Raw genomic sequence first — 144,179 nt, 5'->3', positions numbered from 1 at the left:
CTTTAGCCTACAAACTCCAGATGAATCAAGGCCAATTTTAGAGTAACTATTAGATATAGTTGATCAGGTGACTAATGAGATCCATGACACAAATGTCAAACTAATGAAATGGTCAGAAAGTAAGTTCCAAGGAAAGGTCAATCAAAAGATATCTAATGACATAGTATTGGGACAAGTAGACCTAGCTAAGAGATTAGACAGAGTCAAAGTCATACTTGGGAACATATTCTCCCTTTACAATAAATTGTGTGATTTTTCCAACTTCACACAAGAAACTAGCCAAAATATATTGAGTTTGGAGAGAAATCTTAAGATTTCTAGCATGCAACTTCCCACCAATCCAACTTAAAGTGAGAAGCATTTTGCACTAAGCTTCACACTCAAAGGGAATTAGCTGCATTGATAGTAGAGGAGGATAATATTAAGGCTAAGCTAATGCAAACCCAATCCTCAATAACCCCTTAGTTGGAGGTACTCCACAAGGAGTAGATGTATGCAGAGACACTCCTAAAGAAAGATCCCAATCTTTATACCCATGAAGGACTTGTAGACCTAGTAGCAGAGCTTGCAATCCAAGTCATTGGATATTACACAAGACAACTGGGATGTAGCTTTGAAGATACTCCTTGAGGTAAATAGAACATTTTTGGCAAAGCATGGTATTGCTCCTTAGAACCCTTTGAGATTAATGTTAAAAAGGGGGAGATATATCATAGGGGGAGTAATAAGCAAAGGAGTAAATTACCAAATTTTGTTAACTTTGATCATTTTGATTACATTCTTTCACTCCATTCTTTCATTAATTTTGAGAATAAAGGGGAATGATTGTAAATAGCCAAAAAGGGGAGACAAGTAATAAAGGAGTGATAGGGAGATGCAAAATTTTGGTAATCACATGGAAAATAGGGACATCACACAAATCAGATATAACATATAGGCTCAGAATGCAAATACAAGATAAAGGATAGAGAGGATCAGGCACATTGGCACAAAATTTAAATTTCAAGAATGGAAAAGGCATAATCAACTCAAGGGGAGTCATAAGGTATATTGTTACTTACAATATTTTTGAAATTTTGCATGTAAGCTGAGCAAGTAAAGAATGTGCTCAATAAGGTTAGGATCACAAATGATTAGTTAAGCATTTTTGACACTCATGTCAAAGGGGGATATTGTTGGTCAAATGAATAGTCTTGACAAATGAGTGTTAGCACACTTAACGATTTTCATATGAATGCCAAATCAAAATTTTAGTTAGTGCTAAGTCACAGTTAGTCCCAAGCAGATCACAGTGCAGTATGTGTCGAGTGATCTAGAATTGTTCATGTGCTGAGTAACATAAATAGTATATGCTGAGAAATTCGAAAATAATGTGTGCCAAGCTATACAAGATATAGCACGTGCTGAGAAAACCAGGAAACATAGTTGATGCTGAGCAATCCAGAAATAATATGTGTCGAGCATCAGTAATACTACATGTGCCAAGTAACATAGGATCAACATAAGAGTTTGTGCCATCACAATCTAAGATGTAAAATGGTTATGCATGACTCATGAGAGGATAAGGAGATAAGATTGAATCCTTCCATTTACCTATGAATTCAACATGCAACCAATTAGAAAATTGGCGACAACATGCAACCAATAGGTGAAAACAAAGGATTTGAGTGAGAACTTTCTAATCGTGAATGCATAACAAACCACAGGTCTTCATAAGGAGAACACAACACCATTGCAAGAGTTGTTAAAAAAGGAAGAAGAATCCAAGGTCATTACTAAGATTGTTGTAGAATAGAGGTGTCAAAGACTAAGTGGAAAGGACAACATCTATACATCTAGTTGATCAAAACAGAACAGGGGACACATTCTGAGATCAGATCTAGCAGAGATCGAAAGAAGAAGAGCAGAACAAGTTCCTGAGATTAGAAATTAGAGATTGTATACAATTAGGTTAAATTTTCTAATAATATCTCACAATTGTATTAGAATTTGAAATCCTAAAGTGATAGGTTAACTTAATAGCTAGGTGGGAGATCCTTTGGAGAAGGACAAGTAAGGGAAAGGAGAGCCTTCGGAGAAGGCCATAAAAGTCCTATTAAGTTAGGTGGGTTTAACAGCCTATATGCAAATCCTTTAATAGGGTGACACTTCATGTAAAGTTTTTGTAAATCCTTTCAATAGGTCACATTTGATAATGTGTAAAGCCTTTAATAGGGCAGCCCTTTGATAGGGCAAACCATCAGAAGTGGTTGAACTCATTGCTGCAGTAATTTTCATGGGTGTCATCCCCACCCCAGTTTTACCTTCTTATTCCTAGAGGGTTTCTAGGTCACCAGAATCTCTTGTGTTATATGGTGATGCATGCTTTCATTTCATGTTTATTTTAATGTTTACTTGCATGCATGATAATTTCAGTTAAATGTAATTAAGGGTTTAAAAAGGATAAAAAGCTAGTACTTCTTATTCACCCCCCCCCCCCCCCCCTCAAAAGAACTCTTCCCATTTAGGCATTCGAACAAAAGAAGGACACAAAAATACAAAATTTTTCCATTTGTCTACTTTGAAACACAGAGCCAAAAATTGCATTTCTAGTCTCACTAAAGGAAGACATAAAATCACTAATGAAAAGGATATTTCTAATGAAATGATTTCCTTTTTCTCTATTGTCTTCAGACCTAGATAGTGATGAAACTAAATAGGTTGAGTTGCTGGATGAAATTTCTTCTTTGGTCACCTTTGAGTAGAATAAACTTCTATGTGCTATTCCTAAGGGAGAGGAAATATTCAAAGTTGTTTTCTCACTTGGAGGAGATAAGTCACCAAGGCCAGATGAATTTCCTATGCTTTTCTTTTAGAAAGAGTGGAAATTGGTTGACAAAGATGTATGTGATGCTGTCAAAGAATTCTATGGGGCTAAAATAATGCTGAAGGAACTTAACTCTACCTTTCTTTGTTTGATTCTACAAAAGGTTGGAGCCGATTCTCCATATTAGTTCAGACCTATTAGTCTTTGCAATTTAACTTATAAAATCATTTCTAAAGTCCTTACTTTGAGATTGTTAAACATTCTTCCTAATTTACTTTCTAAGCAACAAAATGGCTTTATTCTTGGTAGAAAAATCCTTAACTCTATATTTTATGTGCATGAAAATACCCATTCTTTATCTCTTTCTAACAATCAAGGTTTTATTATGAAGGTTGATATAGATAAAGCCTTTGATAGAGTTGAATGGTATTTCCTCTATAAGATATTACTTTCTTTTGGTTTCAGTGTCAATGTGATTAAGCTTATTATGCAGATGGTTTCTACCACTTCTGTTGTTGTGATTGTCAATGGGAGATCTACATATTTTTTTAAACCCTCAAGGGGGTTGAGATAGGGTGATCCTTTATCTCTGATTCTCTTTACTATTATAGGTGATTGCTTGGGTAGATCTATATTGGGAAGTTGGTTTGAAAAGGGGAAATTCAAGGTTTGAGAGCTTCGTTTCATCCTCTTGTTTATTCTCACAAACAATTTGTGGATAATAACATTTTCCTTAGTAAATCTGATGTTAGGGAGGCAATAAATCTTAAAAAGGCCCTTAATATTTATTCCTCTACTTTTGGATAGCTAATTAATTGGGATAAGAGCTCTTTATTTTTTATTAATATTCTTACCTTCAGACAAGGAAAGATTACTAATATTCTTGGTTTCTATATAGGATCTCTTCCATGTGCTTATCTTGGTCTCTCATTGGGGCTTGCTCCTTTGGATTTTTTTTTGGGAGGATCTTGTTAAGAAATTCAATAAGAAACTTGTGGGGTGGAAAGGTAATATGCTAAGTCAAGTTGATAAAGTTATTCTTCTCAAAGCTTGTCTTCAAAGTATCACTACTTATGCTTTGAGCCTTTATAACATTCCATCTAAATTTGCAGATGCTATTGATAAAATTTAAAGGAATTTTCTTTGGTTTGGAATAGAGGAAAAGAAGAGAATGACCTTGATATCTTGGGAAAAGACCTATAAACCCAAACTGGAAGGTGAATTGGGGACCAGATCTATAAGAAGTATGAATAAAGCCTTATTAGATAAACAAGGATGGAGAGTCTATCATGGTAATAAGGAATAGAGTTCCATTTGGAAACAAAAGTACTTGTATAAGGCTCTTTCTTTTTTAGATTTTCTATCCTACACTAATGTTCCTTCATTGTCTTCTATTTGGAATGTGGTCTAGGGAGCTAAACATATTTGAAACAAAGGATGTAAATGGAAAGTGGGTAATGGGAGTAAAGTCAAATTTTGGGATGATGACTGACTCTTGGACCATCCTTTGATTGAGGATTGGACTTTTCTTGATCTATGTAAATAGTCTTATGGTTATTTTTTGGAGAATTATTAGATTGACAATGAATGGGTTGATATTGCTAAGATTAATCATGAGTTTCCAACATCCAGTTGGCTTTGAATGCTTATAGCCTTTATAAAAAAAGAGAGGATATTATGGTGTGGGGGATTAAACCTAGAGGATGTTTCAAAGTCTCCTCTATTTTTAGATCTGAGGAGAAAGGGAATCCTCTACTATGGGCTAAAGCATGGATTAAAGGACTTATTCCAAAAATCAATATCTTAGTTTGGACTATGCTTCAAAACAAAATTTTAACTCTGGACAACTTGCAAAAAAGACAAGTTTATTTGGTCAATAGGTGTTGTCTTTGCAAGGTGGATTCTAAAGATAGGAATCACCTCTTTTTAGATTACAAGTTTAGCTAGAATGTTTGGAGTCATCTCCTTCACTACTAGAATATTGATTGGGTTTAGCATAATAACATTGATCAATATTTTCAGAGCTGGACATGTCCAACAAAGGATGTTGGTATTGGTTTTCTTTGGAAGATTTCTCTTCCTCATCTTTGGTGGGGTATTTAGAAAGAGAGAAATAATAGAATTTTTAGAAATAAGGAAACTTTTGATTGGGTTTTGGGTCAAAATATTATCAAGGCCATCAAAGAGAACTTCAAATCTCAGAGGAAAATGTTTGATGCTACCCAAATAAGTAATCCTATGAATGGTAAAGGTACCAAGATAAAAAAAGATGACTAGACACAGTATGTAAATTGGAAATTTCCACCTTTGGGTTGGATTAAATGGAATTTTGATGGTTCAGCTAAAGGGAATCCTGGAAAGGAAAGATGTGGGGGTATTTTGAGAGACCACTATAGAAGGGTAGTGTATGCTATTGCAATACCTATAGGAAAGTCCACTAGTCATAAAGATGAGGCTACAACTGCTTTGTTTACTATGAGGATGGTTGTAGAAGCTAGATTTTAGAATTTATAGTTGAAAGGATATTTTAGGATACTAAATAATAAGAGTCCAATAACTTGGATTATTGAGGGTAATTTAATGGAAATAAAAGACCTTAAGACAAAATTTGATAATGTTTTTATTTCTCATATTTTTTGTGAGGGTAACAAAATTGCTAATTAGATTACAAATCAAGCAGTCTATAGGGAAACAAAGCTGAGATACAAGATGATCTGAGAAGGAAGTTGAGTTGACAAAAAATGTTAATTATGAAAAGAAACATTCTATCGAAGGAAAGATCACTTAAGATTGAGGAATTTATGAGGGGAAGTGATGGGTTTATGGTGAATTATTTGTGTATCCCAAGGAGGTACCTTTTTGTATTTATGGATCATACTTGGCATGTATGTAGGGTTAAAAGTTTCTTGGAAATCAAATACACTTTACTTTTCTTGTTTATTTTTGCTTCTCAAAATAGTTTTGGGTTCAAAGCTGAATATGAGATGGGAGGGGAACCAAGAAAGCAAGAGTTGAATAATTGAAAGGAATGAAAGGTGAATTCAGCTATGTGGGATATACTACAAAAAAGGGAAAGTTATAGTGCATATTGAGAAACTTCATAGGTATAAGCCTCATATATATATATCGGACAGAAGATATGGTTATGATGCATGGGGTTACTATGAAACTATTTGAGGAATTTATCATAGAGATTATGGGTCTTCCAATGGAGGGTCTTAAATTTAGCTAGGATATCAACATTTGGAATGCTACCTTCAAGAAATTCCCAAAAAGTGATGAAGAAGAGAAAAGGTTGGAGAAGAGTGGTGACTTCTATGACTTGAGCCAGATTAAGGTTATTTGGAGGGATATTTTATCATGCATTCATGATTATTTAATCCTTGATGGTAGATCTAAAAGGGTCCACAAGTTTTATCTTATGTTCTTAAAATCATTTTAGGTACAAAGATAGAGTCTCTTTCCCATTTTATTTGAAATAATCTTTGATTCAAAGTCTTCAAGCCCATAGGAAGAAGGAGTCATGTCCCGTGCTACATGAGGGTTTAATTTTAATTATTGAACTTTACTACAAAAACAAGGCTGTTAAACCTCTCTAATTGTGGAGAAAAAGAAGAAAGTGACTGGTAATGAACCTCACTCAAAGAAATTTAAAAGTGAGGAAGGTAATAGTGACAATAAGAGAACCAAAAGGGAAATAAAAAGGAGATTAAAAAAAAAAATGTGGAGGAAGTTACAGATTCTGAAAACTCTATTGAAGATGATGCGAAAACAAAAATAGGGGACCTTAGTTCAAACTTGGATGATTACTCTAGGAGTAGAGGCATCTCTATCGGAAAGGATAATGTGGAGGATAGAAAAGATAGGAAAAATGAAGTCTAATGTAGGGGTAGAAGCTTTAGGGGATGAAGAGGGGAAACGTAGTGATCACCCTTCACTTTCTGAAAGGAATTCTAGTGAGGGGAAAATGGATACAAGAATTGAAAAGAACAATGAGGGTAAAGTCCTTGTCATGAAAGAGTAAAACCTACAAAAGGATAATAAAGATGAGCCAAATTAGAAGTAGGATGCAAACATTGAGCTCTAGGTCAATATAAAGGAGAATAACGATACCACTATGAATAGGGTTGATGATGGATGTAGAGATGAGTCTCATTAGGTGAAGTTATCTTTCCTTCACACTACCAAGCTCAAAGATGAGGCATCCCTTCAAGGTGATTCTTGGCTATGCAATGAGATAATTGTGCTTAAGAAAAAATTCAGGGATATTAAGAAAGAGATAGATCATGAACATGCTATGAGATCCCATATGGAAAACCAAGTTGGTAACATTCTTAACAAAATTAAGGAGTATGAGCTAGAACTCCATCAGTTAATCAAGGATAGTGGGCAAAGGATGGAGCTAGTTACTTCTAGTTTATGTGTTGCTGTGACTAGTTTGGGAAAGAAAAGTGACAAAGAGATTATGTCTCTAGATATTGCTAGTGTGAAGAGTCAAGGACAATCAAGTAAGAGAACTAGGCAGAGTATGAGGAAAATGATCACTGAGGTGCCTGAAGTTCCTAACTCTGCTATGGTTGATATTATGTAGAGTACTAAAGAGGTTGATAAGGAGGTTGAGAAGATCATAAAAGAGCTACTATAAGTGTTGATCATGGTCGTTGGTGTTCTGGTTGCTGGTTTATTCTTCTTTGCTGGTTCTATTTTTATTTCTAACTTTTTGTTTAAACTTTAGTTTCCAGGTCCTTGTAAAACCTAGGTGTGTTTTCTAATTGGATTACTCTTGCAATTTTAGGTCCCTATAAAACTTGGTTTTTTGTGTTTTCTTGGTAAACTTTAGGTTTTAGGTCTTTGTAAAACTTGGTGGTGCTTAATGTTGATCTTTAGATTTTGTTAAAGGGTTTTGGTTCCCTTCAAAACCCATTTTTTCCCTTAATCTAAAACATTATTTACAATATAGTAGTTATATAGAATGATTTCTTGAAACTAAAAATTGAGAGCACAATATTGGGAATTAGAACCTCCAAAAGAAGGATATTTGATCATTATTTATAGAAGGAAAAATTCTAACTAATTGGGTTGTCATGTCCCCTTTCTAGTGACACAATTCCTACAATAGATTTGCCTATCATTGACTCTTGTAGGCAAATGATTTTGGAGAGAGAGTCATCTCGTTCCTAGATGATTACATTTTGCTCTCGGAGAGTATAATTAATCCTATATCCAGTAAATGGGGCCTACATGTTCTAATGTTGAATTGAGATTGCACTTTTAATTTTATAAAGTTATTTATTTAATTTTATAAATTTATTTGATAATAAAAGTTCATTATAATAAGATATTATAAAAGACGTTTCTAGAAGCTTTTGGTGACTTCTCAAAAAAAGTGAATAAATAAAGGACAGGAGGCACCCATTTGGACAAGCGGTTTTGTGGATTCGACTTCTCTTTCAGTTGAAGCAATTTGTAGTCATTTGGTCTGCAAATTCTCAAATTATCTTTGGGAACAATAAATCCCATTGATAAGCAATTTTGAGGGTGTGGAATATCACCTGAATTATTGCAAAATTGGGGGTGACATTAAAGTCATTCCATCAGGATAGAAATCTGTGGCCTAAGGCCAAGTCGGGAACTCTTGCATTTTTGATTGTCTGAGATGAGTTAATTGTCAGCCACCAAATTATTGAAGATCTGGCAAAATTCGGGACAAGGCTTGGATGATCTGTCGCACAAGATTGAGCGATTTACTTGAATGAGTCGACAGCTACTTCAGCATTTTTTTCGACTCAGTCTGGGAACCATTTTGGTGGATAACCAAGGGCAGATAGTGGGGTAGAGATGCACTAACCACAAGTGCTTCCAGTCAGGTTTTTTTTTTTACACAGGCTGCATACTGCATCTTCATAGTTCAGCCACCCGCTCCAGTATTGGTAAATTTGTTAGCAGTTACATACATTCAAATTCAGCAGCAGTAACAATATAGTTTCCCATTTGGGCATTTGTTAGAAAGGTTATGAACTATAATATGAATAAATCACACAAAAAAAAATAGTGGAGATCAGGTCGACCCATGTTCGTGGGTTCTAACTGAAATACGATGGTGAATTCAGGACAATCGTCATTCTAACTGAAGTAAAGTCCCATGTAGCAGCGTGGAATGAATCTCCAGATTGTGAAGAGCAAAATTGCATCCATCAACAGCATTACAATCAGACAAAATCCATGGAAGCAAGGAATCTCAGGTTCTTGATGTTGTTTCTATTATTTGAAAACTAAGTACATTCAGACATTGTTATGCATTTGTTACAAATATTGTAAGACTGGTAATAAAATTGAGTAAATTTAGCTGAATACTATTGGTATTACCATTACAATTGTTATTGCTAGCACATTCAGTGAATTGATTGAGACATCTTTTCCATTTAATAGTTTAGCAAATTTTAGAGCTTTATCTTTATAGTACAATTTTAGATTACAAAATAGGTGTTTTATGAATTGTCTCAGTTTGAGCATTGGTTCTTTAGTGATTTTTGTAGTTAGGGTCATCTTAGTGGTATGAGAGCAGTGTTCTTGCCATCCTCTTGGGTAGAACATCTTATGCAACCTTATTCCAAATATTATATTCACAGAAGAGCAACACTTAAGGGCAAACAAAAATTCAGAGATATGGGTGAGAGACAGTCACAGAGTCCACCTAGATTTCCCAGAGTTGATGATGATGAGACCAGAGAGTTTTATAGAATCATGACTATCAGACAGCAAGAAATAGCCCAATCACTACAAGCATTGACTACCATAATGGAGAGAGTTGTTCAGCCCAAGATTCAGGAACATGGTAGAGGTACACTCTATCATGATAATAGAAGTGTGGCAGGCTCACAGGGTGCTCTTAGACACAAATCATGGATAGAAAATAGGCCTACTCGTCCCACCTTCCTAAGGGAGGAGGCTTAGGAGATAGGAGAAGATGACTTGCCGAATGATTTTTAGGATGATCTCAAAGCTACTACTACAGAATGGTAGGCATTAAGCCCACATGTGCGTGAACTATTGAACTTTGATCTCTATCTAAACCAGAGGAGAGAGCATATGAGGAGTAGCTGTCAGAATAGGAGGCCTAGGGGAGGTCATGATAGTGAGTTGTAGTGAGCTACTGGAAAACTCACTTTACCAACTTTTGATGGTAGTGGTCAGATGACAGCACAGGCATGGATTCATAAGTTGGACACTTTTCTAGCATTAAGGCCTATGTCTGAGATAGATGCCATTAGGTATGCCACCTTGCATTTGGAAGGCGCAGCTCATAATTGGTGGTCACACGGGATGGTTACTTTGCAACACAATCAGGTGACATCTTACCAAGACTTTGTGGACAGATTGGTTGAGCATTTTGATAAGAAGGATCCAGAGATTTATTTTCGTGACCTCGCACAGTTGAGACAGTCAGGCAGTTTGGAGGTTTGTATTAGTGAATTTCAAAAGTTGTCAGTTATGGTATAGGATGTGTTTGAGAGACGATTGGTTATCTTGTTTACAGAAGGATTGTCCGAACCCCTCAAGGGGTGGATTAAGGCATTTGACCCACCAAAACTTTAGGAGGCTATGAGAAAAGCACGGAGCATGGAGCTTACAACACCTTCTAGTAGGTTCACTTCCAAGAGTACTACTTCTTTTAGAGACAATAAGAAGTTTGATAAGAATAAAGGGAAGAGCACTAATACCAAAGGAAAATCTACTACATTCCTGGATGTAGAAGCATTAAACGACTTGCACAGGAAGAAATTATGCTTCTATTGCAAAGGCCCATATGACAGGGACCATGATTGTCCTTTGAGACCTAAGGGAAATTGCAATAGAGTTATGTGGGCATATTACAAAGGGTCAGATTTTGACAATACAACAAATGAGGATGATCACAGTGATTCAGAGCCTGAGGGAGAAATAGGAAATTCAGAGCAAAATGAGGAACTTGAGTTACATTTACAGTAGGGGCATTTTTCTAGTATTTAATAGGAGGGATCCTTTAGGTTACGTGGTGTTCTAGCAGGACAGAAGGTGATCCCACTGGTTGATATAGGTACTACGCACAACTTCATTGATGCATGTCTGGTTGAGCACCGTGGTATTAAGACAAAGGAGTTTGAGGGTCTCCGAGTACAAGTTGCTGATGGATACACTCTTAAGTATAATAGAATGGTTAGAAACATGCCTTTACGCCTGAATAATTATGAGTTCAAAGCAGATTACCATGTGGTCAATATGGGTGACTTGGATATCGTTTTGGGTATGACATGGTTACATTTATTGGGTGAGGTCACTTTTTGCCTCAAGGACATGGATATCAAGTTTGAGGTAGATGGGAAGCAGCATGTGTTAAGAGCTATCAAGAATAGTGACATGCGAACCATTTCTCTCAGGCGATTGGAAAGATTGGTGAGGCATAATGATATTGAATGGGTAGCCATGTGTAGTCTCATGCCCACAAAGGAGGAACAACAAAAGATAGAATATCATCCAGACATCCAGATATTGAGGAAGAAGTATAGTAAGGTATTCAATGATATTCCACCTGGTACACTAGCTGATAGAGGGATTGAGCACATCATTGAATTAGAAGAGGGTGCTAAACCAGTTATGATTACTCCATACAGGCATCCAAAAAGGCTTAAAGATGAAATAGAAAAGACCATCAAGGAACTTCTTGCTATGGAAGACATTAGACCTAGTAAGTCTCCTTTTGCTTCTTTAGTAGTTTTGGTTAAAAAGAAAGATGGTTCACTACGGATGTGCATAGATTACAGGGTGCTGAATAAGAAAACCATTAAGAATAGATATCCCATTTCGCGGATTGATGAGCTGATAGATGAACTACATGGGGCATGCTACTTTAGTAAGATTGATTTGAGATCCGGCTACCACCAGATTAGAGTCAGAGAACAGGACATAGAGAAGACTGCATTCAGATGCCACTGTGGGTACTTTGAGTTTGTAGTTATGCCATTCGATTTGACCAATGCACTAGCTACTTTCTAGTCCACCATGAATAAGGTCTTCCATCATCAGCTGAGGAAGTTTGTGTTGGTTTTCTTTGATGATATCTTGGTATACAATCGGACATGGCATGAGCATATGGAGCATTTAGAGACAATATTGATTATCTTGCAGGTAGAGTCCTCGTATGCCAAAGAGTCAAAATGTGATTTGGGCATGATCGAGTTATTATACTTAGGTCATATTATCAGTAGAGAAGGAGTACAGATGGATCCTGATAAGATTCATGCTATTGTGGAGTGGCCTATTCCTAAGAACCTGACCCAGCTGAGAGGATTCCTTGGTTTATGTGGCTTCTATAGCAGATTTGTTTGTGGATATTCACGACATGTGGCTCCTATGACAGATTTGCTAAAAAAGGGAGCTTTTGTTTGGACAGCAAAGGCACAGGCTTGTTTTGACAGATTTAAGGAGATCAGGACTTCATGTCCGGTACTAGCATTGCCCGATTTCTCGAAGCCATTTGAACTCCAGTGTGATGCCTTAGGAGATGGTATTGGGGCTGCTCTGATGCAGGAAAAACATCCTATTGCATATGAGAGCAGGAAACTCCATGGGCCAAAGAGATCATTCAACATTTACGATAAGGAGATGTTAGCTATCATGCACACGTTAGCCAAATTTAGGCAGCATCTAGTAGGTGGTAAGTTTTGAATAAAAACTGACCACAATAGTTTGAGACATTTCCTTGAACAGAGAGATCTCAATGATAGACAACAGAAATGGGTGAGTAAGTTGCAAGCCTATGACTTTGATATATCATACGTTAGGGGAACTTAGAATGTGGTAGCAGACGCCTTGTCATGCAGGCGACATCTTAGTGCGATGGTTGACATCTCTGAGGATTGGAAGCATTTGATTGTTGCAGAGTATGCTCGAGACTCTTGGGCATCTGAGATAGTTGATGGGACAATTGTTGATACCAGGTATACACTTGTGGATGAATTGATTATTTACAAGAGCAGGATATTTTTAGTCCCAGGATCAAAGGTGAAGTGGCCTATTATGCGGGCTCTTCATGATTCACCTATAGCTGGTCATCCTGGGTACTTTAAAATGTATAGATAGGTGCAAGAATGGTTCACATGGAAAGGACTCAAGACAGATGTATTGCAGTATGTCCCTGAGTGTCTTGTTTGTCAGCAAAATAAGCAAGAACACACCTTCCTAGTAGGACTCCTACAACCACTTCCCATTCCGGATTGGAAGTGGGAATGCATAGCCATGGATTTCATTACAGGTTTTCCAAAGGCCCAAGGACGCGATTGCATTTATGTGGTGGTGGATAGACTAACAAAATATGATCACTTCTTTCCCATCACCACTACTTACACAACAATACAGGTAGCTGAGGTATTCTTCAGAGAGATTTTCAGGTTACATGGGATACCCCGAAGTGTTGTAAGTGACAGGGATAGTAGAATCTTGAGTCATTTTTAGAAGGAGGTGTTCCGATTATGTGGCACTGAGCTCACACCCAGTACTAGTTATCACCCGTAGACTGATGGACAAATAGAAATAGTGAACAAATGGGTGGAAGGCTACTTGAGGAATTACGTGGCTGATCAGAAGAAGGCATGGGTGAAATGGATTTATTTGTGTGAATATTGTTATAATACCACCTTTCACATGTCTATTCAGATGACACCTTTTCGAGCGTTATATGGGTATGAAGCACCGAGTTTTATTGACTTCCTGATGGGTGATGTTTGGGTTCCACGCATCGAGGGTTTGATTCAAGAGAGTAAGGACATTATTAATGCTCTCTGAGATAACATAGCTCGGGCACAGAATTAGTATAAACAATATGCAGATCAAAAGAGGATAGAGAGAAGCTTTGAGATTGGTGACATGGTTTACTTCATGCTTCAACCATTTCGATAGTCTACTCTCAAAAAGAGTGGGTTAGAGAAGCTTAAGCCTAGGTATTATGGGCCTTTCAGGATCACCAGGCGAATAGGGGAATTGGCTTATGAGCTTGAGCTTCCAACAGATAGCAAAGTGTACAATGTGTTCCATGTGTCACACCTCAAGAAAGCGTTGGGACAGAATGTGGTACCTTCTATGGTATTACCTCCCTTGGATGATGAAGGGAAATTGACATTAGTGCCAGAATTCATTTTGGAAAGTAGGGAAAAGTAGCTCCACAAAAGGGTGATAAGAGAATATTTGGTTAAATGGAGAGATCTACCAGTTGAAGATGCCACTTGGGAAAATGAAACAATTTTGCAGCATCCAGCTTTGAGATTGCTTGAGGACAAGCAATTTCAGGAAGGGCAGACTGCCATGTCCCCTTTCTAGCGACACAATTCCTATAGTAGATTTGCCTATCATCGACTCTTGTAGGAAAATGATTTTGGAGAGAGAGTCATCTCATTCCCAGATGATTGCATTTTGCTCTCGGAGAGTATAATTAATCCTATATCCAGTAAATGAGGCCTACATGTTCTAATGTTGAATTGAGATTGCACTTTTAATTTTATAAAGTTATTTGATAATAAAAGTGCATTATAATAAGATATTATAAAAGACATTTCTAGAAGCTTCTGGTGACTTCTCAAAAAAAGTGAATAAATAGAGGACAGGAGGCACCCATTTGGACAAGCGGTTTTGTGGATTCGACTTCTATTTTAGTTGGAGCAATTTGTAGTCATTTGGTTTGAAAATTCTCAAATTATCTTTGGGAATGATAACTCCCATTGATAAGCAATTTTGAGGGTGTGGAATATCACCCGAATTATTGTAAAATTAGGGGTGATGTTACAATCATTCCATCAAGACGGAAATCTGTTGCCTAAGGCCAAGTTGGGAACTCTTGCATTTTTGATTGTCTGAGATGAGTTAATTGCCAACCACCAAAATATTGAAGATCTGCCAAAATTTGGGACGAGGCTTGGATGATCTATTACACAAGATTGAGCGATTTACTTGAATGAGCCGACAACTACTTCAGGATTTTTTTTTTGACTTAGTCTGGGAACCATTTCGACGGATAACCAAGGGCAAATAGTGGGGTAGAGATGCACTAACCACAAGTGCTTCCCGTTAGGTTTTTTTTTACATGGGCTGCATACTGCATCTTCATAGTTCGGCCACCCGCTCTAGTTTTGGTAAATCCATCAGCAATTACATACATTCAAATTTAGTAGTAGTAACAATATAGTTTCCCATCTGGGTGTCCATTAGAAAGGTTATGAACTATAATGAATAAATCACACAAAAAAAAATAGTGGAGATCAGGTCGACCCAGGTTCGTGGGTTCTAACTGCAATACGGTGGTGAATTCAGGACAGTCATCATTCTAACTGAAGTAAAGTCCCGTGTAGTAGCTTGGAATGAATCTCCAGATTGTGAAGAGCAGAATCGCATCCATCAGCAACATTACAATCAGGCAGAATCCATGGAAGCAAGGAATCTCAGGTTCTTGATGTTATTTCTATTATTTGAAAACTAAGTACATTTAGACATTGTTATGCATTTGTTACAAATATTGTAAGACTAGTAATAGAATTGAGTAAATTTAGCTGAATACTGTTGGTATTACCATTACAATTGTTATTGCCAGCACATTCAGTGAATTGATTGAGGCATCTTTTCCATTTAATAGTTTAGCAAATTTTAGAGCTTTATCTTTATAGTATAGTTTCAGATTACAAAACAGGTGTTTTACGAATTGTCTCGGTTTGAGCATTGGTTCTTTAGTGATTTTTGTTGTTAGGGTCATCTCATGGGTGGTTACCTTAAACAAGATAGGATAATGTTATTTACAATAAAAAGAGGGAGGAAATTATTGTAGGATTTGAGAAAATATGCAAATCAAATCCACAAGCCCTTGAATACTTGTACATAAAAAACTTGTCATAGAGAAGAAAAAGACAAGAGGAGGCAAGGGTTTGGTCTAAAAATATGAAAATTGTATTCTCAGATAAAGAAAAGGTATGTGTTTAAAATACAATGAGAGATTGTCCTTATAAAGGAAATCAAAACCGAAAAAGGTAACATAAAACTCTTTAAGGTATTTAATAATTACAAGATAATTATTAAATACAAGAAGATAATTTAATCTGGGTTGTATCATAATAATTAATAAAAGATATCAATTATTCGATACCCAAAGTTTATCTTAAACAAACTAGAGTTAATTAGAAAATGTCTAATTACTCTAACACCCCCCCTTAAGATAAACTTAGGAAGTAGCTAAAACCTAGAAACTACTACTGAAAGTAGATTTGGGTCGTAGCAAATAAGGCCTAATGAGGTACCCAAGCACAACCAAATCTTTGTAAATTGGAGAAATAGAGAAAACCCAATGGGACAAACCCTACTCCAAAAAGAGATAGAACAAACATGCTTAAAAACATGAAGGAAGGAAGGCCTCAACAAGACCCCCCAAGGACAACTTCCATAACCCCAACACTAGATTAAAAATGGCTCAAGAAACTCTCTTAAAACCACAAGTAAAAATAGCCCCCCATGAGAGAGAGAAGAAACACCAAAGCCCCCCAGAATGATGGAGCCCTTGTAGAAATGATCAAACCAATGAAACTCCAATGTAGAATAAACAAGGGCACTGAACAAGGAAACCCCTGAATGAGAGGTGATATTGGAAGGCCTAATTGATGCTTAAAGGAGAAAACATGAGGATGCTAAAAGGGAATCCCCAAGGCAGGTTTACTAACACTGTCATGAAAGAGGACATTTTAGGATCCTCATGTTTTATCCTTTAAGCATTAGTTAGGCCTTCCAGTTTCACTTCTCATTCAAGGGATTCCTTGTTTTGTGCCCTTGTTTCTTTTGCATTGGAGTTTCATTGGTTCGATCATTTGTATAGGGGCTCCATCATTCTTGGGGGGCTTTGGTCTCTCTTCTCTCTCTCATGGGGGGGTGGGGGGGCCTATTTTTACTTATGGTTTTAAGAGAGTCTCGTGAGCCATTTTTGATCTATGCTTGGGGTTACAAAAGTTTCCCTTGGGGGGTCTTGTTGAGGCCTTCCTTCCTTCATGTTTTTTTGATGGAGGTTAGTTTTTTTTTTCTTAGCCTCTTTGGTTAAGAACCAAGGACTGAGGGGTATCCATTCTGCCAAATTCTCTCGAGTCATGATCTTGACCTCATCCCTTTTAGTCATAAAAGGGACCTTGGTCTACTGGTGAAGTTGAAAGGCTCACAAAGATCCCACCAGGGATCAAGTATTTTCTAGTGCAAGGCCCCTCAATGACTAAAAGAGATGAGGTCAAGATTGTTCCCTGAGAGAATTTGGTAGAATGGATACCCTTCAGTTCTTGGTTCTTAACCCAAGAGGCTAAGTGAAAAAAAAAGTTGACCTCCATAAAATAAAACATGAAGGAAAAAAGGCCTCAACAAGACCCCCCAAGGACAACTTTTTTAACCCCAAGCATAGTTTAGAAATGGCTCAAGAGACTCTCTCAAAACCATAAGTACAAAAACCCCCCCCATGAGAGAGAGAAGAGACACCAAAGCCCCCCCAAAATGATGGAGCCCTTGTAGAAATGATTGAACCAATGAAATTCCAATTTAGAAGAAAAAAAGTGCACAGAACAAGGAAACTTTTAAATGAGAGGTGAAATTGGAAGGCCTAACTAATGCTTAAAGAAGAAAACATGAGGATCCTAAAAGGGAATCCCCAAGGCAGGTGTGTTGACACTATCATGAAAGAGGAGATGAATTTCCTCTATAGAATCCTCAACAAGTGCACCTGGAGGCTCAATGAATGGAGATGGAGGGCCAGGACAAGCAAAAGAAGAATCTTGCTCAAGACAAAAGACCTCAATTGGATGTGGTGTGGGAGTCAAAGCAGTTATCTCAGGAATAATACAAATGTTCAAGTATGTTGAACTGCACCACATGATGCTCTTGTGAAAGAGAAGAGTTGTGCTTTGAAAATGGAGATGGTGGACCAAAGTGTGAGAAGGTGTAGAGATGGGTAGTATGATCAACTATCCCTATAGCAATAAGGCCTCCTATTGCACTATCCCAAATGAAGACTAAATCTGTAGTGAACTCAACTATATTCCCTGATCCACTACGTGTAATCTGAGAAATTGAGAGAAGGTTTGTAGATAGAGATGGAACATACAATACATCATTGAATATACCATCTTGAATGCCAATTGAACATTTTGTCCATACTCATTGGGTAGTGTTATTCCCCATGAGAATATGAGGAATGGGAGAAGCCTCAATAGTGGAGAAGACACCTTGAGAAGATGTCATATGGTGAGAAGCACTTGAATCTAGTATCCAAGGGACCTGGAAAGGGGATGCAATGGATGCTTGTAATGCATGACCCTGTCAAAAATCTAGTTTAGATGTCAAAGATATGGAAGAAGATTGAAAGGCATACCCCTATGAGGTAGAATGTGATGGAGAGGAAATAGTGCTCTTATAAAGAAGAGCTTGCAAATCTAAAATGTATTTCTCATAGCCATAAAATCTCTTCTAAAAATAATGTGACTCATCATGAGGTCCCTTCTAACAATAGGAACAAGTAGGAATCTTAGTCTTCTTTTTTGCCTTCTTCTTAGAAGAAGATGCTAGACCAGTAGAGTTTTGAGAAGAGGAATTTGATATCTCCTTCGAATTTTTCTCCTGTGTATCATTGGCAAGCAATGCTTGTGATTGTGAACCTATAGGCGAATCCATCTAAGTGAGATTGGACTACTCATGAGTTAACCTATCATAGAATATATCAAAAGAAAGAATCTGATGTCTATTACCCAAGGCATCCATAATGGAGTAGAAAGTGGAAGGAAATATTTGATACTATCCTCACAACTTTGAGAGTATTAAAAGAATACACTCACCATCTCTTTTGTTTTTCCCACATCCCTGCAAAACTATACGTAGAGATTTGAACTTCATCAAGAAGTCCTCAATGGTGGGGAAGCTAGTAGGTGTCAAAGAAGTCAACTCTGCATCAAGTTGTAGTGCCCATAACTCATTTACTATGCCAAACAAGTTGTAGAACTTGGTCCAAATAGCTCGAGGAGTGGTCAAATGATTGAGGTGAAACAATAGACTATCAAAGATGTTTAGTGCAATCAATCCCATGGCTTCATCCATTTTGTTTCTATGCTAAAGAACCTCAAAGGGCATTATAGGATAGGTTGGTTCTCATCCATACATGACCATAAGCCACATGACATAAGAAACTTTGTAGTTAAGCGTGCTCAGGCTGGAGTAGTACTAGGATGGGTGACCTCCCAGGAAGTCCTGGTGCTTCACCCCTATGAGCATCACCTAGATCCAATGAGTGCTAAGTGTTCTATTTATTCTCATGAGAGATGGATTCATGTTAAATCACTACTCATGAAACATGGGTCAATGAGTTTGACTCAAAATCACACAGTTAAATCCTAATAGCAATATCACAATATGACATAAGAAGCTGAATCATTTGTGCTTTCCAAGTGTGATAGTTGTGTGACATTAGTTGGGCCACAGAGGGGTTTGAGATTGAGAGAAGAAGACAGAAGTGGAAGGGTCAATTCTAAATAAAATTATAGAAAAGAAAATGCTCCCCCCAAAATGTATAAATATATCCCTCAAAAACCAAAGAAACAAATACTAAAAGCACAAAAATTGAGAAAAAAAACTTGGATGCCAGATGCAGAGAGGGAGGAAACTGAAGTCTCTACTTAATGCCAAAAATGGGAACTCAAATGGACTTGGGATATGAAATGAAAACAACATCATCATATTTTTTGTAGGCCAAAAAAAAAACAAAATGATGAAAGTATCATTTTCACTCAATATTACTCCAAACTGATTCCAGATCTAGAAAGTAGACAATAAATCATGCACTTTTAAAAAAACTAGCATTGAAATATGTGGGTCTATATGAGCCCAAATGAAACCTTTGAAGTTGCAAAAAATGAGATTTGTGATTTGCCAAAAAATTCAAGAACAAAGATCAAACAACTCAAAACACTATGTAGATCATGAAATCTTACCCCAAAACAAAAAAAAATGCTCAGAAAAAGGATTCTGTATGAGGGAGATATTGCTATTTGAAAATCACCTTTGTAGTTTTTTTTTGAATCGCAGTCGTCACACCTCTAAAAAAAAGAAGAAAAAAGCCCAAAAAATGTCAGATCTATTATGTCAAACCCTTTTTCTCCTTTTTCTCCAAATACTAAAAAAGCTACAATAGATTTGGCTTTGATACTATGTAGGATTTGAGCAAATATGCAAATCAAATCCACAAGCCCTCAAATACTTGCACATAGAAAACTTGTTATAAAGAAGAAAAATACGAGAGGAGGCAAGGGTTTGGTCTGAAAATATGAAAACTATATTCTCAGATAAAGAAAAGATATGTGTTTAAAATATAATGAGAGATCATCTTTATAAAGGAGATCAAAACCCAAAAAGGTAATGTAAAACTCTTTAGGGTATTTAATAATTATGAGATAATTATTAAATGTAGGAAGAGTATTTAATCTAGGTATTTAATAATTACAAGATAATTATTAATACATGAAGAGAATTTAATCTACATTGTATCATAACAATTAACAAAAGATATTAATTATTAGATACCTAAAGTTTAGCTTAAGCGAACTAGAGTTAATTAGAAAATGTCTAATAACTCTAATAATTATATGTGCACAATGTTTAACAACACCTCCTAAATCTATTCAATAAACAAACATGGTCATTTAAAGTTGAGTTATCACTTCCACACAAGATGGTTTTTTTCAACCATTTATCGAGCTTCAATTTTTATATCTTCTTGATTATTTCACCAAATGGATAACTGATTTGAACTTCCTTCATGTTGCAAGACCCATTTTTATATCTTGATCTAAACCTACATTATGACATTATATACGGAGGACAATTACATATCCATAATCACCTTAGAATAAAATTCATCCAACCACATGCAACATTAATATAGATATATCTCTTGGAGGTTTATTGGAAAAGCAAGATACTGAGAGGGGGGTGAATCAAGACACATAAAATTTTTATACTTCAAAACAAATATCAAACTATCACCACTAACCCTTATCTCAACAATATAGTACATCACATACACAAGTACTATAATGATATGTCAGATCTAATCTACTAATCACAATGATAAGCTTGAAAGTAAATCATAAACACATAACATAAAATATTTGGTTTCCCATAAACCCTCCAATGTGAAGTTAAAAATAAGGTAGGGATGACACCCATAAATATTCAGTATTGCAACAATAAAGTGTGACTATTAAGGCTACAATATTTGATCACTTCTAGTGATCTATCCTATGAGGGCTCTCCCTTGCTAAGAGCTTATAATACTTATTCAGTCTACCTTGACTAAAGGATTTAAACTTACAACAAAGTAAGAAATCTATTAGGAGATTTACATAGGTTTATTAGGACCAATCTGTTCAAAGATTTACCCCAATTCACTTGCTAGAATGTATCAGTACCTGATCCTTTGGTTATCACTCAAATGCTAGATTAAAAATCCCCTCTTTCCAATTCATGATCCTTTCTCTGATTTGATAAAAAAATTTGTATTTAACTGCTAGGTCTCTCTACCTAGTTTTTTCTTCTAATATCCAAACATATCCTCTTTCATACACACACTTCTCTCCTTAACTCTCATAATGAGTTGGGGCTTGGATACACCTTAAATAAGAAATTGGTAAGGCCTCTAGATCTAGATCAATGATCTATATTCAACACTTTTTTCATTTAGCATTGCCTTTTTATGATTGGCTTTCTATCTTTCCTAGAGATTAATAATTGAAACAAAAAGTGTAATCATCTCCTTGAATTAATCTTCAACCATTAAAACATGCATAGAAGTCAGCCAAAATCAAGTGTTTCTCCCACTCCAAACACATATATCAAAATTGGATTATTCAGCCTAAACATTCTTGATGCTTAGTCATAATTGTTGTCCATTTTCTATCACTTGACATTTACACTACTATGTATAAACTGTCACTTGGTATACTTGCTTAGCTCGACACATACTATGTGCTCAACGAACACTGATTTTCTTGACAGTAACTACTTTGTAGTCCATAAATGATATTTTCAAAAGTCAAATACATTACTTTTCCTTAGTAGAATGACTCAAACACAGTGTGACTGACCTACTCTTCCTTAGAAATGACTAAGTGTTTGACACTAATTAGTAACATGACTCAGAGATCAACAATCTCCCCCTTTGATATTAATGGCAAAAACACTTTGTCACGATTGCTACAAAATAGTACTCCCCCTTAGACTGTGACTTGGTCTTCATAAAAACTTCATAATACACATGATATATACATGACTTCTAACATACTTTGAGTTCAGAATGAGTATTTAAAATTGGTCAAACATTATGGCATACCTTCGTGATTATTTTCATCTTGTGACTCTTATTCCCCCTTGTGATACTCATCTATTCCCTCTTATTTTTGTAACTTATAGCTACTAGGGTGCTGGGGTCAAATTGTATTTATCAAAAAATGGTTTGAGAATCTATAGAATCATGTCTAATGCATGATCCCAATTGGATATAACACATTCCAAAACTTTAATTTTTATTTCTAGATGAGAAGCTAGTTCAACCAACCTATCTGCAATGGAGAGATGATGATCTCTCTATACTAAATCCTTTTACAAATAAAAATTCTCTTTTCATGACCTCCAAATGAGGTAGTAACATTTTATAATTGGAGATCAATTTATCCCTTATGTTACCATCTTTAGCCATTAATTTGGCTAATCTCCCTTGAGAAAATGTCAACCTATTAAAATGAATAGAGCTTGAACTTGCATCCATGCTCAAAGAATGTCCCAATGTCTTTAAATTTGACTAAATCTTGTCAATAAGCTATTGATTGTCCTTGGTAAATAATTCTATATCATAAATATTTTTATACAAAGAATGTACATTTTGTATAACTTCTTCTAAATTATTTGCAAGGTTAGAAAGGTCAAACTATTTTATTGCAATCTCTGTTGAAACTTTCTCCAAAACTTGGGTCTCAAAATTCTTTTCAAGCCACTCGTCATTTTCTCATTAGCTTCTATATAATCATTTTTTATCTTTCAAAAATGTGAACTAACTAAAATATTAGAGGTTTCTTCTCATTAATACCTTGAATATCAAATGCATAAAAAAAAAATCATTGATATCGTGTAAGATTTTCCTCTATTGATGTTCTGTTTTCATTTCTTCTTGTTTGGTCTTCCTTTCCAACACATCTTGTAAAATTTACATCTAATCAAGAGTCATATTGTTAGGATCAAAATTGGGAGTCATTATGAACTCATCAAGTGCCACTAGCTTTGTAGGTGAATTGATCTTCTTCTTCATCTTTTTCACCTTGGGTGTGCTGGTACTGGACAAGGTTATCTATATTGGTGATACTTCAACATTCAACCTCAACATCACTTGACCTATAGTGTCAATAGTTACTACAATTGTCTCCTACTGAGTAGATACTATAGAATTTTATGATGAAGAAATTCATAGATCCATAGATATCCTACATACAAATAACCTGTTACAAGGAAGAACGAAAGGAAGAGAGAGAAAGGTTTTCTCAATAAACAAAAAGATTGAATTTACTTGTGTGATGCAAAATTAATGCATTAACCAATCGATCCTTATAAAGGAGATTGAAACCCTAATAGTGAAACCCTAAGAGGTAAATGACATTTAATAACTACTAATTAATTATTAAATAAAAATACAAGGTGCATAAATAAAATCTTAAGAAGGGAGTAAAGGTAGTTTAATAAATTAAATTAAATCAACCTTTTACTCTAATACCCTACCCACTACAATGCTAAAAATAAACTTGGGTCCTGATAATAAGGCTTGATGAGGTACCTAATCACAATCAAATATCTATGAAATGGAGAAATAGGGAAAACCACATGAGAAAAACCCTAATCCAAAAAGAGATAGAAAAGAAAAAGTATAAATGATATGTCTCAAGAGACTTTGTCAAGATCATAAGTACAATAAAACCCCCATGATAGAGGCTTGAGACTCAATAGCTCCCCCAGAATGGCATAAATCTTGTGTTGATGAATAGATCAATGTGGATCCAATTTGAGGGAAACAAAGGTAGTGGACAAGAGGGTGAAACCCCTGAATGTAAGGTGAAGTTAGAAGTCCTAGTTGATGCTCAAAGGAGAATGCATGAGAATCCTGAAATTGGATCTCTAGTGTAGGTAAGATAGTAGGTCTGTTGAATCCATCATTTGAGAGAAGATGTGTTTCATTTGATATATCCTCAAAAAATGCAATAGGTGGCTTGATGACTAGAGATATAATGGTAGGCAAAGTTGAAGAAAAATCTTGTGTGATATATGGAATTTGAATAGGAGATGGAGGTGTAGAAGTCACAACATTGGTTGAGAAATTAAGCCCTATAATTGCTTTTAAATGAGATTATACTTGGCTGTACCTTTGAGGCCTAAGAGGTGTTCAATGCTTCTAGCACCCTTCATTCAGCATGTCTAAGCATTTCATAATGATAAATTGACATTCCAAGCCATTTTGTGAAGTCCCATTTTGAGCATCCATCAAATCTACATTTCACCTAAGTATCAAATAGTGATAGGAGGCCGTGTTTGCGATTGAATATCTCATACCCATAAATGTTTTGTGATTCACCACTTTGAGAGTGTCTAGTGTCCATACCCAAGAACCTATGTTTCAGATTTCAAGCCATTTCAAGTTCATTTGACTAGGTTTTGAATCCCTCAAAGTTGATAGTTTACTGTTTTCACACATTTGCAAATTGTACACATTTCTGAGAAGCCCTATTTGACAGGTTATAATTTTGACCTAGTTGACTTGAATGCTGAATTTCCTTTTGCGTTGCATTATAGACATCAAAGACTTCCTATGTTTCAAGTTTTAGCTCTTGAAAAATTCGTTTGATCAGTTTTCAAACATGATTCCAAACACAATCTCTTTCTTTTTACTGGTGTTAGCAAGTGCAGATTGATTAGAACCCCTATTCGTGATGTCACAACTCAAAATCCATGATTGATATGATTGAATGGATTGTACCACTATGTAGTACTCTAAAAATATTTTAAGTGTGTTAGTTTTCAAATCTTGACGAATCCATTTGCACACTTTTTCAGGCCAATTCCATTCGCAAAAAATGCTTTCAGTCAGTGTTTCCAGTTTGCAAAATCTAAGTAGCCTACTTTGACCATTCACCATTCGCATCCTATTGTTCTTCATAGGCCCGAATTGCAGTTTCATAATGTCCTCATGATAGAGAACCAGTGTCCCAAGTTTCATTTTCCCATGTGCTTGTTTGCCTAGTTTTTCGAGCCAATTCCAAACCCAGTTTATTGCTTTCTGACATGTTTTTTTGTAGGTAATTCTGAGAAGGCAACTTCGATGGTCGATATCTTTTGACCTTGATGTCTTCATGCGAAGAGATTTTGTAGGCTTGTTAAAGATGTCAGAGAGAACAAAGATCTTGAGTTTCAGAGCTCTGCTAGGTGTTTGAATTAGTTTTATAGCTGAGCAATAGGCCTCCTGACAGAGATTTCACAGTGGTGTGGAGATGATTAAATTGTGTTTTCAGCGATCAATCAGTGATCAAAATGGTTTCCAGCTAGTTTGGGATAGTTGATGCATTAGTTTGCATATTAGTTATCTGGAAACAAATTTTTTTTATAGTCAGACCCACTTTGGGGTCCGACTGATTTCATTAGACTGATTGAGGATCAGGTGTATTGTGAAAAACACTGGAGCTAACTATGTGCAAGGGATTGCTTGTTTTGATTTTGTAAACCAAAAGTGTGCATTGAAACATTTTTAGATATAGAGGATGATTGGATGTAAAAAATGAGGTAATGGGAGGAGTGCTTTGGTTGTTTTAAGTTTTGGAAATGGTTAAAAAATTATATGGTGCATGCTCTTGCTATGAGTTTTCATTTTTTCGATTGCAATTGCAATGTCATCCACACCAAATGGGGGATCTATAGAAAGAATCTTCACCCATCTAGAGGGCATTCATGACTCCAAAAGGGTTGCATTTGTTTTTACCATGTATAAAAACCAATCAAAATTATATGTATTTTCTGCGGCTCACTACCATTACACAAATACATCCATATCCAAAGAAAAAATGTATTCCCAGCAATCGAGTGTGAGAAACCAACGTGGCACAAAGATAATGCATCTCAGGCATGAGGAGAAGTCATCCAGCTGTAGGGGAATTCACCACTATCCATGTTTTGAAGGTAGGAGCAAAAGGGTTTGGAGCAGGGGATGGTTCGAAAGGAGGCTTCACGTTTTGATTAGAATGGTCCATTTCCAAAGCACCAAGTAGGGTCCAAGCCCATGATTTGACAAAATTGTACATATCCAATTGGAAGTATGTTGTCCCGTGCCAAGATAAGGGGTGCAATATTTAATGTGGCCGCAACAATCTGAAGTGATCCATGTTTTAGCGCAGAGAACACCCACATTTTGCTCCTGTCCACTTCCAAGCAACATTAATGTGTAGAGCCACATAAAAAGAGGAAGGAGTAGATTGGCTTTGCATGTTTTAGAGGAATTTTCTCAATGCATTATCAAAGAATCTCCAACACAAGAACACGCCATTGTACAGGGGAGTCTATAATATGAACACAAGTCCATGCATTGTCAAATGAAGTGGATTCTCACGCATCATAAAAGGCAGAAGCTGACTGCAAGGAACCACGCTGTATAATAGGCTCCTCACTCAGTCAAAGATGCCCATGATGTGAATGTAAAACGTAGTCAAAGACAGTCAGATAGAATCCCATGGCTAGAACAAAAGAAGACCCTGCGCAGCAATGGAAAATGTAGCAAGCATAATCCCACATTCGTCGTAGTATGTCTTTAAAAGTCTTTAAATACTAAAACAAGCAGGAGGCATCTGTCATTAAGGACATGCCCTTTTCAAAGGGAAAGCATGAGCAGGTGGGTCCGATGAAGTCCAGTTAGTGCGTAGATGTATCATAATTTTGAACAAAAATCAAAGCAAGGTGACTTGGGCCGAAAAAATGAAGATTTGTCAGATTTCAACAAGTGGCGAGATCGTGCGGCCGTCGCTAAGTCACTATGCGAAAGATGCAAGGAAGTTACCATAGCGAGATAGCGATGATGATGTGGTAGTGGGTCTTAGAATGGTGATGTGGCACTCAAGAGCAAGGTGATGATGTGGAGTTCTTGACGAATCACAAGGTGCCATGTGGTACAAATTTCAAGGCAGGTTATGATGTGGTGAGCAGGTCTAGAGACGCACCAGATCATGCCACGTGGAAGATTTGAGGGCTCTCGTTAACTTGCTATAAGAAAGATGCAGGAAAGATAACATAGCGAGTTAGCGAGAAGATGACACATGTCACTAACACAATGATAGGATGGATGAATCTCGTGTTGACACATGTCACAGGCTGGTCAATATGTTTGACCCAGGTAGAAAAATGAAAGGAAAATTGAGAATTTTCAATTTTTAATGTTTTATTAGTATTTTTCTTTCAAATTCATGTCAGGTCAGACATTTAAATAAAGTTTGAAACTCTATATAGTTTAAACTTTATAAAAGTTTAAATTTTGCAAATATATGTGAAAACCTGTGAACAAAGGGCCAATCTTTAGAAGGCCTTAACTGGAGTACTTTCTAGGAAAAATGGGCACTCCAATATACCGTAGAAACTAGGAAGAGCTGAATTTTCCATTTCTAGAGTTATATTATGCACAGGTGCTCACTGGTTTGAGCTATAAGACATTTTTTTGATCCTCAGGGTTTTCTCAGTGGAATGAGTAGATTTGATCATGGAGCATCAGAGTTGGTTGCAGGGCAGTTTTGAGGATCTTTTGAAGCATGAAAATGAAGAAAATCAATTCTTAAATGTTTTATTAGTTTCTTGAAGTCATATTGAACTGATTTTTACTTTTACCTGGTGACTCATTTTAACATCAGAAATCAGTTGTGTTCTCATCACCAAATATTTTATTTTCTTTATGCTTCTAAGAGCCAAAATCATGGGGTTTGATTTTCAGTTATAGAGAGAGGGTTTTTCTACTTCTTGGGAAGGAATTCTAAAGGGACACTTGTCATCTCCTGATCAAATCCAAGATTTTCTTCTTCCTATATCGATCTTTTTCTTTCTCTTTGTAAGGGTTCCAATTTTTTGTTACTGGGAGACCATTGTGGGTTGGAAATCTTCAGTCCTCTTGTGAGGCCACTTTGTTGGATCCAGATTTGTGATTCCACTTTCATTCTTCAGCATATTTCTCTCATGTGAATAGTAAGTGTAAAGATAATATAGATAGTTCTGAGATGTTAGGTTGTTTCATGTTTTAATTTTATGCATCTGAATGTATAGTTTCAAGGAAATGAATACATATGAGCACCAATTTCACTAGTTTCATTCTGGTTCTTGTCTCTTGTCTCACCAATCTGTAAGTCTTATGTGGTTTTGGAACAAAGATTTGAGACCCATTTGCATCCCTTTCAAGTTGTATGTTTGATGTATTTTGCTGTTGGACCAAAGGGCCAAGTAAATGCTTGATATGTTTAAACAAGGTTACTGGTTATTTGAGAAGGATATTTTGTGAGAATGAGACCTGAATGAACACTGATGTCTGAATCACAAGGTGATTAGATAGATCTGATGTTTGGGTATACAAAATATGTCCTAATGTCATAGATTTATGTTTTGGATTCATGGAATTTCCCAATGGATTAGGCACTGATCAGTTATACGATCACTTGTTATATTGCTGCATGTTTGAGGATTTGTTGAAAATCAACATCAATAATCAATCGCTTTTCCCCTTTCATGTTGAAGAGCTATAATAGAATGCCCTCACTCAGCTTTTGAATTTTCTAGATCTACATTTAGCTACTATAAATTGATGTTATTTCATGAGTTATCAAGAGAAATAAGGGTTTTATCTGCTTCATATTAGATTCAGTGTATGCTTTGATAACTGGTAACATATAAAGAATCTATAGGTATACCTGCCTAGGTTTTGCAGAGCCTGAAGTGCAGAAGGAGTGTAGCCTTATAGTTGGCCCAAGTTCTTGGTGAAGTGTGCCCATTATTGGAGATAGCCGCCCATAGACGCATTCTTGCCTTGCATACTTGGTTGTCTAAACATTGTTAAATTAGGAGCCAACACAAGCGAGTTGACTTCACCTTAGTAGACTGTCATGAAGAAGGAGAGTGAGTCTCTAATAGTGGAGATGGTGGAGAAAAATGAGAGGAGTGTAGGTGGGAAGAATGATCAACAACCCCTATACAATAATATTTCCTATCTCACTATCTTTGATGTGAAATGAATTTTGTGCAAACTCACCTATCTTCCCTATCCCATTCTATAATTTTATAGATAGAGAGAAGGTTAGAGGAAAAAGATGGAACACAAAGTACATCATGAAATGTAACATCATAAATATTAATAGAACCTTTCCTACATACACTGACAACAATGTTATTCCCAATCAAAATGTGTGGAGTAGGAGAAACCTCAAAAGAAGAGAACAAATCCTAAGAAGATGTCATATGATGTGAATCACCTGAATCCAATAACCATCTAGAAGAGGGTAGAGTAGAAGTTGCACATAGTGAATGAACCTTTCCTATATCTTTACCATCTGACTAAAATGATGAAGAAGAAGAAGATATGCAAGAAATAAAAGGAATATCGAGAGTGCTCTTCTAAAGGAGAGCTATCAAATCTGGAACTTGTTTGGCATAGCCATCTAAGTTCTTCTCATAGAAATATGATTCATCATGATTAGGCTTATTACAATACGCACACTTTGGTATTTCTAGATTTGGTTTAACCCCCCTAAGAGGAGTTGGCTCTAATGAATTATTAGGGATGAAATCAATCTAAGACTCTATAGAATGTGATTCTTGTGTCTTCTCCTTCATCCTAGAAGATGGTTGAGCTACCAATGCATAATTTTGTGAGCCTATGAGAAAATCCAATTAAGAGAGCTTAGCTTTCTCTTGAGTCAAAGGATAAAAAAAAACCTCAAAGGATGGCATGATAAATCTATTACCCAAAGAATATTTGGTGGAATAGAAGGTAGAAGCAAAAAATATGAAAGTTTTGATGAATCTTAGAAAGAATAAGGTAGATGCACTTAGTGTTAGTCTTGGTTTTCCCACAACCTTGCAATAGAGATCTCTATTGTTTGAAATTCATCAAGAAGTCCTCAATGGAAGGAAAAGAATCTAGTAAAAGAGAGGTAAGATCTACCTCAATCTAAAGTGCTCTAAACTCGTTGATGGTACCAAATGAGTCATTGAACTTGTCCCACATTTCTTGAGGAGTGGAACACTCATCAAGATGAAACTGTAGACTATCAAATACCTATAAAGTAATCAACCCATTGCCTCATCCATCTTGTTCTTATGCTAGAAAGTATATTAACTTTGAAACATTGGCTATACTATATCTAAACAAGATGATAACCCTTTTGACCAGAGAAGCTATGCCATCAAGGTCTTCCATGTCGAATCATTATCAGGGGTCAGAAGTTCTAGACAAGAAGAGGTCTCAGCCATTGTTTTAGAAGTTATTGGATTTTTTTTTTTGTTTTACTAATATAAATAACATAAATAATAATACAAAACACCCCCAATAATACAAAAAATTGAACCCCAACTGCTGGAAGGAATGCCTAAACAAGAAAAGAGGAAAAAATATTTAGTTTGAGTATTAAATGTACCTTTGAAAAATACTGATGAAATTAGAAGATAATCTGGATAGGACCCAATAAGAGCATTTAGACACTTCTTTTGGATCGTAAAATGGAGCAAAAATTAGCAAGTTACCCCCCAGAAGATAGAAGACATCGTTTGACTTAGAGCAAAAAAATAGGTATCAAACTAGAAAAAATACCAAAAAATACCTACACCATTGTCTTTATCTCTAAGTCATAATTTTGATGCTTCTTTTAGATAAAAAAAAACTCTTGTATGCTCAAGTTAAAGGCCTCTATATAGCAAAAAAATTTGAAAAACCCTTAAAAAATGACTAGGGGCTAAAGATAAGCCCTTGCTCCCCCCCCACCCCACATGACCATAGGCGGGTGGGCTAGTCAAAGTTGTGGTAGATCAGAGAGTTGGGAGGTGTAGGAAATGGTGGTGAGGAGTGGGTGGCATCAAAGCAAAGCACGAGTGGTGATAGAGGTGATGATGGTCTCCAAGTGGCAATAAAAAGTTTTGATCTATGCACAAGTGGCTGAGTGATGACCACTCCGCCCTCTATAGTGGTGCAATATCTTTAATACTGCACGTGTTTTAAAAATGCTTTTCTTAATTTAATTTAATTTTTTGTAATTTTTCACAAAAAATACCTCATTTAGTGTGCTAATGGTTGTACGACCCTAGTAGGCAAATTTTGTTTTTCCTCAGAATGCAATGTTGACTAAAATAGAAATATTTTATATAGAAATAAGTATTTTGATGTCTTCTAAAACCAACCGTGACGTCGGTTTGGCCTCAAAGTGCTTTGAAAATTAGAGGCCCCCTCCCCGCTATTTTCATAGGAAATACCCAAAAAATTCTAGATCTGTTCTATCAAACCCTCATTCTTCTTTGCTTCAAACAAAAATAGGTAGCCATAGGCAAGGCTCTCATACCATGTAGAATTTGATGATGAAAAAATTCATAGATCTCTATATATCCTACATGCAAATAACCTATTACAAGAAAGAAAGAAAGGCAGAGAGAGAAGGGTTTGCTTGATAAACAAGAAGATTCAATTTACTTGTGCAAAACAAAATTAATAAATTTACAACAAATCGATCCTTATGGAGATAAAAAGCCTAAAAGGTAAACCCTAAGAGCTAAATGACATTTAATAATTACTAATTAATTATTAAATGGAAATGCATAACATGAAATCTTAAGCAGGGAGTAAAGTTAATTTAATAAATGAAATGAAATTAACCTTTTAATATAATAGATACCAGCTACTCATCAAGTGCAGCAGTTATCTTTTCTTTAGGTAGTGTATGAGACACCCACACTTGGCACTTGTACCAATGCTTGAACAAACTCTTGCACTTTTGGTTCTTGTGTCTCCTCTATCCTTGGTGTTAAAACCTCCTTTTTCCACTCAACTTGAGGCCCTAAGACATCAATTGAAGATTAATTTTCTTCTGCTCGAATGCTCTCACCATCTTTCTCTTTGTCAATTATAAGGTTTTCCTTAGGAGGTGGATGAAAAAGCGTATTAATTATCTTTCCCTATTCCTCAACACTTTTACCTTGTATGCATTTCTCTTCAACTATAATTGTGGTTATTGTTAAACTATTAGGTGCTAAATCCATAGTTGGTGTACTCTTCATCCTTGGATAATCATGAACTTGGATCAAAATAGGATTGGTCCATGGTAGAGGTGTATCTAAAGTTTCCTTAGTGTTTTCTTCAGTTTTAATCTCTTCATTGGTCTATGCATTGACATTCAACTATGTATCCTCATATATCTCCTTAGTAGTGACATCTTCTTGTCTCTCACTCTCCTCCACCTTCTTCCTTATTTCCTCTTCCAAGTTTTTAGGCTCATCAAAAGATTCTTCATTATCAAGTTCAACTTGGCATGATGTCCCTTCATCCATCTCCTCTTTATTAGGGATTAAGCCAAAAATCATTTTCCAAATCAATTTTCTTTGGTGAACTACATCTTCAAGTCTATTCTTTAATACAAAAAATACTCTGTATTTAGGAACATATATGTTCCTAACTCTTTCCATGTATTTAGCAATCTATTTCTTATCAAAATCAAGTATTATTTGGGATAATGTATGCTCTCTAATTTGCCTCTTAGTCATTATGGAAAATTTACGTCTCTCATCAAATCTATTACAAAATTGTCCAGGTATGAGATTTCCAATCTTCAATGGTGTCCTCTTAAATATTCACATAATTTCTATTATGACATCCTCTATCTTTTCCTTGTCATTTTCATCCATTTTTTCAAATTTAATGAATTTAAAACTTGATAAACTTGCACTACTTTTGATGTTATGGAAAATTTCATTCATATTGGTCGGATGCTTATGCATAGCTAGCTTGAATTGACTAACATCATCTGAGTGGGTCTTCTCTTCATCATCTTCTTGGTCTTTCTATACAACTAATCTCCTCCTCAACTTCTTACTTGGATGGTTAGTTCTGTCTTGGCTAGAATTTTATTCTTTTACTAGAGTTCCCCACTTCCCTTATTACCAGATTGGTCCTCCCCAAGACCTTGTGTCATCTATAGTGGTGCATTCTATACTCCATCTTAGCCTAATGTCTTCTCAAGATTTTACACCATTTTCTTTCTCTTCCTTTCTAAGGTTGAAGTTTCAAGCCAATAGTGATCTTTGTTTTGGATTCCTCATATTTACCAAATGATTTTTCATTCTTGTCAACTTTCCTTGCTAGTAATGTTGTTATGGATGCATATGTTTCATCAATATTTACCTCACAGGGCAATAGCCTTAACCGTGCTACCCTCGATATAATAGCTTGCACATAAGTATAATTAGTATCCACAAGAAAAAAAACATCATCATAATAGTGTTTAACTAGGGATACTTCTAAAAGTCTTTCTCATCTTCTTCTTGAATTCATCAAAATAACTTTCCATAAAATTATCAAAATTTCCTCCAAGTTGTTGAATACAATCACTTATCTTTTGTGTTACTGGTCAGTCTTGAATCCAAACAACATTTCCAATGGTAGGAAAATTATTTTGAAAATAAAATAATATGAAAACAATCAAGGAACTAAACTTAGACATTTTGTTTTTTTCCTTCCTAATTGATGACGAGTTTTCTACCAATTGAGTTAGTTGCAACTCAGCCAAATTGTAATTATAATGCTTCTTTACTATCTTCCATGTTTGGTCAACTACAATACAAGGTGCAATATCCAATCTATTTAATTGATAATTTTTTTGTGTAATTATTGTTAGCCTAAATTTAATGATACTATTTTGGGGGAGTATCCTAAGCATTGGAGAATATTGGTATGTTGCATTCATGACTGCGTTTGTAATTGATGTCAACATAGTAGCAAGCCAGTGAATACTCACAAAGTAGCACACATAGATCTTAGTTTTATGGATAATGTTTTGATTTTCTGGTGATGCACGTTCATGGACATGTTCTACAATATGTCCTAATGATGTGGTTCAGTGCATAGAGTCTAAGTTGAAGATATACAAAAGATATGTTTGATTTATAGATATTTATACAAAAATAGAGTGCTTGGGAAGTAGTTGTTGACGTCAGCATTATATCTTTCATCTAAGATGTAATAATGAGATGCATGGTTAGTTAATGATAGAGGATAGTCTGAGAGGGATTTTAATGAGTGCGTAAGCCCTAGTAGTGCACATGTAATATTCTATATAGACTATGAATCGATAATGCTATTATAATTGTAATTAATTGATTATCTTATTCTAATTAATTGGAAAAGCCTTAAGAATGACTCAAGGAATTATTTTGGAGATATAATATAAAAGAAAGATGTTTTCTTTATTTGTAACATGAAGTGATCATTGTAAGAAGTGTTAAGTGTGAAAAGGATTAGAGTGCTTGGTAAATGTGTGTAAGCGATCCAAGGGATTATTGGATGCAAGATTTGTGATTTGGTTACAAGATCTAAAGGATTAGAATTCCAATTTATTGGACATGAAAAGAGGAAGTACATTTCAAATTTATTGTTTTGCAAGGAATAATATAGAGATCATTTGGACAATAGCTTCATTGGTCTTTCCTTGATGCTATTTGGACAGTGGGTCCATCTATCTTCCACAACTCCTAATAGGGTTGACACAATTCCTAACAGGTTTTGAATCTCCTTATAGGGATTCAAAGTATCCTAATATGGACTGATATGTATTGAATGTATTCATAGAAAACTAACAAGGTCCATCCTCTTAAAATGAATATTTATATTAGTGCATCATCTTGTGGGTACCATACCCATGGTGTTTTCCCTCTGAACAAGGGTTTCCCTAGTTAACCTATATGGTGTTATTGTTCATGAGTATTTGTTATGGTTTCTGATTATATTACTCATATGGTTAAGAGTTATTAAGATTGATATTTTGGTAATAATTGAATAATTGATTCACCTACACCCCCCCTTTTCAGTTATATTGGTGGGCTATATATTCTCATAATTGGTATTAGAGAAATAGGTTCTTGAAGGATAAGCTTAACAAATTTGGGAGATCCATGGAGAATATTTTTAGAAAGGGTAGCCCTAGATTTGATGGGGCCAACTATGACAATTGGAAGGAGAAGATGAAGACTCATTTGTTGTGTATGGGTCCAAGATACTGGATTTTGACAAAAGACAAGAAGAAAATTGTGGAAGAATAAAAGCTTGAAGACTGCAGTGAAGAAAAAATAGATCTATTCATGTTTAACATAAGATCCAAAGAAGAATTACTATAAGATCTTCTTGAGAATGAGTATAGTTAGGTAGAGTCACTTAAAACATCTCATGGAATTTGGAAAGCATTAGAAGATAATTTTAAAGGTGATACACATGCAAAGAGGATAAGATTATTGTAAGAAATGATAATGTTGAGCAAGGAACGAGAAACAATCCAAGTAAGTTAAGTGTGAAACAATGTTACCATAAGATAAGCAACTCCAAGAGCACACACCAAGATGGTTCAACAATGGAGACAAGGATTTATAAGGGGAAAGCAAAGAAAACCCCTTGTGAGTATTATGAATGAAGGCAGAGAGAGAGAGTGTTGGAGCAAAAGTAGCTCACTACAATAACATCAAGTGCTAAGAGTGTTGTGTTGTTGTTATGAAGAAAGAAGGAGGAGCATCTCTTATATAGAGATGAGAGAGGAGTTGCATTTGTAACTCCCATTTCTATGAATGCCACATTCATAATAGGTGTGTGCAAAGTGTCACAGTCCTCTTAAGGAGGATAAACTAAATAAAGAAATAAACAAGAGTTGTCCTTACATGTGGAATAAAGGACAAACAATGACATGTCCTCCACATGTGTACAAGTGGACAAACTACATGTAGGGACCCTTGGAATATCCCAATTAAAATATATATCCAAGGAAAGCTTAACCTTTCTAACACCCCCCCTTAATCTTTACTTGGGGAGTTTACTTCAACGGGTTGTAAACCCAAATTTTTACAATGGAACTGAAATCTCTCTTTAGAAAGTGGTTTGGTTAAAATATCAGCCACTTGATCTTCTCCTTTAAAATAAAGAAGAATAATTTGATTGTCTTCAACTTGTTCACGAATGAAGTGATGTTGAAGTGAAATATGTTTGGTGCATGCATGATAAACTGGATTCTTTGCCAAGGCAATAGCACTTTGACTGTCACAATGTATAGGTGTAGGTGATTGTTGAGGTAGACCCAAATCGTCAAGAAGTCTTTGAATCCACAAAGCTTCCTTAGCTGCATTGGTACAACCTTTGTATTCAGCTTCAGTTGAGCATAGGGAAATAGAGTGTTCTTTTTTGCTTTTGCAAGAAATTGGACCTGAACCAACAAAGAAAAAATAACCACAAGTGGATTTCCCATCATTGGGATCTCCACCTAGATCGGAATCAGTATAGCCATGTAAAGTAAATTCAAAGTTTGCATCATAAAATAATCCCAGATTAATAGTTCCTTTAATATACCTTAAGATGCGTTTAGCAACTTTAAAATGAGTTTGTTGAGGTTTAGACATAAATCAAGAAACTAAACCAACACTATAAGCAATATCAGGTCTAGTAAGAGTTAAATAATTTAAACTTCCTACTAACTGTCTATACAAAGTTTCATCAACAAAAGGAGTATTCATATCATTCATTAATTTAGTTCCTAATTCACATGGAATTGAAACATGGTTAGAGTCATTCATCTTAAATTTTTCTAAAAGATCATAAGCATACTTGCTTTGAGAAACAAAGATACCTTTAGGAGTTTGAAAAATTTGCATACCTAAGAAATAATGTAAGATACCTAAATCTGTCATTTGAAATTTCTGTTTAAGTTGGAATTTAACATTAGAAATCAAAATGTCTGAACTAGAAATGAGAATTAGATCATCTACATAAAAAATAACAATGATAATATCATCGTTAGTATGTTTAATATACAAATTAGGATCATTTTTACTTCTAGTAAAACCTTGAGAAATAAAGAAAGAATTAATTTTAGAATACCATTCTCTAGGTGATTGTTTAAAACCATAAATAGATTTGTTCAATTTTCAAACTAGATTTTCACTACCTTTCTTAACAAATCCAGGAGGTTGAGCCATATAGATTTCTTCATGTAAATCACCATTTAAGAAGGCACTTTTAACATCCATTTGATGAATGGGCCAATTCATTTTAGATGCTAAAGCAAGAACTAATTTGATAGTAGGCATTTTAGCAACAGGAGCAAAAGTTTCATTATAGTCTAAGCCTTCAATTTGGGAAAAACCTCTAGCAACTAGTCTAGCCTTAAATTTACTAATTTCATTATTAGTATTCAATTTTGTTTTGTATAACCATTTACATGAAACTAGATTCTTGCCAGGAGGTAATTGGACTAAGTCCCAAGTTTGATTAGCAAGTAAAGAATCATATTCCTCTTGCATGGCTTTCTGCCAATGAGGTTGAGGGTTAGCTTGATCAAAAGACTTAGGATCGTTAGAATTCGTAATAGTAGTCATCAAAGCATAATTACAATAATTAATCCTTCTATGTTTAATTCCACCAGATTTAGAAATATAATCATCAACTTCATTGATTAGGTTTTGAGCCCATTTAGGTTTACATTTAGTTGTAATGGAATTATCACTAGAGGAGGAATCATGAGTAATAAAAGTATCATTAGTATCTACTTGAGTATCATGAGATGTAGGAGCAGAAATAATCAGTGGTACTTGATTAAGAGAAAGAGTAGGGTTAAGAGAAGGAGGTTGGTCCTCCACCAGCACAATTTTAGTGCCATTGAATTCGTCATCCTGTGTAGTAGAGCAATCATGAACTCCATTTTCTGCAATACAAACATCTCTAGCAATTTGAACTTTGTTAGTAGTGGAATCATAAACATGATAACCCTTAGTGTTTTCATCATAGCCAACAAATATATAAGGAGATGACTTAGCATCTAATTTATGCCTTTTCTATTTAGGCGTATGAACATAAGCAATAGAACCAAATATCCGTAAATGATGTAAATTTGGTTTCCTACCAGACCAAGCCTCTTCTGGAGTGATAGCCTTGAGAGCTTTGGTAGGAGTCCGATTAAGAATATAAGTTGCATAAAACATGGCTTCAACCCAAAATTTATAATGCAGATTCTTAGCATGCAACATGCTTCTAGCCATTTCAACAATGGTCCGATGCTTTCTTTCCGCCACACCATTTTGTTGTGGTGTATAAGGAATAGTAAGCTCATGCTTAATTCCACATTATTTCAAATAAGAATGAAAAGCATTATTCACATATTCCTTCCCATTATCAGTTCTAAGAATTTTAAGTTTATACCCAGATTGCCTTTCAACATATAACTGAAATTCAATAAATATATCAAGAACTTGATCCTTGCTATGCAAAAAATAGATCCAAGTTCGTCTAGAAAAATCATCAACAAAGGTAAGTGCATACCGAGAACGTTGGATGGAGGTATTCTCCATGGGGCCCAAAAGATCACTATGGACAAGATGCAACTTATGAGTTGATCGCCATGGTTTTCCACTTGGAAAGGGCTCCCTATGCATCTTACAGGCAATCTTGGAAGGAATAATGTGAGGCAAGCCATCAACCATATTATGCTTTTGCATGAAAGTAATATAATCGGAATTTAAATGACCAAGTCTTTCATGCCATATATTGAAATCAATAGAAGTATGTAAAGAATATCGTGAACTAGCAAATTCATGGAATTTAAACAAATTGTCATTATCCATTTTAGCATGAGCAATCACTTTGAGAGTTTGAGGATCTATGATATAACATGTATCTTTGTAGAATTCAACTTTATAGTTCTGACATAACTGTGAAATAGAAAGCAGATTAGTTTTCAAGTCAGGTACATATAAAACATCATGCAATTTACCATTAGGAATAGTAACATCACCTAGTCCTTCAACTTTACAAGTCTGATTATTAGCTAACTGAATAGGAATGTTAGCAATATCAGGTTGTAAAGAATCAAAAATTTCTTTATGAGAAGTGACATGTTGTGATGCACCACTATCAACAATCCATTCTAAAGGTCTACAAAGATTAAAGCTACAAGTAAAAGCATGACGAGGATTAGAACTTGTCGAATTACCTTTTTTATGGTTTGAGGTTTGATGATTGTTACTATGATTCATAGGTTTTTTATCATTTTGCTTTTTAAAACAATTATTGACAAGATGACCATCTTTGCCACAATAAGAATAATGAGGTTTGGAATTGGAATGATTCCTTTGATTATTAGTATTACGAGTATTATTAGGATGATTGGTATTATTATTATATTTGGCATGAAATTTATTGTTGGAGTTATTTGAATTAGAATTTGATTGTTTGTAATTATTATTATTGGAACGAAAAGTATTAGTTGAATTTCTAGACACAAATGCATGTTCAGTTGATTTGAGGGTACCAAACTGAATTAGCTTAGCTTCTTCTTGTCTTAATAAAGTTTGAAAAATAACATAAGTTAATTGAAAAGTTAAAGTAGGAATAGCAAGCTGTGCATGAATATTAGTTATAAACTGTTGAAACTGTCTAGGAAGACATTTTTTAAGAATAAGATGAATTAAACGAATGTCCTCTAATTGAACACCTAAAGCCATAATTTGAATTTTAAGAGAATCAAATTTTAAGAGAAATTCATCCATAATTTTAAAATCTACATACCTGAGATCTTCGAGTTGATCTTGCAATTGTATTTTGCGGTATTCATCGCCACTGTCATACTTGGTTTTCAAGATGGACCATGCATCATGAGCTTTAGAACAGTGAGCAATTAAGACATATAAATCTAGAATAATGGAAATACTAATTAACCCTAAAGCTTCTTCGTTTTTAGCTTTCCAAGTATCTTTCTCGTCTTGAGTAGCCACTGAACTGGGTTCAAGAGAAGGGTCAGTGGCTATTTCGAAGAGATGTTTAAAACGAAAAATAAATGAGATATGAGTTTTCCAAGAATGATAATTAGAATAATTAAGTTTGATTTCTAGAATTAATGTTGACATGATTAAGAAAAAAAATTCCTTAATTTGAAAATTAGATTAATTGAAAAAAATTGTTAAAAGAAAAAAAATTTTAATTTTATTAATTGAAAAAAATTTGGTGTTTTTCTTTAATATATAAAATTAAGAAGATATCTTTTGTTTTTTTTTTGAATTAATATTTTTATTTGTTTGAAAAAAAATAAAGAAGAAAAAAAAATGTGATAAAAAAAATGTTATAAAAGTTTTGTTTTAATAAATAAAACAAGTTTTTTTCTTTTTTTTTTAAAAGGTTGGGCGGAATCTTTTGTATGAGGAGCGGAGCGATGGTGGCGACGGCCGCGTGGCAAAAATTGGCCAAAATTGGATGGTCGGTGGAAAAAAGGCGAGGTTTGGAGAATTTAAAAATGCGAAGATAAGGATGCGGGCTCTGCCCACGCAGGCGGCGGTTGCCGCGTGGCCGGGACATGGGCCACGCCAAGAAGCGGTGGAAGGGTGGTTTATATGGTGCGTGCGGCCGTGAATAGGGCGAGTTGCAGGTCTCGCAGTGTCGACGGCATTGAGAACAAGCGGCGGTGGCGGAGCGGCAGATCTCGCGTCGGAAGCAGGCAGCGACGCAGTGAAGAGGGCGTCGGCTGCGGTGCAAATTGGGGGCGACACGAGTGGCTCTGCGACAGCGAGAGGGTTTCGCGCAGCGGCGCAGCGTCTCTGCAGTCTACGGCGGTTGCGCGCGACGACGCGGGGTTTCTGCAGTCGACGGTGGTTGCGCGTGGCGGCGCGGGGGTGGCGCGTGGGTGGTGCGGCCGCCCAAGACAATTCAAAATTTTTTTATTTTTTTTATTTTTACAAAAAGATGTAATGATAATAGAGAAATAATAATATATAAAAAATGTGTGCTTTGAAAAAAAGTTATTTGATTTAGAAGGATGAAACTCCTATAAGAAAATGTATGGTGTATGGTTGAAATTTTCAAGAGCATACAAAAAAAATATAGAAGAATATAAAATTTTTTTTTTATAAAAATTTAAAACTTTACTCATGTAATACTTTTTGTTTTGGCGGCATGCCATCCAAAACAAAAAAAATTGAAATTTACCAAGAAAACCCTTTGGCGGCAAGCCTTCCAAAGAGGTTTAGTAAAAAAAATATGAAGCTTTACAAGAAAACCCTTTGGCGGCAAGCCTTCCAAAGAGGGTTAGTATAAAAATATGAAACTTTACAAGAAAACCCTTTGGCAGCAAGCCTTCCAAAGAGGGTTAGTATAAAAAAATATGAAACCTGCATACACAAGATTTGTTAAAAAGAGCTAAAATCACAACACAAACTTCTTCTCTCAATAATGTCTCCAAATAAGGTGTGCTCCAATGAATGGCAACCTTCACCACAAAACTTAAAACAAGGATTAGATAACCAAGCTCTGATACCATGTAAGAAATGATAATGTTGAGCAAGGAACGAGAAACAATCCAAGTAAGTTAAGTGTGAAACAATGTTACCATAAGATAAGCAACTCCAAGAGCATACACCAAGATGGTTCAACAATGGAGACAAGGATTTATAAGGGGAAAGCAAAGAAAACCCCTTGTGAGTATTATGAATGAAGGAAAATGCCTAGAGAAGAGAGAGAGAGAGTGTTGGAGCAAAAGTAGCTCAATACAATAACATCAAGTGCTAAGAGTGTTGTGTTGTTGTTATGAAGAAAGAAGGAGGAGCATCTCTTATATAGAGATGAGAGAGGAGTTGCATTTGTAACTCCCATTTCTATGAATGCCACATTCATAATAGGTGTGTGCAAAGTGTCACAATCCTCTTAAGGAGGATAAACTAAATAAAGAAATAAACAAGAGTTGTCCTTACATGTGGAATAAAGGAAAAACAATGACAAGTCCTCCACATGTGTACAAGTGGACAAACTACATGTAGGGACCCTTGGAATATCCCAATTAAAATATATATCCAAGGAAAGATTAACCTTTCTAACAATTATAAAATTGGATGTGTGCATTTCAAGATGCTAAAATTATGGAAGATGAATCTTTAAGAAACTATATTGGTATCATATCAGAGATTTCTATAGGAATCAAGACTCATGGTGGAACCAAGGAAGAAGATGAGGTTGTATGGAAGATCTTGAAAATTTTGACACCATCATTCAAGAAAGTGGCTTAGACAATTTAACTACTAATACCTTGCTCTAAGGATTTTAGCAAGGAAACATTACTTGGAAGGTTGGAAGAAGCATAAGTAGATTTGAGACAACTTGGAGATCTAACAAGAGTGGAGACAATTTTTAGTGCAGTTAATGTTTGACCAAGTTTGTCAAGGAGTGCGAGAACACATGGAGATTTTGCTAGTAGCAACAGATCTTACAAAGATAGGAAGATTGAGGAAGTTATAAATCTTCTTGTGAGAAGAGAAAAAGATGGTAAGAATATCTTTAAATGTTGGAATTGTAATGAATTTGATCACTATGCATCTAAATATCCTAAAAGAGAGAAAAATTATAACGAAAAGTTCAAACCTAAAAGACCTAGAAATTGTTTATATCCTAATAAAGATGAGGAATTTGTGAAAAAGTCAAAGTGAAAGTGATGGTGAATTGGGATTTGTGGATATTAAAGAAGATGATATTGATAGAGAAATTAGAGAAGAAAGAGATCTAGTTTCCCAAATTGAGAAGAAATCTAATTGGATAATTGATATTAGATGTTTGCATCACATGAATGGTGATATGAATATTTTTTTCAAGTTTAGGAATCATGATGGAGGTAATGTTAGAGTTGTTAACAATGCAACCTACCATATAACATGGATTGGATCCATTACTCTTGATAATAAAACTAACACTAATGATGTTTATTTTGTTTATTTATTGAAGTATAACTTGCTAAGTGTTGGACAATTGGTGGATAAGGGATATCAGTTGCAATTCATTGAGAAGACATGCATTATCAAAGATAAAGATGGTAAGTTTATTGGAATAGGTACAAGATCCAGAGGTAAAGTATTTTAGTTGAATCCTACTAAAATGACATTTTTGGTAGCTAAAGTGGACAACAGTTGGCTATGGAATAGAAGATTCTATCATATAAAATTTGATAATATTATGAAAGTTAGTAGCACATTTGTAGTTAGAGACTTGCCTAAGATAACAAAGCCTAATAATGTTATTTGCAAAGAATGTATTTTGGCTAAGTAGAAGAAAGTGTCATTTCATAGAAAGAAGTTCACAACCATAGAGAAGCTGGATATTGTTCATACAGATCTAAGTAGTCCTTCAAGAATAAGAGGATTCTATGCTGAAAGGCATTTCATGATTTTTGTTCATGATTTCACTATAATGATGTGGGTATCATTTCTTAAAGAGAAGTCTAAGACATTTGAGAAGTTTATGATATTTAAGAATATAGTTGAGAATGAATCTAGTGTTATGATAAAATGTTTGAGATCAGATAGAGGAGAAGAGTTAACCTCTAAAGAGTTATGTTTTGTGAAGAGAATGGAATCAAAAGACATATATCTTCACCTACAAGATCTGAGAAGAATGGGATTGTAGAAAGAAGAAATAGATTAGTAGCATAGGAAAAAATACCAATGTTATTTGAGAATGATGTTTCTAAGACTTTTTGGAGAGAAGTATTCAATACAATAGCATAAAATTTGAATAGAGTACAAATAAAAAAAGGTACATGAACAAGACACCTTATGAATTATGGTTTGGTCATTCACCATCAGCTAAGTATTTCATAATATTTAAAAGAAATAGTTACATTAAAAGAGATGATGACATTGGTAAGTTTGATCCAAGAAGTGATGAAGCTATATTTCTTAGCCATTTATTGAAAAGAAAGGCATACATATGTTTTAATTATAGAACTAAGACAATAGTTGAATGGGCAAGTGTAAAGATTGATGAAAAGTTTGAAACTAAGGAAAAGATGGAAGATTGTAATTTTGATGAAAAAGAAGACAATTCTAGAATTCCTAACAAGAATGTTGAGATATTCTTTGAGACTAACGATGATTTGAAAAATGATGTTGAGAAAAGAAGAGAAAAGAGTTTTGAACCAAGAGTTGAAGTAAGAGTTGAGATGGAAACTCCTACCTTTAACAAGAACATGACAAAGAATCACCCACCAGAGCAGATAATTGGAAGTAAAGACATAGGTGTGCTGACAAGAAATAAAGTTAATGAGGAATTATGTATGATTTATCAAGTAGAACCAAAGAGTACAAATGAAGCATGTACGAATGATCATTATATTCAAGAAATGAAGGAATAATTAGATTAGATCATGAAGAATGAGACTTGGGAGCTAATTCCTAGACCTAAGAACAATAATGTTATTGAAACTAAATGGGTATTTAGAAACAAGATGAATGAACGAGGTGAAGTTGTGAGAAACAAGGATAGACTTGTATGCAAAGGCTATTCATAGCAAGAAGGAATGGATTATGAAGAGACTTATGCCCTTGTAGCTAGAATGGAAGTAGTAAGAATGTTCGTGGCTCATGCAACAAGCAAGAACTTCAAGGTATATTAGATGGATGTAAAATTAACCTTTGTTAATGGAGAACTTGAAGAAGAGGCATACATTGAGAATCTTGAGGGTTTCCCTCTAACAGAAGAAAAATACATGGTATGTAGACTTAAGAAAGCTCTATATGGTTTAAAACAAGCACCTAGAACTTGGCATGAAAGATTGGACAACTATTTGGAAAAGCTTGGATTTTCTAAAGGTACAAGAAGTAGTAAGTTGTATTTGAAATAAATAGAGAATGGTTTGTTGATAATAGTAATATTTGTTGATGACATAAGATTTGGAGGTAATGACAAAGAAAGTGATAAGCTTGCTAAATAAATGAAGAACGAGTTTGAGATGAGCATGATAGGAGAAATGAAGTTTTTCCTAAGTTTGTAGATTGTGAAACATAGTGATGACATTTTTATTTCACAAGCTAAGTATTTGAAAGACTTTTTGAAGAGATTTGGTTTGGAAAGTTGTAAGCCTATTGGTAGACCAATGATAACTAGTCACAAGTTATCTAGAAAAGATGAGACACCTATAGTTGAGTAGAAGAATTATAGATCCATGATTGCAGGTTTTTAATATTTGGCTCACACTAGACTAGATATAGAAAATGCACTTGGGATTATAGCTAGATTTCAAGCTGATCCTAAGGAGTATCACTATGTAGTAGTTAAAAGGATATTCATATATTTGAAAGGAACATCTAACTATGGAATATAGTATGATAGATCAAATGATTTCACTCTATGTGCTTATATTGATGTTGAATGGGAAGACAATATAGATGATAGAATGAGCATCAATGGTGGAGAATTATTTCTTGGAGGAATATTGGTTTCTTGGTTAAGCAAGAAACAAGCTTGTATTTCTTAGAGTACAATAGAGGTAGAGTATGTAGCAACATAAAATAATTGCAATCAAGTTATGTGGATAAAGAAAATGTTGAAAGACATTGGGATTGTGTTTGTAAAACTTGTTACCATTTATAGTGATTACCATTTATAGTTATAACATAAGTACAATGAGTATTTCTAAGTATCTAAGCATATAGCTATTAAGTATCACATTTTGTGAGAATAGGAAACAAAAAAGGAGATCATATTGGAGTTTGTAAGTACTAAAGATTAGATTGCATCTATATCTCTATGAAGCCATTACCTAAAGATGCATTTGAGTACTTGAGAGGTATGCTTGGGGTTATGCCCCTACCTACTTTAGAGTAGATGATGCAACAAGTGCATTAGTCAAGTGGTACATAGCACTATTGTTAGACTAAACTAGACTAAATTCTGATGCTTCCTGAATAGGGGAGTATCTGTGATGGACTATTGGTATTTGGTGTTGAATAGTTTATTTGGAAACTTGAGCTAGTTGAAGACTTGGAGAAATAATTTGACACATTGAGACCTTTGATATTGATGTTAATGGGGGAGAATATGGATGAAAAATATTTTCTAAGAAATGGGAGAGAAGAACTCCTAAGAAAAGGGGGAGAAGAAAGAATCTCCTGAGTATGAATGAGAGACATTTGTACTTGAATGGGGGAGATATATCTTATTAGGTAGATTTAGAAAGATTCATGTAACAAAAGAAGGAATATCTCTAGGAGATATGCACCTAATGTATAGTGATTTGTTTAGTGTGAACAACTATTATTGATCCTAAAGAAGAAGAAGAAGAAATTAGTATTCCAGAGGTTTTCAAATTTGATTAATGAATAGCATCTAAGAAGATGAGAAAAATAATAGCAACAACATAGTACTATTTGGTATTCTTAAAACTTAGATGTTTTTCATCTATGTTGCCATCAATGCCAAAGGGGGAGATTGTTACCATGAATGCTGATGATACTACTTTGGGGGAGTATCCTAAGATTTGGAGAGTATTGAAATATTGCATTCCTTATTGTATTTGTCATTGATGTCAACATAGTAGTAAGTTTGTGAACACTAACAAAGTAGCAGACACATATCTTAGTTTTATGGACAATATTTTGATTATCTAGTGATGCACAATCATGGACATGTTCTACATGATGACATGGTTTAGTGCATAGATTCTAAGTCAAAGATGTACATTAGATATGTTTGATTTACAGAGAGCTATAAAAACATAGTGCTTTGCAAGTAGTTGTTGATGTTTGTATTATATCTTTCATCTAAGATGTAACAAAGAGATGTGCAGTCATCTAGTGATAGAGGATAGTTTGATGGTGATGTCAGTAAGTGCAAAAGGCCTACTATCACACATGTAATGTTTTCTATAGACAGTGAGCCGACAATTCTATTGTTATTCTAATTAATTAATTATCTTATTATAATTAATTTATTATCTTATTATAATTAATTAATTATCTTATTATAATTAATTTGGAAAACCTCAAGGCTAACTCAAGGAATTATTTCAAAGATATAGTATAAAGGAAAGATGTTTTCCTTTTTTTGTAACATGAAGTAATCACTGTAAGAAGTGTGAAGTGCAAAAAGGAGAAAAGTTCTTGGTAAATGAGTGTATGTGATCCAAGTGATTATTGAATGTAAGATTTGTGATTTAGTTACAAGAACTGAAGGAGAAGAAGTCTGATTGGCAGGATAAAGAAAGATGAAGGAAGAACATTTCAAGTCTATTATTCTGCAAGGAATAATAAAAAAGATCATTTGGACAGTGGGTTCATTTGTCTTCCTTGAAGATATTTTGACATTAGGTCCATCTATCTTCCACAACTCCTAATAGGGTTGGAATCTCCTTACATGGATTCAAAGTCTCCTAAAAGGGACTGATATGTACTAAATGTATTCATATAATCCTAATAGGGTTCATCCTTGATGGGGACACAACCCAAGAACAGAATGGAACCAACAGAAAAGGGAAAATTATATTAATTGAGAAAATAAGCTTGTATAAATAGTACAGAGAAAATAAACTTCAAAACATGCCCTAAGGGCTTACAATAGCATAAATCTATAGATAATTTCTCATTTCAATACCTCCTCTCAAACTCCACTCTGAACTGCCTTTTACAATGCCAGAAATCTCCTTAAATAGACTCCGAAGGGTTAAGGACTAGGAGTACATTCTAGAAAGTGCTAGTAGGCATCCACCGACCAAATAGAAGGTTCTGAAAGTTGCATTAGAAGTCGGTGCAAATCTAGAAGAATCCAGAAATGGTAACCAAACTTCCGAGAGGCATAACTTTTGAACCGTAGCTTCGATTGACGAACCGTTTACATTTTCGAAAAGCTCTCGAAGTGCTCTATAGCCTTATGGACAACCTTCGCTCATCCCCCATTTTTTGGCCCTTTTCGAGGTCATTTAATGTCCCTAACCTGACTTCAAAGCATTCTTAGGAGGTCTCCAAAACTCAAAAAACTACAATAAATTTCAAACCGTAGGGCCTTTTGACCTAATTCTTTTTCTGGAATGCTCTAAATCACAATTACATTCATTTGGCCAATTCACACCTTCTAGGTCACCAAAATGATGGCCAAATTGCATGCTCCTATTTTTTTGAGATTTTCAAACACACTGATAGTAGAACCGTGAGAGCTGGAACCTTTATTTGACCCAAATGGGTATCCAAAAATGAAAAGACATGAAACAGAAACTAAGTCTAAGTACATTTTTTTTTTTTTTTGGGTGACACAGGATTGCCCTTATATCTCTAGATGCTCTTGCATCAGACACCCAGGGTAGATTGAAAAGTGACCCTGTCACTTTATGGATGGTAGAGGAAATCCCAAATGGGAAACCTCAGCTGCTGAAATCCAAGTTGAGTCCTCGATCGATCGTCCTTTCCATTTGACCAAATACTCTTCATACTGCCTGTTTCTAGTGTAGACACCTAAAAACTTTTAGAAAATAAAGTATTTTTATTTTCTGAAAAAGTCTTGATGACATCATCATTTATTAATTAATTTTTATGCCATTAAATCCCTTTATCTTAATTAAAAATATTTAATTAAGGAATCCCTCCCAAAAATGTTTAAATCTTATTTAAACATTATTTCCTTATTTATTAATTATTTAATTAATAAATTGACCAAAAAACTCAAAATAAATAAATTTTTTTTTTTTTGCCCAAAACTTGGCCAATTTCCTTAAGACCACTAACCTCTTCCAAAATATTCTAATCCTTCTTTAATTTTGATTAAAGGCTAATCCCATCATTTCCTACCCCTAATCCAAACTCAAAATATTTAATCAAGATTAAATATTAATCCTCATGTTTATTAAAAATATTTTAATAAATATCTCCTCAACCCAAACCCTTGAAATAAATAAAACTTTATTTATTTCATAAAATCTTATCCTAGGAAGTTCTAGACTCTTCTAGAAAGTCTTCATCCTCATCCAAAGTCTAGACTCTTCTAGAAGATGTCTTTAAACCTAATCCTAATCCCCTCCTAACCTTGTCACATTCCCTAAACATGGGTTAAGAATTACTAACCCAAGCCAAAGTTAACAAATATCTCCTCCTTCACCCACCCTCATTAAATGCCATCCACTTGCCTATCCATAAGCTAATCCTAAACCATCCTAATCCATCCTCTAATCATTTGCACAAGCGTAAGCAAGCTTAAAACCTTCCTAATCAAACCCAAGTCGAAATTCCTCTCATCTCCTTCAAAATATCTCAACCATAAAACTTTATGAAGCCCACAAGGTCATAAATGACTCTTCCAAGCCCTTTTATTGCTCTTACAAGTCATTATGAGGGTCTTTACGAAGATTTTATCCCTTGAGCCTCCTTTGTTGACTCATCCTGCCCCTTTCCTCCATCCTCTCACCATGTGACATGTGTCACTCCTTGATTGGATGTAAGGAAGCACAATCCATGTGCTCTCCTCTCATGCAATCTAAGCCCTCCATGAGCTTTTTCCCATCCTTGCATCTTAGCCTTCAATCCCTCAAGCCTCTTGCCTATAAATTGGATCCTTCCCCTTTGTAAAATAACACAATCCATGAAGTAAAGTCATAATGCCATTTTAAGAAGCCATTTTACATCAAAACCATACACTCACACCCAAATTCCAACTCCATTTGAAGCCCTTTTTGAAGCATAAAGCTTGAGCATACATCCTATCTATTTAGACAAAGCTACTCAACAAAAGAGCTTCTCATTGAGAGAGCCCATTAATGGCTCATATTCTCAATTGAGAGTTCATCTTAGTCTATCTTGAAGTTTATGAATTTTTTTTAGTTTGTAGAAGCTTTATTTAAATTTGGTTTCTATTAGCATACTAACATTGCTCATATACATTTTGACACGCCTGGTGGGACCCCGCATGGGTCATCTTCATTAGATTTTTTAGTCAAGTTTTGTATGTCATTTGCTGATTTTGGCTAATTTTTCTTGTTTTTGTGATTGGTAGGATTGTATAAATTAGTTTTGTAGGTCCACATGAGCATGAAGAAGACAAAGAAACTCATAGTATATCTCATAGTGTTTGCAGATTTTTCAAGCTTATAGGTGAACAAAGAACTTGAAATTCTTCTTCCTCTTCTTGTCTATATTCTTCTTATTCCATATACTTCTTCTTCTTCTTTTTCTTCTTGTGTGAGATCTTGGCCCTTTTTTTTTAAGGAAGCAAAATCATACACACTTCTTTTTAGTGCTTAAAATGAACCCCCAAATCATACTTAAATCCATTAAAAATTAAAAATTTGCAAAAAAGAAAAAATCTTTTAACAAGTGAAACTAAACCAATCCAATCATTTGTATCCTTGCAACATCAAGGGTTTTAGATGCATTCATGCAAAGTTAGGAGCACTTCATTTTTGGGAATTTAAAAAGAACTTCAAGTTTCCATTTCAAAAGGTTCAAAATTAACACTAAGTGCACACTAAAATCTAAATCAAACTCAAAGCATCAATCAAGGATAAAATGAACCTCATTTGAAAATATTTTAAATTTCTTTTAAAAATGTCATGAAAACTAAGAGTCCTAAATGGTTGCCAAAAATTTTCCTAAAAGCTTTGTTATTTGTTCCAAACAAATGTCTTGTTGCAAAATCTTGAATGTTTCTTAGGTTTTTCATGCATCAAAACAATCTAGGAATATCATTTTTGGGCTTAAAATATGCAAACTAGAACACAAAATCTTGAATGAAAACCAAAGTCCAAAGAGTCATTTTCACTTTTGAGTCCAAAATAATCTTGAATGATCCAAGGTTAAAACAAAGCACTTCAAAGTTCTTAAAACAACACACAAAATTTTCAATCTTGAATACTCAAAGGAAAAAACTTGAATGTTTAATCACTTGTCTTTGAATGCATGTTGCTAAACACACTCTTGAATGCCATGGATTAAAATCAAATTTTCTTTGAATGAATGATTAAAACAACAAATCCAATCTTGAATGACATAGATCAAATAATCATCTTTTGGGGCATAAAAAGAATCCACATTTTTGAAATCTTCTAAGTTATAAAAACTAATAAAGACGCTTTGAGTAAGTTTGTAGTTGGACTCACCCTCTTTAATCACCCATCAATTTAACCATTGGTTGCAATCTCAGTGCCATCTACGGGGATGGGTTTACCTAATAGGGTGTTAAGTGCTCCACAAAGATCAAAGTCCACTCACTTGGGTCTTTAGTGGTTTTTCTAAGTTAGAAAATTCCTTGAATGCGCATTAATCTTGCTCACACTTCATTTGAGCATAAAAATTGGACAAATCTTGACGTGGAGGGCCTCCGGGCATGCACTTGGCAATCGAGTTTCACACATCTTTGTTTTAGGCTTAAAACAAACTCACACTCAATCTTGAATGCCTAAATGAACATTGCATGGTTTGGACACATTTTCAATGACGCTCGCATTTCTTATGTTGACGATCTCTCGACTTTCGTTATGCTGATGATGCTATCAAATTGGAATGAACATTGTATGCCATAATCACAAGTGTCTTCAATCATAGCTTACAAAATCTAAATCATCAATTGGAATAAACACGTATCTTTTAAAGCCCAAGATAATGTATGTGGTCTTGTTTTACACTTTTTAGGAGGCCTGCTTGGGGATTTCATCACCCCTTGGGATGACCTCAACTCCAGCGTTCCGGTGGAGTATAAAAATCGAGAGGTGAATCCAAAGAAACCTCTCTTGGAATCAAGATTTTGTCACTCGGGCTAAGCCTCAAGGAACTTTATACCCTTGAGAAGTGAAAGAGGAGAAGTGGGTTACCGCTCCTCTCGGCTGTGTGACATCTTTTTGGTTTCATCTACGGATTTGGGCCTCACGTACCTTGCGTATATCGAGGACTCCCTAGTTATAAAAAATTTCATCCTTGTAGAAAGCTTCCTAGGATGTTGCTGTGTTTGACGTGCTTGCTCCAAAATTTTTTTTGCTTATTTGTTCATAGCTTTTGAATGAATGTTTGCCAAATTTGGTCAAAATCCCAAAAAAGAAGAAATCTCCCAGCTCAAGGCATACTTAGCGTAGTCACTGCCTCATCAGAAAATCATCCAAGCTCCCCGGTTGCAACCGAATCTATCTAGTTCCTTGCTTAAGAACAATCCCAAATCCAAAGTCCATCCAAATCATCCCCCAAGCCAGCTAGCAACCCAATCCAAAATCACACCTAAGCCTTTAGAGAGTTGTTGTCATTCTGCTAGAATTTGCTATCCAATCAATCCGACCAATCCACCAGCCTCACCAAGGTTATCCCTTTGACAGAGCTTTGTCTAGGGTAATCTAGCTTTGTCACTTATTATCCCTCATCACCTTGAGCTAAAGGTTGGGATCCACAAGTGGTCAATCTCATGTCATGCCCATAGGATCATTAGTCTATCCTTAAGTTGACACAATCTCCACCAATCCAGCGCATAGGAAAGAAAAACTCTCACTTTTTGACAGCATGCCCTTGAAGTCTTCCATCCATAGGAAAGCCAAAAATCTCCAGCCAATCCTCCTTAGGTCTGTCATACAGCTTTGACTCTCCCTAGGAAATCCTTCATCAGCCAATCCAAAATCTGCACTTAATCCAAATCCAACCATGAGCTTCTGTGTTCATCCATATGCAAGACCCCATCCCCATCCGACTCATCATCAAAACATGAAATCCCAAACCTATCATGATGTGTTCGATCGTATTGTCCTTGGTCCCGCCACCTCCTATTCCAATGATTATGAAAATCTTGTTGACTATGACGGTTATATTGAAAGCATTAGAAACATTCCCCCAAGCATCCCCCAAAATCCAAGAGTTATTCCAAACTATCTAGTCATGCCATTTGATATCCCAGCTTCTCCTCCATCACCCAATCAACCAAGCTTCCAATCTTCCACACTCATTACACCAGCTATTCCTATCAATCCACCACTGTTAGGAATAAGGTGTCTCAACCTTGTATAATTCCTATTCTTATTATTATTTATTTTGTAAATGTATTTTTGCAAATAATATGTAAATGTGAGTGTACATGTCTAGTTGGCATGTTGATCACTTACATGTGTCAGCATCTTGAAGTGTGTGAAGGAGATCATGGCTGAAATGGTTATGAAGGATTCCTATGACGCGTAAGAGCTATTTAAGGAATATGCTATGACAGGTGTAAGAGCATCTTATGACATGAGGCCTATTTGGGCGCCCAAGAAAGAATGGTTGGTGTGTGTAAGAGAATATGCCAAAAATAGGTTGGTATGACAGATTCCCTTACACTTCTCTTGTGACCGCTATTTTTGGCGGATTCTATGACAAGCTGTCATTATCTATTCAAGGGATGGATGCCCTTTTCTTGGTATGGGATTTACATGTGGCATTTTGCATGTTTCTTGGTGGTTGAGCCATGAAAAATGCCCAACTCCTTAAGATGTTCATAAAAGGAGTATTGCATGTTGTAATGCAATAGTGCAAAGAGAGTGTGAGAGTGAGAAATGAGAAGATATTTGCACAGGGTTATGCTACCAGATTTTCTCTAGAATGGAGCAAGACGTAAATCTTCATGTGAAGGCTAAAAATGTATTGTAACTTGTTACTGAATAATACATTAGCCTGAGGGTTTGAAGGGTGGGGTTTTTTACCTGGAAAGGTTTTCCCCACGTATATCTGTGTTCTCTATTATGTCTCATTCTTCTAGTTCTATGATTATAGAGTAATAATCTGTATGTCGTAATGTTGCTGAATTTTTTTTTAGATCAGTAAATTGCAATCACTTTCCTTTAAGGTTTTAATTGTGAGAAATCAACTATGTCTGTTTCCACTTTTATGGCATAGTAGTAAGCACTTGTATTTGCTGATAAGAAGTTGTACAAGAAGCTTTTGTATACAGGATGTGCATATTGATCTCAGATGGTAATTTTTGGGATGCTCTAATTTCCCTTCATTTGGTATCAGAGCCCATTTTTGTGAATTGCATGTTGTTTGCATGGGAGGATTCACATAGTTTTTTGGTTCTGGGTATTTCTTCTATTAAGATTTCTTAGCTTGCAGAGCTTGAAGAAGTTTGTTTTGAAGAAATTAACTGATAATTAATCCTTTGATGAGTGGAAGTCTTGCAGTTGATTTATTCTTTCAGGAGACAACAGACATTTCTTGAAGGATGGTGAAGACAGAGAAAATAGAGTTAGTCATGTTGAAATGGCATTGATCTGGAGCTCTTCGTTGACAGCAGAATAACTCTTGATGCATGGGTATTTGAAGGTGTCTCTTTTGTTACCTGGAATGCATTGAGGCTATGGAGTTGATCATTGGATGATCTGGAAGCTTCTGGATAGTCTCTCTCTCTCAGATGCATGTACTAGTAGTGGTTGTGGGATTGGTCTACAAGTGGGCCTGAAGTTCCAGTACTATGTTTTCCTCTTGGATGTTTATACATGCATGGCTTGGATTCTTGTTCATTGGATTCAAGGGGTTTATAGATTTTCCTAAAAAATCTATGGTGATGTTCATCTATGATAATCCATTATTCTGGGTTCAGTTGTTTGGTATTTTTTTCAGACTTTGAGTCTTCCAGATGAGAAGTGGGTGTGGATGTGCATGGGTGTTCTTAAGCACAATATTTTTGCAAGTTTTGCATGCTAAAATAAAAAGCTTGTGGTTTTTTGTGGATCTACTGAAGAGCTATTTTCTGGACTCTTGTTCCTTTAGAGTGGTACCAGATGAGATGGTTGTAGTTCTACATGCATGCATTCTTTGTGCATGGTGAGAGGAGGTGTTTTTCTTTCTCTGCATGGAGATGTTGGTACGTGATCAGCCACTCAACATTTTTGTGGTGATGCTTTGTTGGATTCCTAGACTATGGTGCTTGATGTGGACATAATTGGCAAATCAGATTTGTGTTTGATCCGGTGTTTGAGTCATATTGTCTACGTGATTATTCTCTTTGATCTCATTTGTATATGTCACTAATGTGATAGTGGGTTTGCATGTTACAATGATTGGATCTACAAGTTATGCATATAGGTGGGTAGGCTGCCCATTTAATTGCAGTGGGATAACTTGGATGTGGACTGTCTATATCCATCGAATTTGATTCAGTGTTGGTTCAGACTTGTTAGTTGGCCTTGTTTGTGGTCACTTGTGTATTTGTGTGGTTGCTTTGAGATGAGAGGATGGATGATATTTGAGTACTTGGATAATCAGCTATGGAGTCCTAAAGCATGGTGAATTTCCTTAGTGTGGAGATCTTGGTTTCACCCAATGTGATGTGTGGACCTGGATGATTTTCAATTTTGGAGGATGGTGTGTCATATGCTTGGAGAGCTTGGTATCACGCTTCAGTGGGAGCTTTAGCAGTGGCTATATTTTTTCTATCATATGGTGGTGGATGATCTTCTTTAGTGTTGCAGATGTTGGAGGATGCCTTAGATCCTGTTGCTGTAGAAGGGTCTTTCATATTTGTTGGTTCACTAGTTGGAGATGGTATCTTCATGCGATTGGAGATCTTGACATCTTTAGGATTCAAGGGGTCCTTGGTATAGATGTTGTTTATGCTTTTATTTGATATGTTATCATTGTGGCTTTTATGTCATGGTATACTCTTGATATGCATTTAGAGTTGTGACATGATACAGTTATTTGATATGATCACATGAAGCATGTTATCTCTTTGGAGGAGATGGTTTAGATCATGATGTCATGATTATGTTCCTGATTCCATGGTTGGAGTTTTGACATTGATCTTGTTTTAGTTTCTTGGTATTAAGTACTTTGATCATTTGCTTGATACTTCATGATAGTGCTATGTTGCAGTGGAGTTTTGCATGGAGTGATTGATTACAGGTGCTTGTGGATACTTGGATACTTAGGTGAGGCTAGAGTTCTCTTGAGATGAGAGACATGTTGTTGAGATGTATACTCTTGATGAGATTTCAACAGAAAGTCCGAGGAGCCTACACCTTTGTTGGACATGAGTTCAATAGAGACCTATGAGGAGTTTGTTCTTAGATAAGTCACAGGGTGACTTGCATATCTTGGAGGAGCATTTTCAGTCCCCACTCTTGGTCTACTTGGCAGTTTATCGCTTGAGAGGTATTGCCCAATGTTACTTTCAGGTGCTTTATCTTTTCTTTCATATTTGTGGATCTTGAGCTGCAGTTAGATGGTTCTAGAGGATTCATTGCGAGAGATGGATAACATGATTATCTCCTTGAGGTGTACTTTCATTTATGATGAAAATAGGAGATGGTAGTGGGCTGATTTCCTGAAATGGGAAATGGAGTTTGTTTGATCTTCTTTGAGAGGCTTACATCCATGTAGATTTATGATATCAGGTTATGTTTGATCTCTTGAGGTTGAACAGTTTTGGATGTAGTTGTGGCTTTTTTGTTGGGGCTATGAAGGAGATCATACTTGGCACAGTTGACATTTAAAAGTGTTTGTAGAAGGACATGCTACGTGCTTATGGTTTGCAGTTTCTCTCTTTGGCTTTGGTTATCTTCTTGGATGTTTAGGTTCACATAACATTGTTTTTGAGATTTGTTGGAGCTATGTGGTCACTCTTTTGTGGTCAAATTGTTATCACTTGTACTTCATTGTTTTTGGGTGATGACAAGTTGGTTCCTTTATCTCTTGTCTTTGTTGGATGTGGAGAACATAGGAGATTTGTGGAGACTGGATGAGAGAGATGTTTCTTGCAGTGTTTTTGCTACAGGATTTGCATATCTTTGTGGATGGTCCTTGGTACTACATGGTTTCACTTTCTTTGTGTTGTTATCAGTAGACTTAGTATGCCATTGATTTTTCAGATTTGACATTATCCATGTAGTGGGAGTTCTTGTATGTGTTTGGTCTTCATCGACTGGTTTGCACATAGAGCTTGAGGTTGTAGGTTATGGGATGGTTATGTTGTTGGCATGAGTTTTCTGGTGTTCAATACCTTTGAGGTATGGGTGATTGGATGAGTTAGCATTTACTGTGGATGCTATTTTCAATCTCGTCGGTTTATCAGTTGGATTGGACAAATCAGTTTGATTGTTGTTCTAGTTGATGTTTTATCTTGTTTTTTGGAGGATGACTTCATAGTTTTGTTGGGCTAAGAAGTTGATATTTTTGATGCTTCTGTGTAGCTCATGAGCACAGTGAAGTGGTGGCAGTGTGTGTAGCCTTTGTTATCGAATGGATCTTATGCTTGTGTTATTTGGACAGGTGTCTAGTTGGAGCACGAGAGCATATGTTATGATTTATGCTGTTTCATGGATGGCTGTGATGATATAGTTTCATCGGTTCTCATGCATGTAAGGAAGCCATTTGGCTTAAGAGATTGTGTTCTTTGCCTTGCGAAGAATCCAACTTTCCATGCCAGAACAAAGCACATTGATGTACAGTTTCACTTTGTGAGAGATATGGTGGAAGATGGAAAGGTAAATTTGGAGAAGGTAGATACTGTGAAGAATGTTGCAGATGCATTAACGAAACCAGTGGGCACTGAGAAGTTCAGATGGTGTTCGGAGTCTATGGGCCTTTCGGCCTATAGCGGTTAGTTCATGTTATGTTCCTGTTGCTCTTACAAGGTGTTCGACAAGTGGGAGAATGTTAGGAATAAGGTGTCTCAACCTTGTATAATTCCTATTCTTATTATTATTTATTTTGTAAATGTATTTTTGCAAATAATATGTAAATGTGAGTGTACATGTCTAGTTGGCATGTTGATCACTTACATGTGTCAGCATCTTGAAGTGTGTGAAGGAGATCATGGCTGAAATGGTTATGACGGATTCCTATGACGCGTAAGAGCTATTTAAGAAATATGCTATGAAAGGTGTAAGAGCATCTTATGACATGAGGCCTATTTGGGTGCCCAAGAAAGAATGGTTGGTGTGTGTAAGAGAATATGCCAAAAATAGGTTGGTATGATGGATTCCCTTACACTTCTCTTGTGACCGCTATTTTTGGTGGATTCTATGACAAGCTGTCATTGTCTATTCAAGGGATGGATGCCCTTTTCTTGGTATGGGATGTACATGTGGCATTGTGCATGTTTCTTGGTGGTTGAGCCATGAAAAATGCCCAACTCCTTAAGATGTTCATAAAAGGAGTATTGCATGTTGTAATGCAATAGTGCAAAGAGAGTGTGAGAGTGAGAAATGAGAAGATATTTGCACAGGGTTATGCTACCAGATTTTCTCTAGAATGGAGCAAGACGTAAATCTTCATGTGAAGGCTAAAAATGTATTGTAACTTGTTACTGAATAATACATTAGCCTGAAGGTTTGGAGGGTGGGGTTTTTTACCTGGAAAGGTTTTCCCCACGTATATTTGTGTTCTCTATTATGTCTCATTCTTCTAGTTCTGTGATTATAGAGTAATAATCTGTATGTTGTAATGTTGCTGAATTTTTTTTTAGATCGGTAAATTGCAATCACTTTCCTTTAAGGTTTTAATTGTGGGAAATCAACTATGTCTGTTTCCGCTTTTATGGCATAGTAGTAAGCACTTGTATTTTTTGATAAGAAGTTGTACAAGAAACTTTTGTACCCTTCAACCACCTCCACCTTCGACACATGAGTCTCCAAGGAATCTCCTAGAGGAAATACAAGAAAAGCCGCCTCCAACAGTCGATAAGCCATGTCATCTAATCCAACCATGTGAAGTAGTCAGTGATGAAGCTTCCCCATCTATAATATCATCCTCATCTCCCATAGCTATCATCCCCATACCATCCATCAAATTGCTTAAAATCCTTCCACTTCCCACAAGTGTCAAAATCCCACCACCCATCGAATCACTCCAAATCCCATCCACATCTCCTCCTCCAAGCATTATCCAAATCCCATATAATGAACCTCATGCATCCACTCCCATCCATTCCTGTCAAGATCTTGTCCAAAAGCATGTTGAAATATCCTCCGACAGAATAGCAGATCCTGCCATCCCACTTATTCCCCTACATGATCCACTTTTACCATCCCCTCCATATCTAAATCCTACCATCTTACTTACTCCATCTCAAGATCCCTTTCCCTCAGCCCACCCAACTCAAGATCCTATCCTCCCATCTCCTCTACTTCATGATCATACATCTCCCATAATCCATGATGATAGATCCATCGAAAAAGAACTAATTATCATATCCGAAGCTTCAACTCCTTCAGCTAGTAATGGACTCACATCTTGTGTTCCAAATAATGAACATCATATTGAAAAAAGAAATGAAAATGTATTTCTAGATGTTGGTATCCCTGCTATTCCTGCATGGTCCCAAGTCCTTCCATCTCCACCCCAAAGTTCCCATCCATCTTATTCTGCATCTATTTTGGGCCCTCATCCTACTCCTTATCTCCAACCCTCCATTTTGGGTCCATATATCCCTTATCTAAATCCCACACCCTTTCCATCCATTTTGGGTCCTTACATACCTAATATGAATCCTTTATCCCCTCCATCTATTTTGGGACCTCCACCTTCCCCGTTTCCATCTATTTTGGGCCCATATCCTTCCTTCCCTCCATCCATTTTGGGAAATTATATCCATCCATATCCTATGTTCCAATCTATCCTTCCATCCCCTGAAATCCACCAGCTAGATCATCAAAGGCAATCACCCTTGAATCCCTTCCAACCTTTAAACCCTATCACTCCATCAATTATCCCTCCATCTCCTCCATGCTCTTGTTCCCATCCCATGGCTAATAGAAGCGTATTGGATGCCAAAATACAAAAGCATAAATCCAAAAATCCAAGTCTCAACATGTCCCTTCTAAAATACATGTTCCAAACAAGAAACATTTAATCCCAATCAAAGAAAAAGTCAAAAATCATGTGGATACCCAAGATGCTCATAAAAGAAATGCATCTCAAAGAAAAATCTCAATTGGCATCCATTCATGCTACTCAAAAAGCCTCATCCATCCATCCTTCATCCAAATCCCCATATAAGCATCCTTCATCCCCCCAATCCACTTTTAGTCCATATGCTTCTTATCCTAAATTTCCCATCCTCCATCTTCCAACTCTACTTTTAGTCCTTATCTTTCTCTTCCTCCATTTTCTCCTCAACCTTGCTCAAAACCATCTTTCCCACTACTTTATCACCTCTCAAGGTGTGTGCCAATGATGATCTTTCCATTTTCCTCATCCATTTACCCACAAGCCTTATGTCTTCGCATCCATTATCTGTCAAACTCCCACCCACCATTCCACTTGTTCAATCCAATCCTTTTTCATCCATCCTACCAACATCTATGAGCCAAAAATAGCCGAAGAAAGCCAAAATCATTCTAGCTAAGTCCAAAGTCTTAAAAAAAAAAAAAAAAAAAAAAAGAAGTAAAAGTAAAGAGAAATAAGTGTCTAATGGTGAAAACTTGGCAATTCAAGTGCCTTGGATAGGTACCTTGGTGAAAACCTGGTAATTCAGGTGCCTTGTGTACTAAAACTAATCCATTATCTATCACTATCCTATCCCTCATCCATTCACCCACCATCCCATAAAATACCTACTTGTTCCCTTGGCGTTCCAACCAAATATCCAAAATCTAATGGAGCTTGTAAATAACTCCTGTACAGCTTGTAAAATCTTGTACCAAAGCTTGTATTATACTTTGTAAATCTTGCACCATACCTTGTATATCCAAATCTTGTCCAAAGTTTGTACCATACTCCAGCCTATAAATAATCTTGTATCCTAGCTTGTTTACTATCACGTGCACACACAAAACCCCATTTTCACTTAAGCTTTTCGCAAACCATCTACCTATCCACCTATCACCTATTATAGACATCCCATCCTTCACAAAAATTTCCATCTCACAAAAACCAAAACATGAACAAACTTGTACATTTGTAACATATCTTGGTCCATCAGCTTGTACATCCTCTTTAGCTTAGTACCATTGTATTTATCCAGTGTTCGTGTCAGTTTGTCCTTGATCAACATCTTGGACCCATCGCACATCTTGGTTAGCTATTCCAATGCATCCTTTAGCTAGATTTCCTGTTGCCAAAGTGTTATCTTTCTTAGTTCAGCTTGCTAGATGCATCACTCATCCAAATCCAGCAACTTAGGTGCTCTCTGATAGGTCCTTGCAGGATATAGCTTTCCTCATGTCTGATCTTGGTCTGTTAGTACCTCCTCCTACCCATCTCGTTGGCAAACGGTTCTCTTTTGGATTTTCGCTTTCTTTTGATTTGGACTCTTCCCTGTTGGGTCTTGAAATATCTTTTCCAAGAAATCTCCTTGTTCCCTCCTCAAGGTTGCCACGATCTTCCATATCATGGTATATTGCGAAGGGGGCAATCAAAGCGTAAGGTCTTGATCATGTCTTTTGCTTGTTTTCTCTTTTGCTTGTGGGTTACCCAGTGTCAGTTCCACTCTGATTCTTTCGAGATTCATGTGTGATGTTGGGGCAATCCTTGTGTTATTGTTTTAAGTCAGTCCGTCAGTCCTCTGGATAGTTGGTGAAAAGGCCTTGATGTTCTTGGTAACCTTGGCAATTAACCAATAGTCCTATAGCAAATCTAGTGCTCAACTACATGGTGGTACTTCTCGTTGAAGTATCCCCCCGCTCAAAAAGCTTCAATGGTTTTCCTTCATCTCCATTATGCCCCATCCATATCTAGCATCCATATCTCCTACCCCAGCTTATGCATTAGTATCTCTTTGAATCACTCCTCACCTTTAGCTTTAGGGATCCACAATCCTAGTCTTAGGGATCCACCAATCCAAATCAATCCACCAAGCCTCATCTTTCGAGATCCACAATCCTAGTCCTAGGGATCTTTGAAACCCATCTTCCGCCAATCTGACTCTTTGAAATCCTGTTGCATCAGCTTTTTAATCCCCTCATCCATCTCCCCATCCTAGATTCCTTTGATAGCGCTCCGCTCCTTCATCCTCTGCAATCCCTGAGATTTTAAGCTTGCTTCCTCTTGTGCATCTGATTCTCCTTTATCATTCTGCCATAAGTGAGAGTTTGAGCTAATTCAGCCCCTTCTCTTTGCCAATCTGAGTCCTCTTGCTCATCCAAGATTCTTGTAATTTTCAAGAAGCCATCAAGCCTCATTTTCTCTCCCCGCTACCTTCTTGAGGGGGCATCTCACAGTCCATTCTCTCCTCTTCTGCTCTAGCCTTGGGCATCTTATTTTGCTTATCTTTGATGCCATGCCACTTGCGGCATCACATCAAAGAGGGGCAAAATGTAGACACCTAAAAACCTTTAGAAAATAAAGTATTTTTATTTTCTGAAAAAGTCTTGATGACATCATCATTAATTAATTAATTAATTAATTTTTATGCCATTAAATCCCTTTATATTAATTAAAAATATTTAATGAAGGAATCCCTCCCAAAAATGTTTAAATCTTATTTAAACATTATTTCCTTATTTATTAATTATTTAATTAATAAATTGACTAAAATACTCAAAATAAATAAAAAAATTATTTTTTGCCCAAAAATTGGCCAATTTCCTTAAGACCACTAACCTCTTCCAAAATCTTCTAATCCTTCTTTAATTTTGATTAAAGGCTAATCCCATCATTTCCTACCCTTAATCCAAACTCAAAATATTTAATCAAGATTAAATATTAATCCTCATGTTTATTAAAAATATTTTAATAAATATCTCCTCAACCCAAACCCTTGAAATAAATAAAACTTTATTTATTTCATAAAATCTTATCCTAGGAAGTTCTAGACTCTTCTAGAAAGTCTTCATCCTCATCCAAAGTCTAGACTCTTCTAGAAGATGTCTTTAAACCTAATCCTAATCCCCTCCTAACCTTGTCACATTCCCTAAACATGGGTTAAGAATTACTAACCCAAGCCAAAGTTAACAAATATCTCCTCCTTCACCCACCCTCATTAAATGCCATCCACTTGCCTATCCCTAAGCTAATCCTAAACCATCCTAATCCATCCTCTAATCATTTGCACAAGCCTAAGCAAGCTTAAAACCTTCCTAATCAAGCCCAAGTCAAAATTCCTCTCATCTCCTTCAAAATATCTCAACCATAAAACTTTATGAAGCCCACAAGGTCATAAATGACTCTTCCAAGCCCTTTTATTGCTCTTACAAGTCATTATGAGGGTCTTTATGAAGATTTTATCTCTTGAGCCTCCTTTGTTGACTCATCCTTCCCCTTTCCTCCATCCTCTCACCATGTGACATGTGTCACTCCTTGATTGGATGTAAGGAAGCACAATCTATGTGCTCTCCTCTCATGCAATCTAAGCCCTCCATGAGCTTTTTCCCATCCTTGCATCTTAGCCCTCAATCCCTCAAGCCTCTTGCCTATAAATTGGATCCTTCCCCTTTGTAAAATAACACAATCCATGAAGTAAAGTCATAATGCCATTTTAAGAAGCCATTTTACATCAAAACCATACACTCACACCCAAATTCCAACTCCATTTGAAGCCCTTTTTGAAGCATAAAGCTTGAGCATACATCCTATCTATTTAGACAAAGCTACTCAACAAGAGAGCTTCTCATTGAGAGAGCCAATTAATGGCTCATATTCTCAATTGAGAGTTCATCTTAGTCTATCTTGAAGTTTATGAATTTTGTTTAGTTTGTAGAAGCTTTATTTAAATTTGGTTTCTATTAGCATACTAACATTTCTCATATACATCTGGTACTCCTACCCACATGATGATCTAAAATGTCTTCTACCTCCTCCTTCTTAGAAGCAGGAATTGGACATGGCTCTAACACCAGCTCATCATCTGCACCATCATCATGATACTCTGTTAAATTTGCAATGTTGAAAATGGGAGAAATGTGAATACCATCTGGCAGCTCCACTTCATATGCATTTCCTGAGTCACGTTTCTTCAAAATTTTGCAAGGGCCAAATTTCTTCATTTTTAGTTTATTGTAAGTACTGGCTGGAAATCTTTCTTTTTGTAAGTGCACCATGACTAGATCCCTTACTTGGAATTCCTTATGTCTTCTCCTTTGATCAACCCTAGCTTTATATTCTTGATTCATCTTGGTAATGTGTTCTTGAACCTCCTCATGTAGACGCTTGATATGTTCAGCAAATTCTTCTGCTTCAACACTTGTTCTCTCCCCTTGTTCTATCTTCCTCAGCTCTGGTGCAGTCCTTGGGCTACTCCCATATACAATTTGGAATGGTGATTTTCCAGTACTCCTATTTATAGAGTTATTATAAGCAAACTATGCCTGTGGTAGAATCAAATCCCATCCCTTAGGCTTATCCCCAACTAAACATCTCAACAAATTGCCCAAACTTCTATTTACCACTTCTATTTGACCATTAGTCTGCGGGTGATGCGTGGAACTAAATTTTAGGTCTGTTCTCAACTTCTTCCACAATGTTCTCCAGAAATACCCCACAAATTTAGTATCTCTGTCAGAAACTATACTCCTTGGAAGACCATGTAGTCTTATCACCTCTTTGAAAAACAAGTCTACAATATGGACAACATCATGAGTTTTGTGGCATGGAATAAAATGTGCCATTTTGGAGAACCTTTCAACCACCATGAATACTAAGTCATTACCCCTTTGTGTCCTTGGCAATCCAAGAACAAAATCCATACTTATGTCCTCCCATGGCCTTGATGGAACAGGCAACGGCTGATATAGACCAGTATTGTGGCTAAACCCCTTGGCAACTTGACAAACCTGGCAACTTTGTACGGAATTCTTCACATCCTGTGAGATTTGAGGCCAAAAATAATGTTCTCTAAGAATGGCAATGGTCTTATCTCGACCAAAATGTCCTGCCATCCCTCCACTGTGTTTTTCCTTAATCAGATTTTCCCTCATGGAACTCCTTGGAATGCACAATTGACTACCTTTGAACAACATGCCATCCTGAATCAAATAGTCTAACCACTTGGTTCTATCTACAACAACAGGTTCTTTATAAGCTTTCCATGCTTCAGCAAAATCAGGATCCTCAAGGTACAAATTCTTGAGTTCCTCAAACCCAACTACTTCAACCTGCATTACTTGGCTATTTAGGTACTTTAATGCTTGATGATCAGTATACAAAACAAATTCCTTTGGAAATAAATAATGCCTCCATTTCTTTAAGGACTTCTTGGCTTAATACAGCCCCAATAACGCTACCACTAGCATCACAATCCACTTGGAACACTTTTCTAAAATCTGGAAGTGCCAACACAGGCTGTTCTGTCACCTTCTTCTTCAGCAATTCAAAACTTCTCATAGCTGCTGCAGTCCATTTGAACTCTTTTCTATCCCCTCTTATTGTATCAGTTAGGGGTGCACATATGCCACTAAAATTCTTAATAAACTTCCTGTAAAAACTAACTAGACCATGAAATGATCTTACCTCAGTAGCAGTCCTTGGAGTAGGCCATTCCAAGATGGCTTTTACCTTCTCTGGATCTATTTTGAGACCTTCGAGTGATATAACAAACCCCAAATAGACTAACTCCCTTTTTGCAAAGACACACTTCTTTAGATTAATTAACAGTTTCTCTTCCCTTAGCCTTTCTAGGACACTACAAATATGCAGTAAATGTTCTTCCAAAGTCTTGCTGAAAATTAAAATATCATCCAAATAGACAATAACAAATTTTCCCAAGAACTTCTTAAGTACCTCATTCATGAGCCGCATGAAGGTGCTTGGAGCATTCGTAATTCCAAAGGGCATGACTAACCACTCATAAAGACCCTCCTTGGTCTAGAAGGCTATTTTACACTCATCTCCTTCTCGAATCCATATCTGATGATAGCCACTCTTCAGATCTATCTTTGTGAAGTACTGAGCTCCACTCAAGCAGTCCATAAGATCATCCATCCTTGGCAAAGGAAATCGGTACTTGATGGTTATCCTATTTATAGCTCGAGAATCTGTACACATCCTCCACCCTCCATCCTTCTTTGGTGGGAGTACTGTAGGTACTGCACATGGACTCAAGCTCTCTCAAATCAAGCCCATCCTCAACAGGTCCTGAACCTATCTATTTAGCTCCTCTGTTTCAGTAGGAGTCATCCTGTGAGTAGCCTTGTTAGGAAAACTAGCTCCTGGAATTAGATCTATCTGATGACTGATTTGCCTTACTGGAGGCAATCCATCTGGAACATTATCAGAGATAATATCTCCAAATTCCCCTAGCAAATCTAAAACTTCAAATGGTATTTCACTACTACCTTCTTTATCTTTCCTAGGAATCAAAGCATAGCACATATTCTGATGTTTCATGCCATCTAAAAACTTCCTTCCATCAACAAGACAAATCCTAGCACTGCTACATACCTTTTTACCTTCCTTTTTCATGGGCTTCAATTTGTGGCAAACTTCATCCTTTGTCAGAGAGTATGTGTTTGCATTTCCATCATGTATTGCATGTCTATCAAACTGCCACGGTCTACCCAATAATAGATGGCAAACATCCATTGAAATAACATCACAGAGAACTTCATCATGGTAACTCCCTATTTTGAATTTTGCTAAACATTGTTCACTTACCAGGACCTTATGATCATCTTTTACCTAAGAAATCCTATAGGGCTGGGGATGTTTCTCCCTTTTGAGCTTTAGCTTAGAGACCATCTCTTCTGATACCAGGTTATCAGTGCTACCACCATCAATGATCACATCACAACATTTATCCTCACACTTGCATCTAGTACAAAACAAACTCCTCCGTTGTCCTGGTTCATTTGCACCACTTAGTAGGAATCTTTCATTTACCAAGGTCTCTCTTCTTTTTGCATCGTCTGAATGTGATGATTATGCATCCTCATCCACATGAGCAACCCTAGCTTGGCCCTTAGTTCTCCTATCTGTCCTTCCTTGCCATTGAGGGCATTCAAAGGCACGATGACCTTCTTCATTGCAATGGAAACAGGTACCATGGAAGCCTCCTCTTCCTTGTCCATGTCCCCTACCTCTTCCTCTCTAATTTCTAAAGTCTTGATCATGGGAGCGGTTGAAACCCTCATTCCTTTGGTTTCTGCTAGTACCCACATCTTCATTTTTCTTTTGGGTTTCATTGCGGCCTCCAGATGATCTACCACTTCCCCTTCCTCCTTGACCGTGCCCTCTTTGTCTTCCTTCAAACCTCTTATTCAGCTTCTCTTCAACTCGTAGGGCAAACTGGTATGCCTCTTCAATGCTGGTCATTCTTACCAGACTTAATTCCTCCTAGATGCTAGGTCATAACCCACTGATATAACGAGCAACCTTCTCCTTATTTTCTTCTGCATGCCCCACTCTAATCAAGAGTTGGTAAAACTCCTCTATATATTCTTGGACTAATCTTCCTACTTGCTTTAACACATGCATCTTCTTAAATAGATCCAGCTCATAGTCCACAGGAATGAACTGCTTCTTCAATTTGTCCACCATGAGATCCCATCTTGTGATCTTCTCCTTTCCTCTTCTATTTCTTTCCAATTGAACCTCTTGCCACCAGGTTTTGGCATGGCCTTTCAGTTTGGCCTTTGCAAACTTAACCCTATCTAGGTCCCTGATATCCTCATACTCAAAGTATTCTTCCAGTTCATTGATCCAATCGATCAACTCATCTAGTTTCAAATTTCCTGAAAATACACCCACTTCAATCGTGGGTCTTTTCCCAAACTTAGTAATGGCTCTAAAAAGCCTTTCCTCTGCATGATTCAGAACTTCCCCATCAAATTCCTCTTCTGGTCCTATTACTTCTTCTTCATTGTCATCCTCATTGTTGTCACTGGCGGCAACATTTTCTCCTCTACGGAGGTCCTCTTGCAATGCCTGCACCTAACTTTGGAGGGCTCTAACCTCCTCAAGATTAATGGCTCTGGCCCTTCCACCATGCTCTCTTCATGGAGGCATCTTCTAACTTGAACCCACAACCACAGAGTCCTAGTGCAAACTGCCTCATAGTCGACACTCTATCTACGCACTCAGGAAAACCAGCTCTGATACCACTTGATGGGGACACAACCCAAGAATAGAATGGAACCAACAGAAAAGGGAAAATTATATTAACTAAGAAAATAAGCTTGTAAAAATAGTACAGAGAAAATAAACTTCAAAACGTGCCCTAAGGGCTTACAATAGCATAAATCTGGAGATAATTTCTCCTTTCAGTACCTCCTCTCAAACTCCACTCCGAACTGCCTTTTACAATGCTAAAAATCTCCTTAAATAGACTCCGAAGGGTTAAGGACTAGGAGTACATTCTAGAAAGTGCTAGTAGGCATCCACTGACCAAATAGAAGGTTCTAAAAGCTGCGTTAGAAGTCAGTGCAAATCTAGAAGAATCCAGAAACGGTAACCGAACTTTCGAGAGGCATAACTTTTGAATCGTAGCTCCGATTGACGAACTGTTTACATTTTTGAAAAGCTCTGGAAGTGCTCTATAGCCTTATGGACAAGCTTTGCTCATCCCCCATTTTTTTGGCCCTTTTCAAAGTCATTTAATGCCCCTAACCTGACTTCAAAGCATTCTTAGGAGGTCTCCAAAACTCAAAAAATTGCAATAACTTTCAAACCGTGGGGCCTTTTGACCTGATTCTTTTTCTGGAATGCTCTAAATCACAATTACATTCATCTAGCCAATTCACACCTTCTATGTCACCAAAATGATGGCCAAATTACATGCTCCTATTTTTTTGAGATTTTCAAACACACTGATAGTAGTACCGTGAGAGCTAGAACCTTTATTTGACCCAAATGGGTATCCAAAAATGAAAAGACATGAAACAGAAACTAAGTCTAAGTACATTTTTTTTTTTTTTTGGGTTACACAGGATTTCCCTTATACCTCTGGATGCTCCTGCATCAATCCTCTAACAAGGAAAATTTTTATTTGTACATCATCTTGTGGGTACCATCCCCACCAGGGATTTCCCTTTGATCAAGGGTTTCCTAAATTAATATATTTGGTGTTATTTTACACGATTATTTGTTATGGTTTCTGATTATATTAATATATGTTTAAGATTTATTAAAGTTGATAATTATGGTAATAATTAGATAACTAATTCACCCCCCTCTTGGTTATATTGGTGGACTATATTCTAACAATTACCTTTATTGCAAACTTGATTTCTAATAAACGGTGGTAGAAATAGTCATTATATGTTTGTTCCACATGCCCATCATGTTTGCCTCAATTATCTCCTTACTTGGCATCACATAGTCCTTTTCCCATCAAGATTAGGGTATCCTATAACTCGGTGGATGATATATTTGGTAATATTTACCAACCCATTCTCTAACCATAATTTCATGTCAAGAACTTGGCTTAAAACAATCTTGATCCGTTCAATTTTGATGTCCCAAGGAAAGTCTAGGGAACATTGTAAACCTTTGTTGGCAGTATGTTTGTGCTAATTCTTAAATGCTTCATTTTCATACAACCTTTTATATGCCTCCCTTAGCTCATAGTCTCCAATCTCACTATTTTTTCACATAAATCACAATCTCACATATGAATAGTTATAACTTTGGGTGGAATTGATGACAAGACACTTAAGGGATCTCCCTTCATCGCAATCTATGACACAACTAAAAAAATTGGAGTCAGATAGGCATCATTTTAACCAATCAAACATTCATTACCTCCTTGACTTGCTTCTTTACTTCAATAGTTGTTCTTGTCGCCATTTCTTTAGATTAGGTTTCAAAAAGACAGGTTCTAAGTAACTCAATAATCAACAAGCCTTTCACCACTCCACTGTACTTACAAATGGTACACTATTAAATCTTCATGAATTTTGTGCAAATTGCTTGTTTGATCACCTTGAATCATGACGTAATTTTTTTGATCACTTAGTGAGTGAAAATGAATGATAAAATTCACTACATAAGTTCAAATAGTTGAATTAGGTCTTCAATAATTATTTTGTACACTGGTGGGTGTAATATAACTATCTTAGTCTCTACATGAGAACTTGGTTAACCCAAATTTTCCTTCCATCACCCAATCACCATTAACACTTCCACACTTAGTCAATATAGGAGCTCAGTCTATACTATAAAAATTAGTCATTACATGCATTAATGGTGATGCTCAAAACTAATTTTGTCAATGAACTCTTTTCTCAGTTCTAGCCTCAAATATATCCTAATGTATCTTATCTTATGCAAATATGGAATTTTACACATCTTATGTTAGGAACTTGTGTATAATATAGCATTCAAATGTTTAATTCCTTACATACCTTCTTTTCTTAGTTAGAAGTAGTGTGATCACCTGATCCATTGGACTGGGTGATCTCAACTTTACTAGTTCCACTACTTCCCACTTCTACCTTCTTTTTTATAGGTTTGATTAATTTATTTTTCATCTCAACAATATTTTCACCTTTGTTTTGTTCATTTCTAGGTGTTGGTGATCTAGTTTTACAATCTCTTCTCAAGTGGCCAACCTTATGACAACTATAGCAAACCACAATTCCATTCATCCAAATCTTGAATTTTCCTATGAAAATGTGTCCTAATACAATTTTCTACAATATGACTATATTCACCATAATAATGAAAACTATACCATGTGTTGTAATCCCAATTATAGGAGTTATCTTGTTTGGATTTATTTCCTTGCCTTTTGGTTGTTTATATTCTTGAGCTCTATGACCATACTTATGACAATTAAAGAAATATCCTTCAAATCTAGGTCCAATAGGTGTGTTACTATCCTTTGACTTGAATTCATATGTCCGATGTCCATGCTTTTTACTATTAAAGAAATATCCATTGAATTTAAGCTTAGGATTGGACTTACTAATATTTCTCCTACATATTTTTTTTGTATGTCCTAGTTTCCCACAATGATAACACATAGGTTTTTTTTCTTTTGCTTTGCATTCCTCTATTCTCCACTCTTTGATGTTTCTCCTTCTTTTTTGGATGATAGGTGCTCAGTATAAACTAGTCCACAAGTGTCACTAGATATTCTTTGTGTTCTCATTAGTTCCACAAGGTGTTTTACAACTTCATTAGGTTTCTTCATCCTCTCAATGAGTTCTTTTTCAAATCTTAGTTCATTCCTCATTTGATCATTCTATGATCTTATATTTCCAATTTACATGTATTTCCTATTCAACTCTTTATTTGCAAGTAAGAATTGATTTACCATGTCTAGTTGATTTTTTGTGGCTTCTGCCCATTGGATGTCTTATCATCAATTCTAGTGTCCATTTGGCTTCCTTAGCTTTCCTTTTTTAGTTCATTCACTTCACATAGTCTTATTGGTTTGAATTCATGCTCTCTTTTTAATCCTTTAACCTCTTCATTTATTATATACTTTCTCTCTAATAGGTCTTCTATTGCTGCATCACATTCATTAGAATCTCCATTATCAAGTAGTCCTTCAGCATCTTATTCTTGATATAGGGTGTCATTCTACTAAATATCCAACTCCTTCCTTCTGTTTAAGGACTCCTTTAATTCCCCTCTTGCTACTTCAAGATGCTATGGTAAAATCTATGTGTCAAGCTTTTGATTCTAGATGATCTTTTTGAACTTATAGGCCTCCATCTCCAATATATTAACTCTCAAGTGGTTGGACTTCTTCTAGGAGAAAAAAAATCTAATACCAATTGTTTGGAAAAGTAAGATACTAGAGGTGGGGGTGAATTAGGATGTGTAAATTTTTTGTCCTTTAAAACAAATATCAAACTACCACTACTAATCCTTATCTCAACAATATCATAGATCACATAAACAAGTACTGTAATGATATGTTACATCTAATCTATAGATCATAATGATACAATTGAAATTAAATCATAAACACATAACATAAAATATTTGGTTACTCATAAAACCTCCAAGGTGAAAGTAAAATGGGATGAGGATGACACCCACAAAATTCACTACTACAAGAATAAACTATACTTGTTAAGGCTTACAATTTTTTATCACTTCTGGCAATCTACCCTATGAGGGGTCTACCCTACTAAGAGCTTACAAGACTTATTTGTATGCCTTTATTAAAGGATTTAGACTTACAACAAAAATAACTCTATTAGGATATTTACATAAGCTTGTTAGGACCACTCTATTAAGAGATTCACCCTGATTCACTTGCTAGAATGTATGAATACCTAATCCTTTAGTTATAACTTTGATGATAGATTACATATATCCTCTTTATAATTATTGATCCTTTCTTGGATTTGATAAACTCTATTCATCACTTCATTTCTAGGTCACCTTTATTGGTCTTTTCTTCTAATATACAAACATATCCTCTTTTACACACACACACTTACACACACACGCGCGCCCATGCGCACCCACACACATTATTCTCTCCTTCACTCTTATAATAATTTGTTATAATGGTTTAGCATTTTGATACACTTTAAATAATAAATTGGTGATACTTCTATTTCTAGATCAATGATCTATATTCAACACTTTCACGATTTATGCATTTCCTTTTTTTGATTGGTTGCCTACTTGCTTAGGGATTAATGATAAAAAAAAGTGTAATCTCCTTGAAATAATCCTTGATCAATAAAACATGCTTAGAAGTCAGCCAAAATTATTTCATAAGTATTTTTACCACACCAAATGAATACACCAAAACTGGATTACTTAGTATAAACATTCCTGGTGCTTGGTCATAAATGTTGTCTATATGCTGTCACTTAACATTCATAATACTCTATATAAATTGTCACTCAATATACTTTCTTAGCTCAACACATAATTAAATACTAGGTGACCATTGATTTCCTTAACACTAACTACTACTTGGTCCATACATGATATTTACACAAAATACATTACTCAACTTTAGTAGAATGACTCAGTCATAGTGATGATCAACCTACTCTACCTTATAATGACTAAGTGTTTGACACACATTGGAAACATGACTTGGAGATCAAAAATATGACATAAATAATTAATATTAAAAAAACATTATAAGGATAATGTCATGGATATAATTATTAACTTAAGGAGAATAACATAGAAAATATCAATAGTCAAGTGCTAACCCTATGGTAATAGTAAAAAGAATATGAGAAGTCATAGAGAATATGAGCCATTATTTTCTTTCATTTATCTTTATGGTTTTCCTAAGAGAAAATTAAATATTTCCATTAGTTTGATACCACAACATAATTTAGCTTCTTATACTCCAATGTAGAAAATCACTAAAAATTATTCATAACCTGATGAAGGGTGCTCTGCTTAATACTACAAACATATAACCGAAACAAATAAATAACAATAATTGGGAAAAAAAAAATATGGGCTTCTTATTATCACCGCAAATGTGGAATTACAAAATTTTGAAATACAATATGCAAACCCACATGGGTGCCTTCCTTATAATAATTTGCAACATAGAGCTACGAATTGTCACCCAGAGCTATCCTAGACAATGTACGAGAATTCCTTAAATTCAACATTTTTATGCCACCCAAAATTTTTCCAGACATCAAACCCTAACTCTTGAGACTGGCTAACTCTAAAATTATGTAGAGTCAACCTGATACACCTTTGAAACTTACTTTGGAAATTTTGGTTGGCCTGACTTTGAAAGGCCATAACTTTCCAACCATTACTCTTATTGCCCATTATAAAACCTTTTTCGAACCCACAACTTCTGATCTATAGGGCCCAACTTGTGCAAGCTCTAGTTGACCCTATTTTAGATCCCATCTAAGGCCTCTAAGGTCTTCAACAATGAGCCTATAATTTTATACCAAAATTTTCTACAAAAATCCACAATAAATGCACAAATACTCACGATATGACACTGGGCCTCAACTGGTATGTTGTTATAGCCAAGATAAACAACTACCTCTGAAATTAGGACATTATGAGCTCGTACAACTGACTTACTAAGTAGAAACCCTTTACAAACAATAACTCTGCACTAAGACAACCCTTATTCAAGAAACAAAAAAGGAAATATTTTTGGGTGATGCAAGATTGGTCTTACACATAGGATTCTCTTTCATTAGACACCTAGGGTAATTTGAGAAGTGACCCCATCATGTCTTAGGTGTTTAGAGGAAAACCAAGATGATCAAAATCCTCACTTATTGGCCATGATGAATCTTCTACTGGCCTCCCTTTCTATTTGATTAGGTATTCTTCATAAGTTTTGTTCCTTGTACTTTTTCCAACACGACTGTCCAATATCTCTTCAATATCCTTTGTAGCTGAACTAGCTAGTGGAATACTGCACTACGCTTCTGCAACTTCATCTACATAATCTCCTTAATAAGACTCTATTAAATCTAAAATATTAAATACTAGTGAAATATTCAATTCAAGTTACAACTCCACTTCATATGCATTTTCATTATCTTACACTGTCTGAACTTCTTCATTTTCATCTTATTATATGTACCCGCTAGAAAATGCTCCTTTATCAAATAAGCCATAACTTCATCTCCAATATGAAAATCCTTATACCTATTCTTCACATCTTCCTTAGCTTTATTTATGTATTCATATTAATAATGTTCTTCCTCACCTCCTCATGGATCTTCTTCAAATATTCAACAAAATCTTCCACTACAACACTAGTGATTTCTCCTTTATTCAAATGCCCCAAGTTAGAAGCATTTCTAGGATTGCTCCCATATACAACCTAGAATGGTGATTTACCAATACTCTTATTGAAATAAACATTGTAAAAAAATTATGCTTATGGTAAAATTAGATCCCAATCCTTTGGTTTGTCTCCAATTAAGAATCTTAGAAAATTCCCCAAACTCTAGTTCACAACTTCATTTAATCCATTAGTCTATGGATGAAGTGATGAACTAAAATTTAAATCTATCTTCAATTTCTTCCACAATGTACACTAGAAATACCCAATAAACTTGGTATCTTGATAAAAAACTATACTCTTTGGCACACCATGTAGTCTCACCACTTCTTTGAAAAATAACTCTGCCAGATGAACAACATCACTAGTCTTTTTGTAGGATATGAAATGTGCCATCTTTGAAAATCTATCAACCATCATGAATATTGAATCATGCCCTCACTGTGTTCTTGGTAAATCAAGAAAAAAATCCATGTTGACATCCTCCCATGACTTCTTTGGTATAGGTAATGGATGATAAAAACTCGTATTCTGTTTCACTCCTTTTTCCATTTGATGTGCTCTACAATCCTATACAAAATTATTCACATCTTGTTGCAACTGTAATCAATAATAATTTTTAGCAACCAAAGAGATGGTTTTATCTCTACCAAGTGATGGGATTCTTAGTCATGGAACTTTTGGGAATGCATAACTAACTTCCCTTAAACAACATACCATCTTGGATTATGAAATCAAACCACTTTGTCCTGTCAAGTGTAATAGGTTTTGTAAGAGACTCCCAAGCTTCACCAAAATTATGATCCTCTAGATACAAATTCTTGATTTCCTTGAACCCAAAAACCTCAATCTACATTTTTGTTAGCAAAAATGTCTTCTACTAAGAGCATCTACAACTCTATTAGACTTCTCACTCCTGTGTTTCAAAAAAAATGTATAACTTTGCAAAAAACTCAAACCACTTCAAATACCTCTAGTTTATTTGTCCTTGACTATTCAAATATTGCAAAGCTTGATGGTCAATATACAAAAAAAAAGCCTTAGTAAGAAGATAATTTCTTCACATCTTCAATTCTTGAATTATAACATAAAATTTCTTATCATAAACATAATATTTTCTTTTGGAATCATTCCATTTCTCATTTAAATAAGTAATAAGTCTACCTTCTTAGCTCAAAACAACTCGTATTGCAGTATCACTAGCATTACAATCTACTTAAAACATCTTTGAAAATTTGGAAGTGCTAAAATATGTCACTCTATAACTTTCTATTTCAATAGATTAAAACTCTTACATGCTCCTATAATCCACTTAAATTCTTTCCTATCCCCTCTTATGGTTTTAATCAAAGGCTCACAAATTATTGCTAAAACCTCTAATAAACTTTTTCTAAAAACTATCTAGTCCATGAAAACACCTTAACCCAGTCACACTTTGTAGATTAGGCCATTGAAGGATAACATTCCCTTTCTTAGGGTCCATTTTCAAACTTCTACTGACACTACAAATCCCAAGTACACCAACTCCTTCTTCACAAAACTACATTTCTTCAAATTTATCAACAAATTTTCCTCCTTGAACTTATCAAACACCTGATGAATGTGCGTCAAATGTTCCTCCAATGTCTTACTAAAGATCAATGTATCATCTAGGTAAACAATGAAAAACTTACCTAGACACTCCTTTAGTACCTCATGAAAGTGCTTGGACCATTGGTTTTCCTAAAAGGAATGACTAACCACTCATATAATCCTTCTCTTGTCTTGAATGTAGTCTTCAATTTATCTCCTTCTTTAATGTGAATATGATGGTACCCATTCTTTAGATACTTGAAACTTGATGGTGATTTTGTTGATAGCTCAAGAATCTGTACACATTCTCCATTCTCCATTCTTCTTCAAAGCTAATATTTCTTGTACAACACATGGACTTGAACACTCTCAAATCAATGCCTTCTATAATAACTCATGCACCTTTCTATTTAACTCCCCACTTTCTGCTAGCATGGTTTTGTGTGCTACCTTATTTGACAAATTGGCTCCTGAGATAAAGTCCATTTGGTGATCTTCTTCATTGAGGGTAATCCATCAAGTACATTATCTACTATGATATCAAAAAAAATTCCCAATAAATCTATAACATCTATAGGTACCTACTCTACTTCTTCTTTACTATCTTTTTACATTATAGCAAAACACATATGCTCATGCTTCATATCTATGAGAAACTCCTTTCCATCAACAAAACATATTCTAGCAACACTGCATACCTTTTCTTGTTTCTCCTTCAATATTTTCAACTTATGTTTCACTCCGTCCTTTGTTAGAGTGTAGGTATTTTATCTCTCATCATGTATAACATGCCTATCAAACTGCCATGGTCTATTTGAGAACCCACCTCATTAAGCATTGGTAAGACCATGCCTCTTAGGGAGTGATTCAACCCTCATATATTTCTATCAATTATTAAAACTTAATTTATTATTTGATGATATTACAATATTCATTATTTCAATAGAAAATGGGATGTGGTTTTCTTTAATGAAAGGATTATTGTTTTCTATTTATTAGCAAGATTAGTGGTTCCCTTGTGACTTATTTAAATCTGATTATCTAATTTCATGCATTATTAATGGGATTAAATAGTCTTCTAACTCACTGAATAATGTGAAAAAGTGTATGAGACACTTCTTATAAAATATTATTCCTTCCATAGGAGGGAATGCAATTAAAGCTATTAAACTTATGAATAATGCTTTATACCTTGTTTCATGAATAAAAACCTTATGGACAACATTGGGTTTAAAAGAAGTTTACTTACATTGTATAAAATACCTCAGGAAATAGAGACTAATGTGCCAAGTAGAACATGAATTTTGATTAACTAAGATCAAGATTCAAAATTGAGATCATGAGAATAATTATAGGTCTCTTAGAGTACTTGGATAAAAATGCACCTTGCAGATGGTTAGCAATGGAGATATAAGAATTTTGAACTTCTTCATTGAATGAAATGGTTATGCATTTCTAATTCATAGGTTATAATTATGTATTTTTTTAGGAAGTATTGATAGCTATGCATTTGATGTATTTTATACTATTATTGAACTTATGTTGGTATAATCATGCATATATCTTTCTTAGATAATGCAATAGATTTTATGGATAAGCACCTTGTCTTATTAGATTTTAGCTCATGATTATAACTAAGTATTTTAAATAATTACATTATGATAAATTAAATTAGATGGATTTGTGTAGCAAGGATTACACCAATGTCATGTGATTTATGGTTTTAGTGTGAATTATGTATGCTGCATCTTTGAATGTTGGAAAATAGTGAATCAATTTATTTGGTTGAAGTATGAGATATAATTATGTTAATGATGCAATTTATTTACACTATATATGTGCATAAATTTTCTTTCTACTAATGAATAGATTGAATTGTGCAGGTGTTGGTTAACAGTTTGCCCCTCTTGCTAACTTGGCTTTACCTTGACTCTAGATGCCCATAATGTGAGGAACAAAAGGATGTCACCAAAAAATGGGCTAGTGTATGTGTTATATCACTTCCCTCTAAATTATAAGGTACAACTCCCTTATATTCAAGATATGTAATGAATTATGTTTTAATAGATCATTAGGATGGGGGTATGCTCTTAACCTGAGAGTAGAAGAGGATAAACTAGGATGCTCATAGATAAAAACACCCTAGGCAGAAATATATTTGGAAAATCTATAATATCTAGTGGAATGGATTTTACAAGTTACCTTAAAGCCCTTCTAATACTACTCTTGCTCTATTCTAAATGTAGATTAGTCCTACTAAAATGCAATCTAGGGAGAGAGCAAAGATACACATGAAAGATAAAATGAAATTTGCCTTAACTAATAACCCTTTACCAAAATGGAACTTAACAAGGAATTAATAGCTTCAAATGCATCAGTCCTACAATCTCATAAAAACTATTCTAAGATGGAAGGCTAGCTCAGCTAAATGAGACAATGAAATGAACCTAGGAATGCTAGTCATAAATGGAATTAGAACAACACATTACCTAATTGAAAACATCATACAAATGCTTCATTCTATATAACTCTTCGATTCTCACTCAACATCTAAAAATGTAGGGGTAAAAGTTGGACATAATCTCTGATCCCCAAAATTAACTTAGAAAAGTACATATATAGGCCCCCTCTCAAGGTTCTTGGCCAGTTATAAATTCATCAATTACATTAATAGAGACACTTGAATCACTCAGAAATCCAATAGTCGCCAATTACAATTCAATGCATCAAAGAAAGAAAACATAAATAATTAGAAACTCTCAAAATGGTCCATATTCTTCTCTAATCTATTGGCACCAAATTCATATAATTTGAATCTCAATGACCACAACAAGTTTAAATATCTATTGTTGATCTCCTATCAATGATCATGATTAAAGCATGAAAACCCTTTATACTTTTTCTCTTTTTGCTTCTTTGCAACTTGATATGCTTCATTCTAGTAACTATAGTGACTTAGCAACAATTGCACAATAACCATGATTATGTGTTTGTAACATTGAATTGAGAGTTTAGCTGATTGTGTATGATGTTGTGATGATTATCTTTCATTTCTTCATCATGTTTGCTCAAGGTTGCACTTAACCACGTACAACCATGTGAACACATACTTTTTCTCCATAAAAAAATTAAAACCTAGGTTACCTTCAACTACCTACAACCATGCAAAATCTTAGATCCTTAACCGTTGTGGTTAAATCTTTATCATTCTATTGAAAGAACCAAATGTTGCTTCTTTGGACAACTTCACTTATTCAATCATTGACTTTATTTTGACCTTGTTCACACCATCAAATCCTTCACCTTGGGTTAAATTTATTCAATTGCAACCATGTGACCTTAAGCCTTTCATTGCATTATAGCCTTAACCATAGGTTACTCTTAATCCTCTACAATGCTGCAATCATTCTATTTTTGCTCTATCTTTGCCTCAACTCTAGGTTTCTTCTAACCACTTGTGACCATGGCCATTGGTTTTGACTTGTTTGTGATGTTAAACTAAGGTTGACTTAAACTACTTGTGACTCTGTGAACATAAGATTTTCATTTTTTTGTGACACTAACCATAGATCATCTTTAACCCCCTGCGACCCTTAAATCACAAGTGAACATGTGATGATATTTTTTATTTATGATCTGATGACTAGGAAGATAAATCTCTAAGGACCATTATAATTCCATCTTAAAATGCAATCCATCAATATGGTCTTCATCTAATGATCTAGATTTAATCTCTAAGCCATTTAACTTGTCAACTTTGCAATGTAGATGCATAGATTAAATATAAGCCATCAATTGGATTTTAAAGAAAGTCACACCACCTTTGATTGGGTTCTTTCATCATTTCTAAGGATTTATCTGGTTCTCCTATAGTCCATTCAATTTCTCTAATTTTCATGATGTTCCTATAAACTGCACCTTGGACCTAAGCTTTGATCCAAATGTTTTTAGTCACCATCTATGTTGAATGAAATGTGATCTTCTTTAAGATGAATCATGCCTTTAATTAAATACTTGATCATAGAGTTAAGGTTTTTGAACAACTTTCTTCTCATCTGGGAAATGCATAGACTTACCCTCCCTTTCCTAATCACCTAATATGAACCAATGCATTATATTTCTTTTGAATGCCCACCTAGGTATACAAAAAGGAATAAATGAGAAGAGATGTTCCTTAAAGGCAATCTAGACACAAACATGACATCACATTGACTCAATCCTAATGCTAGAAGTTTGAAAAATATAAGGGACTAAAATCATGGAAATAATATGAAAACTACAATGAACTAGAGCTAAACTCATGTGGTGTAGATTTGACCACAGTACCTCATAGCAACATAATTTTTTCATGAAAGAGATCCCTTGAAAGATTTCTTATATTCAAATTAGCGAACTTGTAATCATGTAACCATATAATTTTCTTAAGACATTCCAAGTGGAAGGTGCGATGTGATTAGGTTTTAAAATGAAAATTTCTATGAAATATGGGTAGGTTGGAAGCTATTTTTGAGGGTGGTCCATGTAGGTCTCTATGAGCAACCCTTGGTTATAGAGTTTTGAATAGGGTAAAAAATAAGTGAAATTTGTATGAAAACATTAAGGGATATTTAGGAGGGTTAGAGTGAGTCCTAGGGTCATTATAGGACTTGTTTTGAAGGCCCACATGATATTCCTAGGGGTTAGGGGAATTTTTAATCATATAAAACCTCATTATGGACTTGGGAACTACCCAAAAGATGGTTTTCCCAAGATGACCTAAAATTGAAGATTGCGAGGACAAAGGATTTTTCTTGAAGGTTGTGTAAGTAGTAACAAAAACCAAGGACATTTATTGTGAAAGGGATAGGTGGGGAGGAGAAACCAATGCAACCCACACCCTTACCAAGAAATTTTGGAAGATGTGGAGGGAAGGGGGGGATTTTAAGAAAAAGTTAGGAAACAATTCTCTTTTTCACCCACTCTTCATCTTGAAGACAATAGTTTTATGGAGTAGGAGAGGGATGGTAGAAGAGGAGAGTTGGATCTTGCAGTTTGAAGATGAATATTTATCTTAAGGAAGAGCACAAGAAACATAAGTTATTTCCCTCTTTACTTTCATAGAACAATTCTTGTTAGTGTGATAGAAAGGCAGTTTAAACAAAGTTTTACATAATGTCTTAGAAAGAACACTTAGAACAACATTAAATATCTTTGACTAAAAATTATTCTCTTGCTTGGGGGTATGGCTAGGATCCATGAGATCTCATGATGCCATTACAATAGGTTGGAGAAGAGCAAGGTTGTTTAGTGTCTCTTGCTACTTTTCTTGCATACTTGTTTATGAGGTTTAAAGATGAAAATTGTAAGGGAGTTGTCTTTTTCTTTGATGTAAGATGTGTTTATCATGTAATATAACTTACAAGTATTAAGTTCACTTTGTAAAATAAAGTTCTTAGTTATTTCATTTTCTAATGCATTTACCTTAGATTTTAGAAAGAGTACATTTCTATTGTAATTTACATTTGCATCCCACAAGGATTAAATGATTTTATATTCTTACTACCCTTAAGCACTTGTAATTAATTTTTATAAAAATATGTTTTATTCACAAAGTTAGACGTACCATTTTAAATAAAATTCAATTAATATGTTCTTTAGTGGAATAAACTAGCATGACAATCTAAGTAGCAGCATATGACATATGTCCATAGGTATGATATCACAAAGCACCTCATCTCGGTAGCTTCCAATTTTGAACTTCACTAGGAATTTCTCATTGAACATGACCATGTGTGTCATGTCCCCTTTTCAAATAATTAAAAATAATAATCTTTTCTAAGGCAAACAGGCCCAAAAAGGTGAAGTTTCAAAAAAAGGGGATAATCTTTGGAAGCTAATGGAATAATAAATGAAAATTATTATTAAAATATGTTTTATTAGCCCCTCTTGGACATGATTTAGGGTTATGCCCTCTTTTAAGGAGTTTGGAGGCATTTTGGGCTGATTCCATAAATTGATTTTTGCTCATTTCTTTGTTATTCTTTAGAGGCTGCCAAACCTGTGGAGAAGGAGACCCAAGAACGGGATTTTTCAGGTTTCTAGGAAGGCTAAAGATGAGATTTTGAAGCCATTCCATGCATGATCATGCGGAGTTTGCCTTTGTGCTGAATAGTGCAGATTTGTGGTTTTTTCGAGTGTGTTTTTTGTAAGAGTTTGGTGTTTCCGGTTGAGTATTTCATATCATTTTGGGTTGCTGCTGTATTTCAGACTTTTAGATGTTAAATAGAGCCAAATATATGTATTTTTTCATGATTATATTTCTGTGATAGATTATTAGTATTTTTGTGGTGTTTTCGGGCTATTCTATGTTGTTTTCGGGAGCCTGATGAGCATTGTTTTTATCCTCCGTTTGGGAGCTGTTGTGTAAATTTTATACAGATCTGAAAATATAATTTTGTAGGCTGTTATGCTGATAAAATTTCTATAAAAATTTCCACTTTCAGATTTACTAATAATATGTGAAGCTGTGAAGTTTTTGGCACTATTTTCGGCATACCCGATTTGGGGTTTATTGAGAAATTGGTGGATCTTTGAAAGATTGGTTGTTTGATCTTAAAGATCTTCCTAGAGGCTTGAAATAAAATAAAAAATCAGAAAAAGGAAATTTTAGTGGTATCAAAGCTATGATCTTTCCAGCTTGAGAGTTTGTAGAAGTTTGCATGTCAGTTTTGACAACTACCCAAATCTTGCATGTCAAAATTTATGGTTGCATGCTACTTCTAATCATTTTCATGTTAGTTCTTGGTGAATTTGGTGGTTGCATGTTGCTTCTAATCAGTTGCATGTCAAAATATATGGTTGCATGCTACTTCTAATCATTTGCATGTTAGTTCTTGGTGAATTTGGTGGTTGCATGTTGCTTCTAATCAGCTGCATGTCAAAATCTATGGTTGCATGCTACTTCTAATCAATTGCATGTTAGTTCTTGGTGTTTAAATAAGTTATAACCTATTGGGGTTACACTCTACTTTATCTAGAATGGACAAGTATAGTACAGAGTCTCAGAGGACACGATCTTGGACAATTCATATCCAGAGTCAGAACAGTAGAAAGGATGGTTATTTAGACATTCGAGATAAACTTAGGAAAATAAGCCATGACATGTCTAAACAGTTGGTTGAGCACCATCTTATGATGAATGACATGTTGTCTGACCCAGCTAAGGTGGATAAGTTGATTGGATTTCTATTTGGAAAATTTTCTCACAGGGCAGATGACACAATTACCAAGAACTTGCATGAGGAGTTTGAGAAACTAGCTTATAGCCAGGCAGAGGTCTCAGATTCTACTTTGCCATAGGAGGTAGTGGGTTTAGATAATGATTATGAGGATGTTGTTGTGCATGATGGTGAGATACCTGGTAGAGATGAGTAGACATTGAGCATTCATGACTTTGCTGAGAAAGAGTACCAGGAATAGTTAGATGCTTCGTCACATGAGGTTGAGGCAGGTAGTACTTCACATGATTTTTCCAGCCAGATGAAGGTGAACAAAGATAGTGTTGTGGCTTCATTATCTCATCATGATAGGATGTGAGATATGATAGAGGATCACATTTTAATGATTCAGTTATAGGGTAGACATAAGGGAGTTCAAGCAAAGTCTTCTTGTGTTGACTTACAAGCGATTAGGGAAGGAATGGGAATGATGAAGTTGAGTTATTTACATCTTCTATCAGATCGTGACCATCTTCTTAGCCTTGTTAGAGACTATTTAGATGCCTTGAGGAGGAAGGAGGAGGAAGTTGATAGGATTTCTCACGAGCTTGAGGACACTCGAGTTTCTTTGGTGAATACTCCATTGGCATTACAAGACTGGGAGAGACATGGGGATAAGCATGGCATGGAGTTGAGTTTAGTTTCATCTTGCACTCTTGATACTCAACTTTTTGTGAATTGTAGATCATATGTGATCTTTGATAATGTTGCGAGTTCATCTTGCATTCACATCCAGGATATAGGGACAATGTCAGACAGGTATGTGGAGTTAGTTGGTATTGGTCATATTACTCAAGTGAGGAGCTTTGTTGAGTTACCAGCTGATTATAGTTTATGGATATGGACTCGAGATTGTTATATTGGTGTTTGGGATTCAATTGACTGGAAATCTTTAACAATTTTTGGTAGTAGTGATTGTTTGGGTGCTATCATGGATTTGATTAGCAGATTGCACGATGTTTTCTTTTCTTGTGCTAGTAGCTTGTCTAATGTTGGTATTAGTTTCTATACATTGGTGTTGGGCTTTGTTCATATATCTAGTTGACCATACTTGCTGGAATGTGTTGATCATCTTTCATATTTGGCAGTGTGTACAGATGAGTTCCAGGATCATATTGGCATTGATGACATCCAGGAGGATGCAGTGGGCAGTTTTGAAGACTTAGTTTCCTTGGGTACAAAGGAGTTGGACAATAGTGCTACAATTTTTGATACTCCGTTTGTTGATATGAGCTTTAGAGTTGATTCACAGGATATGGATGGTAATACTCTAGAGACTAGTAACTTTGAGGATACTCCTTTAGACAGTGCATCAGAGGAGGTTTGTAGGAGATAGTCAAGCCAATGCCATCATGTGTCTAATCAATTGAGAGTTAGTAAGCGAGACATTGCTATCGCTTGCCAACATTTCGATGCTACTCATCAATTATTACCAGTTTATGGATGGGGTTCTCCTACTAGTGATGAGCAGGGAGGCAGTTATCTTTCCTTGACAGAGTTCTACTCTTTATGGCAGGCTATCTAGATTTTGAGATAGGATTATATGCAGTTGGTAGCTGACAGAGATTATCTTATGTAGTGGGGCAGTACAACATATGATGCATTGTTGGCCAAGGAAGATGAGGTGAGTGAGCTTACTGAGCAGCTTGAGGTGACTTTTGAGATTCTTGAGAGTACATAGTTGGCTTTCAAGGAGTCATAGTTTCATTTGGCTAAGGTGACCATGGAGTTAGAGAAACTACAGTCTTTACTAGATTCTGTACAATTACAAGCTGTGGTGTCTGATGATTCGAGGATGTCCATGGTCGACATATATTGGTCAAACCCCACAAGCCCCCCGATCCTTTCCTCAAGCCTCACAACCATCTTATACCTTACCTCCACAAAGAAATCCATTTATCCCACAGCCATCTTATGTTCCTCAATCCCAACCTCAAATCCCATATCAACAGCAAGCCTCGTAGCACATGCAACAATATGCGCCACCTCCCCCTCAACAACCCGTCATCCACCATGCAGCTGCCCAAACAATGTACAATCCCTATCAGAAAATCCCTCACAACCATCCATATTCAATGGCCCCATCCAGCACATACCTACCTCAAGGCACTCCTACATTGGGGGCACCCCAGCCATCACCTATCAATTCAGAATGGGAGCAAATGAAGACAGCTCTGAAAGCCATCCAAGAAGGAAATGATCCAAAGACATTCAAGTTTGAGAATGTGTGTCCTTACCCATTTGACAGAGCCATTACCACGACACCATTTCCAAAACACTTTGAGGTACCTAAATTTGACAAATTCAGAGGAAAAGGAGACCTTATCACACATATCAAAAAATTTTACATGCACTGCCAGGACGTGGCATACAATGATGTCTTCCTCTTGCACCTTTTTCCCAAAAGCTTGGCTGGACCAGCTCTTGAATGGTTTTATAGAATCCCCTATGGCACAATTAAAAACTTTGCTGAATTATTTGAGGCATTTGTAGCCCAATATGCCCATCTTGTTGAGACAGAGCTATCATTAGTTGATCTTGTCCACACCAAGAAAAAAGGTGGAGAAAGCCTTGCCGAATACCTGCAAAGATGGCAAACCCTTACCACCCGCATATCCTGCACCTTGCCAGAATGCCATGTGGTGAAAATGTTTATTGATAATGCACATCCTAGCTTGGCTCACCACATGACCATGAACTATTTGCAGACCTATAAGGATATAAAAGAGAAAGGAATGATCTTTGAGCAAGGAAAGATGGTGTGGTAAAAATTTACAAAGAGGCCAACCAAAATCAATCACATTCCAATGAAAGGTCTAGGTATTGGAACAAAAACAAGCATGTTGCAACAGATGGGGTTACTGACACCAGACATGTGAATATTGTTGGTCCTTCTCAAAACCAGTCTAACCCACCATATCAAAAAAACAACCAACAAGCTATCAATTACCAACAACGAAATAATGAAAGCTATCAAAACCACAATACAAGACCCAACTTTAAAGGGTCTAACAATCAAGCTAATGCCATCAATGTAGCTGCAGGGCAAAAGCCCAGATTCCAACCTGCACCTAGAAACTATACACCCCTTGGTGAGCCATTGGATGTTATTTTTGAGAAATTGGCTAAGGAAAACCTCATCAAATTTCCTCCTACCCAGCAAATTGATCCAAGCCAATCCAAAGCTACATGGTACAAGGACAATGAGTATTGCAAGTTCCATAGGGTAAACGGTCACACCACCCTCAGATGCATGAAACTGAAAGACTATGTACAGGACCTTATTGATCGGAAGGAAATCACTGTTGGTGCCCAAACCTCTCCCAATCCAGGCTTATAGATTTATCCAAATGCTTTTCCTCCACACAACAACCAAAATCCTGGAAAAGCACCTATCCAAAAAAACACCAACAACCGCCAGCCAAACCAACAGCATGGGAAGAACAATGACCACACTTCATCCTATATAGACTATGGTAGCCTTATAGGTTGTATATCTGAGAAAGAGCCTTCTGTCAATGTTATCAATATCCAAGGACCAGACAATGAGTGTGCGGTCACTACTCGAAGAGCACAATTTAACATCGTAGGCCCACCAGTTTCATCAACACCATCAGCTCCATCAAAAAGCCGATACAATATCTTGGAACACCTTGGGAACATGCCAGCCCAAATCTCCATTTTAGACCTTCTCCGCACTAGTCTTGTGTACAAAGACATCCTTGACAGTGCTCTCATAGAATCCCGTGTCCCTTCTGATATCAATACTACTGATTTTTGTAATCTTGTTGGACACCTTTCATCCTCATGTGCCCTATCTTTCAAACCCACCGACGTACCCGTGGTTGAGCTAGATCACACCCTTCCGCTTTGCATAGCCATTATGGTATCCAATTTTGCCGTGAAAAGAGTAATGATAGATAATGGATCAGCCTAGAACATTTGCACCCTAAAATTCATAAAATAAGCTAGGTATACTGAGGCAGATATGATTAGTGAAGTTATAACCATCAAAGCTTATGACAACTTGGAAAGAACCACAGAAGGGACTATTTTGCTACCAATCAAGGTTGGGCCAGTCATCCAAGAGATAGTTTTCCATGTTGATGATCTAAACCTACCATTTAACATCCTCCTCGGTCGCCCATGGATTCATGCTATGAAGGCCGTTCCATCCACCTACCATCAGTGCATCAAATTTCTGCATCAGGGCACTGAGGTAACCATCCATGCCAATCCAGAACCCTTTGCTTACTGCAATGCGGTTGAAGCTTCATATACAAACCATTGCCCTGGAATAGACATCGGCACATCCATCACCAGCTCATCCCACACTTGTAATGACGCAAAAACCATCCTCGCCTCCACCCTATCTACAATAAAGATCAACAAAAAAGGTTGTGGAGAATATAGTTTGTCAGATGCATTTGCTGTCGGAGCAATCCCACTTGATCCACATGCCCATGGACAACCGACATATCACAAAGCTAGGGAGATTCCACCTCCTTGATACAATCAGTTTGGCCCAACCACCTTTGTGTCCTCAAAAACCCCTCTTCATGAAGAGCTCACTCCAGATATCAACAATTGGTTACATAAGGATGTACCTCCAAAAAATCAAGCACGCCTTGATCACTTCAGCCAAAAGTATCCCCAAAAACATAAGCTCATCACTAAAAAATGGAACTATCAAGGAGGTGGACTAGGACCAGAAGAAAGGGGCATGCAATGTCCCATCGAAGCACATAATTGGGAAACGAAGTCAGGACTTGGCTTTGGCATACCCACAACTGGGGGCACCAACGAGAACGGTCACGCTTTTTTGAACATCCACCGTGACCTTGTCGAAATCGAAGACATTCCTGAGGAAGTTGAAAAGAGAGCCTACGACGATATCCCAGACCAAATCTTCCTAGGAGACTCTATTCTCCGAGAACTATCCATCCATCTCATTGACCTACCACTTGCTCATCCACAACTCATAGATTGAGACCAACCAAGTGTCATACATATTGATGAGTTCACATCAGAGGAAGTGCTTCTAAGATTCATGGGAGCCAAAACTCCTCATAAGAAGACAAAGCCAGATTTTGCCTACATCTACAAGCTAGATCCCAAGGGGTATTTTGGAGAAAATCCCCAACCTAGTTTCGATACACCCAAAATTGGAACTAAGGTAAATTTGGGACTAGCTAAGGCAGCGAAGAGAACCCCTTAGCAAGAAAATCTAGAGCCACAAGCAGAACATGAGGATTTAGTATTGCCTCCTCAAGATAATCGACCAGAGGTGTCTTCTATTCTAATAGAGGATACTAGAGAAGTCAACATTGGTTCTTCAGGGATCCCTAAAATTGTTCACATTACTGCATCCCTATCACAAGACCAAGCTGACCTCCTCTTTGAGGTTTTATGAGAGAGCATTGGTCGATTTGCATGGTCATATCAGGACATGCCAAGACTTGATCCAAAGCTTGTAGTTCATCATCTTGCAGTCGATCCAAAGATCAAGCCCGTAAGACAAAAGCTTAGAAAAATGCACCCCAAGGTGGCCTTACTAGTCAAAGATGAACTAGAAAGAATGTTAGCTACTAAGGTTATCCGACCTATCGACTACTCAGAATGGATCTCCAACATGGTCCCTGTCACTAAGCCTTCCGGTGACATCAGAATCTGCACTGATTTAAGAGATCTTAACAAAGCTTTTCCAAAGGATGATTTTCCCTTGCCCAACATAGATATGATTGTAGATCTTATAGCTGGACATGAAATTCTGTCCCTTATGGATGAATTTTCTGGGTATAATCAGATCAAGATTGCAGAAGAGGACCAGCATAAGACAACATTCACTACCCCTTGGGGAACCTTTTGCTACACCATGATGCCTTTTGGCCTAAAGAATGCTGGGGCTACCTATCAAAGAGCTATGACAACCATTTTCCATGATCTTATCCATAGCATTTTGGAAGATTATGTGGACGATATCCTACTCAAATCTCACACCTTCATGGATCATCTTGCTGACTTGGAAAAAGTCTTTGATAGGTTGGCCCAATATCATCTCATGCTAAATCCCAAGAAGTGTGTCCTTGGGGTCACATCTGGCAAGCTTCTAGGCTTCATAGTTTCTAAATGAGGTATAGAGATCAACCCCAAAAAGGTCAAGGCTATCTTAGACATGCCTCCTCCCCAGACACTGTGACAGCTTCACTCTCTTCAGGGAAAACTTCAATCTGTTCGGCACTTCATCTCCCAACTTGCAGATAAGTGTACACCATTTTCAAACTTGCTAAAGAAGAATGAGAACTTCAAGTGGGATCTTTTATGTCAGCACAACTTTGATCAGCTCAAGCATTATCTCACCAATCCCCCTATCCTGGTTCCACCAGTTCCTGGTCGTCCCTTGATCTTGTATATATCAGTAACACCTACTGCTCTAGGGGCACTTCTAGCACAACATGATGATTATAGAAGAGAGAGAGCCATCTACTATATTAGTAGAACCCTAGTTGGTTATGAACTCAATTACACTCCTATGGAAAAAGCTTGTTTGGCAGTTGTTTTCTCAACTCAAAAGCTTCGCCACTACATGCTAAGTCATACCATCCAACTAGTCTCTAAGATTGATCCTCTCAAGTATATGCTCTCTAGAACAACACTCACAAGTCGGCTAGCAAAGTGGGTTATGCTACTAAGTGAGTTTGACATCCAGTATGTGGACAGAAAGGCAATCAAAGGGCAAGCTATAGTAGATCACCTAGCCGATGCACCTCTAGTAGATGCATATCCTTTGCTCATAGAATTTTCAGATGAGCATATCTGCCTAATTGAAGAACAGCCCCCATGGAAGCTTTATTTTGATGGCTCATACACCTCTCATGGATCAGGGGTAGGAATATTATTAGTTACACCTGAAGGAGATTACATTCCAAAAGCCTTCAAGCTACAATTCCCTAGCACCAACAATATAGCAGAATATGAAGCTCTTGTAGAAGGATTAAAGATAGCTGTAGAATGGAATATCACTGAGTTAGAAATCTTTGGCAATTCCCAGCTCATCATCAAACAAGTCTTAAATGAATATCAAACCAAAGATGAAAAGCTATTACCCTACAAAGAGCTAGTTGATCAGTTGACCCAGCATTTTACAAAGCTTCAGTTTACACAAGTGCCTCGAATGTAGAATAAGGCAGAAGATGCCATGGCCACTATCGGCTCGCTCTTGGAAATTCCCCAAGAAGCTACGCAGTATGAATTTTTAGTTGAGCAGCTCCTCACACCCGCTTATGCGAATGAGGATTCAAACCGTGTTTGTATCTTGGTTGGTCCCCAATCCCCTTGGTACCATGAAATTCACACTTACCTTAACGATGGTATCATATCCCCTCACCTCACATGCACCCAACGCCAGAACCTTATTCGAAAATCATCCCGCTATGTTATCATAGCCAATACCCTATATCGTCGGGGTTATCATGATACCCTCTCTCAATGTTTAGATGAAAATGAGGCCGCGATGGCATTAAAAGAAGTACATTTCAGACTTTGCAGTGCCCACATGAGTGGTATTGTCCTAGCACGATAAATCCTTAGAGCAGGCTACTATTGGCCTACCATTGAAGAAGACTCTTGTGACTTTGTCAGAAAGTGTCTCCCATGTCAGCAGCATGCAAATCTTGTGCACGCTCCAGCACAGGATCTACAGCCTATTGCACCACCTTGGCCTTTTGCTTGTTGGGGCCTTGATCTAGTTGGAACTATCACACCTCTCTCTTCTGATGGACATAAATGGATAATAACAACTACAGACTATTTCACTAAGTGGGTGCAAGCAGTCCCCCTAGTCTCAGCTATAGGAGGTCAAGTCTCCAAGTTCATCTTGTACCACATTGTTTGCCGCTTCGGCATCCCATCCACCATCTTCACTGACCACGGAGGTAACTTTGAAAATCTCAACATGGAAGAATTATGCACTTCCCTCCACATCCATCACCACTTTTCTAGCTCATATTTCCCACAAGGTAACGGCCAAGCAGAGGCAACTAATAAAACCCTCCTCAAAATCCTAAAGAAAGTTGTCAATGATTTCGGCCGTGATTGGCACCTTCAAATAAATCCGGCTCTATGGGCCTATCGAACTTCCTTCTGTACATCCACAGGCACAACTCCATACTCCCTAGTCTATGGTGCCAAAGCGGTATTACCTATAGAAGTTGAACTTCCCTCACTACACATATCTTTGCGAGGGCAAATCTCAGATGAAGAATACAGAGTAGCTCGACTCACCCAGCTAGATCTCTTAGACGAGAAGAGACAACAAGCCTATGACCATCTCATAATCTATCAAACTCATCTCAAAATGAATTTCAACAAGAAGGTGCTCCCACGACACTTTCAGCTAGGTGACATGGTTCTCAAAGAAAATATGAAAATCCAAGCAGATCGAGAAAAGAAAGGCAAGTTTGAACCTACATGGCTTGGTCCCTATGTGGTTACTGCCTCCTTTGGCTCTGGAGCCTATCAATTATCTACACTAGAAGGAGAACTCTTGAATTATCCCACTAACATCATTCATCTCAAGAAGTTCTATGCTTGAAGATCCTTGGTATACCCAGCTTTTGAAAAATACAAAAAAAAAAAAAATAGTAAAGAGAAATAAGCGTCCAATGGTGAAAACTTGGCAATTCAAGCGCCTTGGACAGGTACCTTGGTGAAAACCTGGTAATTCAGGTGCCTTGTGCACTAAAGACTAATCCATTATCTATCACTATCTTATCCCTCATCCATCCACCCACCATCCCATAAAACACCTGCTTGTTCCCTTGGTGTTCCAATCAAATATCCAAAATCTGATGGAGCTTGTCAATACCTCCTGTACAACTTGTAAATCTTGTACCAAAGCTTGTATTATACCTTGTAAATCTTGTACCATACCTTGATTATATCCGAATCTTGTCCAAAGCTTGTACCATATTCTAGCTTGTAAATAATCTTGTATCCTAGCTTGTATCCTATCACATGAACACACAGAATCCCATTTTCCTTAAGCTTTTCACAAACCATCTACCTATCCACCTATCAACTATTATAGACATCCAATCCTTCACAAACATTTCCATCTCACAAAAAACCAAAACATGAACAAACTTGTACATTTGTAACATATCTTGGTCTGTCAGCTTGTACATCCTCTTTAGCTTAGTACCATTGTATCTATCCAGCGTTCGTGTCAGTTTGTCCTTGATCAACATCTTGCACACATCGCACACCTTGGTTAGCTATTCCAATGCATCCTTTAGCTAGATCTCATGTCACCAAAGTGTTATCCTTCTTAGTTCAGCTTGCCAGACACATCACTCATCCAGATCCATCAGCTTAGGTGCTCTCTGATAGATCCTTGCAGGATATAGCTTTCCTCATGTTTGATCTTGGTCCGTTAGTACCTTGTCCTACCCATCTCGTTGGAAAATAGTTCTCTTTTGGATTTTTTCTTTCTTTTGATTTGGGATCTTCCCTTTTGGGTCTTGAAATATCTTTTCCAAGCAATCTCCTTGTTCCCTCCTCAAGGTTGCCACAATCTTCCATATCATGGTATGCTGCGAATGGGGCAATCAGAGCGTAAGGTCTTGATCAGGTCTTTTGCTCATTTTCTTTTTCTACGTGTGGGTTACCTAGTGTCATTTCCATGCTGCTTCCTCTGGGATTCACGTGTGATACCGGGGCAATCCTTGCGTGTTTGTTTTGAGTCAGTTCGTCAGTCCTCTGAACAGTTGGTGAAAAGGCCTTGATGTTCTTGGTAACCTTGGAAATTAACCAACAATCCTTTAGCAAATCTAGTGCTCAACTACATGGTGGTACTTCTCTTTGAAGTATCCCCCCGCTCAAAAAGCTCCAATGGATTCCCTTCATCTCTATTATCCCCCATCTATATCCTGCACCTCTCACTCCTACCCCAGCTTATGCATCAGTATCTCTTTGAATAACTCCTCACGCTTAGCTTTAAGGATCCACAATCCTAGTCTTAGGGATCCACCAATCAAATCAATCCACCAAGCCTCATCTTTCGAGATCCACAATCCTAGTCCTAGGGATCTCCGAAACCCATCTTCCGCCAATCTGACTCTTTGAAATCCTGTTGCATCAACTTTATCATTCTACCATCCGTCTCCCTACCATGGATTCCTTTTATAGCACTCCGCTCCTCCTCCCCCCCCCAATCCTGGAAAGTCTTAAGCTTTCTTTACTGTTGTGCCCTTGATTTCCCTTCATCATTCTCCCATAGTGAGAGTTTGAGCTAATTCAGCCCCTTATCTTTTCCAATCTATGTCTTAGCTCATCTCAAATTCTTGTACTTTTCAAGAAGTTGTCGAGCCTCATTTCTCTCCCCGCCACCTTCTTGAGGGGGCATCATCTAAGTCTAGTCTCTCCTCTTCTTATCCGAGACTGGGGCAACCTTGTTGCTAAAACATCTTCTTCGTGTCGTCTTCATTCGAACTTCTTTGAAATAGTGTTGTCTCAACACTATGTCAAAGAGGGGCAAAATGTAGACACCTAAATTTGATTACACTGCTTTGGTAATCTAATTTAGCCATCTCTAAAGGCATCATTAATTAAATTCTTATTTAATTAATCCTTTTCCATCCCTAGTTGATTAATTTAATTAATCATCTATAGTCCTAATTGATAAATCAAATAATCTATTATTTATCAATTAAATCCTATTCTTCTATCTAATTCCAAAAATCCCCATTTATTAAATAAATCTATTTGATAAATGAAATCCTAAAATTCAAAAACCCCTAACCTATCTCTAATCCTCCATTTACCCTAATCCACCCCATCCACCCATACTAGCCAAGCTTAGCCACTAACTCACCCACCCTCATTAATGCCATCCACTTGTACATCTCTAACATCCCTAATCTAATCCTAAACCCAAGCCTAATCCACCCCCTAATGTTGTCACATTCCCTAAACAAGTTTAAGACTTTCCTAATTCAAACCAAAGTCTCCCCTCAAAAAGCCCAACCACTAAGTCATGAGTGCTTTTACAAAACATAAAAGACTCTTACAAGCCCACTCATGACTCTTATACCCATCTTCCACACTCTTCCCTCTTCCACACTCATTCCTCTTACATCCCTCTTACATACTCAACCCCACTCATCATGCCTTTAACCAACCCTTTACCCTACCCTCTCACATTCATCCTCCTTGTGACAAGTGTCACCTTCCCATCGGTGCTAAACAAGCACAATCCATGTGCTCCCCTTTGAGTGCATCTTAGCCCTCCTTAAGCCTTCATCCATCCTTGCATCTAATCCCTCCATCCCTCTACCCCTTAGCCTATAAATTGAATCTCATCCCAAGCCATTTCATCAACAATCTTTGAGCTAAAGTTACCATGCTATTTTGAGAACCAAAGCCATCAATCTTACCCTTATAATGCCAAATTGAGAGCTCACAAAGCTACCAATTTGCCATTACCCATCTCTATTGAAGCAGCTTTTGAGCATCTTGAGCATACATCCACAGCAAAAGGACACATCTACAGAATCAAGAAAGCATGGAGTGTTTTCTCTTGTGAGGTTTGCACTTCTTGTTTGCTTTCTTTGTCTAAGCATATATGTGAATTTAGTTTTTGTTTTGTGAATGTTTACTTTATTTGTTAATGTTCTTTGCATACTAAATCTTGTTCTACAGTGCAAACTACCTCACGATTGGAAATCTATCTACATGCTTAGCCCAAACCATATTCTTGGTGCAAATGCCTCATTGTCAATTATCTATTTGCACATTTAGGAACCCTTCTCTGATACCACTTGTTGAAAGGTGCTTCCCTTAATACCAAAAATACATAAAAATAAATAAAGAAATAAAAATAATTGGCGAGAACAAAATATGGGCTTCTTACAATCATTGCAAATGAAAGCTTATAGAATTTTGAAATACAATATGCAAACCCACATGGGTGCCTTCCTTACAATAATTTGCAATAGAAAGTTGCAAACTATCACCTAGATTTATCCTGGACAATATAAGGGAATTCCTTAAAAGGAAATTTTTTACACTACCTAGAAAGCTTCTAGGCATCAAACCATAACCCTTGAGACTAACTAACTCTAAAATAACATATAGAGTCGGCTTGATACACCTTTGACACTTGTTTTGGAAATTTTGGTCAGCCCATCTTTGGAAGACCATAAATTTTGAATTGTTGCTTTGATTGGCTATTATAACCCCTTTTTGAAATCCACAACTTCTGATTTACAGGGCCCAACTTGTGCAAGCTTTAGTTGATCCCATTTTGGAGCCCATTAGGGCCTCTAAGTTCTTCAATAGTAAGCCTAAATTTTTTTATACAAAATTTGCACACCTAAAATCTTCAATAAATCCATGAATACTCATGAGATGACACTAAGTCTCAACTAGTAGGCTAATATATCCAGAATGAATGTCCACCTCTGAAATTAGGAGATTCTAAGCTCATATGACTAACTTACTAACTAGAAAGCCTTTACAGATAATAAATCTACACTAAGACAACCCTTATTCAAGAAATAAAAAAGGAAATATTTTTGGTTGATTCAAGATTTCTCTTATACGGAGGATGCTCATGCATCATAACCCAATATTTTTGCCCTTTTTATAACCATCATACTTTGTAAGTGTAGCATGAGTTGTCCTCTTTACCCCCAACTTATCTACTATTTTAGTTGAAACCAAGTTATTGTTAATCCCATTATCCATTATTACCTTACAACATTTTTCTCTTTCTTACATATTATTCTAAAAAAAAAATTTAAAAAATCTTTGGAAACTTTTATCTTCACTTTTTGTTGGCTTGAATAGTGTCTTCTTTATCATAAATCTTTTTCCTCTCTTAGATACATCTAATTGGCTAACTTACTTTATGGATTCAATATCCCCTCTAGCTATATGTGAAATTATGGTATGCTTTTTTTAATCCATAAGTACACATATATGTGTATATGTATTTTCATATGCATATATAGATATATATGTATATATACATATTCACATATATGTATATATATATGCATATACATATTATATATATACATAATACATATACACATATCATATGTGTATATACATATATACATAATACATATATCTATCTATACAAAATGCATGTTTATATACAATAAAAAATACCAAAAAATATAAAATCTATTTAAAAACATTGGAGAGGCTCAAAAAAAAAATTGCATGCTTGATTTGATGGTTGATGAGTCAGATGCTACACTTTCCTTTGTTCCAATTGAAACTCGTCAGTTGACAAAAGAAAGTAAGAAATGGGGTTAGTGGTTTTCTTTTTAAACCCAACTTGGATTTTAGTAGTTTCGATCAAAACTATATTATATATATATATATATATATATATATATATATATATATATATATATATTATCGAAACTATGATGTTAGTTTTGATCGACACTAGCATCATCACCTTGTTTCGATCAAGACTACTTACCTAATATATGTGTACATGCATGATATATGTGTATGTATTTATATGCACATATTAGTATATACATGTGTATTTTTGGAATTTTATTGAGAAAATTAGATACTAAGAGGGGTGGGTTTGGGTGGGGGGGTGGTGTTGAATCAAGATCTATTAAAGTTTTATCCTTCAAAACAACTTGATTGTATTCACCACATTAACAATCTCATATCTAGTTTATGCATATCATAACTTGAAATACCAAATGCAAAAATAAACCACATCCATGAAATGTAAACACATAACAAAAAATATTTTGATAACTTAGAAATCCTCCAAGGTGAAGGTAAAATTGGGGTGGAGATGACACCCACAAATCTTCACTACAACACTAATAGAGTTAGCCCATTAAAACTAAAAGTTTGATCACTTTTAATGATCTACCTTGTGAGGGGTTTTCTCTATTGAAAGATATATAAGAATGTTAGGTCTAAATTGATTAAATAATTTAACACTTACAACAAAATAAGGAATTTGTTAAGAGATTTATAAAGGTTTGTTAAAATCACTCTGTTAAGAGATCTTCCCTGATTCAAGTGATCAAAATTGATTTTTTATATGACCTTTCAGTCTACACTTACAATTGTTGATTAAAAATATCCTCCTTCCAAATTTTGATATGATATCTTATTTGATATATCTTTACTCTGTCCTTCACTACTTCAATAGGCCACTAACTCTGTTCTTCACAATGATCACTTGCAACATCCAAAACTTAACTCCTTCACATCCTTTACATCATTTTTACAACCAACTATGATATATTTCTTTGTATATGAAAATAGGATTTGGATTGGCCTATTTAAAAACATTTGTATAGCTTCTAGATACTCCCCTTTTTCCTCTTCATCTAATTGGTTGTTCATCCCTCATAGGGATTAGTGACCTACATCAAAATGTATACAAACCATCATAAAAAACTCTATGATCATTAAATGTCATGCACATCTAGGCTCAAAATGGTTAACCTCAAATTTTTTACCATTCTAGACATTTTTTTTCTCTCCATATTACTCAACACATACTATTTCTGATGCTTAGCCATAACTATTCTACTTGGTGTTGCTTAGACTTAACTGACTCAACTCCTCCTATATTACTTAACATCTATGTGCACTATCTGCTCAACATTCACTATACTTGACTTGTACTAAAAGTATTCGGTGACCAAATACTTTCTCAATTCCTATAGAGCTTGGCATATACATGATTATTTAAATTCTTTACATGACTTGACCTATATAGAGTAACTTGATCACAGTAATGACCAATTGAATTTATCTTATATATTACTAAGTGTTTAACAATAAAAAACAACAAAAATTAGACAGACCAACAATATCCTCCTTCAACATTAGTGGAAAAAATATTTTTTCATAATTACATCTTTACATTACAAAAATAATAACACTTACCATATTCCTATGACTTAGTTTCTATAGAACTTCAAAACTATCACTTACAACATAATATATAATACAAATATTACATGACTTAAAATAGTCTAATTATAGCATTTTCAAATCTTGTCTAATTTCTAACTTTTTGATCTTCATTTCTCTATATCTTTACCATTCTTTTATCTTATCATTCCCCCTTGTAACTCATTTCATTTCATTCTCTTACATTCCCCCCTTGTTTTTATCAGTTATGTCTGGTGTTAGGGTTTCTTTTTTTGAGGCTGAGTAGATGAAATTAGTCCATATTTATCAATGAATGGCTTATGGGTTTGGTGTTGGAATTACAAATGGGAAATATATACTTCTAAGAGGAGGGGGTGGGGGGGTGAGGGGGGGTGAATCAGAAGTTCAAACTTTCATAATTAAAACCTTTTTACCATTCATTAGATGCATGTAATATATGAACTAAAAATAACATGTAAAGAAAATGCATCAAAATATATAAGCACATACACACTTGACATCATATATGATTACCCAAAAACCCTCCAAATGAGAAGGTAAAACTAGGGAGGGGATGACACCCACAAATCTTTACTCCTGCAGCAATAAAGTGTTACCAGTTATGGTTACAATAAGTTTGACCATGATACATGATCTTCCCTATGAAAGGCCTACCCTATTAAAGGCTTACAAGGATTGTTAGGTCCCACCTTGTTAGAGGATTTTAACACCCTATTAGAAGTGTGCCTGATTAAAGGACTTTAGAACATCCAATTGGAATGTCACCCTATTAAAGGATTTAATAATGATTGTTAAGTCAACCTTAGTCCAAAGGGTTTACCCTAAATGATTACAATTGTTAGAAAATAACAATAGAATGTTTGATCTGGTATAACTTACAATTTTATCTTACTGATTTTAGATCACTATTCCGCCCTTCTTGATCCTCTCTGATATGATATGTCAATGTTGTATCTTTGATCCTTTATTTCGTAAACTGATTCTGCAATACTTTTACACTACTAAGTCACCCTAAATGTTTCCTGAATAATTCAGTCATTTCCCCCTTGATATCTTCCTTCTATCTCTTCTCTCTCAACCACATAAAAATGTTGGGGCATTGTCTTTCTTATAAAGACTTTGGTGGCTTAGGGTTAGGTATGAATCTACGACTGAGATTCATCAATTTTTTTTCTTAACTCCTATTTTTTGATTGGCTACATGTGATTGCATAGGGAATTCAAATAGAGTTGTCCTTATCTTTAAAGCTTTGAGATCTATCCTTAAGTCGACACATCACAAACAACTATGTCCAATCTGTGTTACTCAACACTTGATGTTATTGATGCTTGACACATATTGTAGTTCTATTTCTGGCTTGGTACCTAAACTTCTTGACATCAACTATCTTTCTTGACACTTGAATCACTTGACATGGTCTATCTGCTCGGCTCTTGAGTGTCTTGACACTCATTGCAACTCAACATACATTACTAGTTCAACATGAACTTAGTAAATAACTTAAGTGTATTGACACTCAATTGTCAAAACCAATATGAGATCAAAAATCTCCCCCTTTGACATGAGTGTCAAAAACACTTAACTAGCTTCCTTTTCAAGGCTTGTTGCATTATGCCTATCTACTCTAATGTCATGGTTGCATAATCATATTTAGGTATCACTATTTATTCATCTAGAGTTCCATCTCCATAGGGAAATATCTTAGCAACCTTGGATGAACTTGAGCTTGGTGCTGAAATCTACAGTGGTTAGCTTCAGTGCTCAGCCTCTGAAGGACTTTTGTACAACAGCTAGGTGCTAGCAGATTTACCAATGCATGAATGGATTCTTGCTCCTTCTTCTTTAGTATGTCCTTTCTTTTTTTTAGATCTGCCTTGGTCAATCAAAATTATTTGAGTTGCACATTGTGCTTGTGCATTAGGTACATATACATCTATTTATCCTATTTGTTCTTTTGTAGTCTTATCTTCTTCTGTAGTTTGTTGTTATTCAACCAAATCAATTCTGATAGTTGTGTCAATCTTTATGGATGTGTCTAATCATGTTTTTACTAAAAGTTGAAAAAAAGTAGCTAAAGGGATGGCATAAGGTGTTTCTTGTGTATTCACCTTATCCCTTGTAATTTTTTCTATTACTTAATGAAGTTCATCAACATTGACCAATATTAGATTTTCACACTATCTAGTTTGCAGTGTGGATTGGTCAAGGATCTTCTTCAAGTCTTCTAAAGTTAAGGGGCTAATGTTCTTGTATTATGTGGAGGGCTCATACTTAGCATTTGTGTGTCTTGCACACTCTGTTCTTCCTGCTAATCTTCAACTGTAGCCATCTCATCTATCTTCTTTTGTGTCTCCTCCACAGTTTTATTATCTTTTTATGTATGTTCCTCCTTGTCTTCATCTTCTTCTCCATCATTTCTCCCTTCAAATGGATCTTCCTCTCCTTCTTTAACTATTGTCAATCCATAGATTAATTTCCATATTTGAGTGGATTTCTTCACAACATCTTCAATATTGTTCTGAAGTATGTTGAATGCCTTGTATTTAGGTTTAAATCTTCCAACATACTTCTTGTTAGCTTTGACAATTTGCTTCTTTGTCAGCTCAAGTGTCACCTAGACTAGTGTTGATTCCCTTATTTATTTCTCCAAGTTTAAGAAGTATTGTCACTTATTTTCAACAATTGTATACAACTCCTTTGGCATTGTATTATCTAATTCAAGTTGAGTGTTCTTGAACTTAGACATCATTGCATAAATTGATTCTTCAACTTGGTTCTACTCTTCTCTACCAAGCTTTTAAAAGTTAATAATTTTTAATCCTATCAAATCTCCATTATTCTCAACATTATCACATATATTTTCAAGGTTAGATTTAGGTGTATGACTTACCACTCTAAACTGACTTGTATCTTTAGACTCTGTTCTTTCATCATCTAGTTTAGGTTGTGCAATGTATTTTTTCCTCTGTTTCTTTTACACTAGGCACTTCTATTTAGTAGCCTTTTTATTCTCTTTGGCTTGCTCTTTGCCCTTTTGTGTAGTGGTCCTTGTACTTGCCTTGATTTTTAGTGTTATTGGTTTTGATGGGCTAGGCTTAGTAGTCTTCTTGCCCTTTGTTTTTGCCATAGGCATTGCGTTGGCCTTTCTTTTCTTAGGTTTTTCTTGTGCTGGTGCTTCCTTGGTTTGATTTTCCTTGGAACCTTCTTCTTCTTCTTCAATGTCCTCACCCATGCCTTGGGTCAAGGATACCTCTACTTCCTCTTCATCCTCTTCATCATCTTCTTCTTCCTCATCACGTGCTCTCTCACCAAATTTGGCCTTTAGTTTTCTCACTAACTTATCTTTCTTTTTCAATGTGGAGGTTGTCTTTAACTCCATTTCAACTTTATATTTCAAGATATCATAATTACCAAATATCTTGGCACTTTTATTAATCTCTTCAACAAGAAGTGCAGTGATGGCAGCTGAGGCTTCATCAACATTGATCTCATAGCCTAAGGGTCTTAGCCATCTAACCCTAGGTACAACAACCTGCATGTATGTATAATCAATATCTACAAGAAAAAATATATCATTATAGTATTGTTCAACTAAGGATATAGGTATCCTCATCCTCTACTTCATAGTCTTCTTGAAGTCTTCAAAATAGCTTTTCATCACTGTGTCAAGTTCTCTCCCATCTACTCAATATACTCATTGATTTGTATAGCTACTGATCTATTTGTCTTCCATCCAACTTTACCAAAAGATGGGAATTCATTTTGTACATAGAAAAATATGTAAATAAGAATTGATCCAAATTTGCATTGAGCACTTTTTTCTTTCTTATTGCTCCCAATTTTTTCATTATTTGTTGTAGTTGAAGCTATGCAAGATCTTAAGTGTAATCTTTCTTGACAATTTTGTAGCCAACGTCAACTGCTATGCATGGTACACTATTTAACCTACTTGACCAATAAAATTTATGAGAAATAACCCTAATTGCAAAGTCAAGAAGTGGATCTATAATGATATCTATGGTCATTCCTCTCTTATTCCATTTTGCACCTGTATTCTTCTCAATAACCTCTTTTGAGTCACTATGTAGGGTCTTAGGCCGATCTAGGGTTGGAAAACTAGTCACCCTATGAACAATTCTTTTTGAAATCTTGATAGGTCCACCCTCTAACCACAAAAATCAAAATCATGTATTCTACTCAAAACTATCTTGATCCATTGAGTTTTGAATACTGTAGGGAATTCTAGGACACAGGTTAAACCCTTTCTTTTCACAATCTTAAATTCCTCCTTCAAGATACCATTTTCACACAATTTATCATATGTTTCTCTTATCTCCATGTCACCTATGCCTCCTACTTTGTAGTTGTAACATTTTCTCACATCTTGAACCATTATGACCTTAGGTGGAATCACGGATAACATGCCTAATCGGTCTTGCTTATAGGAAATATTTGGAATAGCTTTAAAATTTGGTTGTTTAACCTCATTACTGACTAATTTAACTTCAAAAGCTTCTTTCTCCTTCACATTCTTTGAACTAGAGGCCATTTTTTCAAACTAGGGTTTTAACAAATTTAAACTGCATAACTCAGATTATGAAGAATACCTCAAAGATTCAAAGACTAGTGTTGGATCATTGTTAGGATCTTTGCAATTACTTAGAACTAGATTATAAATTGCCTCTTCACTCTGCTCATTCTTGCTTTGAATTCATAATGACAAAAAAATGGTGAAAATTGACCTTATACCTTTCAATACTTTGCATTTAATGCTTAATGCTTGTACAACTGTAAACTTGACATCAACATGATTTTTATTCCACTCAACAATTATTGATATTACCCTTACTCGACAACTACTATGGACTCGACTCTAAATGACTTTGGCTGGCAGCTTGGAACTTACTAATATTTTACTTGGCATCTGTAGAAGACTTTCCACACTCGACAATAACATGAAAATTTGAAGATTTTTACCTTGAACTTTTCTCATCACTTTTGCATCTTTACTCATGCTAATCTATCCTTTTTAGTAATAAATTCTTTAGGAACTAATATATGATATAGCAATTTGAGTATCAGTCCCACTTACCTCCTCTTTGCTTAATTTTATGAGGTGTGACCACTTGACCTATTAGGTGAAGTGATCCCTCCATTTTATATGCTGCATCCATCTCTCTTTTTACATGTCTTGTTCATCTCTCCTCTTGTGTGTTCAACATTTGCCTTACCTTTTCCTTTTTTGAATTCACAATTAGGTGCCTTTGACCTTGTTGGACAATGCTTGCTAAAATGGACACTCTTCAAATAGATAAAACATGTAATTTGACTCAACCATCTATTGTAGTTTCCACTAAAGTGTTCTTTAATGCAATTCTTAGGGATGTGTCCATACTCTTGACAATAATGATAGCTTGTCCTTGTATCACAAGCCTAGTTATAGAAGTGCCCATGACTTCTTGCTTTTGCTAAGTTGTTTGGTGACCACATGGATTTGGATCTACATTCAAAGGCTCTATGTCCATATTTCTGATAATTGTAACAGTAACCTTCAAATCTTGGTGCATGCATGGTTTTGGTTTTGCATTCATGTGCCTAATAACCTTTCTTTTTGCACTTAAGACAGTGACCCATGCTCTTAGGTTTATCATGTTGACTTGCATTCTTGCTCCTGCACACATTAGCAGTATGTCCTTTCTTAACATAATAATGACACGTGGGTTTTGAGTTCTTAACTTTCTTATTCCTTTCTTCAGAAATTTTGGATGATTCTCCTTATTTAGTGCTTGTATAGCCTAGTCCTAATGTATTTTTTTTTGTATCTAGGGGATTTTAGTAGTTTCTCAAAGTACTTGATGGCCTCATTTGGCTTGTTGAAACTTTTAGCAATCTCTCTTTCTATTCTTAGATCACTTTGCAGTTGTTTATTTTTCCATTTCAATGCAGTTATCTCAATATCTTTTACATTCAACTCATGGTGAGAATTCATCATCTAGCTTAAGATATCTAATTGCATGTTGGAGATTATGGTAAGCTCAGTTGACTTCTCTTCCACTTTATTTACTAGAGTTCTCTTATCTTCTTCAATCATGATCTTGTCTTCTTTTGTTAAGTTACTTCACATAGCATCATGGCTTGAGATTCTTGCTCTATCTTGAGATTTCTAATCTCCTCAGCTTGTACTTGTTCTTTTCCATCAAATCTACAATTGCTACATCAAATTCATTTGAGTCTCTATTTGCAAATAGCTTGGTGGTGTCAATTTTTGTGTATTGTGTGTCATTCTTTGCAATGGCTATCTCTTTCCTTCTCTTTAAGGATTTCCTTAACTCTTCTTTGGCCTCATCCAGTGAACGCATAATGAGCTGGATCACAATTCCTTGGTTCTCAATAATCTTTCCTAGTTTGTAGACTTACATTTTAAGATCTTTTCTCTAAGTTGTAAAGCTTCTTCTTCTGAAAACTTAGCTCTAATACCAATTAATGGAATTACAAATGGAAAATATATACTTCTAAGAGGGGGGGGAGGGGAGTGGGGGGGTTTTTGTGTGAATCAAAAGTTCAAACTTCAGCAATTAAAACCTTTTTATCATTCATTAGATGCACGTAATATATGAACTAAAAGTAACATGTAAAGAAAATGCATTAAAACATATAAGCACATACACACTTGACACCAAATATGATTACCTAGAAACCCTCCAAATGAAAAGGTAAAATTGGGGTGGGGATGACACCCACAAATCTTTACTCCTACAACAATAAAGTGTCACCAGTAATAATTACAATAAGTTTGACCATGATACATGATCTTCCCTATGAAAGGCCTGCCTTGTTAAAAGCTTACAAGGACTATTAAGTCCCACCTTGTTAGAGGATTTTAACGCCCTATTAGAAGTGTGCCTGATTAAAGGACTTTAGAATATCCACTTGGAATGTCACCTTGTTAAAGGATTTGATAATGACTGTTAAGTCAACCTTAGTCCAAAGGGTTTACCCTAACTGATTACAATTGTTAGAAAGTAATTGTAGAATGTTTGATTTGATATAACTTACAAATTTTTCTTGCTAATTCTAGATCACCATTCTATCCTTCTTGTTTCTCTCTGATTTGATGTCAATGCTATATCTTTGATCCTTTGTTCTGTAAACTAACTCTACAATAATTTCACACTACTAAGTCACCTTGAATGTTTCTTGAATAATTTAGTCATTCACCCCTTGATATCTACCTTCTATCTCTACTCTCTTGACCAGATAAAAATGTTGGGGCATCATCTTTCTTATAAATACTTTGGTGGCTTAGGGTTAGGTATGAATCTATGGCTGAGATTCATCCATTTTCCCACTTAAATCCTATTTTTTGATTGGTTGCATGTGATTGCATAGGTAATTTAAATATATTCATCCTTATCTTTAAAGTTTCGAGATCTATCCATAAGTTGACATAAAAATGGTTTACATAGTTTTCTATGCCATCACAAACAACTATGTGCAATTTATGTTACTTAACACTTGATGTTACTGGTGCACAACACATACTGTAATTCTATTTTTGGCTCAGCACCTAAACTACTCAGCATCAACTATCTTGTTGGGTACTTGAATCACTCACCATAATCTATCTACTAGAAACTTGAGTGACTCAACACTTATTGAAACTCAACATCTATATATTTATATATTATACTAGGCATACATTACTAGTTCAACATGAACTTAGTAATTGACTTAAGTAGGTTGACACTCAATTGTCAAAACCAATCTGAGATCAAAATTTGGATAATCATGGTAGGAGCATTATCCCATGTGGTTCTCACTAATTCCAAAACATGAATCTTTATCTCTAGGTTTTTAGCTAAGCCAATTAAGCTATCAGCAATAGAAAGACTATGATCTTGTTGAACTAGATCTTTTGCTAAATCCAACTCATGTTGTATAACCTCCAAGTGAGGTATCAACATGGATCAGATGGATATAACTTTGTCTCTCAGTCTTCTATTTGTTGTTTGTAGCTCATCCAATCTCCCTTGTGCAAACAACAATCTGTTATAATGCATTGGAATTGATTTAGCTAACTGAATGATAGAACTTCCTGATAGATTTATGTTAGTCTGAATCCTCTAAATATTTACCTAGAATTCATTACTAAATCTAGGCACATTACAAAGATTATTGTACAATCTTATACCTTCTTCACAAGTCCTTCTAGATTCTGTACTAGTGTCTGCAACTCTAATTTTCTTATTGCAATGATAATAGAAACTTTTTGAATTACTTTCTTTTCAAAATTCTTCTTAGATTAGGCCATTAGTTATTCATTTTCCTCAATATCCTTAGTGTTGAAGTTTTCAACAATTTGCACTGGCTGAGGTATAATGAGGGCCTTTTCAGCAATGGTCTTTATATCAAAGGGATCAACAACTATTTCCTTAATATCATGCAACAACTATTTCTATTATTGTTCTCTCCTTAGCTCTTCTTATCTTTTCTTTCTTGCCAAGATATCTTGCAAGATGATAGTTTGTTCAAAATTGAGATTGTTGAGATCGCATTTTGGCATTTCTATAACTTCATCTAGAGTAATAATATTACTTGGATAACTATCCTTTTTCTTCTTTCTTTTGCCTTTCTTTAGAGTGCTATTGTTCGGTATTGCTTAAGTAGGTGAGGAGGTTTCACTACTTGGTCTTACTTGTATTTTAGTGATGGAAACAAAAATAGTAGCACCTGACACAACATTCACTTTTTTGTTTTGTTTTTTTTCTCCTTGTTGTTTTACAGTCTCCTTATTTCCCTCATTTTGAGGTCCTCAGACATTTGGTCCTATTTGAACTATAGTAGATGGCTCTACATTTGCTTCCTCTTCTGGTTTCTTTAGTTCTTGCTTCTAATTTTTTGAATCCTTAGTGCCTATTATTAATGTTTCATTTTGAGAAGTATGTAGATGTTGTTGCTTTAAAATCAAAAACTTGGAATGGTGTTTTTCATTCCTTGGGATAGTCTTTTATTTTTTGTAATACAAGAGTGTCAGGTGTGGTGGCCTGAATAGGAGATATGTTTTTTGTGGGCTTAACACACTTGAATAATCTTCATTATTTTGATAATCTTTAATAGTTACAGTTTCTACTTCTTTCTTTTGTTTATCTTCTCCTGTTATTGGTCCAAAAAATGATCTTTCGCATCAATTCATTATGTTGTACAACAACCTCAATTTTACTTTGTAAAATCATAAATGTTCTAAATTTAGGAACAAATGGGTTCCTATACTTCTCCAAAAATGTTTTCTTTTTCTTATTTCTCAACTCAAGAAAGATAATATTCATGATCCTTCATCACAATCTTCTATGTCTAATCAATTTCCATACATGACACACTATTCAGTCATCTTAACTAATAAAATTTATGAGAGATCGCTCTCATTGCAAATTCAATCAATGGATTAGTTATGGTAGAAATAGACAACCCACTTCCATTCCAATTGGCTTTGGTATTTTCCTTGATAGCTTCTTGGCTTTGACAACACATTATCTATAATGCCTCACCAAGGGATCCAAAAGAATTAACCTAAAGTTTGACTAAGTTTGGTAGCATTTTTTTTTTGAACATGCAAGATAAACCATTCACATCAAACACATAATAGTGGAAGCGATAACATCCATTCAACTGAAAATAGACAGAATAGGTTACATTCCTTAAGGATCCCAAGGCATTGAGTCACATTTAATTTTAATTAAAACTATGTCTAACAACTACACATCCACATGAAAGAATAATGAAAAGTCCAATGTCCATATTATACATTTGTTCTGAATGCCTCTTGGAAAATTAATTTGAAATGCTCAGTCATCCACTGTACATGTCACAGGGTATGAAATGCTTAAAAGAATATACATATGTGAAAATAGAATACATCATCCTCATCTAATCCATGATACAGGTGCAATAAGTAAACGAAACCATCTACCATACCTGATACATCCATCATCATAAAAGATATTACATCCATCATAAAAGATAACCATACATCATAAAATACAACTAACTAAGTGCACGATTCCTCCCAATCATCAATAGCATCATTAGACCATCATGGGCCCTAGCCATCCCCCATGTGTAACATCCCAAGTCACCAAAGAGATCATCAATACTATAGTAATAAGTAAGTCACTCCTAAAAATGCTACAACATATGCATAAAGAAATCTAACATGCTACATCATATGCATAAAGATATCTAACATGCAAGAATAAAGCATAAGATGGTCCTACAAAGTAGATAACATCATCTATCACAAGCTAACCATCAACATAAAGAAATGTACTAGTAAATAATATCCATCATGAATAGAGTGAAGGTAAATGCCAACAAAGAATGCTCCAGCCATGGTGTCTCAGATGGATCTCAAATGATAAGAGTGAAAAAGAACTACCACCCGACTGCATGGGACATAAATGGCCCACTCCCATAGCGCTGAGGAGATAGTCTCAAGTCCCAAACATGATATCAAAATCACATAATCGCAAGTACTCTCAAAGTCCAAGGAAACCTAAAAGTATACTAACTCAAAGGGTTCCAACAAAAATTGACATCTATACCCAAAGGCACCACAAGAAACGTAGGAATCTACTATGAAAGCAAGAAAGTGTCATCACAAAGTCATGTAGAAGTTACCCTGGCAGTTAGCTTAAGACTCTAGGGTCTCTATTGATCCTTGTGGGCAAGCGTTCTCCCCACCCTAGTCTGTACTAGCACTCGAGGCATGGGCGAGAACATAAAATTATCTTTTTAGGTTCATTAAGTCAGTAATTAGGTGAGATGTTTTAACTTATTAAACAACTTACAATGGGTTACCCCTGGAGTCTCTTAGGGCTCCTGGCCCCCCTTGCAAGGCACTTCCCAACACTACATATAGATAACCTACCCTAAGCTCATGGAATCACATGATCACCTTAGTCCTGTACAAGTGACTAGAAAGCATCAAAAGATAATCAAAATAATCACATTACTTCTCAATGAGAAACTGAAAAGCATCAAATGATAGATCACAATATCCATTGGTTCTCAATGAGCAACTGGGAAAAATATCTCAAGTAAATCACAATACACTTTGGTTCTCAACAAGCAACCGAAAAGTATCCCAAATAACACTGATCAAAGACTCCTAAAAAGGTCAAGTCAAACGTGTCACAACATTACATCATCAAGATCAAAATAAACTTCAACCCCATCATGGCAACTGGAAAGTAATCCAAGTATAAGTAATCAATGACTCAAAAATGGTTAAGTCAAATGTCCCATAAATATACACCTCAACTCCACACAAGGAATCTGGAAAGCAATAACATTCAACAAACCACACACATAATAGAGCATGCCATCACATTACCATGGTTAGGTTTAAAAGATCGAGACCAAATAACATCAACATGACATCACATATCATAACTCCCGAGCCTCTAGTAGATGTCCTATAACTGGTCAACAATCTAGTCAACCCCAAAAACCCAAAACATATAGCATAGAGAAAACAAAAAATGCAAGAACATGTTTTGGTTTTTGAAATCATATAGTTGAGTTAAGTGTGGGGCTTTCAGTTTCCTTATCAAAGTATGTTCTCCTTATAGCTAATTCATGTTTTAGTTCAATAGGTCAAAGATTCTTTTCCCCCAATAACTCATTTGGATTAATTCTCTAAATTTTCCAAGATAAAATATATATTCGTTATTTCAAAAATGATTCCTCGTCGATGATTTAAAATTCAATTTTCTAAAAGCTCTAGAAAGGCCTATCTATTTAAATCCTTTATTGTTTTTCAATAAATTGATTTACAATTTTCAAGTACCCAATGTAATCCAAATCAATGATTGAATAATTTAAAAACTTCAAATATATTGTTCTTGTTAACCTTAATCAATCCCAATATTAATTAAGTTGATTTATTAAATCTAAACTTAAAACTATATCATCAATTCATAATTTATTAACTATATTTTCTAAATAAATATAATAATTAACAATTAAAAATTGTTAATATTAATAAAACATATCCTGGTTAATATTTAACAATAGTGATTTTCAATGACATTATTTATTAAAAAAGAATTAATAACAAACTTTTATACATATATAAAAAAATACATAACTTAAAAAGAAAAACTCATAATCACCCCTGCTTACGCAAGCCTATGGCTCGCATACCACAGTACTCGTGAACATAGGGTCTCTGACACCTGTGCCATAGTACCTATGGATGCGGGGCCTATGGCACTTGTACCACAGTACCTGTGGACGCAGGTTTGCACACTATGCATAGGGTGACATCGGGGGGGGCTTACAGGGTCATTCCCTCCCCCCCTTAAAAATTATATATATTATTTTATAAAAAAAATTTAAACAAATGTTTCTACATACACTTATATATGTATTTTCTTAAACATTAAAAATAAAAATAAATTATAAACGTTTTCCAATAAATGTTTTCAGAACATATATATTTTAAAAATCATTTTCTAATGCATTCTTAGACTAATTCATTTATTTATTTATGAATTATTGAACTAGATCTATAGAAGGAGATTTTTTCTTAAAAGGAATATATATATATATATATATATATATATATATATATATATATATATATATATATATATATATATATATATATATATATATATATATATATATATATATATATATATATATATATATATATATATATATATATATATATTCTCTAGGGAAAAATGTATTGAATGAGATTATGCAATAAGATTTTCCATCAATTGAATTTGAAAATCTGAATAATAAGGATATATATATATATAATCTCATTCAATACATTTTTCCCTAGAGGATTTTTCTATTATATTCAAACCCTACCTTGATAATTTCCTTAAATCCATTGAAGAGAGAGTAATATGCATATTATGGGTTTCTCATACAGAAATTTAAATATCCACAACAGGAATGCGTGTAACTGAAACATTCATCACATGAATTCTCAGAAAGCATTCAGAAGACACGAAGAAGACAGGAAGTAAAGGAACCAAAATAGTATATGCAAAAATCACAAGTGTCTACTTGGACATTGATTCTAAATCGCTTGTCATTAGAATTTGTAGAGTAAATTCCCTTCATTCTCCAACGTTCGCGGTTCCACCAAAGATGAAACCCTAGCCACTAGGAGTGCCTATAGATAAGGACCTCTCAGGAAGCATCTAGAATGTCTGTAGAAACAACCAGGAGATAAGATAAGCATTGACATCTAAGCACAAGCCTCATCCAACCTTCTAGATAAGTGATGAGAGTGATAAGGTTGTAGACACCATGTGCTTAATTTGTGTGCTAACTCTTGTGTTGTAGACAACTCGTGCATGAAAGAGGTGCGCATACTCCTAGGTGGGCTTATGACTTTTTATTTATTTATTTTAAATTCTTTTATTTAATTAATTTTCCAATTAATAAAATAAACTAAAATATTAAAATATCATATTAATTTTCCAATTAATTAAATCTCTTAATTAGACTTAATTAATCAAAAATAAACCAAAGATCTCCAAAGTAAAATGTGAAAACCCATCATAGAACAATACATAGAAAATTAGTCTAAGGGTTTAAAATCATGAACTATGTCATTTGACACATTCAGAGGGTAAAACAACTTAGATACTTGTCCTATTTTTCTAGGACAAATGGTTTAAGGGTCTAGGATTTGGACTTGAGAATATATCTCCCCTCTCTTACCATTGAGATAATGTAATAGGGTATGCTCATCCTGGCAATTCAAGGAAGTCGATACCCAATACTCACAACCTACATAAAATTCATGCATGTACATACATAATACATGCTAAGCTAAATAGGCAATGACAGGAAGTGGTGCATCATGTAGATCCTGACTAGCAGGTGACTACGACTCACTTCCTTAACCACATTAGAAACACCATACATAAAGAAAAAAAACACACACACTATACACATGTAGTATGGGGTAAGTATCCATTAGACAACACATATAAAAATCCATCTAGCTAAACATCATTAATAATTGAGAATAATGTAATAATCATCATGCATACATGAAATGTAAAATCCAAGTAATCTCATCATATATCAACTGAATCTGAAACACAACATCTGATAATCTCAAAACAATGCTATTAACCATCAAACATTAAATTGGCCTAAAAGAGTTTGACAATGATAGTAACAATGCAACTAGGAAAATGTAAGCTAGGGGCAAGCACTACATTATCTTCTTTTTGTCAAATATTGGGTAACCAATAATAACATTTATCATCTTCTTTGTAATCTTAAGTTTTCCATTGTCTAACCAAAACTTCATATAATGAATTCTACTCAGCACATCTTTAATCCATTCAATTTTGATTTTTTTTGGAAAATCTAGGGCATGGGTTAGCCCTTTTGTCTCAACAATTTTAAAATCATCCTTTAATATTCCTACATCACACAATTTATCACATGTTGCATGAATCTCATAGCCTCCAACTTCACCAATTTTTCACATTCAACAACTTTTTACATCTGGATCATAATAACCTTAGGTGGTATCGATAATAACACACCCATTGAATCTCCTTCCATAGCAATTTTAGGAATAACATGATACCTAGGTGGAGGAAAAGTCTCACTCTTCATCAATTAAATATTTCTTACCTCTTCTCCTTAATTCTTCACTGAAGCTAATGATGATGCCATTTTTTCATGTTAGGGTTTTGGAATTTTCCTTTTTGAACAACTCATCACAACTTTAAGATCAATACTTGATCATAATTTAACAATAAATATGCTCTCAATCACCTGAAAATTCCTTCACAAATTGCTCAAACCACTCTGTGCTCTTGATATATGAATGCAAGATGTGTAAAATGCTTTCAAAATTTTGATATATACCTCTATTTAATCAAGTTAGGGTCTCCATAAATGTTGTGTCCTTTGTTAGGTGGAGTCTATTTTTTTAGTTGTTACTAATTTTTTTTTGAACTCAGTCTTCACTATACAACTTGGTCAATAACATCTATCTTGGCCTATACATTAGTTTGGTCATTGGGACTACTCAGTCCATATTGCAATACTTGGTCAATATAGACAATTTTGATCGTATTAAGTATATAGTTCCTTACATACCTTTCTTGATCAATTTGAGGTGGTACGATCACCTTGCCCATTAGAATGGGCGATCTTGACTTCATTTGTTTCATTGCTTCCAGCTTCCACCTTTTACTTCTAGGTTTGATTCATCTCCTTTATTTTTTTAGCATCCACTTTTCTTTTACCTTTGATGCATTCATTATGTGGTATTGGTTCTCGCATCTTGCATTTCTTACTCACATGTCAAACCTTGTAAAAATTGGAAAAAAATATTGTTAGGCATATTCACCTACCTTGTAGTTGTCCAATTAGGTTTTTTTTGTGATCTAAATTCATATGCTCAATGTCCAAACTTTTGACAATTGTAACAATATCCCTAAAATCTAGGTGCAATAGATGTTTTGTTTATCTTTGATCTACACTCATGTATTTGATGTCCTTGCTTCTTGTAATAAAAACAATAACCAAAAAACTTAGGTTTAGGGTTTTACATACCATTCTTACCTTTGTAAATGTTTGTAGTATGTCCAAGTTTACCACAATGATAATATCTAGATTTTCTTTTTTATTTTGAATTTCTTAGATCTCCATTCTTGGATGATTTTCCTTTTTTAGTAGATGAATGTTGCTTTATATGTCCTAGTTTAGAAGTTCTTCCAGATGACCTAGGTGATCTCACCAATTCTTCAAAGTATATTATTTCTTTACTAGACTTGTTCATCCTTTCCACATGTTCTTTCTCAAATATTAACTCATTCCTCAGTAGGCCACTCCATGATATCATATTTTCTATCTCTATGTCTTTTCTATCCAGTTCTTGATTCACAAGCATCACTTGATTCATCTTGTTTGGTTGAGTAATTGAAAGCTTTTGTACATTAGATGACCTTTCCTCAAGTCTAATAGTCATTTGTCTTTTGTCAGTTCATGTGGCCTTAATGTTTGGATTTCATGTTCTCTTTTGAGTCCCCTAAATTCTTCATTCAAAATATTGTTCTTCTCCAATTGATATGGAATGGATGAATCACTTTCATGGGAATTTCCATTTTCAAGCAATAATTGTGTATCAACTTCTTGATAAAGTGTGTCATTCTATTGGATGACTATATCCTTTCTCTTTCTTATGGATTTCCTCAAGTCCTCTCTTATTGATTCAAGTTTTTGTAGCATGAGCTACATGTCAATCATTTGATTGTCAATAATCTTTCCTAATTTGTAAGCCTCCATCTCCAAGATATGAACTCAAAAGTTGTTAAACTTCTTTTGAGAGAACCAATGCTTTGATACTAATTATTAGAAGTTTGTTGGGAAACTAAGATAGTGAGAGGGGGGGAGTAGTGAATCAGGATCTATTAAACTTTTATCCTACAAAACAACTTGATTGTATTCACCACATTAACCATCTCATATCTAGTTTATGAATATCATAACTTGAAATATCAAATTTAGAAATAAATCACATCCATGAAATGTAAACACATAACAAAAAATATTTTGGTAACCCATAAACCCTCCAAGGTGAAGGTAAAACTGGGGTGGGGATGAGACCCACAAATCTTCACTACTACAATAAAAAAGTTAGCCTATTAAGACTAAAAAATTGATCACTTTTGATGATCTACCCTATGAGGGGTCTTCTCTATTAAAATCTATATAAGAATATTTGGTTTACCTTGGTTGAAGGATTTAAAACTTATAATGAAATAAGGACTATGTTAAGATATTTACAAAGGTATGTTAAAACTACTCAATTAAGATATTTTCCTTGATTCAAGTCACCAAAATTGATTCAGTACCTGATCCTTTGGTTTGCACTTACAATTTCTGATTACAGATCTCCTCCTTCCAATGTCTAATCTAATCTCTTATCTAATATATCTCTACTCTCTTCTTCATTGCTTTAATAGGTTGCTAACTCTAATCTTCACTAACTCCTTTTCATCCTTTGCATTATTTTCACAACCAACTACAATATCTTTCTATTTATATAGAAATAGGATTTGGATCTACCTATTTAAAGACATTTGAAGAGTCTTCAGGGAACTCCCCTTTGTTCCTCTTCATCTGATTGGTTTTTCATCCCTCATAGGGATCTATGATCCATATCAAATTGTGTAACAACCATCACAACAAAATCTATGATCATTAAATATCATGGACATAAATAGTTTACCTTAAAATTTGTACCATTCTAGACATTTTTGTTCTCTCTATGTTACAAGACACACACTATCTTTGATGCTCAGTGTTAACTGTTCTTCCTATTTTTTCTTGACTTTAATTGACTCGGCTCCTTCTATATGACTCAAAATCTATTTTCACTATCTTCTGAACATTCATTGTACTCAACTTGTACTAAAAGTACTCAGCAACCAAAGACTTTCTTGGCTCCTATAGAGCTTGACATATACATGACTATTTAGAAGTCTTTACATGACTCAACCTATATAGAGTAACTTAGTCGCAATGATGATTGACTGAATTTGCCTTATATATGACTAAGTGTTTGACATAAATAGACAGCAAAACTTAGAGAGACCAATAGTGTATATGCATATATATATATATATATGTGTGTGTGTGTGTGTGTATTTATAAGTACACACACACACACACACACACACACACACACACACACACACACACACACATATGTATGAATTAATGTATATATATATATATATATATATATGTATGTGTGTGCGTGTGTGTGTCTGTGTGTACATGTGTATGTGTATGTAACACACATTGTAAATGTACATTAAAAATATTTTTTTAATACTTGACCTAAATTACATAGTGGAAAATTTAAAAATTGAATGCATATGTGTAGATTTTTAAAAAAAATTTACTTGTCCTAAATTACACAACTTGAACTAAAAACTTTGAATGATAACCCTAAATTAATAAAGTGGACACAAAATTATCACCCTAGAAATATAAATAACTTGCATGTAACTTGATTTACTTCTTAATGACATTGTATTGAAATATAATGAATAACATGATCCTAGGTCCCTAGGACCCCTCTAAATATATGCATATATATAAACTAGAGATCATGACACTTTTAATTTAGAAATTCATGTGATGGATTGATGATATATTTTGATATTCTCCCCTTAAGCCATCATTTTAAGATCACTTGAATCAATATTATCATATCGATATTTCAATTTTTGATATAATAGATTCTCCTCTAGGTTAATGATCATCCTAAACTAGGGCCTCTCTACACACATGTATGAAGTATCTAGACATGACCTCTAAGTTTAGAAAATTATGATGTATTAAGGTTTGATTTTAGTTTATCCCATTTTAAGACATCCATTAGGACCCTTTAATTTATTATGATATATCTCAGTACATGTTCAATTTTAGATTCTCTCTTTTTAAGTCATCCTATTAAGGCCCCTTAAAATATCCTATTATGACCCTTCAAATAAATCCTATTAGATTATCTCTTTTTAAGTTATCCTATTAATATCTAGTTCCTTATGAACTAGCTATCTATCCTACTCCACCCATGTGATACTATTCTTTCAAAAATCATAACTCCATTGTCTTCATTAGGTCCCTAGGAACCCTTTAAGTTTTCTCATGCATGTGTATATGAACTGAAAAGCATGACACTTTTATGTTAGAAATTCATGTGATTCAAATTGATGTTTGATTTTTCAATTTTACACATGTGTCATCCTAATTAGGGCAAAAAATTACCGCAAGTAGATTCTTATATGTAAATATATACACAAAGTTACTACTTGATATAAATTGAATTAAAGACAATCCTCTTAATATGATGGTGACACAAACCAAGCACAAAATGGACACAATAGGAAAGGGAAAATTTTTATTAACCATGAAAATATGCTAGTACACTTAGTGCAGAGAAACAAACTCCAAAACATGCCCTATGGGCTTACAATAGCATAAATCTGAAGATAAATTCTTCTCCGAGTACCTTCTCTCAAACTCCACTCCAAACTACCTTTTACAATGCCAGAAATATTCTTAAATAGACCCCGAAGGGTTAAGGATTAGGAATACATTCTAGAAAGTGCTAGTTGGCATCCACTGACCAAATAGAAGGCTCTAGAAGTCGCATTAGAAGTCAGCACAAAATTAGAAGAATCCAAAAATGGTAACCGAACTTCCAGGAGGCATAACTTTTGAACCGTAGCTCCGATTGATGAACCGTTTACATTTCTAGAAAGCTCTCGAAGCGCTCTATAGCCCTATGGACAAGCTTCACTAATATCCCATTTTTTGGCCCTGTTCGAGGTCATTTAATGCCCCTAACCTGACTTTGAAGCATTCTTAGGAGGTCTCTAGAAATTGAAAAATTGCAATAACTTTCAAATCGTGGGGCCTTTTGACCTAATTCTTTTTCTGGAATGCTCTAAATTATAATTACAATAATTCGACCAATTTACACCTTCTAGTTCACCAAAATGATGGCTCAATGACATACTCCTTTTTTTTGGCATTTACACATATCCGAAGGTACTCAAATACTCTATCCTAGAACACTGATAGTGGAACTATGAGAGTTGGAATCTTTATTTGAGCCAAATGGGTATCTAGAAATGAAAACACATGAAACAAAAACTAAGTCTAAGTACATTTTTTTGGGTGACACAGGATTGCCCTTATACCTCTAGATGCTCCTGCATTAGACACCTAGGGTAGATTGAAAAGTGACCCTATCACTTTATGAATGGTAGAGGAAATCCCAAATGGGAAACCTGAGCTGCTGATATCCAAGTTGAGCCCTCTATCGGCCGTCCTTTCCACTTGACTAGATACTCTTCATACTACCTATTTCTGGTACTCTTGCCCATAGGACTATCCAGAATCTCTTCTATCTCCTCCTTCTTAGAAGCAGGAATTGGACATGGCTCTAACATCAGCTCCTCATCTGCACCATCATCATGATACTCTGTTAAGTCTGCAATGTTGAAAATAGGAGAAATGTGAATACCATCTGGCAACTCCACCTCATATGCATTTCCTGAGTCATGTTTCATCAGAATCTTGCAGAGGCCAAATTTCTTCATTTTCAACTTGTTGTTAGTACCAGCTGGAAATATTTCTTTTCGTAAGTGTACCATGACTAGATCCCCTACTTGGAATTCCTTATGTCTTCTCCTTTGATCAGCCCTAGCTTTATACTCTTGATTCATCTTGGTAATGTGTGCCTAAACCTCCTCATGTAGACACTTGATATGTTCAGCAAATTCTTCAGCTTTAGCACTTGTCCTCTCCCCTTGCTCTATCTTCCTCAATTTTGGTGCAGTCCTTGGGCTACTTCCATAGACAATTTGGAATGGTGATCTACCAGTACTCCTATTTATAGAGTTATTGTAAGAAAAATCTACTTGTGGTGAATCAAATCCCACCCCTTGGGCTTATCCCCAACTAAACATCTCAACAAATTGCCCAGACTTATGTTTACCACTTCTTTTTGGCCGTCAGTCTATGGGTGATGTGTGGAACTGAATTTCAAGTCTGTTCTCAACTTCTTCCACAATGTCCTCCAAAAATGCCCCACAAATTTAGTATCTCTGTCAGAAACTATACTCCTGGGGAGACCATGTAGTCTTACCACCTCTCTGAAAAACAAGTTTGCAATACGGACAACATCATGAGTTTTGTGACATGGAATGAAATGTGCCATTTTGGAGAACCTATCAACCACCAAAAATACTGATTCATTACCCCTTTGTGTCCTTGGTAATCCAAGAAAAAAATCCATACTTATGTCCTCCCATGGCTTTGATGGAATAGGCAATGGCTGATATAGTCTAGTATTGTGACTAAATCCATTGGCAACTTGACAAATCTGACAACTTTGTACAAACTTCTTCACATCCTGTGAAGTTTGAGGCCAAAAATAATGTTCTCTAAGAATGTCAATGGTCTTATCTTGACCAAAATGTCCTACCATCCCTCCACTATGTTTCTCCTTAATCAAATTTTCCCTCATGGAACTCCTTGGAATGCACAATTGACTGCCCGTGAACAACATACCATCCTAAATCAAATAGTCTAGCCACTTGGTTTTATCTATAGCAACAAGCTCTTTACAAGCTTTTCACACTTCAGCAAAATTAGGATCCTTAGGGTACAGATTCTTGAGTTTATCAAACCCAACTACTTCAACCTACATTACTATAAGAAACAACTGTCTCCTACTTAGTGCATCTACAACCTTGTTAGATTTTCCACTTCTATGTTTCAACACAAATGTATAGCTCTACAAGAACTCTACCCACTTCATATGCCTCTAATTCAATTTACCTTGGCTATTTAGGTACTTTAATGCTTGGTGATTAGTATATAAAACAAATTCCTTTGGCAATAAATAATGCCTCCATTTCTTTAAGGCCTAAACTATTGCATAGAACTCTTGATCATAAACATAATACTTCTTCTTCGCATCATTCAATTTTTCACTGAAATATGCAATAGGTTTACCTTCTTGGCTAAACATAGCTCCAATAGCACTGCCACTAGCATCACAATCCACCTAGAACACCTTTCTAAAATTTGGAAGTGCCAACACAGGTTGTTCTGTCACCCTCTTCTTTAGCAATTCAAAACTTCTCGCAACTGCTACAATCCATTTGAACTCTTTTCTATCCCCTCTTATTGTGTCAGTTAGGGGTGCACATATGCCACTAAAATTCTTAATGAACTTCCTATAAAAACTAGCCAGATCATGAAATGATCTTACCTCAGTAGTAGACCTTGGAGTAGGCCATTCCAAGATGGCTTTTACCTTCTCTATATCTATTTTGAGACCTTCAGGTGAGATAACAAACCCCAAGTAGACTAACTCCCTTTTTGCAAAGATACACTTCTTCAAGTTAATTAACAATTTCTCTTCCCCCAACCTCTCAAGAACACTACGAATATGCAATAAATGTTCTTCCAAAGTCTTGCTGAAAATTAAAATATCATCCAAATAAACAATAACAAATTTTCTCAAGAACTTCTTAAGTACCTCATTCATAAGTCGCATGAAGGTGCTTGGGGTGTTCGTCAATCCAAAGGGCATGACTAACCACTCATAAAGACCCTCCTTGGTCTTGAAGGCTATTTTCCACTCATCTCCTTCTCGTATCTGTATCTGATGATAGCCACTCTTGAGATCTATCTATGTGAAGTACTGAGCTCCACTCAAGCAGTCCATAAGATCATCCATTCTTGGCAAAGGAAACTGATACTTGATGGTTATCCTATTTATAGCTCGAGAGTCTGTACACATCCTCCACTCTCCATCCTTCTTTCATTCCAGTACTGCAGGTACTACACATGGACTTAGGCTCTCCCGAATCAAGCCCTTCCTCAATAGCTCCTGAACCTATCTATTTAGCTCCTTAGTTTCAGTAGGAGTCATCCTGTGAGCAGCCTTGTTAGGAAAACTAGCTCCTGGGATTAAATCTATCTGATGACTGATTTGTCTTACCGGTGGCAATCTTGCTGGAACATTATCAGAGATGATATCTCCAAACTCACCTAGTAAATTTGAAACTTCAAGTGGTATTTCACTACTACCTTCGTTATCTTTCCTAGGGATCAAAGCATAGCACATACACTGATGTTTAATGCCATCTAAAAAATTTCTTCCATCAACCAAACAAATCCTAGCACTGCTACATACCTTTTTACCTTCCTTTTTCATGGGCTACAGTTTGTGGCAAACTCCATCCTTTATTAGAGAGTATGTGTTTCCATGACCATCATGTACTGCATGCCTATCAAACTGCCATGGTCTTCCCAAAAATAGATGGCAAACATCAATTAGAATAACATCATAGAGAACTTCATCATGGTAACTCCCAATTTTGAATTTCACTAAACATTGTTCACTTACTAGGACCTTATGATCATCCTTCACCCAAGCAATCCGATAGGGTTTGGGGTGTTTCTCCCTCTTGAGCTTTATCTTAGAGACCATCTCCTCTGATACCAAGTTATCAGTGCTACCACCATCAATGATCACATCACAACATTTATCCTCACACTTACACCTGGTAAAAATAAACTCCTCCTTTGTCCTGGTTCAATCTCACCACTTAGTAGGACCCTTTCATTTACTAAAGTCTCTCCTCTTTTTGCATCCTCTGAATGTGATGATTGTGCATCCTCATCCACATGAGCAACCCTAGCTTGACCCTCAGCTCTCCTATCTATCCTTCCTTGTTGTTTAGGGCATTCAAAGGCACAATGACCTTCTTCATTGCAATGAAAATAGGTACCACAAAAGCCTCCTCTTCCTTGTCCACATCCTCTACCTCTTCCTCTCTAATTTCCAAAGTCTTGATCACGAGAGCGGTTGAAACCCTCATTCCTCTGGTTCCTGCTAGTACCCACATCTTCATTTTTCTTTTGGATTTCATTTCGGCCTCTAGATGACCTACCAATACCCCTTCCTCCTTGACCACACCCTCTTTGTTTCCCTTCAAACCTCTTATTTAGCTTCTCTTCAACTCATAGGGAAAACTTGTATGCCTCCTCAACGCTGGTCATTCTTACCAGACTTAATTCCTCCTGGATGCTAGGTCGCAACCCACTGATATAATGAGAAACCTTCTCTTTATTTGCTTTTGCATGCCCCAATCTAATTAGAAGTCGATAAAACTCCTCTATATATTCTTGGACTAATTTTTCTGCTTGCTTTAACCCATGCATCTTCTTAAACAAATCAAGCTCGTAGTCAACAAGATTGAATTGCTTCTTTAGTTTGTCCACCATGCGATCGCACCTTGTGATCTTATCCTTTCCTCTTCTATTTATTTCCAATTGAACCTCTTGCCACTAGATTTTGGCATGTCCTTTCAGTTTGGCCTTTGCAAACTTAACCCTATCTGGGTCACTGATATCCTCATACTCCAAGTATTCTTCTAGTTCATTAATCCAGTCGATCAACTCATCTGGTTTCAAATTTCTTGAAAATACACTCACATCAATTGTAGGTCTTTTCCCAAACTTAGTAATGGCCCTAAAAAGCCTTTCCTCTGCTTGATTCAGAACTTTCCCGTCAAATTCCCCTTCTAGTCCAATTTCTTCTTCTTCATTGTCATCCTCACTTTCGTCGCCTGTAGCAACATTTGTTCCTCTACGAAGCTCCTCTTGCAATGCTTGGACCTGCCTTTGGAGGGCTCTAACCTCCTTAGGGTTAATAGCTTTGGCCCTTCTGCCATGCTCTCTTCATGGAGGCATCTTCTTAACTCAAACCCACAACCACACAGTCCTAGTGTAAACTGCCTCACAGTCGGTGCTCTGTCTACACACTCAGGAAAACCTGCTTTGATACCACTTGATAGGGACACAACCCAAGCATAGAATGGATAAAACAAGAAAGGGAAATTTTTTATTAACTATGAAGATATGCTAGTACACTTAGTGTAGAGAAAAAGACTCCAAAACATGCCCTATGGGCTTACAATAGCATAAATCTAGAGATAAATTCTTCTCCCAGTACCTTCTCTCAAACTCCACTCCGAACTGCCTTTTACAATGCCAGAAATGTTCTTAAATAGACCCCAAAGGGTTAAGGATTAGGAATACATTCCCAACCAAATAGAAGGCTTGAAAAGTCGCATTAGAAGTCGGCACAAAATTAGAAGAATCCAAAAATAGTAACTGAACTTTCGGGAGGCATAACTTTTGAACCGTAGCTCCAATTGACAAACCGTTTATATTTCTGGAAAGCTCTTGAAGCGCTCTATAGCTCTATGTACAAGCTTACTCATCCCCCATTTTTTGGCCCTATTTAAGGTCATTTAATGCCCCTAACTTGACTTTGAAGCATTCTTAGGAGGTCTCCAAAAATTGAAAAACTGTAATAACTTTCAAACTGTGGGGCCTGTTGACCTGATTCTTTTTCTGGAATGCTCTAAATTATAATTAAAATCATCCAACCAATTTACACCTTCTATTTCACCAAAATGATGGCTCAATTACATACTCTTATTTTTCTGGCATTTACACGTATCCCAAGGTGCTCAAATACTCTATCCTAGAACTCTGATAGTATAACTGTGAGAGTTGGAACCTTTATTTGAGCCAAATGGGTATCCAAAAATGAAAACACATGAAAAAAAAACTAAGTCTAAGTACATTTTTTTGGGTGACACAGGATTGCCCTTATACCTCTGGATGCTCCTGCATCATAATATATCCTACATTTCATATGGTTGATTTTATGTTCTCCTCAAGTAAGTCATTATTTTAGATTATCCCTTTAAGACATTCTATTAGGGCTCCTTTATGCATGTATGCACACGATATCAGTATATTCAATTCATGTTTAGGATTTAAGATATTGTGTATGTTTATTTCATGTATATACATGACCTATAAATGAGAACATGTTAATGTCAAGTGTATGCTTATTTCATGATTAGGAATTAAATACATGCATGCTTATTTAGTGCTTAAAAATAAAATTGACATGTGAGTATGTTCATTTATGTTTTAGGACTTATAAGTTTAAAAGTAAATTTGATACATGCATATGCTCATTTCATGTTTAAAAATAAATTCCATTCATATGTATATGTTCAAATGTTCAAGTTTACCTGACTAATCATTTCATGTTTATGATTTCTAGTTTATTATTTGTCATTTTAATAAATTTTAGGTTTACACATACACACGTAGTATAGGGCTTGACACATGGTAGATCAACAACCTCCTATTCCCCTAAGAAAAAAAACTATTACCCTAACAACTATTCCACTTGATAAGCTACATGATTGCACTAATCAGGAGATTCAAAGACTTCAAGAATCCCTTACTAGTGGTATATGCTCTAGTGTGTACGATAGTATATGCCATATTATTTTGTGTAGGCTTACCTATATTATAGATGAGATTCATAGTGCTACTCCATATACTACACATACTATACAAGTAGTACATGCAAGTAAGATATGAGAGGTCTCTTTGGTCTTTCTTTACATTAGGTACAAGGATTAGTTCCCAAAGAGACCTTGAAGAGGGCATGTTCCATGGTGATAGTGTGCATCATGATCCACCTATTGAACAATTTTGTTTTGTAGAGGGATATGGACATACTACAGACCCTTCAGCCAATGTAGGGCATGCTCAGATTTTAGATGTGGGCCTTGATGATGTTGACTTCAAGTTGTTGACCATTAGATGGATGGACTTGTTGACACATGATGAATCTACTTCTTTGTCATCTCATTTGGTCAGTCCACTTGGCTTATCATTATTAGGATGTGTGTTGGTCACTAGTCATGCAAGCATAGATACAAAGATGGGGCTAGATGAGGCCCAATGAAATCTAGATATATTGGTGGACATAATTGATGCTATGAAGTCTGAGTATTATAAGATGCCAACATCTACACATATAAATCTTATTTTTAGTTCAATAAGATTTCAATTATTTTTAATAATTTATGTTTATACATACCACATGTGTGTAATTATACATTTTTTAAGTTGATTTGTTGCACATATGTATTGTAGGGGGACATCCCTCTTGTTATTCTATCTTTGATGCTAGATCGTGTGTGACATTGAGACTCATTAGATGATGTCACTAGTGGACATGTGAGTTTTAAATTTTTTATTAGACACAGTTTTATATATATATATAATTTGCAAGTTGTAAATAAGAGACTTAAATTATGATTACACATTTATATCACTTTCCCTTTAATATATAGGGGTCAACACATCCTTCAGAGCACTTGATAGTTAGACTTCAAATCACATTGTGAGGAGATGTCATGATGAGACTCCTGCACCTGACAATCCATAGTTCTTTTTATTATTATAGATTGTTTGTTCTATTTTCATAGATAGAGAGACATTCAAAAATTCTTATAGACATATTATATGCATGCTATTTATATTTTATTTGATAGATATAGATGTATATGCATGTTATTTATATTTTCTATCATCTTCTAATATCTAGATAGATACATCTTTTGTCATTTTTTTGATGATTGACATATTGTATACTTGAGAATGATTTTTGACACATGTGTTTATGTTCTAGTTCATATATATTTGATGATTGATCTACATATATACATTCTAGATGTACTTCTTTTACATGCTAGATTATATTCTCTCTCTCTCTCTCTCTCACACACACACACACACACACACACACATATTTGATGATTGACGTATACATATGTGATTGATTTTGTTCTATCCAAGTGCTATTTAGATATTATTTATTTGATATTTGATCTAAAATTTGTAATTTATGTGCATATGTATATGTATAATGATGCTTGTTGTGAAACATGTTCAAGATGATTTTAATTTAAACATGCATTTTATTTTATTTAAGTCCTTTCATTTATGTCCTAATTTGGACAAGTACTTCAGATATTTAGATATAACATACATAATTTATGTCCTAACATGAACAGGTATCCTAATTAGTAACATATATTCTAATTAGTTACATATCCTAATTTCAATAATTGGAAGATACAAAATACAATTTGAAGTTGAGTCTAGTTAAATGAAAGAGTAAATATATAAGAGAAAAAGTTCAACCAAATTTTAAATTAGTTCTAATAAAAGAGTAAAAGTTTAATAATTACTTACAAATCATAATTTGAACTTGACAAGTTAAATGAAAGAGTAAAAGTTTGGTTGCAATGTATGTCATCCCCATAAGACAAGTCCTAATTTCATCCCCTCAAGATGCATGTCATCATTAGTTCAACCAAATTTTAAATTAATTTTAATAAAGGAGTAAAATTTCAATAATTAGTTACAGATCACAATTTGAATTTGACAAGTTAAATGAAAAAATAATAGTTTGATTGCAATATACATCATCCCCTTAAGACAAGTCCTAATTTCATCCCCTCAAGAAACATGTCCTAATTATTTCAATCAAATTTAAATTAGTTCTAATAAAGGAGTAAAAGTTCAATAATTAGTTACAAATCACAAATTGAACTTGACAAGTTAAATGAAGGAGTAAAAGTTTGATTGCATAATGTAAGTCATCCACTTAAGACAAGTCTTATTTAATCCCCTTAACACAAGTCCTAATTTCATCCCCTCAAAACACATGTCCTAATTAGTTCAACCAAATTTAAAATTAGTTCTAATAAAGGAGTTAAAGTTCAATAGTTAGTTACAATTCACAATTTGAACTTGATAAGTTAAATAAAAGAGTAAAAGTTTGATTGCACAATGTACACCATCCCCTTAAGACAAGTCCCAATTTCTTCCTCTCAAGACACATGTCCTAATTAGTTTAACCAAATTAAAAATTGTTCAACCAAATTCTAAATTGTTCAACCAAATTTCAAATAGTTCAACCAAATTTCAAATTATTCAACCAAATTTCATGCATAGTTCAAGAAAACATGCTTGCCTACATAGTACACGTTATTTCTATCTCATACCAAGTGGGTCATGTCATTTTTGGATAACATGTCATATTCTCTTGTGATCATCAATATTGAGCCTCCACTTACATATTCTAGGTCCTTTGACTAGATAAAGAGTTAGACAAGTGGTAGTTACATGGTTACTATACTGATAAACCTTATTTTTAGGTTGATAATCAGTGAAATGAATCCCATTTTTTAGCACTCTTCTTTGCTTCAAATATGTTCCTTGTACAACAATAGAACTTTCATACACATTTAAAAAAATTATAGATTAATTACTTACTGAATATATGTATACATGTCTATGTACATCAATCAAATAAGTCAATAAATTTGAATTGATAATAAATATAGATGCATACAATCAACTATATTAACCTATGGGAATCATATTTCATTACTTATTTTAGTCTTTGTTATCTTCTCTCTTTCCATGGTACAACACAATAAATAAGAGCTAACACCTTCTATGTTTTTAGATTCTGCCATGATTGCAATTTAAATATTGCCTACACAAAGTATATGTATAAACTATATGTACATGAGTATAAATTATAAATTAACCAAAATTATGAAAAAAACACATACATACCAACATTGATGAATCCTAAAATATGGCTATAATCAATATAAGCCAATAGAATATCATCATACTTTTCTTCCTCAGATTCATTCATATTAATAACACCTAGTGGCACCAAATTGCATTCACCCACATAAACACACTCTTGATTAATGCAACCATCATAGTTTTGATCAATGGAATCAGTACAAAAACATGAGTATTCTCTATTTTACAATGGCCACACATCACTATTTGTACTCATAATTTGATGCAAAGATCATGTCTTCTCTACTCTCTTGCATGTATGCAATGATCTTCTATCGACACCTAAATGTAAGGTCCACTCATACATATTAAAATGAGTTAAACATGTACATATTAGTTATCACCTAACATATTAAATACAATTTTAATTCAATATAACTATTCAAATTAAATTTTAACATATGTGTTACATCTATACTTGATACCTCCAAAAATACTCTAAATGGTATGACTCGATCAACTTGTGATGACGTGTTACTATATTTGTTGGCACCATAAAATGAATTTTGCACCACTTAAGAACATCATAAGCATTACTAATGTGATATCCTTTATAGTCCATTTGATACTTTCTTAAAGTATATTTTATATACAAGCTCGTGCACCATCATGCTCACCCTTTCCATGTCCACTCTAAAAAAAAACTCCAAATGTGTGATATATTTTGGTGTTGATGATATCTACATAATGCATAAAATGATCTAGCTAATTCCATCTGATCATACAATTTTTTTTTCTTTCTATTATGCCCTTTTTAAAAATATTCAAAAAAATGTTTTAAAACAATGTTCCATAAAATGTATGCCATGCTCTTTGTCACCGCTAAAGTAAAAGTGATAATCTTTTTTAATGACTCATGCTTCATCTATACTTTTCACACCATCTAGATTGATTTGTGCATGTCAATAAGACACATGGACCATAATAGTAACCTGCTATGTAAAGTAGTATTCTACTTGAAGTTGTTTTTGAGAAATGAAAGAGTAATTTTCTACAAAGTCAAAAATAGATAAAATTGTTCTGAGTGGGAAAGTTTCTTTTAGTATTTGAAACTATTTTGCTTGCCACTTAGGAAAAAAGGAATGACATATATGGTTGAATCAATTTATGAAAATTTTACATAAATTCTCCAACAGGTATCTCATCCTCTACATATTCCAACCTTGTTGATTAATTTCTAACTTTTGGTTTTGACTTTATGTACTTATATCTCTTATATTTTACCATCCTCACCATATTAGTATTTTCATCTCTCAAAGGAAATTTAATTAGGTTACCACATGTTTCATAGGTTCCTCTTATGCAATCTATTTCACCTATTACATGATTATTTGATTTGTCACATAATATTGATGTTATGAATTAGTTGGTTGTTTAGGAAAAGAATTTGAGAATAGTCACTTTCTTCTATAATATTTTGAAACCCTTGACAGTATAGATCAAATTCAACATGATATCAACAACAATACATTTCAAAAGATTTATTTATCTTCACAAAATAGGGCTTCAATCTTTCAAACATTATTTGTCCAATATTTGTGTCAAGATTTAAATTTAAAAATGAGAGATACAATTCATGTTGTGTGGCATCCAACCCATTTTTTTCATGTTGAAAATATTCCTTAGGACCAATCCTCTTCTTGATGATCTCTTCTATTTGGTGAAGGATGAGTATTATCAATCCAAATTTGAATAACCAAGTTCTTTACTATTTCCTTGACCCTATCAAATTGAGGAGCTCTACAAATTAGAGCCCAATTTCCTTCTAATGTATTATCATCCAAAATTTTCTCTTTTTCAAATAATGTGATACTGTCTTCTAACTATACTTGATATGAGATGAAAGTGAAGACATCTTTCCATTTTGAGACATTTTGTTATTGAAAATATATGTTAGTATCACTCTTTGTGAAAAAGATTTATTTATAGATCTAGTTTTTTTCCCCAATAGAATGCAATCCTTCCTTAACACTTTCAACAATACCTTTTTCTAGTTTATAAGTCTTATTTTTCATACTTGTATCTATACTCAATAGTTAATGGCTCTTTTAATTCATCTTTAAGAAGTGAAATTAATAATAATTGAGTTTCTGCACTGTATCAAGATTCTCAATTTGTGTAATTATTTTCTTAGACTTTTTATCCAATTTACTCTTCATATAATGTGTATGTTGAATAAAATATTATCTCAAATTTTCTACATCCATATTAATTAAATGATCTATGTTTCTATCATTAATTTTTCTCTTCAATCTTTTAGCGAGATTGACATTTTTATTTGTTGTTTGATCGTGTGATGTCTTCTTAGGGTACATATACATATGTACTTAAATAACTTGAAATATTATAAATTTTTATCTAAATCCCAACATCTAAAAAGTATTACATAAATTTAACTTTTAATTTGAACTAAAGAGCTCGATGAACATAGCTTCTTTGACCTTGTGATGATCCTTCTTCAATATCCATTACTTCAACTTCAATTTCCTCCTATCCACATCAAATACTACTCACACAATAAGAAATAAAATCACCCACTTGTAAGGGGAGAGGTCTCTAAAATTAAATAACTAGAGTTATAAAGCATGTTTGTCCTATAAATCTAGAGAAAGATTGTACTTGTGAGAGATGAGCTTGAGGTGAACCATCTCCAATCTCAGGAATTTCTCCTTGTTGACTATGTTCAACATATACATGCACATGTTTGAATTTGTAAGTATTTTAGGACCATTAAACCATTTTGAATCTCAACTTCAATTATATACTAAATATAACCTAGAAACTTAACACTTTTAACCAAATTATCTTTACCCTCACAAAAATTAAATGGAAATCCATCCATAACTCTAGAAAATAGCTCATTTAATTCACATAAAATTAAAAATGTTTATTTAAAATGATAAACCATAACTCTAAACACGGTGATACCTAAGTTAATACTACCCTAATTTAATATTTGACATATTTCTAATTTAATAAACCCTAATCCTAACTATATATAATTTACTCTATGAAAATATTACATACACTATAAATAAAAAATGTACAGGAAAAAAAATTGTAAACGTGTACCTTGCCTCCTCTTATGTATCCTGTTAAACTTTTTCAACAAATTTCATCTTCTTATTCTGTCATTCTTTTTCATGTAGATTACTCTTTTATTTTTATCTCCCATTGCAATTTTTTTTGTATTCACATAGAGTATCAAGTTGAGTTACAATAGTATAAAAAAAGACTTATGAGTTACAATAATAGTCATTGCATTAAAAAGGCCTTAGAAGTGGTTGTTTTAAACTTTGTGGACTATCTATTATACACATACATGCATAAGTATAAATATACATTAGAATACCAAAGTAACTAATACATTATAAGAGTAGTTCATACAAAAAACATTGTAGTTAATCACATTCATTATCTTACTATTTTGGCCCAAGCCTTGCTTGATCTTGAAATGTCCTATTAATATCAACAATCTTATCATCAATCTTTAACCATTCCATGAACTAGTTTAGCCTTCCCAATTCTCTCCATCTGAGCAAGTCTTTGTGTATAGTAAAGTACCGACAAGAGATGATAGCTTCCTTGTGGATCATGATTTGGTTTTCCTGCATCAACATCATAAACTTGTCTCTGGATATTTTTATGACTGATACCACTTGTGACATGATATGGAAATTTGTGAGTTTTCAAAAAAACTCAGTAAGTTTCCTCCTCCTCTTTTAAAAAATATCTCCATTCCTCTCCTTCCAAAGAAACCCCAAGATTTCACATGTTAGCAGAGACCAAATGGTGTTGGATTTAAGATTAGAAAACTCCACAAAACTAACTAAGATCTTATTCCAAGAAAGACTAGGTTTATGTTCCACATAATAGGGGACCCAAAAAAATAGACTGGGTACACCTGTGTCACCCTTTTGTAAACAAAAACACTAACAAAAGTATAATTGTTCACTTTCAATGACATAAAACTTGTACTTTTAGTTTGAATTTGAAAATGATGTAAAATACTGAAATGTGTAGAAATGGATGAAGTTTAGAATTATAATTTTTAATAATTATTTGAAATAAGAATTGATATATTTTCCTAATTTTTATAGATAATTTTTAGCTACTAAAAAATGTTGAAAATTAACGATCTAGTTCCCACCACAAAACTATATGAAAATAAACTTATTTCCCTTTGATCTCAGACTATGTTACAGACAACATACATAGCAGCTAGAACATTCAAAAATAAAAATCAGCTTTAGACCTATATTTTCTCTTTTATAATGATTCAAATTTCAGCTCACCCAAAATAGATAGTTTTTGTCTCCCACCACATTTTTGAAAACAAATCTATTCTACATAGAAGAAAAATTACATATTCTAGAAGAGGACTCTCTCCTCTAGAATGCCATATAATTAAATTTTTTTTTTTATATGATTTCATATTTTTTTCATTCTCAAAATGGACATTTTTTCGAGCATTAAAATATGTTCTTTTAGAATTGTTTAATTACAATATACTATATATAATTAAAACACTATAAATTATAGATGAGAATATTCTTGAGTTTGAGCTCTATAAAGTGGTGTTTATATGTTATTAAAAAATATCATAAAAAATAGTAAGAGATATTGAAATGCCACTTTTTAAAAATGATTTAATTTATTTAGTCATTAGATACAAATTAGTATAAGACATGCATTTAATAGACATTTCTTATTGAAAAAGTGTGAGACCATATATAACTTAGCTATAATGAATTTATCTAGATTATATGTTTGAAAAGTATTGATTTTCAGATAGAAATACTCAAATTTAGTCATTTTGATAAGTAAGCCTAAAGGTGACACAATTTTGTACTTTTACCCACCAGATATCATCAAAAAACTTGTCGTCAAAAATGAAATTCTCAAAAGACTAAGAAACATTAAAAATACTGCAAACAATAGAGTCACCTAGACCATGAGGAGGAGTGTCGCCAACCAAAAGTTTCCTCAAAAGAAGTAACCATCCAAAGAAAGATTTCTTAGGTTCACAGGGGGAGTGCCAAAAAATATTAAAAATAAATTGTCATCTAAAGATTGATAACTTCAGCCCCCAACCATGCACCTTCTCAAAAATAGAGTACTTATCTTTCAACATGTTATAATTCTTCTTAATGGAGGCTAATTGAAAGATAGATCCATCTATCCATTTAATCCAATATATAAATTGTTCAATGTTCATAGAATGTCCTAGAAAAAATTACCCAAGACTTTATAAATTATATCTAGTAAGTTTTCTTCTAAGTACTAGGGATGTGATATTAGCAGAGATTTCATCCTAGCTCCCCACCCTATTATCAACCAACAAATCCTTATTAAGAGCAATATCTAAATTACACCACTTCTTACTAGAACAACTTTGGATAAGTGTGGAGGTTTATTATTAGCCTCTATTCCCCACAATATAGATCTATCTAATACAAATTATTTAGGAATACTTCCACTAGTACCTCTTTTGGAAATAAGACATCTAATTTGAGCCCATTCCTTCTAGATAGATTGAACGACATTGGAGCCCTAAATAGACAACTAAAACTTACCAAAGATTTTATCACATAGTGGAACATTCAACCATCCTTTTCCCTTTTTTAATGCCAAATAGAGATATATTATTTCTAACCAAGACCTTCCATGGCTGATTACCCTCCAAGGATTGAACAATCCACTTCGAAGCTAAAGCCATACCATGAACTTTCAAAGTCTTATTGCCCAATCCTCCTCTTTCCTTAGGCAAGCAACACCATTTCCATTTTACACAGTCTCTTATTATTCCCCAACCCATAAGACTAGAGAAAATCTCTCATGATCTTCTCCAATCTATCACTTTGGTATTTATAACACAACCAAGCTGAAGAAAATTAAATGTGATGGTTAGATAGGAGCTTCTAAACAATTTGAATTCGGCTAGCTAGTGAGAGGAGATGTGTTTACTAGTTAAGGTATTTCCTTTCAATTTTGGAAAGAAATCAATTCCACATTTCATTAAGGGACGACTCTATAAAAAAAGGAACTAATAATATCCTTATCCCCTGCCAACTTCCACCCTTTCCTTTCAAGCCATTCTTGGGGGGGACATAGAGCACCCAATGATTGAAGACTTGTAAGGGGCTATTTTAGATCTAGAGACCTCACAAAAGAACTATAGTCCTTGGATCAAATTGTCAAAATTACTTTCTTCCAGTTCAATAAATAATGTCATATCATCTACAAACTAGGTATTAATCAGCATATATTGATTGGGAAGAGTAATCCCTCTAATAGGAGGTCCTAATTGAGAGGATATGAGAATATAAAATAATGCATCAACAACTACAATAAAAAAGGATGGGGCAATTGGGAAACCTTGTCTGATAGACCTTTGTAACTTAATGCTTTTGATAGGTTCTCCATTAGTCCCAATAATAGTTGAAGAATATGTAAGAAGAATGTCTACCCATTTAAAAAGATAAGGTGGAAACCCAAAGTCTTGCAATATACCCTTAACAAAAGGTCATTCAACTCTATCATATGCCTTCTCGAAATCTAGTAGAACCATTACTGCATTTTGATCACTATTTTTTGCCTAGTGCATGGCCTTCCATCTTATGATCAGATTTTCCAAAATGAAACTACCTTTGATGAATCCTATTTGTTTTGGGGAAATAAAATAATTGAGGAGATCTCCAATCCTTCTAGCAAGAAATTTAGCAATAATATTATATGATCAACTTAACAGTGTAATAGGTCTCTAGTTCCTTACTTGAGACTTGTCTCCTCCCTTTGGTAATACTTTTATTATCCCTTTATTAATTGTAGTACCTAAGGATTCCTCATTTAAGGCATCTCCATTTACTTCCATCAATTCTAGGGCTATCCATTCCACATTGTGTTTTAAAACTCAGTCAAGAGGTGACTAGGGCAAGATGCTTTGTCATTAGCAAGAGAGCAAATTAGAGATTTAATTTTTTCCTTGTTAATTGACATATCCAATTTTGTAGCAACATTATTTGAGTTTTTTTAGGTATAAAATTGAGATATTGATGTAGTTTAGTCTTACTAATCTTACTAAAACCTGAAGTAAAGAGATCTTTGTAGAAGTTAAAGAATGCATCTTTAATACAACTAGGATCACTACTAGTTTCACCCTTGATATACACGCTTCCAATCATCTCTCTTTTCTATTTTTTCTCTAATAATATTAAAAAATACTTGGTTCCCTTCTCACCATCCTTTATCCAATTCATTCTAGCTTTGTTCATCTACTGCTTAACTTTGTATTGTTGGTGTTTCATTAACTAGATTTTAACCTACCCTACCATCTTTTCCAACTGAGAATCAGAACCTTTAGATTGCAATTATTTTTTAGTAGTGTAGTGCTTGCCCCTAGTTTGCATTTTATTATTATTGTCAAAATCTTTTAGGCTAGTTTTATGTTTGATGATTAGTAGCATTATTTAGAGATTATCAGATATTGTTTTAGATTCAGTTGGTTTATGATGAGATTACTTGATACTCTATACTTCATGTATGCATGATGATTATTACAGTATTTTTAGTTATTGATGATGATTAGTTAGATGGATTATCATATGTGTCTTCTTATGGATACTTACCCCATATTTCATGTGTATGGTGTGCGTGTATGTTTTCTTTATAAATGGCATTTCTAATGTGGTTAAGGAAGGGAGTCACGGTTACCTACTAGTCGAGATCTACATGATGTACCACTTCCTAATATTATCTATTTAGCTATGTGTGTGTGTGCGCACGCGCACATGTGTGTGCATGCGCGCATGCGTATGTGTGTTTGTACATGCTTGGATTTTATGTAGATTGTAGGTACTAGGTATTGACTTCCCTGAATTGACAGGATGATTTTACCCTATCGCATCATCTCAATGGTAAGAGAGGGGAGACAACACTAGTACATTTGGGTTCAATTTTTGACCTTTATTGGTCAAATTTTTGACCAAATTTTGACCAAATTCGACCAACCCATTGGTCAAAATTTCAACCAACTCACTAGTTGGTCAAAAGTTTGACCAATCTGTTGGTCAAAAACCCAACAAGCCATTGTCTAAGGTCATGCAGGAATTGGTCAAAATTTTAACCAATGAAGGTCAAAATTTTGACTAGCAAAGGTGGAAAAAAATTTGCATGGTAGAAATTTTGACCAACAAAGGCAGAAAAATTTTTAGGCATTGGTGGAAATTTTGACCAATGAAGGTGGAAATTTCGACCAACAAAGGTGGAAAAAATTTGAGGCATTGGTGGAAATTTTGACCAATAAAGGTAGAAAAAAAATTTAAGCATTGGTGGAAATTTTGACCAATGAAGGTGGAAATTTCAACCAACAAAGGTAGAAAAAAATTTAGGTTTTGGTGGAAATTTCCACCAACAAAGGTCAAAAAAACCCAAGCGTTGGTGGAAATTTCCACCAACAAGAAGGTGTAAATTTTTTTCAGGCATTCTATAAAACAGTTCACATGTCTTGCCTATGATACGACATTTTGCATGCATCCTACACTCTCTCATCCGGCTGATGATGGATTATGCAAAATGATCTGAAACCATGATTCTAAAAAACACACACAATCAAATCCAAAATGAACTTGCACTAAAATGGATTATGGAAATTTGATATTGTTAATTTTACATGCATGTCTACCAAGACAAATATATGTTTAAGTTGTGATTGTCCTCGTAGACATACCTGCAATTTTACCAATATCATATTTCCATAATCCATTTTTAGTGCAAGTTCATTTTAGATTTGATTGTGTGATTTTTAGCATCATGGTTTCAGATCACTCTGCGTAATCCATCATTAGCTGAATGAGAGAAAGTAGGATGCATGTAAAATGTCGTATCATAGGCAAGACATGTGAACTATTTTATAGAATGCTACAAAAACATCGACAATAACTAATATGAAGAATATATAATTAGTTATACAATTGAGAAAAATCATGTACCAATGAGTTGGTCGAAATTTCAAGAAAAAAAAATTTCACCAATGGGTTGGTTGAATTTGGTCAAAATTTGGTCAAAAATTGGGTCAAAATTTCGGCCAATAAAGGTTGAAAATTGAACCCAAATGTACTAGTGCAAGTATGCTCACCAAGTTGACTCTTTGAGTTCGGTCATCAAGTCACCCCACCAAAGTGCCTCATCAAGGTTAGTCTTGGGGTCCGCTCATCGAGCTTGCTCACCAAGTCAGCTCGCCATGTCGCATCTCTACGTGGCTTCGCTAAGTCGGCTTGCCAACTTGCCCCACCAAGTTGCCACTTTAAGCCCACTCACCATGTTTAATTTTGAAAATAACGTCTAGTTACCAAAAATTGACATATTATGTCAACCATTAAATGGAAAATAGAGTAAGAAGGTATAGAAAATACCTTTTGTCCTCCTACTGCTTTGATACTATGTAGACCAAAAAATTTAGTGATCAATGTGCTTTCATAAGTATGAACATGATTATAGTAATTTGGCAGCATACGAAGAAGTACTTGTAAAATGGTCACACTGGTAAACAATGAAGAAAAGAAAAACAATAGGATGCTGAAACCCTGTGGAACATTAAGGAAAACTGAGGAATCCCACAATATAAAATTTGTGTACCTTACAACTAGCATTAGTTGGCTACCACACATAAATGTATAGCTTAAAGGACTTGTTTAGTTACAGCTAGCATCTTAAGATACAAAGATGCATCAATTTCCAAGGATGCTGACAAAAATTGCCAAATAAACTAAGAACAATAACTCCCACTTTCTTCGACTAATTGCAAAAATTGCATAGATGAGACTAAATTAGTATGCATGGTGTTTAAAATGTAAATCTCTTGTACACCTAAAACCAAGTGTGGAAAATTCAAAATTTTGTGAATCCAATATGTCTAGGGACAAACACACAAACTCAACAGTATATTTCAATACAGTCTTCTTCAATAACAAGAAATTGACTAAAAATAAATACACATTTTAAAATCATATTGTTTTCATCATTCAAATATTACACATATACATTTTTCATTCTCTTGTCAATCTAACTCTAAATTTCTTGTTAGCAAAATCAATAAACATTACAAGGCATATCCATATAAATATAAAATATTGAGCAAGTCGCTAGTCATATGCATGCATATGCAAATAAATATGCGAACCTGATTCCCAATTGCAAATTGAGCATTAAGTCATAATTTATGTGCCCTTTATAGATAATTTCACTCGGTCTCTTACTTTCATTTGGCTGCCATTTATGCCCTCTTTTCACAACCTTGGAAGGCACATTTATTCTGGATACCTCATTAATCAAAACTCCTTGAACATATTCTCTCTTGACAATAGATTGCACAGGAAATTTTTTGGGATCACAAGTTCTGACACCCTCATCATTATCATCAAATTCCTTACTACTTGAGCTTCTTACCCCATCAAAGGAAAAGTTTCTTACTATTCTGGATTCAAGGGTTTTTGAGGATGTTGTTTCGGAGCTAGGGGCATAAGAAGTATTCAAATAAATCTCAAAATCAGACATAGAAGAGCTTCTCTCCTTCCAAAAAGATTTCTCATCAATGGAGAGATTGTCATGCTGATCCACATTGGAAGGTGAGGATTCCAAAAGGTGGCATAGCCTAATCTGATTGCCACATGTAGGATAAAATGTACCTTTCCCATCTTTGAGTCCCTTACTCTAGGTCCCCATATAACAACTCCCATCTGTCCATTTGTAGACTCCATGGCCATGCTTCAACCCATCAAGCCATTGCCCATCATATTTATCCCCATTGGGATGACTCATAATCCCCATTTGATCATGGGTTTCCACCATATCTTCTAATTTATCATAAAAGGCAACAAGGTTAAGCTTGCTAAGGTTGGCATGAAAATCTAGCTTCTCTTTTTCTTCCTTGAAAATCACTTCTTTGAAGGCATCATAGTATACAATCTTCATCCTCACACATCTGTTTCTATAATCTCTTAGTCTTGCCATGTGTCCCGCTTCCTCCAATTCCATCATTCCTGCCTTTAGCTTATTGATGTTCTCCATGAGCTTTTCCTCCACCTCCCCTACCGCTCTCAAGCAAAGACTAGCTTGGTAAGAAATAAAAAGAACAATTCTCAATACATATTAATTTAACAAACAAATTGTGCATCACAAAGCTTTTCATAGTTAAACTCAGTTTCATATGTACCAATTTATTATGGACTGATGTTTTCTACTTATGTATAAATATATTCCAACTATAGGACAATTATTAGGATTCAATTATATAATTTTTGAATCCAATCTATTGATTCATTTACATGAATAAATGATCAGTTGTATATAAAAATCTATGACTTTTTAGTTGAATTTATGAACTCATTTCTCATGAGTAGTTGTATACAAGAATCTCTCTCATGAGAATGATGGTAGTAGATGGATGCAATAAAAAGACAAATAAAGAGGAAGGCAATAAATGGACAAGTTATTATGGATCAGTTAAGTGGGTTCTTATCACTGATTACTTATGAAAAATAGACCAAAAAATTTAACTAAAAAAATACACGATTAAATTCTAGTTCTAGAAGTATCATAATTTAACTTGCTGTGGAAAAATATCAAAACTTTACATACTAAATAGATAAAATTAGTTTTCATTTTAGAAATTATAAAAAATAAATTAAAATATAGATCAAAGTCTAAATGCTAAATCTTCCATTCACTCTTGCAGGTTACATCATGGATCTAATGATAGGCTTCCAAACCTGATTGCTAAGTAATCTGTAGTTCTCTTCAGCTGGCTGAATTAACAATTTAACACTAAATTCTATTCTTCTAGACCCAATTCTGCTCTTCTATCGAATCAAGCAAGTGAAAACTAAATTCTATTTAGGAAATTACATTATGAGTACAATGAAGGATAAAAAAGTTCTTAAAAAACCAAGCAAGATGACAAATTAGAGGGCATTTTGAAACTGGCCTCCATCTTTGTTTTTTTGGCTTGCAAATAATTAAAAAGTAAGATGAATAATGTTAAGAAGCTTAATTGAATTCCAAGCCCAAGAGCATCTAGTTGGACTTCCATGGTAGAAGAAGGTGCACCTTGTGATAAGGGAAGCATAGAAAGCCCTTCCAAGTTAACATTGCTTGTGTCAGCATGGAAGATTGCATCATACCTAGTGTGATTTGAAATATTAGCCTGATCTTGGGTAGTAAATAGGGAATTCAATAAGAATGGTTGCAGACACAGAATTCAAGAAATGAATTTCATTGATATGTGTAACATTTTAACTGATGATAAAAAACTCTATAAAATTACCAAGAGTAAAGGAACTTCCTCGATAGGAAGCTCTGCTCCAAGATCCCCTTGAGCTACCATAGCCTAAAGAAAAGGAAGGAAGAGACAATTGTTAGAATCCTAAACAACATACAAATACCATAAAAAAATCAATACATGCATAACTTGAATGAGTGTGGCTAAAAATGAAGGTGGCTATGACCATTCGCATGCAAGCAGTGTGTAAATGCTTGTCATAAATAAACTAAATGAAAGAAAACATTCAATAGTGTCCAAGGGACCACTAGCATATAAATATCAAAAAACCTCCAAGGAAGTACTTTCATAAAACTGTAAGCTTATACAACTGTATATTGTAGGTAGTAGCAGATAGAAGAAAAGGGAATAGAAACACAGGAACAAGGATCCAAGAATTTTTTAATTCTAGAGAATCAAATGGAGCACTAGCATTCAAGATGGATGCTTCTACAAGACAGAGACTAGGACAAAGAAACACAACTTATATTCACCACTACAGGTCACTTGCATAATATCTGGGTGCTCCAACCTTGTATGGCCATCAGAAATGGACACTTGCATTAAAGAATGGTGCCCTTCCCTCTACAAATCATAAAACTAGACACATGTACTAAAGAATGGAGATCCTACAGACTGAGAACACAAACTATTTTGCAGAAACACTACTCCATGACAATTCTACACTCTGACACTAGTGTCTAGACAAATAGTGGAGCCCTAAATACTAAGAGATGCATGATCATTCATAGTTTAATCAGATTGACATATAAACTGCTATATGGACTCTGGACATCTGGAAAGCTAAATATTTACCTGAATAGGGACAAAAGACAAGGGTGTTGTTGTTTGGGAGACTATCTTGGTCAGTCCTCTAGGTGGTATCTTTCAACCTCAACTGAGCTGATTGAATATTTGGGTGTGTGAGATATGCTAGAGGCTAGCCAAATACTGTTAAGTGGTGTTTACGAGAGACAAAAAAATAAATCTTGGATACCAAGTTCAAAATAAGGTAAAAATTAATAAAAAACAATAAGATCATTGTTTCTTAGCTGTTGAAATCTAACTTGTAAGACAATGTTTCTTAGCTTTTAAAACCCAGCTTGTATCCTATGTATTCAAAATCTAGAATCTCATACCCAAAAAAAGGTGACAAGATGGAATCAGAGCTAGAATGAACCTAAAGCTAACCCTAAATTCTTCTCAAGGTAGCACTGACAAAAATTATGGCAAATAGAAGATCTTTTCCCATGCATGGTATGAAAGCTGCAAAAATACCCATAGCCCTTGCATGCAACAACATCTCTATTAGGAATTGGAAAAGCGCATTTCCTCTCGCAAAAAAATGGTTCTTGACAGTTCACAACTTCTAAGACCTTTTTTGTGAAGCTAAAAGATGGAGAGGACAAAGATAACAAAGGCATAATTTATGAGATTGAACTAATGTCAAATTTATGAATGACGACACTAGAATCTAAAGAGAATGCCATGTTTAAATACATACACTAAAATTTCATAAGCATAAGATACCAACAAGTCTTGCATGGGAATGTACCTAGTACAATCAATTATAAGAAGTTGTGAATGACATAAAAATGCCCATTAGAAGAAAACAGTCTCAGAATGAGGAAGATGTCAAGATTTTCACAGTTGAGAGTTATGCGATTTTAACCAACTTATGTCGCATTTAGAAAAATCTCCAAAGGGTATATGACCTCACAGATTTTACTCACACAGGAAAAAAATCACATTAATTTATTTCATGTGAAAATTATAGCATAAAGAATATATCTATCCCTCCTTTCAAAGTGTCAATTTAGATATTACTATCCATGTTTAAGTTTTGCTCTCTCGTTTCTTGACAAAACCATCTTGAGCTCTATGAGGAAACTACAATCTAAAAACTCAATAGCTAGGAATCAGTCAGGCAGCTAAATGATGGTCTCATTCTAGTTAAGTTCACTGAATGATAGACATTCAAAAAAATTGATTTAAAAACATCTTTACTGAAGCTCATAGTCCTTGCCAACAATTTAAAGAAGATTATAACATATTCACAAGTAAAGCTTTTATATTTTGTATTTTACATCAAAGCCATACAAAAACCATCAAAAACCAAGAATGGAAAAGCACCAACATCCAAACAAATAAATGCATGACTAAATAGTAAACAAAGTAGCATGTGCATTTAACTTTCTATATAATGCTTGACAAGCATGACTTCACATAATTTATTAACCCCATTCAAAGCAATATCACCAATCATAAAGTAACAACTTATCCAACTAAAACCTCTGATCTAGGGAGACTGTACTTACCCGATCTGATGCAGAAAGAATTGAATGAAGATTTGGTATTGAATCAACACTTTCAATCTTCATAGTCACATGGATATCCGCACCACAACCTTCACATAATTACAAATAAAAATGAATTGATATTTTATGACATTTTAAATTTTGATTTAAAATATAAATTAAGGGAACATGCTATATCAAGCCCAATACTGTATGCAAAGGATTATATTACACTGGAAATTTAAAATTTTGCTTCAAAGATTTACTTTTAAGGTAATCTTTCAACTCATGCACCACCTTAGCATCTTTAAAAAAGGAAACAACATAATAGTCTATGCCATTCTCAACTCCAAATTTAATACCTTCCCAATATTTGTCTGCGAAAAAAGAAGACAAGGAATAGATTTTATCAAATACTAAATTAAGCTATCTTAGATGCTGTATTGGTCAAAACAACTCATCACATATACAAGTATCAAAAAAATACAAATATTACACATATTTCAAGATTGATAAATATATCATTCAATTATATTCTAGGTAACTTCAATCAATCAATATTAGGTACAAAAAAGGGAAATCACAATGAAATCAAAGTCCCTAAGAAAGAAGCAGATTGAGATGTACATGTCAATAAGCAACAAAAATCTAATTTGCTATGCATGCCTGAGAGTTGATAGAATGGTCTTAACCTGTAATGGAAGGCACGTTAGCACTTTTTCCACGCACATTTAAGTGTCATCGTGATTTAAGCTCTTCTCCATCGATTACTTCACAAATTATAGAATCTAATGTTTTTGACTTCACTTGTAGTGACATCATCCCCCCTAGAGAAATTCAAATAATGATAAGAAATAGAAAGCTATGAAAATGTTGCGAATAACATCAGTAACTTTGTTCTTTTCAGCTAATAAATGAATTTCCAAGCCAACACAAGAGAATGTACCATCAACAAGTAGTGTGTCTCCTTTCTCGACATCATTCACAAAATCATCATAATTCACGATTACACAGTCTTTAGAGCCCACTCCTCTTTTAATTATGAAAGTAAACTCGTGGACCTTTGTGAGCATGATAGGTTGTGGTAGATCTCCACTTTTGACTTTAGGGCCCTACAATAAAATGATCTTTTAATTTATTGTTTGAGAAAAGGACTAACTCAAAAGACATATCAAAAAGGGGGTTATCTGATAAATTGCACCTAAAACACAAAAAATGACTATTAATAATGTAGATGTATTTTAATTTAGGATGAAAAAAAAGTGAAACAGATTTCAAATCTACATCTTTTCTGATTGGTTAACAGTGTTGCAATATGAAAATAACCCACATTATGATGTTTTCAAACAGTTAGTTCTAGCAACAATCTATATATAATAAAGGAGTTTCAACACCTATGCAACTCTAGATGAAAGAAAATCTTGTATGATCTTAAAGATTTCATGCATATTGATAATATTCTCCTATTATAAGAATTCATGCATATTGATAATAATAAACTTAGATATCATTTATAAAACAAACTCTCAGACATTAGCGATAGAAAATGCTTCCTATTTAAATTACCTGCCAACAAAATAAGTGTCTCACATTGCAGATTAAAGCCTAGAAATAGTTATGGAAAATGCATAGAAACAGATTTGAGCCTAGATCAAGATAGCTCAAGTCCATACGAAATGTCTCAATGATTGAGTTTCTATATATAGTTATCTTATTTTAGGGCACCAAAATGGGTTTTATCCCATCACACAAGTAAATGATCTATTAAAATATCCTAGATTTGTAATTATAAAGCTTTTCTTCGAACAAAATGCCACAATCAAATTGTGAACTAGAGAATAGTGGAAGGCCACACAGGCAATTACTGCCCACAAATACTATGATAAGAAAAGATAATGCTCATGTTGGTCTAATTTTTTGTGTATCAAATTTTCTTTGAATCATAAAAAAAGTCAGATGAGAATCCTCTAGTAAGTCATAGGGTTTTAGGTTTTTGTCTAGTGTATTTTGATACCTTTGAAAGTTTGTGAAAAACCTTAGGTTTGGCTTTTAAAATTTACCCTGGCACAAATTATTTTTGAAAAAAGGGGCGAAGAATGGATATTCTTCTCTCGCCTATTTGGACGTCATGGTTGAGTCTTTTGAAAAAGGGTTTTAGTCC

The sequence above is a fragment of the Cupressus sempervirens genome, chromosome 5 (assembly GCF_028749045.1).
Source record: "Cupressus sempervirens isolate cs-2001-9-10 chromosome 5, ASM2874904v1, whole genome shotgun sequence".
Lineage (NCBI taxonomy): Eukaryota > Viridiplantae > Streptophyta > Pinopsida > Cupressales > Cupressaceae > Cupressus > Cupressus sempervirens.
This window is presented reverse-complemented; position numbering follows the sequence as displayed.